Source organism: Trachurus japonicus, chromosome 9 (assembly GCF_045865225.1).
Source record: "Trachurus japonicus isolate A0001 chromosome 9, Traja_1.0".
In the NCBI taxonomy this organism is placed as follows: Eukaryota; Metazoa; Chordata; class Actinopteri; order Carangiformes; family Carangidae; genus Trachurus; species Trachurus japonicus.
Window position 1 is genome coordinate 25,929,155 of NC_140915.1, and position 142,809 is coordinate 26,071,963.

General features: G+C 41.5%; 7 protein-coding genes and 2 long non-coding RNA genes across 20 annotated transcripts; 7 read left to right on the plus strand and 2 right to left on the minus strand.

Annotated features, from left to right (window-relative positions):
• Positions 1 to 1,240: 1,240 nt before the first annotated feature.
• unc45b (unc-45 myosin chaperone B) lies at positions 1,241 to 9,634 on the plus strand. 2 transcript variants are annotated; one of them, XM_085786998.1, is made up of 20 exons: positions 1,241 to 1,364; positions 2,889 to 3,050; positions 3,148 to 3,184; positions 3,276 to 3,451; positions 3,629 to 3,718; positions 3,810 to 3,977; positions 4,113 to 4,278; positions 4,384 to 4,554; positions 4,680 to 4,851; positions 4,990 to 5,290; positions 5,559 to 5,653; positions 5,897 to 6,038; positions 6,417 to 6,557; positions 6,682 to 6,809; positions 7,174 to 7,240; positions 7,364 to 7,477; positions 8,014 to 8,129; positions 8,228 to 8,345; positions 8,433 to 8,588; positions 9,217 to 9,634. In XM_085786998.1, the coding sequence occupies exons 2-20, from the start codon at positions 2,889 to 2,891 to the stop codon at positions 9,487 to 9,489; spliced, it is 2,793 nt and encodes a 930-aa protein (XP_085643124.1). In that variant the 5' UTR covers positions 1,241 to 1,364; the 3' UTR covers positions 9,490 to 9,634. The 2 variants fall into 2 exon arrangements, with proteins under 2 accessions (XP_085643124.1, XP_085643123.1); XM_085786997.1 differs by lacking the exon at positions 1,241 to 1,364 and adding an exon at positions 1,539 to 1,613.
• A 6,527-nt stretch (positions 9,635 to 16,161) lies between these two features.
• LOC146981608 (uncharacterized) lies at positions 16,162 to 17,134 on the plus strand. The gene is made up of 3 exons (XR_015036647.1): positions 16,162 to 16,312; positions 16,935 to 16,964; positions 17,048 to 17,134. It is a non-coding gene; the product is annotated as an uncharacterized LOC146981608 (long non-coding RNA).
• An 8,992-nt stretch (positions 17,135 to 26,126) lies between these two features.
• On the plus strand, positions 26,127 to 27,210 carry LOC146981609 (uncharacterized). The gene is made up of 3 exons (XR_015036648.1): positions 26,127 to 26,485; positions 27,038 to 27,067; positions 27,151 to 27,210. It is a non-coding gene; the product is annotated as an uncharacterized LOC146981609 (long non-coding RNA).
• A 1,828-nt stretch (positions 27,211 to 29,038) lies between these two features.
• Positions 29,039 to 64,118, plus strand: pip5k1bb (phosphatidylinositol-4-phosphate 5-kinase, type I, beta b). Of its 2 annotated transcripts, none has more exons than XM_085787007.1 (15): positions 29,039 to 29,245; positions 40,459 to 40,561; positions 40,689 to 40,757; positions 41,373 to 41,503; positions 44,204 to 44,321; positions 47,050 to 47,202; positions 48,194 to 48,493; positions 54,948 to 55,150; positions 55,575 to 55,658; positions 56,477 to 56,525; positions 56,688 to 56,772; positions 57,762 to 57,920; positions 59,176 to 59,302; positions 61,119 to 61,242; positions 61,337 to 64,118. In XM_085787007.1, the coding sequence occupies exons 3-15, from the start codon at positions 40,689 to 40,691 to the stop codon at positions 61,337 to 61,339; spliced, it is 1,605 nt and encodes a 534-aa protein (XP_085643133.1). In that variant the 5' UTR covers positions 29,039 to 29,245; positions 40,459 to 40,561; the 3' UTR covers positions 61,340 to 64,118. The 2 variants fall into 2 exon arrangements, with proteins under 2 accessions (XP_085643133.1, XP_085643134.1); XM_085787008.1 differs by having other exon boundaries at positions 29,039 to 29,233; positions 61,337 to 62,694.
• On the minus strand, positions 62,777 to 83,226 carry LOC146981611 (ceramide transfer protein-like). Of its 7 annotated transcripts, none has more exons than XM_085787002.1 (18): positions 82,441 to 83,226; positions 82,078 to 82,212; positions 79,452 to 79,568; positions 73,262 to 73,369; positions 72,883 to 73,021; positions 71,866 to 71,952; positions 71,555 to 71,712; positions 69,601 to 69,693; positions 69,343 to 69,429; positions 69,111 to 69,203; positions 68,714 to 68,791; positions 67,857 to 67,952; positions 67,083 to 67,215; positions 66,909 to 66,979; positions 66,687 to 66,815; positions 66,266 to 66,395; positions 64,657 to 64,794; positions 62,777 to 64,484 (listed from the first exon to the last, which is right to left on the minus strand). In XM_085787002.1, the coding sequence occupies exons 1-17, from the start codon at positions 82,528 to 82,530 to the stop codon at positions 64,667 to 64,669; spliced, it is 1,872 nt and encodes a 623-aa protein (XP_085643128.1). In that variant the 5' UTR covers positions 82,531 to 83,226; the 3' UTR covers positions 62,777 to 64,484; positions 64,657 to 64,666. The 7 variants fall into 7 exon arrangements, with proteins under 7 accessions (XP_085643128.1, XP_085643126.1, XP_085643132.1 ...); XM_085787000.1 differs by having other exon boundaries at positions 71,866 to 71,955; positions 82,441 to 83,129; XM_085787001.1 differs by having other exon boundaries at positions 64,124 to 64,474; positions 64,646 to 64,794; positions 82,441 to 83,129.
• Positions 83,227 to 84,163: 937 nt separating this feature from the next.
• Positions 84,164 to 91,021, plus strand: polk (polymerase (DNA directed) kappa). The gene is made up of 14 exons (XM_085787009.1): positions 84,164 to 84,561; positions 84,932 to 85,051; positions 85,161 to 85,313; positions 85,616 to 85,747; positions 85,838 to 85,997; positions 86,134 to 86,346; positions 86,668 to 86,792; positions 87,021 to 87,187; positions 87,272 to 87,304; positions 87,424 to 87,520; positions 88,268 to 88,439; positions 88,592 to 89,605; positions 90,179 to 90,227; positions 90,362 to 91,021. Exons 1-14 carry the CDS (start codon positions 84,433 to 84,435, stop codon positions 90,441 to 90,443), a joined length of 2,646 nt encoding a protein of 881 aa, XP_085643135.1. The 5' UTR covers positions 84,164 to 84,432; the 3' UTR covers positions 90,444 to 91,021.
• A 380-nt stretch (positions 91,022 to 91,401) lies between these two features.
• ankdd1b (ankyrin repeat and death domain containing 1B) lies at positions 91,402 to 96,289 on the plus strand. Its single transcript, XM_085787014.1, has 15 exons — positions 91,402 to 91,839; positions 92,007 to 92,107; positions 92,214 to 92,312; positions 92,422 to 92,520; positions 92,844 to 92,948; positions 93,080 to 93,181; positions 93,350 to 93,448; positions 93,918 to 94,016; positions 94,156 to 94,254; positions 94,454 to 94,552; positions 94,661 to 94,759; positions 94,986 to 95,081; positions 95,465 to 95,666; positions 95,862 to 95,993; positions 96,117 to 96,289. The coding sequence occupies exons 1-15, from the start codon at positions 91,668 to 91,670 to the stop codon at positions 96,170 to 96,172; spliced, it is 1,659 nt and encodes a 552-aa protein (XP_085643140.1). The 5' UTR covers positions 91,402 to 91,667; the 3' UTR covers positions 96,173 to 96,289.
• Positions 96,290 to 96,402: 113 nt separating this feature from the next.
• poc5 (POC5 centriolar protein homolog (Chlamydomonas)) lies at positions 96,403 to 105,305 on the minus strand. Of its 4 annotated transcripts, none has more exons than XM_085787010.1 (13): positions 105,232 to 105,301; positions 103,763 to 103,846; positions 103,102 to 103,255; positions 102,316 to 102,423; positions 101,947 to 102,146; positions 100,378 to 100,554; positions 100,004 to 100,108; positions 99,151 to 99,330; positions 98,474 to 98,657; positions 97,723 to 97,859; positions 97,251 to 97,352; positions 96,934 to 97,104; positions 96,403 to 96,831 (listed from the first exon to the last, which is right to left on the minus strand). In XM_085787010.1, the coding sequence occupies exons 1-13, from the start codon at positions 105,292 to 105,294 to the stop codon at positions 96,697 to 96,699; spliced, it is 1,800 nt and encodes a 599-aa protein (XP_085643136.1). In that variant the 5' UTR covers positions 105,295 to 105,301; the 3' UTR covers positions 96,403 to 96,696. The 4 variants fall into 4 exon arrangements, with proteins under 4 accessions (XP_085643136.1, XP_085643137.1, XP_085643138.1 ...); XM_085787011.1 differs by lacking the exon at positions 105,232 to 105,301 and adding an exon at positions 104,506 to 104,617; XM_085787012.1 differs by lacking the exon at positions 100,004 to 100,108 and having other exon boundaries at positions 105,232 to 105,305.
• A 5,667-nt stretch (positions 105,306 to 110,972) lies between these two features.
• Positions 110,973 to 141,061, plus strand: sv2ca (synaptic vesicle glycoprotein 2Ca). Its single transcript, XM_085787015.1, has 13 exons — positions 110,973 to 111,183; positions 116,587 to 117,382; positions 127,252 to 127,432; positions 128,560 to 128,711; positions 135,473 to 135,606; positions 136,067 to 136,156; positions 136,579 to 136,689; positions 136,779 to 136,867; positions 137,294 to 137,458; positions 137,787 to 137,920; positions 138,030 to 138,236; positions 138,469 to 138,628; positions 138,774 to 141,061. Exons 2-13 carry the CDS (start codon positions 116,785 to 116,787, stop codon positions 138,955 to 138,957), a joined length of 2,205 nt encoding a protein of 734 aa, XP_085643141.1. The 5' UTR covers positions 110,973 to 111,183; positions 116,587 to 116,784; the 3' UTR covers positions 138,958 to 141,061.
• The last annotated feature ends 1,748 nt before the right edge of the window (positions 141,062 to 142,809 follow it).

Here is a 142,809-nt window from a genome sequence, read left to right on the forward strand (position 1 = left end):
ACCTAAATCTCTTCTGTCTCCCACAGGCTTGCATATACATTTCCATGCAGTGTTGTTATGTGACAATACAGTGAACACTAATGCAATGTACCTACTGTGTCAATAACCCTGGGGAAACCCAGGCTTGGATTTAACATGCATCTGATTGGCTGAGTCACATCATTCGAGTTCAACTGTCAGATCTGCAGGCAAAGTGTCCCTTTTGTTTGTTTGCACAAGCCAAAACACGATTAAGAGCTACACACTGTTTAGCTTCAATGTGCCTTCAAATTTAAATGTTCTGCATTATCTAAGGTGACTGAGTGTTCGAGTTGCTGTCGGTTTGTCTCACCTCGGTATCTCCCCAGAGAGGTAAGTTCAGAAACCAAGCCATTTTCTTAGTTTGTTGATAAGTTTACTCTGGATTTTGTGTGTGTGTTATAATTTGCCCCCACCTTGTTTTATTGTATTCAATATTTAGGCCTTTTTGTTTTGACAACTTGTAACTTCTATGCATTGCAAATAAAATCAGTAGCCTATATATTTTGGTGCAGTCCCTAGTTTTTAATTTGTTGTTGGCTTGTGCATTAGGACATAAGAAGGTCACATCTCTATCATTTCTTAAACTGAAGCTTTGATCCTAACCTACCTAAGACAAGCAAAGTTTATTCAGATTAAATGTAATAGTTATATTTGACTAAACTGTATATGGACCTCTTAAAAAACTTACTTGACACGGTGCACACTCCTAGCCCTTCCCCTTACCAACACAACTCAATACCGACACCCAACGCACATGGCTGAAGATCATTCTCTTTCTAGAAGCTACCAGGTTCCTGTGGTTCTACAGCTGTCAGCCACTCACTCCCCACCCCTCCCACTGTCTCCATACACACAACCCTTTAAACCCCCCTCCCGCCACTTTGGTATCAGGCATTTGCTGGTGAGTTCTCAGCTGTCTGTGCCCTAAATAGACCTTATCAGGAGCGGACCATCTTTGAGGGGGGCCAGTCTCACAAACATCTTTGTTCATAAGAAATAACTGTTTCGTATGTAAAACCTTGGATAATTAAAATACATTGGAAAATATCTGTTGCAACAAAAGTAATCATGGTTGATCATAACCTTTTGTACCAAGGTGCTCTTAGGGGCTTTTGCATGTTTGGAATGGACCCCCGTAGTATGATGGATGGTCCACCTCACTCCTGTCCCCCCTCATCCACATCCAGTATAAATATAAATTGTGGTGTTGGCGGGGGACAAGGTTACACAAGACAGAAAGAGTTTGCAACAAGCACTCGGGGTGCAGACTGTCCACACCGGAAAGACAAAACAGAAGAACACAGAGGAGGACTGAGCTACGCACACACAACCAAATCCTAAAGGTATTGTACAGCCACCAGAAAACATTTTTTTCTTTGGGCTCAGAGGGGGGTAGAACTTTTCTATCAGGGGAACAGGAGGAGATGGTGCCTGTCCATTAGGAAAACAGCATTTGTTGCAATACTCCAACTGGGGTACGAGACCATGCCCAAATAAGGTCTGAGGGGAGGCCATTTAATGTTAGAGATAGCATGTGCGTGGCCATTTGCTACAGAGGACCCAGGTCAGAAGGACGATTACTGGCAAGAATGGTGAGAGTAAATGTGTGGCGGCCTGGGAAAACCCGTCGGATGTCGCGGACGTTCGATTGTGGCAAATAGCCAAAATAGGTGGAAAAGTACTATTTCCACGATTTTGATATTTTGTGTGATTCTGGTACTTTGAACTCCCTACTACATCGTGGTGAATAAATATTTTAAGAAAACAAAACGGAAAGTATACTTATTTTTATGTTTTTGTGGCGAGTATAAGGCGTTTCGTTTCCAGCTGAGCCGCAGCACAGCTGAGCCGCAGCAGCAGCGCTAGAGGAGACAGGTCCGTTGTTGTTGTAGATGTAGCATTCAAGGACCCTCGGAAAGCAGAGAATCCCGCGATTCAGATGCTTTTTTACAGCTGATCTTTATCATAAACGGTTGTTGATGTTTTGTAAAACTTGTGCAAGTGCCGATGATGAGTTCGGTTTAGCGCCGATGCTACGTTCTGTTTGGCATTGATGCTACGTTCGGATTAGCATCGATGCTACGCTAGGTTAGCGTCTGTTCCCGTACCACGTGATCACACGCACCCTATACGGTCCCTTCTTGTCACAGAGGCACCATTCAAGGACCCTCGGAAAGCAGAAAATCACACGATTCAGATACAGTTTACAGCTAATCTCTATCATAAACGGTTCAGAAGCTGTTTAATGTTTTGTAAAACACTCGTCTTTAGAGGGTTAAAACAGCAACGTTCTAGTTAAAGCCATTTTTCTCACTTTTCAGTTTTTTGGTCATAATAGATTAAAATGCTCATAACTTTTGATCTGAGAGGGCTATCTCAGTCATTCAAACAGTTATGAATGGCTGAAAACGTCTAGTTTATGGAAATATCAAAAAATGAAAATGTCAAAATCCCACCATGTGAAGGGTTTTCCCAGGCCACCACACAAATGTCTAATGCTAAAGTAGTTTTAAATTACTGTGATTACAGGGTTAATGTGAAATACGTGTCTGTGCTGTCCATCTATTATTGTTTTTAAACTGCCTCTACACTCTTGTCTTAAAATGACAACAAAAAGAATTGCTCAGTAGATAATCTTTAACCTTTAGTGTGTTTGAAAAATTGTTTTCACCTAGAAAACTCTTTATGTGATTAGGATGTGTGACTTTGGTAGTAAGGCCCCAGTGCCTTTGAAACACCTATTGATTGATTGATGACAAAGAAATTCTTTATCTGGGCTTTGTCTTTGTCTTTGTAAAGTGCTTACCAACAGTTTAGAAAACACTTGAATTTTGGAACTGAAGATTTCTATGTAACTATTCCACCAGATGGGAGACCCAGTCCAGTTAAAAGATGAGGGAAACACATTCTTCCAGGCTGGAGATATTGACAAGGCTATTGAGTCTTATACCAAAGCCATCAAGGTGTGCAAGGACAAAAAGATGCTGGCTGTCATTCACAGGAACAGATCTGCATGCTACCTAAAGAAGGTAAGAGTATGATAACTCAGGCCATACATACATCAAATGAAGTATTTGTAATTTCTCTGGTGAGTAGACTTTCATTTGAATGTCTTTTTGTTTTCAGGAAAACTATGCTAATGCAGCATCTGATGCATCTAGAGGTAAAGTAACAAATATAACCAGCACCAGTTACAGTATCACCTGAAAGAATACCAACAGTCCTCACACTCATTATGGTTCTTCTTTTTTTAGCAATAGATGTTGATGCAGCCGATATAAAAGCCTTGTATCGGCGCTGTCAAGCGCTGGAAAAGCTCGGAAAACTAGATATGGCTTTCAAAGATGTGCAGAGATGTGCCACCATCGAACCAAAGAACAAGACCTTCCTGGAGACCCTCCGCAGGCTGGGGGCAGACATCCAGGCTAAGGTCAGTATTACACAGATCCACACATTAACATGGAATCAGAAGTACTGGATTGATAATAATGTTTTGGTTGTAAAACATAATGAAAATATATTTTTTTGAAAACAAAGCCAGCATCACTTGTTCACTGAAGCTTTCCTTCTTCAGGGGATAAACATTTTTTAATTTTTTTCTCCACAGCTCAAGACAACATTCTCCACAGACTCGAGGGTACAGAACATGTTTGACATTCTCCTCGACGAAGAAATGGAAAAGGACAAGAGAGAAAAAGTGTGTACTTTAAAAAAAATGAACAAATGAATGTTTTAAAAGCCATGTGGTGTCACAAAGCACTGTTTTTTTTGTTTGTTTTTTTACTCAGGCTGCCAACAATCTGATCGTGCTGTCGAGGGAAGATGCAGGAGCAGAGAGAATCTTTCAGAACAACGGTGTGCCCCTACTGCTCAACATGATCGAGACAGGCAAACAAGAGATGATCCTGGCTGCTGTCCGCACTTTGTCAGGAATGTGCACGGGGCATAAAGCTCGGGTAAGTAGGTCTTGAGCATAAAAAAAACAATGAAGACATAATCAAATGTCATTCAGTATAATGCTTCTTCCAAGTGCCATCAGCCTGTAAAATAACAGCCGCTCATTGAATGTGTATTTCTTTCCCCCTAAACAGGCAATGGCTATTATTCACATGGTGGGTATTGATAAAATGTGCAGCATCATGGCTGTTGACAACGAGGAGATCGCCTTGGCAACCTGCAACCTCTTCCAGTGCATTAATGACTCCCTCACTGGTGGAGATACAAGGGAATATGGGAAAGAAGAGGCCTTGGTTTTGGGTGAGGGAGAATTTTCATTTGTATCTGTGTGACTTTAGCCATTGCTGCTTTTTATATTTCCTCCTGTACTTCTGACTGAGACATATTTCATCTGTCCCTCTATAGATGCAGCTAAAGACCTGAAAACCATCCTTCTCTCGCTGCTGGAGATGGTTTCTAGTAAGAAAGTGTCTGGCCATGGCAGAGACCAGGCACTGAACCTGCTGACCAAGAATGTACCTCGTAGAGACAAAAAAGAGAAAGACAACACCAGGGCCCTCTTCACTATTGATCACGGTGAGTCTGGCAGCCGCATCATGTCGCTTACTTGGTTTGAGTTACAGTCAATTGCTGCCTCCTAATGGTTGTATTGTGTAGATAAATATGTATATTATGCATATATATAAATATTTGTTCTCCAGGTCTGAAGAAGATCCTCAAGGTGTGCGGTCAGGTTTCTGAACTGCCAGACCAACTGCCCATGACAGAAAACACACAGCTGATTGCAAGCGTGCTCCTCAGCAAGCTCTATGACGACCTCAAATGTGACCCAGAGAGAACCAACTTTAGGGACATTTGTGATGAATATGTCAAGTATGTCAATAAAATGAGCTCCTCAGAATTAGCAATATTGTAGACAAGACTTTTTGCATGAAGACCAAGTGTACTGTACATAACATGTAAATTCTTATGATTGACTTCTTTCTCTTATTCTCCTTTCTTTTCCTACAGATCCAAAATTGACCCCAACAACATGGACAAGACCATTCATGCTATCAACACCATCTCCGGGCTGCTGCAAGGCCCCTTTGATGTTGGTAACGCCCTGGTTGGACATCAAGGTATCATGGAGATGATGGTGGCGCTGTGTGGTTCTGAACGTGAGGTTGACCAGATGGTTGCTGTGGAGGCGCTGATCCATGCCGCCTCAAAGATGAGCCGGGCGTCTTTCATTATCACCAACGGTGTCTCTCTGCTGAAGGATATCTACAAGAAGACCAAGAATGAGAGGATTAAAATACGATCACTGGTGGTGAGTGTGTCTAGGAATGAAGAGAATACAGCAGTACTTTATTATTTTTTACTCAGTCCACCAACACATGATGACAACATTGTAGATACATATATAGTACAAGACAATACATGCGTAGTTGGATGAGTAAGTAAAAAATGAGGAACAGCTGCACAGAGTCCTGATTGTTTTGACTCTCTCTCTCTCTCTCTCTCTCTCTCTCTCTCTCTCTCTCTCTGTGTGTGTGTGTGTGTGTGTGTGTACGTGTACTCTTCTCCACATCATCCAGGGTCTCTGTAAACTGGGTTCAGCTGGCGGTGATGATTACAGTGCAAGGCAGTTTGCTGAGGGCTCCACAGAGAAACTAGCCAAGCAGTGCAGAAAGTGAGTACTGAGGCTAGACGTGAGGCTTTCAATCATAATGATAAAATGGTATGTAGATAATCTGTGAGAAAAATGTTATTGGTATGAGTATTTTTAATTATGTAATTAGTTACTGTCTTATTTTAACACAAATTGTTTTATGGATTTTCACAAAGGAGGCTTTATAGTCTAGAGGGTATTGTAATTATAATATAATTATGCTACATCATTATTATTCCTAAATGTTACCTTTTATTTCTCCAGGTGGCTCTGTAATCCCCAGATTGATACCAAAACACGGAAGTGGGCTATCGAGGGTCTTGCTTATCTGACCAACGACGCTGATGTGAAAGATGACTTTGTTGAGGACGAGCCTGCCTTGAAAGCCATGTTTGAACTGGCTAAGGTATGGATATAACTGTCAAAGAGACACACAATGTCTAATTATATTAGTTAGATAGCTAAAATAGCTCCTGGAGGTACTGAAGTCTAGGCGGAAGCTCAGAGGAGATATAGATTTTTCTGTTGCCAGTCCCAAATTATGGAACGACCTCCATGTCCACATCAGACAAGACCCCTCACTGTCCATTTTTAAAACTCATCTTAAAACCCATTTTATATTCCTTGGCTTTCAACCTAGCATGAGACTCTTCTTTTGTTTCAGTGTTTTATTGTTTTTAATTGTTTTCTGTGTGTTTATACAGCACTTGTTCAGCTGTGGCTCTATAAATAAAGTTGAGTTGAGATGCTAGTAATAACCTCTTTACTTTCTCTGTATTTTCAGTCAAAGGATAAGACAATCTTGTATGCAGTAGCTTGCACCCTGATCAACTGCACCAACTCCTATGATAAGAAGGATATCCTCCCCGAGCTGGTCCAGCTGGCCAAGTTCTCAAAGCAACATGTGCCTGAGCAACACCCGAAGGTATGACAAAGAAAAGGAGGCTGACTCACTCTCATTAGACAGTTAGCATATAGCAGAAGCTGCAACCCACAGAGCGGAAGTGTTTTGCATGTACATACATATATCGTACACTTTCTTCTCTTAGGACAAGAAGGACTTTATTGAAAAGAGAGTGAAAAGGCTGCTGAAGGCCGGTATCATATCAGCTCTTGCTGTAATGGTGAAGGCAGACAACGCCATCCTGACTGACCAGACCAAGGAGATGTTGGCAAGGTGGGGGGAGCATGACAGAGTGATGGCGAGGCATTTTTGTAAACGTTTGAAAACATATGACATAACTGGAATTCCCAAGGGAGAAAAAAACACTCATTACAGTGTGGTGATTCATGAGCAGTGTCAGCAGCTATCTAACCCATGTTTCACTATGACGACATCATGAAGGGTTTAGTCACTTAAAGCATGCTTTTGATTTCACAGGTATTTTCGTGTATTTTATTTTATTTTTTAACAAATGATCCAATACAGAATCAACAGGAATACAAAAACACAAATAAATACATCAACTGCAAGAATGTTTATAAATGTTAATATGAATAATATGATTATCCATTTCTTTTTCTTTCTTTTTTATCTTTAGGGTTTTCTTGGCATTATCACAGGATCCCAAAGATCGTGGTATTATTGTAGCCCAAGGCGGGGGAAAGGTGAGTGACAAATCCATACCTACAGCACTCTGTGAAATCACCATGCAGTGATTGACTCATATTCCTTAACTGAAGAGGGGCTGTGTGCACATACTTGTGGTTTCACTGTTGTTTTTCCCGCAGGCTTTGATACCACTCGCTCTGGAGGGGACAGATCCTGGGAAGGTGAAGGCAAGCCATGCCATTGCTAAGATTGCAGCTATTTCTAACCCAGAAATTGCCTTCCCTGGTGAGAGGGTAAGCTATACAAAAGTAACTGATTGGTTTATTTCTATGCCAGTGCCATTTGAAAAGGTAATGAGTTAAGGCTAATGGAAATTCTGTTGAAACCTCATCTTTCCTGTTTTCCTCCTCTACACTGCACAACTTCCTCTAGATAGATAGATAGATAGATAGATAGATAGATAGATAGATAGATAGATAGATAGATAGATAGATAGATAGATAGATAGATAGATAGATAGATAGATAGATAGATAGATAGATAGTACTTTATTAATCCTTTGGGAGGTTACCCTCAGGGAAATTGAGGTTCCAGCAAGCAGCACAGCACCGATCATACATTAAAAAGGCACAGATAGATATAGAATATAAAAATAAATATAAAAATATAAAATATAAAGTGCAGTCAGGGCTGTTACTGTTGTTATCGATCTTGTGTGTTCTGACCTTAGAGAGATTATTATGCATCTCTGCTGGTCTGGTGTTCATCATATAGCTCAGCAAGGTACTTTTGTGAATCCTCATTGAATCCTCTGTTTCTTGGTTCACAGGTGTATGAGGTAGTGCGACCTTTAGTTAGCCTCCTCAACACAGATAGAGATGGGATGGAGAACTTTGAAGCTCTGAAAGGCCTTACCAACTTGGCCGGTTTCAGTGAAAAACTAAGGTGATGTCTCTAAACTTCCCATGCTGTCACTATCACGGCTCATTTCCTGATTTTCAACTCTTATCTTATTGTGGTTTTATTGTTTGCCTTTTGTCTAGGGTGAAGATTCTGAAGGAGGATGCCCTGCCAGAGATTGAGAACTATATGTTTGAGGAGCATGACCAGATCAGGCAGGCTGCCACTGAATGCATGTGCAACCTTGTGACATGTAAAAAGGTGAGAACAGACAAAACCATCAAATTGCATGTAAACTTTTCTGAACAAGTATGGCTTCATTAAAAATCCCGACTCTGCGCATCTAAGGTCCAAGAACGTTACCTGGAGGATGGCAACGATAAACTGAAGCTGCTGGTGCTGCTATGTGGTGAGGATGACGAGGCCCTTCAGATAGCTGCAGCTGGAGCTGTGGCCATGATCACTGCTGCTCAGAAGAAGCTCTGCAGCAAAATGACCCTGGTGGTACGTATCATTACACTGGTGTCACTACAGTACACTAGTCATCTGAATGACATTGTGGCATCTGTGTCTGTTATGATGATGACCACAAAATGCCTTGAAACCCCTCCTTGAGCTTCCCTGATAACTTACACAACCTGTCCCTGTAGGGCTGTTGTATAGGGGAGAAAGGTGATGATAATTCTAGGGGCCCAGCGCCCAGTAGGGCCCACAAAAAACCCCAGTAGTCTAATCTTTGTATGACTGAATTATTCTGCATAAGACCCTGCTACTCATAGTAATGCTGCATTAACATCAAAACAAAGTAGGCTAAATAAAAAATGATAATACATACGTAGTTTAAGAAAAAAAGTGGAAAAGTCAGGGGCCCACTTTAGTATTCTTCAGGGGCCCCAGAATTCCTAGCAACGGCCCTGGGCAGCCTTCAAAAACAGGCAATCCTGCAACTCTTATAATGCTGATAGGAATAACCTTTAAAATTTTAATTAATTATCAAACCCTAACTTTAAGCCACAGACTCGACTTGACCTGTAAACTGACCAAACCACCAGCATATGACTCATTCACACACCTTACTGTGTTTGTTTGCCACTGAGCAGTAATAGCCTGAGTGACTTTGATCTTCCAACAGACCACTCAGTGGCTTGAGATCCTGCAGAGGTTATGTCTCCACACCAACCCTAAGGTCCAGCACCGTGGCCTTGTGATCGTCTACAACATGCTCGACTCAGATGACAGTGAGCTCGCCAAGAAGCTCATCGAGAGTGAGCTGCTGGAAATCCTCACAATAATTGGCAAGGCAGAGGACAATCCCAAGAGGCAGGATCCCATCGACACAGCACGCACATGCCTGGTCAAAGCCATGGATCTCGGCCTCATCAAACCCTTCAGTACCCCCTCTTAAAATGCTGCCAACAATCCAAACAGTAACAATGGACCCTTTTCTTTATTTCTTCTGTTGAATAGAGACTTTTTTTTCCAAATGTTTTTTCCATATCAAAGATATTAAAGGATTTGTCAACCTGACAGTGGCTCCAAATCTCTGCACAGATTGTATCTCCTGTACAGTTAAATCATCGACACGAGGTGTTCTCCTGGTTACATGTAGTAGGCCTAGGCTATTGCGTTTTCATAGAAAATTAAAAACAAAACACAATGTGAAACATAAATACATTAGGCTACCTCATTGGCCGCATTTACTAAAGGAAGATAAGAGTAAATATAAATCACTTGAGTACGACGCCACTGCGACAGGAGAAGATCAGTTCCTCTATACAGATCTTTTAAACATTCATCAGTGTGTGTGTGCAGGGAAGCGCCGGCCCGTGGCATAAGGAGTAGGCCTATAGGCGAATGCTAAGGGCGCCGTCCATCCAGGGGGCGCCAGCGCCACAAATAAGAAAAAAAAGTGTAACTTTCATAATTTTTATAACTAGTTGGTACTATTATTTCTTAATACAAAAATAATCCCACGTTAATTTAAATGCAAAGCAATACCTATTAAAAAGTAATAATATAATATGTTACAACATTACTTAGGCTACTAAGTCGCCCCCCCCCCCCACATGCCCATTGGTACTGCCCTCCGCTCTCCCCGCAGTCACACACACAGCATAGGCCTACCTGTCTGTGCAACAGGAATGCTTTCAAGCCGTTTTCTTGTTAGAAACGCCACATTTTTAATTAGATGTGTGGATACTTGGTTGCATTAATCCTCAAAGTCGGCGCAAATGCAGGCTCGTTTGCGCGACCGTCTCGATATGTTTTTGTTTATATTTCGGTCATTTTACGCCGCCCTTGACGACCTGTCAATCAAAAGAACAGTTGTGAAGCGCTTCGAACCCGCAGAATCGAGAGAAGCAGTGTGGAGGATGGTACTTCAGAGGCTGAAAGTTTGGACTCATTTGATGAGGAAGATATTGAAAAAAAGAAGAGAGAGTTAAGACTTCAGCAGCCTGCTCAAACACAACACATGGAGGGTACATTATATAGCCTAGGTTAAATATTGTAAATTTTGTGGGTTTTGTCTGTTTAGTTGATATTTTGTTTGGAGAAAAAAGAGCTAATTTCTCATTTAGGGGTACACACATCTCATGAAGTTTGAAATGTAATGTTAAGTCAATATTTAGCTTCTTTTATTTTTACATTTGATTAAAATAGAATGACATAACTTTTATGCTCAAAAAGCAATTTCACAAAATATCATTTTAACTTGTTTTCCACACATATCTATTAGCCTTTATTCATACAGTATATTCCACTGCTTTTGTGAAGCTAAGACTTTCGTAGGCTACCCATTTCAAGCATCACAACAGGTTATTCTCATGACTGTAGAGAGACTGGGGGGGCGCCTGGGAGTAATCTCGCTTAGGGCACCAAAATGGCTAGAGCCGGGCCTGTGTGTGTGTGTGTGTGTGTGTGTGTGTGCGTGTGTCTGTGTCTGTCAACACTGTCAACTTACCGGGTGGAGAGTCCCAGATGAGTCAGTTTTCAGACGGTTTTTTCATGCCCAAACAAGCCTCCTTTTTATGTGTCAGTGTTATAGTAGTAGTATGTAAGTATAGTAGGCTAAGTATAATAGTGTGACAGAATGATTACACAGCCCAGTTTTTGCATTAAAGCAGAAGTAAGCGATCCGGTCGTTTTGGCTAATGCTGCGTTCCAGGCAGGCTTTTGAAACCGTAAATTACAGCTTCAAGTCACAACTTACGATTTTGTAGCGTTCCAGGCAACCCACTCGTGTTTTTCCGACCTGTTTTACCTGTGAAAGTCACTATAACAGCCACTCGTAACTTCCGATCCGTGAACTACCAGATCGAACTGCTACGACTTCACAGGTCGGAAAAACACGAGTTACGGGCTGCCCTGAACGCACCATAACAGTCCTCGTCCCTACGTCACCACATTCAGGCGCATCCCTTGGCGCATCCCCTAAACTCATATCACTAATTAGGCTACTTGTATTTTATTTTGAGCAAAAAGACACTTGAATTTCACTGAAGGGAAGAAAAGTTGGCGATTGCTTCTGAACAGAAGAATCCAGTTTTCACTTTTGCCTTGAATGTGTTTTATTAATTCATTAATTTCTGCTGGTGGTGTCCTCTCTGTTCTCTCAGCGGTCCTGGCATCATGGCTGTGTCTGTGTCATTAAAATCAGCAGGGGGGTTGTTGACATTAAAAAAGAAGTGGGTGGCTGTAGTGTGCACATGAGGTGGTAGCCTACCGAAAAATATGTTAATTTAGTTAGGGAAATATCCGATCACAACTGGCAGCTGAATCGACTCTTTACTACAGGTCAACAGTTGGGTGGCGACAACAAGTCAGAACATGACTGTAATTTGTTAATTTGTTAAATTTGAAATCTTTCAGTGCTGCCCTGTGCCACTATCTTTCAGCCTTCTTTCTGACATCTTCCTTCTCAGCCCACTTGTTTGCAAACGACACACCACTAACACACGCTCATAGACATAGAGAGCAGAGGGAGGACAAGAGCAGGAGGATTAAAATTTAGCCTAATATTATTTTTTTTTAAAGGGGGTACATATCATCTGTGATCTGTAACCTCTTCCCATATGGTTACAGGGTTGTTGTTTTTTTATGGCTTGGACAAGTCTCAGTCTGTCTTTCAGAAAGTGTATTGATGTGTGACACCATTGGGTTTCATTCCGATCCTAAACCATGGTATTGCTGATACCAGTACTGACACACAAGGGGGTAAACAAAACAAACAAACAAACAAAAAATAGACAATTTCAAATTATAGTAAGCCTATGTAATGACACCAAAACATAGACTATCTTTGGTTTAACCTTCCTGTGTTCGGGTCAAATCTGACCGATTTACAACTTAAAACATTCATAAATATTGTGTTTTACATTTGATTGCCTCAAGGCCTTATAATATCCTCCACACTGTGCACTTGAACATATAAACTAATAATCACCACCTTCAGTGAATTTTGAGTGGTTTAGTCAACCTTACACCTGTGGTGTTCCTGGTCAAAAGTGACCGCCATAGGAAATGAATGGGTATCCAGATTATATTCATCCATCAGATGAGAAAACATCCCCATAGACTACACACCACACACATGTCAGACTGAACCACGCTTTTGTACACATGCATGTGTTTGGTACTTGCTGTACATTTCTTACATACAGTCCCTTTAAAAATAAAATTATTGATTATTTATTGAGTCATCAATGGTTGTGGATTTATTACCCATAATGTTTGTGGCTGTGTGTGTGGTGACCCCTCACCACACACACTTGCCTTGGACCTCCAGGGGTCCTAGAAACGCCCCTGGATATTCACGAAAATGTGTTACGTGTAATTTAGCATGGTTTTGAGGACTATATGAATTTTAAGAAGCAGCCTAGTCTGCATTTCTCTGAGGTAGCAGCGAATAAATCACAGATTATCTTTCTTATTCTTTGATTAGAAATACTTTTTTTTTTCAATAATAACATTCAAATTTTAATCATCCTGCTCTTGCCCTCCTGCTCTCTTTCGGTCTATGAGCCTGATATATATCATGCATATATATATATGATCATATAATGCATATGATATGCATATAATATACATATATCATATCATCAATATATATATATTCTTCTTGTTCAAAGAGCCCGACACATTATGTGTCGGGCTCTTTGAACAAGAAGAATCGACAGAACCGAGTCTGCTTTGATGGGCACACCATGTGGCCAATCACATGCGAGGACTAGACAGGCCCACCAAGAAAGGGGCGGACACTCCGAAGACGAGTTTGACTCGCCGACACAGACTTGAACATCAATCCGCCCATAGGCCTTTGACTGTCGGCACATGACATGTGCCCTGGATGTCGTCGGGAACTAAATTCTTTTGAAGGAACAGGTGCGTAGTACGTGCTTTAAAAAAACAAAAAAAACAATAGAGAGAAATGTTTTCACTGCCTCCGATGACTCATTGAGCTATTTTAACAGTTTTAAATGCGTGCAAGAGTTGAAGGGGATGAATGAATGAAATGTCTGACAGTGGTCTTCATGTTTGCAAAATATAGCCTGATTGTAGCCTACCTAAATGACGCCGACCATTAATTTTTGACAGAAAAAAACAACAACAAAAATATTGTTAAAAGAAAACAGTAATAGGTAACCGGATCTGGGTTCTTGTTCTGACTCATTTCATTCTTGTTTGCAACATTTGACTGCTTCATAGGCCCAACTGAGATACGAAAGAAGAATAGGGGAAGAAGAAGAAGAAGAACGATTTTAAAATGATGATGATCAAGGCAATTTTTCTTAAAGTTTCGTTTGATTCATTCCTAACTCGCATTATAGCCACGAGATACTCCGCTTCTGTTTCCCATCGACTTTTATTTCTGATGCACGGGGTTTTCAGAGCTGCATGGTCGCGATCGAGAAAATAGAAAAAGAAGGAAAGAGAAACAAAGGTGTGGGACCATTTCCAATTGCATCCACTGTAAAGCTGTGGGTCAGGTGATGCAGATGCAGCAGTTTAACCGAAAGCACCGTAGGTTAAATTCACGGAGCGGAGACGACACTGAGAGGAAACGTGCAGTAAACGCGCTTATTTATTGGGATCTTCTTACCGAGATGAAACGCTGCTGAGAACGCACGCTGGGCTATTAGTAGGGGAGACCATGATGGTTGTAACATTTTTGACACTTCTGTCTGTATCTTGCAGCTCTTTTAAGCCAGAGCGTTCAAGATGTGATAGGCCTACAAACTAGTTACATGTGACTGCTATTAAATAGCGTAGCTGTTATCTCTGCAACACAAACAGAAAATGCATGGTTTAGTCTCAAACACAACGAGTGAAATATTACAATTCACCCCATATATAGTCTGGGTTAGTATAACACACCCTTGAGTGTAAAACATTGTAAAATAGGCTAGGGTGAGATGTGCTAATCACAAAAATAAATGGGGGGGTACTTTCTTACATTTTTTTTTAAATGCTACTTCTTCATAGGTCTATGGAAGAAGGACTAAACTTAGCATCCTACAGAGTGAATCAGTTGATTCATTATTTGTTCCTGATTGGAGAAATTGTAAAATATTGACCCATGTTACAACCATCCCCGGTGGGCATGGCTGGTTACCATGCCCCTTAACAAAATAAAACGCTGTTGTGTTCATTTATTAATTCACGTTGCGTTAATGTGATTCGTTGTGAGTCGGCATATTCTCACTCCTCCCCAGTGATGGCGTGAAATGGGCTTAGACATAAAAATATTATTTGTGTTTAGTAGCCTAAAATTAGAGATTGGAGTCTAAAATGCACAAATATAGGCCTACATAAGATATTTAGTAGTCATAGCTACATCACGATAACCTTTTCTCATAACAGTAATTATTAAGACAAAATACCTCATTCGATTACTCAATCAATGAAAGACTTGATAGAATAATTGATGACAAAATAATCCATATAAATAATCCAGCTACATCCCTATTTAAATGAATTTACACTTTCTCTCTCCCTCCTACTTAAACACAGAGGGCCTGATATTGCGCAGCAGAAAAGTTATCCATCTTTAGGACCAGCTTGACCTTTGCTGACGGAGGAAACATGGCAGTTCAATTTATTGTTGTGATTATTGCGTGAATCTCTCTTTGTTGTTTCGTCTTCTTGTTTAATGTAGATATGAAATAGCTCGGCTGTGGGACTGTGGTTCGGTCATTGAATCAAGGCGTCTAGCATGATGCGGCCTGCACCTAAAAGCAAATCAGGCATATTCAGGTTCCTGTTCTCATTAACCTCTGCAATGTCATGAGTCAGCTAAACTGTGAGACGCGTTTTGTCGTGGCACTGCAAAAAAAAACAAACTTATTTATAGTCTCTAACTGGCAGTTTTAAAATGACTGTAAAAGAAACCACAGCACCATAACTCTAAAAATTTTATGTAGCCTACTGTATTTTTCGTTATAATACTAAATAAAACACAGTATTATGTGCTGTATTTTTTTTTTAAATAGCCTACTATAAGACTGTAAAAAAAAGTCAAATAAAACACAATACAAAAACATTTAAAATTATTGTGAATCATAAATCACACACAGGCAGCCAAATGGTTATGATAAAATAAAACCTGGTTAAATGTGTGACTGTATTTGTTACAAATAAAAAGAGGAAGTGACTCAGAATGTGTCCAACAGGAAGAACAACATCACTGTCAGTGGCAGAGAAAATCACCGGAACTCTTCCCACACACCTCCCACACGACAACATGTTCAGTAGGTTTCTGTGATAATTCAGCAGTTAAACAGTTTTTAAACACAATCATCAGAGGGTCCTCACTGTAGTTTATGTTTTTGTCTTGGCAGATTCTGGGCTGCATCTACTACTGTTGGTGGCTGTTGGTATGCAGGGGCAAGGTATCCTCTCATGCTAACAACCCACTCATGACAAAAATAAAAAGTGTTTGATATTTGTTGTGATATTTCATAAATACGGTATGTTATGTGTTGCAGGTGGAAATGTACCTGTGTCCTACTACTGCAAGGATCCAGGATGTGCTGCCAATGTGACTGAAGTATTCTGCCACCATGACGTCCCGGTCTTAGATCACGTTCATATTCCAGACTGTGCAGGTCGCCTACCTTCACCCAACTCTGTCTGCCAGCATGCTGGTCGAGCATTCGTCACCACCGATACAGCTGAGCCCTGTGACTTTGAAGGGAAGGAAGGTCATATTGGAGGCGAGGAATGTACAGGTATTTACTTTTATTTACGTTTTCTAAAGTCCCCATAGGCCCTCTGTATGAGCCAGCTTTCTAGCTTCCATTTCATTTGGATAATGCTCATGCACCTGCTCTGATGCAGGTTTTTAATGTGAAAACATCCACATGTTGGCTCCAGAACCTGAGTAAACGGCAGTGCTAATTTGAAAAAACAAAAAACAGAATAGGTGTACTACAACAGAGGAGGAAATATGGTGTCATATCCCTTCTCCATTTTTTGTTCACTGTGTTGTGCTTTATAAGAATTGTGTTTTTCTGCTGCTAGAGTTCATAAGTCTCAGCAGAGGGCGCAGTTTGAAAACCTTTTCCTGGGAACTCCCATCACTGCTAAAGCTCAACAGTCATATTGGCTGTTAAACTCCATAATCTGTCAGAAGCACATTTTAAATCTGTGTAGGATACTCTTCACTAACACCTGGCAGATTAGTTCCTATTCTCTCTGAAGTGTTTCTAATCAAAATGTTCTGTAAACATAGATTATTACACATGGCGGGTCTTCTTGATTAAAACTATAAATAGTCCTGAATATGTTCCCTGAGGTCTGATGTTTCTCTGTCTGACTACACTTTGTGGCTTCTTTTGTTTTCTCAACCAGTCAACAACGTCATCTGTAATATCACCAATGGTAAGCTTTTCCAGCAGATAAACACTTTACATCATCGTCCCTGTTTTGATCACTGATCATTGCCATTTTCCTCTTTCCTCCAGACACCACGAAAGAAGTGGGATCCATCACAGCAGGGGTGGGATCCACTGAAAGGCAAAGAATCGGTGGGTTCTGAACATCAGTAAATCTCATACTTTTGTAAACACCATGTTACTTTTGCCTCTGGATAAGCTATTATATAAGCTATCAACAGCAGCACTTTTCTTTGAACCTCTTTTTAACTTGCATCTTCCAAATAAAAAAAATGCTTATGGCTACTAATCAAACTTGCTTTACTCTGCCTTTCTCTATCTTCTTGCTTATGCTCAGGATTCAAATGCTTATCTTTCAAATGCTGACAATCAGGTGAGATCTACATTTTACTGTGTGTTCTATTTAATTCTATTTATACAGTCATTTTGAATACAGTACAGTGGGTACGGAAAGTTTTCAGACCCCCTTTGATTTTTTAAAACCAGTTTTTATGTTGCAGTTATATGTTAAAATTGAAATTGCAAAAACATTTTTTTTTTTTTTTAAACTGTGTTTTTGCTGTCATGATGGGGTGGTGATTTTACAAAGCTGCAACATAAAAAATGGTGAAAAGTTGAAGGGGGTCTGAATACTTTCTGTACTACCCACTGTACATCTCTTTATTCCACAGGGCTAGTGCTCATTGTCCCAGTTGTCCTAGTTTGCCTGGCTGTGCTTGTGCATCTCCATAAAAGAAGATAAAACAGAGAGCAAAATCAGCAGGATGGCAGGTGATTGAAATAATTATTGCATACAGATACTTAATTCATGTCATGATGTTATGACATCACATTACCAACATGTTTCCATGTCTAATTTGAACTTGTAGAGGCTCTGGTGCAGCTCCACACCTGATGGAGATGCAAAGCCCTGAGAGGTTAGTGGACATTTAATATGCAGCATTGTATTAATGTAAATGAAAATATACTCTCTCTAATGTGACTTTTTATACCCTAGGGATACTCCTGGACTGGATGATGTAGGCTCTCCTACTCAGCATCACAATGGAGTTTGAATGTTGTAATAAAGTATAAAAACAACGAAAAACAGGCAGCTTTTTGTTGTTGTAACTACTTCCTCTGAGGTTCTCAGGCTCTCTAGGCTGTGGGTGACAGGCAGGCTTCAGTTTTCTGTTATCACCACCAACATAGTTGATCAGCTTTATTCTGTTCTTAGCAAGACATATACATCATACATCCATGATTTACATCCAATAAACTGTCACATTCACACCCTGAAGTGGGACCAATTCAACCACCGGCATGTGGGAACCAAAAGTGCTCCACACTAAAGGGATTGTAAATAACCCTGATATCTCTACACATAAATTAATGAAGTGCTGCTATTCAAACCACGTAATATACACAATACAAATGTTTATGGTAGACTAATGTTAAAAAATAATACAAAATAAAGTTGCATTACTGCATAATTATAATGCACTTGATATTAGGTTTGTCAAAACTCTTAAATGAACAAAAATAGAAGTAAAAAAAAAAAGAGAGAGAGAGGATAAGATTCTTTCAGCTGGGGGACAAAACACAGCTTTACTCTCAGACCAGCACTGTGATCTGCAACATGATCAGATGACAGTGAGCTGGCCAAGAAGCTCATTGAGAGTGAGATGCTGCTTTTTTTTTTTAATACAATGATTGTATAGAATAGATTAGAATATACTTTATTAATCCCTTGCGGGAAATTTTTTCGTCACAGAACTCCAGTGTACAAAGGGCAGCGCTCCAGTGTACAAAGGATACACCCTCTTAAAATACTGCCAACAATTCAAACAACAGCAATGGACCTTTTTCTTGATTCCATCTGTTAAATAAAGACTTTAGATGCCTTTTTTGTATCAAAGACAATGGAGGATTCATCAACCTGGTTCCAAATCTCTGATATTGAGATATTGTCAAACAATATACAAAAGAGCCTTATTAACTTTAACCAAATGGCGAACAAAATTAAAGATAATACGTGAAAAGTACAGTGAAACTAACAGGCTATAGTTTAAGAAAATTATGAAAACTTAGGCTACTGGAAATCAGCCGTTGTAGGCCTAGCAGGTGTAAAACCACACTGCACAAAGTCCCCTTGAGTAAGACCCAGGTATTTAACCTCTGTGGGAGTGTTCACCCGAGTACCTGTGGGTGTGTTTACAAAGGTACTGGTTTCACTTGACCATTGTTGGGGTCCCAAGTGACAGTCGTTAGAGTCCTGTGCCACTTGGGGAACGACAGTCAGGAGAAACTCTCCTGTGTTCACTCTATTACAAGAATATGATACATTAAGAGTTTATTATGACTAATTGACTGTGTGGGTGTGCGTGTGTGTCACTTTTAAATCTCGCCTGTTGGCTACTTGGTTAACCACACCACGGCGGCTGTGGCTCAGGAGGTGGCCCCCAGTCCACGTGTTGAAGTGTCCTTGGGCAAGACACTGAACCACACTTGCCCTCCGATGTATCAACGGATATATGAATGTGTGTGAATGATTAGTTTCCAAAGCCTGTGTAACCCATGTAGAACTCTCTCTCTGCCGGTACTCTGCGATGTGTTGTGCGACAATAAACCAGGAAACGGGCTGGTGGGCTCTGACAATTCTTTACTGGGTCTGTCACAAAATAAACATAAACAGAAGAGACTTGAGTGGCGTACATGAGGAGGTTGTCGACACTTCTGCAGACATGTTCCAGTCAGACTCTGACCAGAACGCACAGGCGCAGAACCTCAAAACTCCCCGTCATAGCCCCTCCCCTACGTACACACACAGAGCTCCCCAAAACAGACAGGCAGAGGAGAAAAACCTTAACAGAGTGAAAAATAAAATAATAACTGAATATTTTGGTGAAATTATATTAAAGTAAATATCCAACTGTTACACCTGTCTGCGAACAGTGCTGTATGAATGTGTGTGAAAGGGTGAATGCGACCATAACATTGTAAAGCGCTTTGAGTGGTCCAAGTGACTAGAAAAGCCCTATAAGTGCAAGTCCATTTACCATTTACCATTTGATAGCCTAGAAAAGTGTTTTTCAACCTTGGGGTTGGGATGCTGTTTCGTGTTCTCATGAATGATGCAGGGTTAGTACTCACAATCTGGTTTATTAACCAACACGAGGAATAACTATGAGACAACATACAGGCAGCTGGCATCTGTAATCACCTGGCCCCCACACGGTTAGCTGTATGGCCTACTGATATCTATTCCTCAGTACGGTGTCTGTAGTAGTAGCTCAATAAACATCAACACTAACACAGTGACTGATTTACATGCCCCTTTCTTAGCTCTTGCTCATACCATAATAACAAAACCATGTTGTACATTATCAATACATGCTGAATAGTGAACAAACCTTCAAATAACATAGCCTAAAAAACTGTTCAATAATCAGAGTGAGGATTATCAAATACAAAAAAAAAGATATGAAAATAGGTGTCTTAGAAAAGCATATATTTATACTTTAACACAAAATGAGGTCATTTATATGTAAAGATATCTGAGACAAAACCCAAAGACCTCAATGTCAGCTCTTAGCAAATCAGAGAATTAACTTAAATGACATAACCTTCAAAATCTTGAGCTGACTAAGTGACTCAATCTTTATACTTAGGATTTGGCTTGCTGACATGACCATAGCGTGTCATGTACAGACTTCCAGTTCTGTTAGGTGTTTTCATTATGTGACTGTTCAGTGTCCAGAGTGTTGTGTGACACTTTTGTTGGGATGTGCTGGTTGTTAAGTTCATGTCCACTGCCCTGACATTCACTGTCATCTGGGGTAGTGCTGCGCTGGAGCAGGCTTGACAATCGGCGGAATGTGGCGCCTATTTCTCCTTAAAATTTAGAGGCTTGTAGTAACGCCACCATCAGGACTATTGTTTCCAATTGAGGACATCTGGCATTTTGATGTGTCATCATTATTACCCTTGCTATGGCTTGAACTCTCATCCTCCGACACCAAGAACAAGTTCCTCACTCACTGAGCTAATTGGCCTAATGTGGCCTCTCAAAGGCAGCCAGTTGTCAAGGCAGATTTCGAAAATGGTCAAAATGTCAGAAATTCTGTTATCTAAACAAAAATCTGATAATACATAAATTGCATCTTGACAGCATGGACATTTTTAACGATAAGTGTTTTGCTTCATAAGAGAAAATATGATGTTTAAAATGCCACTCTTAAATTTAGGTAGGCTACTCCAGTTGTTCCCATGAGAGCAGAATTCAAAATGTTCTCAAAAATTCAGTTTTTTAGATAAAATTCTGATATTTGCCAAACTTCATCCACCACAACTCCAAAATATTGTCAATTTTTTCAGGAAGATTGAAAATGTATTTAGCAAGAATTGGATTGTATATGTTTACAGTACTTTTAACAGTCAATTCATACACTGTATAGGCTCAATTTCTTTGATAAACCAAGTTTGGTGTCAATTGAGCAGAAATTGTGTGAGGAGTTTTACAGATTTTGAAAAAACAGGGTAATGAACTTCATAAGTGTTTAAGTGGACGACAGTATTGGGGGCTACATTTTTGTGAAAGTTGCAAAACTGTAGCATGTACCGGTGGTTTTGTAGGAACTTTCAAATTTTTAAAAACTCGTCTTATTCGACGCTGAAGTTAGCCTCCGATTCGCCAGCCTCCGATTCGGCACTTAAGGGGAAAGTTAAGAGGAAATTAACGTAACGTGCAGTGCGACTGTTTGTACAATGATTGTCTGGTTTTTGTGACACTTCTTGATGTAAAACATTTTTAGACATTTTAGGTAAGACATTAACTTTGCCTGACACCCGCTATTGTATTTGTGAAAGGTTTATTTTATTTGTGAAAATGCTAAAGGGGAGATTTCACCGTTTTTGTTTGATACCTGCAGACCTCATTAGACCAGGTCCAGATGAAAAACCACTATGCCTAGACTTCTCAAATCTGACCTAGATTATCCCACAGAGGCTAAACATTCATTATAACACAGTTTCTGATCTGTGAAACCTTTATTCTATTTGTGAAAATGCAATAAAGGCACATTTCACCGTTTTCTCATCATATAAACCACATTAGACCTGGTCCAGGTCAAAAACCACTATACCTAGACTTCTCAAATCTGGCCTAGATTATCCTACAGAGGCTAAACATTCATTATAACACAGTTTCCGTGCGGTGCCACCGCTTGACACTCACCCAGGTCCCGCCCAGTGGCCGAAACACCTGATGAAGCTGGGGCACACAACTGATGATGTGTCAAGCTGGTGGCACCGCACGATCAGTGCCTAAGTCCATTCCACCCAAGAGGACCTCAACTGCTGTGCTGATTAATTTACTTTGGGATCTATAGTCCTATTAAGAAGTCTGGTCCAGGTCAAAAACCACTATGATAGACTTCTCAAATCTGGCCTAGATTATCCTACAGAGGCTAAACATTCATTATAACACAGTTTCTGATCTGTGAAACCTTTATTCTATTTGTGAAAATGCTATAAAGGCACATTTCACAAATAGAATAAAGGTTTCACAGATCATAAACTGTGTTATAATGAATGTTTAGCCTCTGTAGGATAATCTGGGCCAGATTTGAGAAGTCTGGGCATAGTGGGTTTTGATCTGGACCTGGTCTAATGTGGTCTATATGATGAAAAAACGGTGAAATGTGCCTTTATTGCATTTTCACAAATAGAATAAAGGTTTCACAGATCAGAAACTGTGTTATAATGAATGTTTAGCCTCTGTAGGATAATCTAGGCCAGATTTGAGAAGTCTAGGCATAGTGGTTTTTGATCTGGACCAGGTCTAATGTGGTCTATATGATGAGAAAACTGTGAAATGTGCCTTTATAGCATTTTCACAAATAGAATAAAGGTTTCACAGATCAGAAACTGTGTTATAATGAATGTTTAGCCTCTGTAGGATAATCTAGTCCAGATTTGAGAAGTCTAGGCATAGTGGTTTTTGATCTGGACCTGGTCTAATGAGGTCTGCAGTTATCAAACAAAAACGGTGAAATCTCCCCTTTAGCATTTTCACAAATAAAATAAACATGTACACAACAAATACAATAGCGGGTGTCAGGCAAAGTTAATGTCTTACCTAAAATGTTTTTACATCAAGAAGTGTCACAAAAACCAGACAATCATTGTACAAACAGTCGCACTGCACGTTACGTTAATTTCCTCTTAACTTTCCCCTTAAGTGCCGAATCGGAGGCTGGCGAATCAGAGGCTAACTTCAGCGTCCGGGCTGCCATCAAACCTCAACCAGAACCAGGAAATCACTGGTGCATTCGAGTGCACTCGGAAAATCTAGTTTCGTAATGTGAGGCCACGGAATAGCCTAAATTTAAAACAGCAAAGTTGTTCTTTTTTCCTCATGGTCCTGTGGAGGTGTTATCTGTGTCATCACCTGTGGGCTACCACCTGTTGAATAATTATATATTCTCAAAAGAAGATCAATAATTCACTCTGTTCATATTGCTGCTTCAACCAAAGGTGTGGAAGAGCTGCTATTAAATTCCACATTAGCATGTATTTTTAAACATGAAAGCAAATGCGTATGTTCAAATAAACATTTACTATGTTGTATGTAGCCTATATTAAAAAGAACATGACATTTCTACAGTTTTCGTTGTTAAAATGCAGCGAGGTTCTGGAATTCCGATTTTTCGTAAACCTACCACAGGACTTTCTTGATTGCGGCTGTGGCGACCTCCTCTCTCGTGGATAGAGTTAGCGCTGCGTGCACCTTGTCCGAGCCCCTCACCCGAAGTCTGAACCCGGCCAGTGACCACTGCACGGAAGAAGCCCGTCTGGCCGCTTGCATCTGCGATCTCATTCCATTGGACAGACGGGAATTAAAATCTACCGGGGAGCACCTATCCACTTCTTCATCGGTCCCCACCTATTTTATGGTTCCCACTCCCATGACGCTCCCAGAGCCGCTAACTTATGTCGACATGTAAGTTCATACTTTGTGCAGGCTATTTAAAACACTTTCCACATCACGATTTCAATAATATTCGTAACAATAGAACATTTAATTGACCCTTATGTTGGGTGTAGGAAAATTACAGATGTGTTCATTATTGTAGTAAAATGGCAATAAGTTATGCAAATAGACTATTATTCCACTAAAATAGGCTAGTTATCGTGATGTTAGCCTATTTATAAAATATTCCTGTACAGAAATCCTACTGTGTTGAAGAAAGTGTGAAAACAAAGACAACACGAAGTAGGCTACTTTCAATGGTGAAGAGCTACTTGAGTAGGCCTACTGTACTTAAGTAGGCTACAGAGGATTTGTACTTTACTTCCTATTAGATTTCTTTGGTAGCCTACTTATTACTCTTCTTACTTGAATACATTTCCAAGACAAGTATTTGTAGCCTAGGCTACTTTTACTCGAGTTAATTTCTAGGAAGGCTGAAAAGTACTCGTTACTTTTAGGTCTGCTCTTTTTTCTTCTACTATTGGACACAAGCTGTGTTTGTCAAAGAAAGAAACCTATCACATTGCTCTCCACTGGGATCTACGTAAAAGCGGAGATATGTCATCCCTCCCCATCAGGATACCACGCTCGACTGCGTTTGTCAACTCAAAACTATACAGCGACAATGGCTGCATCAGGAGAAGAAAGAAAATAATCCGCGCAGTTTCAGTCTGAATCTGATAATGATCCGGAGGAACTTTCAGAAAATCCATGGCTTTATCTGAGTTAATTCTCAGAAACAAGAAAAGGTCCTTAAATTCATTTAGAAAAAAATATAGTGATTAATTGATGTGAAAAATAAAAAAAATACTCTTACTTTTACTTAAAGTAAATTTAAAAGCATGTACTTTTGGATACTTAAGTACCTTTAAAAGCAAGTACTTTTTTACTCTTACTCGAGTAACATGTCGACTGAGCTACTTTTACGTATAACAGAGTAAATTTTGACCAGTAGTATTTGTACTCTTACTCAAGTTACTGGAGTCGAGTACTCTGTCCATCTCTGGCTACTTTAAAAAAGGACAGGAGAGTAGCGGGCGCGGCTTCATGGAGCATAAGACGCAGTGTGGGACTCTACACAGCAAATATTGGCAGTGGCACTATTGATGCGCGCCCTTCTCTGCAGGTGTGTGGTGGACCTAAGCCCCCATTTGGCTGTTGTCCACCAGGATCAATGGGAAGTTGGGAACGTATGAATTAGCTCAGAGAAGAAGCATGATGAACAGACACTTAACCTTGATGATGACATAGCCTATGCGCCCATCTCTCCAGGAAGTGGGAGGGGAGCAGTGGTCACAGTCTGCTTTTGTATAAAGCAAAGCACAATCTACTTCCAGGATAAATCCAAAAAATGTTTGGGGAAAGAGAGGGAGGGTACAACCTAAGAGGGAGAGGGAAGTTAAAGCAACCTTTTGCTCGTACCACGTTGAAAAGTATAGTGCATATCTGTCTATGGAGTGAAACTTTGGAATAGCTTACCAGAAGATATTAAAGATAGTAAAAATGTTGCCCATTTAAAAACAATGTTAAAAATAATATTCTTGAAAAGTACAAAATTGAAAATGTTGAGAGCAACAAGGTGAAATAATTAACTTAATTTTGCAACAAACATAAAGTTTTCTTGTTTGTTTGTTTCTGACTGTTTTTTAGTGTATGTTTGTAGTTGAGGATTGATATGGGTTGTGTAATGTAACCGAGGAAATTTCGACCTGTTTTGTTTTTGAGTTGTGTAGGTTTGTGGATATAGGATGGTCGGTGGGGGACGTACTGTGTAGGTATGTGTGTATGTGTGTATGCATATGCGCCATTCCGATCAGACTGCTTATGGTTTTTATAATGAAATGAGAAACGAGGGTGTGGCAGCTATAAGCTTTGCTTCAGCCGCAACCCTTTTCGAACCAGCTATATATACTAGCCTACCTTGAATTTGTTTTGTAGAAATTTTGATGCTGTGATCGAAATAAACATTCATTCATTCATTCATTCATTCATTCATTCATGCGAAATCACCTCTAACAACATGATCAGTAAGTTTGATGATTCAAACAGTTTTTAAACACAATCATCAGAGGGTCCTCACTGTAGTTTATGTTTTTGTCTTGGCAGACCGTGGGTTGTATCTGCTGCTGGTGGCTGTTGGTATGCAGTGGTTTCCAGTCTCAGGAGACCAAGGTAACCTCTCAGGCTAACAACCCAATGGTAAAATAAAAACTTTGTGATATTTCATAAATACGGTATGTTATGTGTTACAGGTGGAAATGTACCTGTGTCCTACTACTGCAAGGATCCAGGATGTGCTGCCAGTGTGACTGAAGTATTCTGCCACCATGACGTCCCGGTCTTAGATCACGTTCATATTCCAGACTGTGCAGGTCGCCTACCTTCACCCAACTCTGTCTGCCAGCATGATGGTCGAGCATTCGTCACCACTGATACAGCTGAGCCCTGTGACTTTGAAGGGAAGGAAGGTCATATTGGAGGCGAGGAATGTACAGGTATTTACTTTTATTTACATTTTCTAAAGTCCCCATAGGCCCTCTGTATGAGCCAGCTTTCTAGTAGATTCCTTTTTATTTGGATCATGCACATGCACCTGCTCTGATGCAGGTGTGAAAGCATCCACATGTTGGCTCCAGAACCTGAGTAAACAGCAGTGCTAGTTTGAAAAAACAAAAAACAGAATAGGTGTACTTCAACAGAGGAGGAAATATGGTGTCGTGTATATATCCCTTCTCCAGCTTTTTGTTAACTGTGTGGTGTTACGTAAATAAGAATTGTGTTTTTGTGCTGCTCTTGCAGAGTTCACTCAGCAGAGGGCGCAGTCTGAAAACTTTTTCCTCTGCTTGAAATCCCATCACTATTAAACCCCACATATCAACTGTTAAACTCTTTGTCTGTTGCTTTTTGCAGATTTTCTGTGTAGACCTACTCTTCACTAACACCCGTGCTGTCAATATAGGCCCCAGATTAGTTTCTATTCTCTCTGAAGTATTTCTACTCAAAATGTTCTGATAACACTTTGTGACTTCTTTTGTTTTCTCAACCAGTCAACAACGTCATCTGTAATATCACCAATGGTAAGCTTTTCCAGCAGATAAACACTTTACATCATCGTCCCTGTTTTGATCACTGATCATTGCCATTTTCCTCTTTCCTCCAGACACCACGAAAGAAGTGGGATCCATCACAGCAGAAGTGGGATCCACTGAAAGGCAAAGAATCGGTGGGTTCTGTTCTGAACATCAGTAATTTTGCCTCTGGATAAGCAGCTGTTAAAGGTAGGGTTGGAGAACTATTCTGGAGCTTTTTTTTTTTTTTACAAAATTGTTTGAAATCCTCTTCACACTCCGATTGCAACCAATTAGCCTAATTAAATGCTTTTTCCACAAAAAAGTCAGTCACCTGTGGGATGGGCAATCCTGTAAAAACAACATCCAATCATTGTGAAGGCACCTTTGCGGCTTCACCTTGATGTGAACCCAAAGCTGAACAAGCGTTACGTGTTCCTGCGCTCTGGAGGCGTGGCTTAGGAGAGAAGTCTGAGGAAAGGGGCATTTGACATGTGTATTTTCAAAATGTGGCCTGCTAGAACCGTTTTTCCAGGATCTCCAACCCTACCTTTAACATCAGCATCTTCCTTTTAACTTTTTTTTAACCTGCATCTTTCAATAAAAAAAAAAAATTGCTTATGGCTACTAATCAAACTTGCTTTACTCTGCCTTTCTCTATCTTCTTGCTTACGCCCAGGACTTGCTTATCTTTAAAATGCTGACAATCAGGTGAGATCTACATTTTACTGTGTGTATTTATTTTGTATTTGTACAATCATCTTGAATATAAGATCTCTTTATTCTACTGACCTAGTGCTCATTGCCCCGGCGGTTATCCTTCTTTGCCTGGCTGTGGCTACTTTGGCTTTGCTGGTACATCTCCGTAAAAGAAGACAAAACAGAGAGCAAAATCAGCAGGATGGCAGGTGATTGAAATAATTATTGGATAAAGGTACTTTATTCACGTTATAATGTTAACATTACCAACATGTCCCAATGTCTAATATGAACTTGTACTCTGGTGCAGCTGAAAACATGATGGAGATGCATAGCCCTGAGAGGTTAGTGAACGTTAAATATGCAGCATTGTATGTGCTAATGTAAATGAAATTATACTCTCTCTAATGTGACTTTTTATACCTTAGGGATACTCCTGGACTGGATGACGGAGGCTTTTTCCTAATTTCCTACTCAGTGTCACCATGGAGCCTGAATGTCGTTGTATGTTGTATGGATCTCCAGCCTCTCATCTTCAGTTTTCTTCCAACTGTTTTCGTTTATCACCACCAATCTCTGTCTACCCCTCTCTCTCTCCACTGTGCTATCGAATAAAGGCAAAAATACTTTTTTTTAAAAAGTGTTGATTTGTTATTTGTTTTATAGACACCCTGCACAATATGGCACTGCTATCTTTATTTTGTTGTTTCCAATGCATAGTCTCTTGACACAGTAATTTTAGTAACATAATGAAATAAATATGCAATTACGTGCAACATGTGCCTATAATGTTTTTCACGCTGCTATAATAAGGCAGCCAGCCGTTCCATGTGCTGCATAAAGACCCTCTTATTTTTCACTGAGTACCTGTCCCCCAAAATGTCTGTGCACACCACTGACTTTATGTACATCTTGTATTTTATGTGTGTGGAGTTAATACAAATTTCAAAAAAATCCAAAAGTGTAGGAACTAGTTGAAGCACAAGTTACTAAATGATTATGTTGCACTTGGTGTCAGAGTTATGAAAACACATGATTCGTGCAGCACAGGAACAAAAATTAGTGGAAAAAATATGAAAAAGGATTTCTAAGAGAAAACAGATTCATTGTCAGACTACCCTTCGGGTAATTAAATTAGATCCATCTTTATTGTTGCTCCTGCACAGGTCTGTCTGCAGAGGGCGTGCGCAAGCTGCGCTCCATTTTTCTTCCCATTGGCGCACTGAGTGGCAGTGGCACGGTTGTAGACTATGTAAAGAGGCAGGGCAGCGACACGGAGACACACAGAGCTTCTTGCTGCTCGCAGTAGAGGAGTGACTCTTTAGTTGTCCACAGTCTGCCTGTGGTGGAAGTAAACACTGTGTATTTTATTCCTAATCGGTCGTGGAGGACTACCAGATTGAGGAGAGAAACGCCGCAGCCACTCTGAGGGAAACATAATTTCTACACGGCTACTGAGAGGAAAACGACTGGGTGGTAAATACATCTGTGAGTTTGATGGCATCATGTGAAATACATAGGCTGCTCTTATCGTATGTTACAGCGCTGACACTCAAGATTAACACCTGGCATACTGTGACATTTCGTGCTTCAGAGTGTCACTTCTCAGGTTTGTTGTTGTCGCGACAGGTGAAAAACTGCAGTTGTGCGCTTGAGCCGAAGCCAGTGATCCAGCTGTTCACTGTCCTGCTGAGAAACAAGGGTGTCACTCCCTGAATAAAAACCAAAAAACAACTCACCTGACCTACAGCACAGAGGCTGGAATAATACAATGCAGAATATGTTTTATGTATGATTGGATAAAGGACAGAAGGCCAGATTGTATATATGAGATTTTTTTTAATTTAATTTTTTTTTTTATGGAGCCTGTAAGTGAATTTACATTTGAATGAATTGGATGTGATGGTGGTTGAGGGGTATCTTGAAGTTCACCCTTAAACTCAAATGAAATTCTTGCTGTTGTTATTGTCCAAATGAATTCAAGCCAGACAGGATCAGTTTGTGCCACAGTGTAGCTTTTGGACAGTCACAAGTGTTTGCTGTTTGCTGTGTCAACATTTACATTGTGGCGGCTCTTTTCTAATTAATGGGGAGTTTTTTTTTTGTTTTTTTTTAGAATTTGAGGATGCTACTCTGCCTTGCACATTTAATGTGAAACTAGAAGTCTGTCCAGTTTGATGGGAAATGAGGCAAGCAATGTCGAAGGTTGTGTAACACAGCAAGGGTAAGAGTCATTAAATGGAAATTTGACCTTAAGGTTATGAGTGTAGAACAAAACTGCTTTGAATACCAATTTGTGTCTAGATATTATTGTGATCACTGTGGAGATGGAGAACATGGCTCGGTTTAACCTTGTGTATAGGACTAATAGGAAGTGAGAAATTCATACACTATATCTCCCTAACACACTAATCTTTAGCGGAGGTGACAGATTTTCTGTATATCATGTGGGTACATAATTAGAAGCTGCTCTGCCCGGCCCAACCTTTCATTTACTGGCATCGGTATCTATCACATTAACACTGGTCTTTACAGTGAGCTGCTACATTTTCTCCTGCTGCTACTTGGCATCCAGGCTCTTAATGATTCTCCAACTCTGACCCATCCCACCACCAACAGATTCACTGGGCTGTGACTGTGAAATAGCTTCATCAGTGCATCTGGTTAAGGTTTTGTACTGTCCTGTGAGATTGTGAGCTGACGAGTGAGGAGGGAAGCTGCACACAGAGAGCTCAACAACAGAATGATCTGGACTCACTGGTTATCATTCAGTGGCAGTTCAGCTGCCGAGCCATTGACATAATACAGGATTTTGATAGACAAAATGATGCATGTGTGTCTGAGGGGGGAAGTTTGCTTTGTTACAATGAGGGATGAAAAGTCTTGGCACATTATTCAGTGTTTTCTGATTTGTTTTTCAATTCATTAAGTATTTTTCTCATACAGAACTGTCATATTTTAAAACTTTTTCTTCAGTTCAGTTGAACTGAAAACTGTCTTAGCTCAAAACGTCTGGTCACAGGACGACCTGGTGGTTCAGTCGGCTGAAGTGCGACATGCCACTGGTCCATTCTGGGCCTGATTTTGCCCTGTGATCCTTGTCGTGTTATAGTCTAATAACAGGTGATACATGTCACATGTTAAAATATCTTTAAAAGATTAGAGTCTCACACAGTTGTCACTAGTTTGGATCATAGTGTGTGTGCACCTGTGTTGGGAGAAAATGAATAATCATGCAAATCTGACAGGCTTGGAGTCGGACTTTAGGGAGGGGGGCAAAGGTGTTACACAGGCATATGAGTCTGTGGTTTCCATTATGATCTTGCTCTTTTTTGCTCATTTGACTGGGAGGCAGTGGAATCAGCCTCAGCTTGGGCCACATTGGTCAGTTTTGCCGCAGAGGAAGTTTGACAGGGAAAATGGCTCATGCAAATCCCCCTGCTTTCTCTTTGGGGATAACACCTGAGCTCTTCTGCTGCGCTGCACACTGCCCTTGTACTGATATGTTGCTTGTCTGTGTGAGCAGCATCTGCACATTATGTAATATTTTCCATCTGAGTAGCAGCAGAAGTGCCACAGCACTGCAGAGCCAAAACCTTATCAAGACACGTCAACGTCATATTTAATTTTTTGACCCTTTGCTCTTTTCCCTTCGTGGACTTTTACTGTAGCGGGTCATGTTCTTTCTGAAGTGACTGGAAGTGTAATCAATAACACTGGGTCAAAATAGCTGGGCACATTTTCCTAAAACCAACATTAGTGTATCTTTTGACTTTTCTGACTGTATAAACTTGCTTGGAAGAGGTAGCGCAACGATTAACAACTGTAAGGTTTTTAGTGCTGTCTTGTGATTTTGGGTCAAAGAGCACTCTGTGCACTACTGTACCATGGGATCCGAGCAGTGATAGGACCAAAATAACAGGCATATGAGGCTTATTAAGACAGTTACATAAGTCAGTGCCCTGAACAGTAGTTCTCAGCACTTTCTCGTTCCTGATAATGGTTCATGTCTGACCCATGTGCCTGGTGTCTGCACGCAGGGGTGCGGCCCCTAGTTAGTCCCACTTACATTTAAGATGGTAATCTGATTAAAAAAAGAAGAAGAAAGCTTCTCTGTGTTTTGATAATGGAATCTGGCACCTCATAATGTTTGTGTCTGTTTAGCGTGAACTCTCTTCCTACTACACCCACTCTAATTCTTCTCTCGGAGGATCCTCTCTCACTACTACCGTCTACAGTTTTACTCCAGGCCCAAGTGCTAATGCTTCGTCCCGGCTGCAGTGAACTCCAAGCACGACAAGATTGTTTGTTTTCTTGCCAGAATTCGCCTCCTCGGGTTATTTAGCACCATGTCAACTAAACGTTTTCTTGTTTTCTCATTCAGTTTGGTTGTAAGAAAGGCTAAAAACCACATGTGCCATACATATTTGGATGCAGAAACAGCACGTTTGTGCGTTCTGCTGTTTATTGTCAGGCCTCGGGGGAACTAGCAGTTATTACCTTTTACTTCTATTGGTTAATCTACCACCTTTGTGGTTAATCAGTTTCTAAATGAGTCATTCAAAACAGAAAGTATTCAATTCACACTCATTAAAATGTCAATTTATAGTAGATGTGATCTGATTTGATTTATAGTGGAGGCAGGTTCAGAGTCTAAATTACTGGCCATCTTTTTTAAACATGATCATATGGTATAAACATTTTTGACTGAAGAGCTTGTTCAAGATATTTGAGATTTTATAGCTCTAATGATGACACTATACTAAATGATCACTGTTATATTCTTGGTATTTCTGTATTTTAGTTTCTTGTTACACATACACTGATAATGACAGAGATAAATTATCATCTCAGTGATCTAAAATGATCTATATCTGTGAGGCATTCACTAGCATGATTGGTGTTTTTAGTCATACAATTTTGTTTAACTATATATTGGTTTACTTTTCATGCCTTTATTAGATAGTTCAGTTGAGAGAGACAGAAAACGGGGAGGCAGAGAGAGGGGGAATGAAATGGAGTACAGGGCCACTCGATGCGGTTTCGAACCGGGGCAGCCAATATTCACACAATATTTCAAAGAAAGATTCAGACACACTTCCTCGATGAATCAGAGCACTAATGAATAGGATATTTGCTTCACAGTATACTTCAGACATGTCAGTGGGTAGTTTGACCCACATACACTGCTGACCTGCCTCCACACTTCAGTTCAGACAGCTGAGTTACACCTCGATCTAAGCGGGCTGTTGGCTCTCTCTCTCTCTCTCTCTTTCTATTATCTCTTTCTTTGTGTTCATTCGTCAGCCAGGCTGCCTCATGTCAGCACATACCTCACACAGCACCACTGATAGCCTCCAGGACCTAGTCAGGACTTTATAATTAACTTTTATCATCAGTACTGAGATCAGCGTTGGTTGCACCTTTGTCAATATCCCCCCACATAATTTGCACATCACAGCCTATAAACTGTCAACACATGACAATCATTTCCTTACAGTCACAACCTTTATATAGTGTTTTTGTGATTTGTTTATATGATCCAGAATATAAAGTTATGTCATGTTTATGTAAAAGTACAAGTTTTTCTGCTTTATTGGCAGACACAGTCAACAACCTGTTTTGAAATGGCAGTGATACATCTGTGTTTTCTCATTTGCTCCCACTGAAAGAGAAAAAAAAAAGTCTGATGAATAATGTAAGGGGTGCTCCAACAATGACACATGAATGTCATTCATCTCCTGTAGTCATGGGGAGTTATAACTTAAAAACCCTCCCTTGTATTACATCTTCTATGGCTCATGACCTGTTTCCTGAAGTCTGGAGTAAAACAAAAAAACAAAAAAAGAAACAACCTCAGATTGGAGATGTTTCATTTGTTACAGCCTTGTAACAGTTCATTGACAGGAGAATCAGCTACAGTTTAAAGCTCCTCTCAAAGTATCTTAAAGCAGAAGTAAGTGATATAGGCTATTTGTGTTAATATAAGTCTTAAATAGTTATATCTTCCGACAGCAATCACTTACATAGAGTGTTTGGACCGAAACACGGGTCTGTCAGTCACTCTGCTCTGCTCTGAGCCGAGGAGAAAACATTTATCGTATCCTACAGTTTTTATCCAATGAGGAGAGAGAACGGCATGCAGGGCTGTGTGTGCAGCCAAGGGACGCCGTGAATGTGGCGACGTAGGGACGAGGACTGTTATGGTGCGTTCAAGGAAACTCGTATTTTTCCGACCGTGAAGTCGTACCAGTTCGATCTGGTACGAGTTCTCCGGTCGGAAGTTACGAGTGGCCGTTATAGTGACTTTCACCGGTAAAACAGGTCGGAAAAACATGAGTGGGTTGCCTGGAACGCTACAAAGTCGTAAGTTGTGACTTGAAGCTGTAATTTACGATTTCAAAAGCCTGCCTGGAACGCAGCATTAGCGAAAACGACCGGACCACTTACTTCTGCTTTAACTAAAAACTGATTAGTGGTAAGATTAGTTTTATTCTGTTAGAAATCTGTTTTTCTAACAGTAATGTCCAAAGTCCAAAATCCAGTTAATTCTTATGCTATTTCCCATCTGGTTGCTCACTATAATTATGCTTTGTACAATATGACATAAATGCAAGACAATGATATTGGGATAGGACTGGAGTGTAGCGACCGCTTGACAGGAACTAAAGAGCCAAGATATCAAGACACCTTGACCTGACACACATCCTACAGCTAAAGATGTTTCTCTAGTACACCGTTATCTTGATTTCATGTTTGTACAGAGTTCTTTTAATCGTGAGAAGATTGTCTACTTCTGTCATTGTGGGGGGATGTTTTAAATGCTCCTTGTTTGCTTTGCAGCGTCTGAATCTGGATGTAGACTTTTCCCACTATTATCGCTTTGATCCTAATGACCTCCAATGGGGAGTTCCCGCCTCCTTGGCCCTGTGGCACGTCAGCACCAGCCTTTGAAAAGGCAAAAAAAAAGAGTTCTCTGAGAGGAGTTCTGCAGTGTTGATTGGCTCATAATTGTTCTCTGTGTAATGATTGGTTGGCTGGAGGCTGCTGGCAGAGGGACAGGTTGGCAGCCTCGCAGGAATTCAGATTATTTGGAGGTTGTGATGTTTGTTGTTGTTGCTTGTTGTTGTTTGGGCCTTGCTGAGAGTCCCCTCACCCACCCACACACACCATAACCCCCCCCTCCCACTTTCCTGCCCTGGTAATGATGAAGTTTGCGGAGGCCCGCTCGGGGGCCCCTGTAGGGTGCGAGTAGGAGGGAGAGATGACAAAGTGAAATCATGAAGGAGTGGGTGAAGACAAACAAGTGGGAGAAAAGAGTTAAAGAATTCAGAAAGCTGGCAACATGAAATCCCTTCTCTTTACTTTCAGCAGGCTGTGACCTCATATCAGTACAGGCAGGGCCACGCCACGCCACACACTCCCTCACCCCCGTCGTTGTACATTTCTGAGAGTAATAAATGCAGTCAATTGTATCTGCAGAGATATGCAAAGGTAATAAATCTGCCTGTCACCCCTGTGGCTTAAAGAAGTGTAAGAGGACCTTTGGACTCCTTGCTGAGTAATACTAAACAGGGCTTCGCTGCAACGGACACATCTCTTTCTTTCAGTTTTCTATGACGTACTGTAGCAGATACCAGCGGTGGTTGAATATAATAATCCTGCTGTGTGTGGCGTCCTCTATAGCTGGACTCTCCGTGCACCCCTGCTCTCCCTCTGTCTTGTTTTCTCTCCATATACTCAGCTGTATGTTTCCCCCCACCCACCCATCCACCCCACTCCCTCAGTTGGATCATGTGACTCTCCGGACACAGAGGGCGACCTCCTCCTCGCTGCTTCTCATGCAGGGTGGAACTAGAGTGAGACACTCTCTGAATTACAAACACGCAGGCCCAGTCCTCTTCACTGGGCTTCTTGTATTCATGTCATCTTAGAAAATGAATTTTATTCACTCTCTTTTTGTGTATCAGTGTGGTTGTAAACTCTTTGCTATCCTGGAGGTTTCCTCTCAATAAAGCTGGACATGTGGTATTGTACGGTCTTGCTGCAGAAACCGCAAGGGAAGTTATGTCACATCTGAAAGGTCAAAGCCCCCCTCTTTCATCTCCCACCCATTGTTTTCTCTTTGTTGGTGTCAAATCAGAGCGACACATCTCACAGATACACAGTGGTTGCGTCCACTGAAGTTTTCAGATTCAGTGGGATGTTATGCTTTGTACACACTGTACGTTCTGCACCGTGATGCAGAGAAGCTGTTTTCTCTGTCCTTTCTCCGCTTACGTCATGTTGTTTCAACATGAATCGCTGTATTTTCAAGCTCATTCCTCCATCACTATACATTACATGCATGAATCATCACATTGCATTTTTTTTGCATGCTTGCTATTAGTCTTGTTTAGACATATAGGCTACACACACACACATCTACACATAAACACATGCACTCGCACACTTCTTTACCCTGGCTCTGCAGTGCTGCATAGTGCTTGGTGTGGACAGACGCTGCTCTGAAGCTGCAGTACAGCTTGTCCCTCAGAGTGAGGATGAAAACAAACGCACCTTCAGAGAATACAGTGAAATATGGAACAGCATGCACCGAGAACCAGCCAAAATAACACAATGCTGATGTTTTACAGCTTCACCTGGTGCAGAACGGTGAGGGTGTGTGAATGTCTGAGATGTGGGACTGTTTATGTGTCAGCGCACATGTAGAAACGTGGTGTTTTATGTTCTGTTTGCTCTGTATTTGTGCATTGGTTGAGATTGTTGAATTCAATGTACTTTTGAGTGCTCATTTTATACAAAGACAGTGCTAGTCCCTTCCCTCTCCTTCTGCATCATCTCCTTTATTTGTCTGCCAGCAAAACACATTCTTGAAATATCCACAGGAGCCAGGGGAATAGATCTGAAGGTTTTTTGAGGTAGCGCAGGGCGACATTTCATTGTCATTTATAGGACTGATCATTTCTGCTTTTGCTGCTGGCGGCAAGCCCACACATTAGATGTTTGTTTTCCAGCCGCATTATTCATAACAGAACATTGCACATTTCACCGAAGCAACTATTTTACACGGTTGGGGTAACTAAGCCAATTATGTAATCACACTGACACACCAAACAGTGAACAAGTGTTTACACAAGGCATCAGAAAGATAATGACTACTGCCCCACATACAGTACACACGCACACACTGAAGTTTGTTTTGAATCTGTTAGCACGCACTTTATCTTGCACGTGGCGCGGGAATAAACTATTTTTACACACTGAAAAGATATTTATGCAAAGAAAAACAAGAGTTTGTGTGAGCCGCAGACAAGGATCAGAGCAGTTAAGTTGATGAAGCCGATCCGCCACAGGCCGAGCTAAGCTGACTCCCCCATGCATCTTCTTGATTGTATTTACCCAAATCCAGATATTTGTGCTTATCTAACATCTCACAGTCTGGGATCATGAAGGTCATGGAAGCGCAGCAGTCTGGTCCTCGGTGCTCTGCATTGCTGCTCTGCTATTGATTCTCCATTATGTCTCCAAACTGCTGCAGTAATCCAATAGTATCTTGGGACTGAAGCAGGAGCCTATATGTAGTATCTGTGTTCTGGAGACAGAAACAGCATGGACTGCCTTGACTTGGCAGCACCTCCGATGTCACGGTGAGATGGTTTGAAAATCCTCTTTTGTGAGAATTTCTGTTTTTATTTTGCCACTTAAGGGTGGCAAGAGGACAAGATCATAGTACACAGAGTAAAATGCTTTATAAATTGTGTATGAGATGTGTAGTGTGGCTGGTTGATCTGGTTTATTCCAGCTACGATTATTTCTTGTTCCGCTGCTCTGCTCATTGGAATCAGTGAGGCATGATTACCGCTGCTACTTAGACCTCTTGACGGTTCAGATGTGTTGGATCTGCATTTTTATCATACCAGACGGCCCATGTCTGCTCTCGGCAACATATTCCCTTGCCAGTACTTCTTGGCTACAGAATGGCTATTTGACTTCCACGGGGGCTGGCTGGTACCCTTGGCAATATCTCTGAAAATGTGGGGGAGATATGGTTTGAGAGCCAGTGTTTGATCTGCACTCAAGAGTGTTTGCTTGAAGGGTGGCAGAGTTTCTGACAAGGGCGTGTGGATGAGTTGGAATAGACTTGCTCAAAGAGAAAGGGAAACTATAGGGAGCTAACTAACAGGAGCTAAGGAACCAAGGTTTATTTATCAAGTGCAAGATAAAGTGCATGTGAAATACTTTGCTGACCAAGACTGTTTTTAACCCAGTCGCTGAGGAGAATTTGCTAAGAAACTTTCCAGTTGCAACAGTTTCATCTCCTTGGGCAGCTGGTATGTCTGTGTACAGTGTATTTGTCTCTGCATTAAATTCAACCTTAACATTTTGATTTTTCCTCATTCCATTGAAATTTTCCTCCGATCTGCATCGTGCAGACACGATGTTTCACAGTTTATCATTGATGTATCATATCTTTATGAAACCTTGCTTCACTCTCACAGAAAACAGCTCAGTTCAACCTCCACACAAGCCAGGTCTAAATGTTTTCAATCTGATTTAGACTCAAGTACAGAGTGTCATTTTTATTGATCAGCTGTATCATTTTACTCATTTGGATCTCTCCCAGACCCTAAAACATCCAGCGTGCACCGCAGATATTGATTTACCAACGGTGCACTTTTGTATTTGTAGCACAGGGTGTTGTCTTACATATGTGTGTAACACTGGACAGTATATGTGCATCGTTTTTCGTGTTTTCCTCACGTATGCCAGTGTTTTTTGTAATTGGAGCATCTGACAGTGGTAAGATGTGAATGATTAGGACCATCCATCCATCCATCCATCCATCCATCCATCCATTTTCATCCATGTGTCCATCCATCTGTCTGCCTCTCTTTTGTTGTGAGGTGAACAACAACAGACGTGCTGTTGTTCACCGCAGCTGCGGGCCTCTCATGGACTGTTCTGGAAACAGTCTGTTATCGCACCGGCTGGGTTGTGGGGTCAGGTGAGAGAAGGATGGAGGGAGGGAGGGGGGTTGGAGAGAGAGAGAGAGAGAGAGAGAGAGAGAGAGAGAGAGAGAGAGAGAGAGAGTCAAACAATCCCCCTTAACACTGACACCGAGGGCAGGGCTCAGCCAGACAGGCCTTTCTGAAGGCTTGTTAACATTCCTCAGGTTCAGAGCACACACACATCCAGTTGTACAATACAATGGCTCAGGTGGACCAACACCTCATTACTCAGATTTGCCGCTAATGACACATTATTGACAGTATTGTGTTTTGTGAACAACATTCCAGGTGATCCTCCGCTATGGTTGCACAAAACCGTTGCCAGATGTAATCTTTTCATCCTGAATGAGTTGACAAGTTTGGAGTGACTGCGCGTGAGGGAAACACAAAGACTCAGACTAATACAAACAGATGCCGTTGGGCGATTGAGAGCATGTGTTGGTGTCGTCTTTGTGTTTATAGCAACAGAGGAGCTGGTGCTCAGATAACGACCCAGTCTGAAGATAAGCACTCAGTGTCTGCTACGTTCCTTTAATATCTGAATCAGTGTGTGAAGATGTGCTCTTCTCCTTGTGAAGGCTATTTCTAAACATATCTGCAGCATATTTGGCGAGTAATGCAGCATTGTAACGTAACTTACCAATATAGCTGATGATAAGACTTTCAAAATAAAATATAATAAAATAAGTGTTCCATTGGATAGAGACGAGAGGTCAGCTCCCCAGTGGAGTGGATTCAGGTTTGACTGAGATGTAATTGCTGGTCACGGAACAGGTGACAGGAGGACACGGTGCTGAAAGCGCTGATGAAGCAGAACGACACTGTGTAGCACCGAGGCTCAGAGACCTGCAGGTGCATTTATATGCAGCAGCTACGGTGACTGCAGGCTTGCAGAGCTTATCAGACCAAGTCCCAGTTTTTGCCAGGGTTTTTTGCTAAGCCTTTGCTCCTCACTTCCCCGTCAGTGTCCCTGTTTTTTTCCTGAGGCACAGTTATGTCACACTTTCATTGACTTATGTCATGCTGCCTTACTTGCTCTGAAGAGGGAAGGAGGAAATCGGGCTGGAAAAAAAAACATGAAGGATGGAGAGAGCCTCAATAGGAGTGGTACAGTTAAAATTCATTGGGAACATTGAAAATGAGACAGACTGTTTTTTTGTGGTTCAGTAATGACTTGGTTGTACATAAAACTGGGTAGCGCCCAGTTTTCAGTTTTCACACTCTGTACCTCTGCTCCTTTATGAGAGGTAATTATCCTGCATGCACAGATGGCTTGGAATAAAGGGGAAATATGAAAAAAAGAAAATACATATGTATGTGCATACTACTGCCATTTGTGAAGCATTTAACAGGCAGGATAGTCTTGATTCCTTCCTTGAGTTTAATTTCTATTCTACGTTCATATACACATTTCACGAGTCCTAAGTGACTGTCAAAACAAAGATCCTGTGCTGTAGGTCAGTTCGACTTTGTGAAAGGATAGCCTGGCTCTCCTATCAGGCAGAGATTAACAGAGTGATGCCATTAAGATGAACAACGCACAACTGTATCGCAGCTAGTTAGTGGACATGTTCCCCAGTTTGTCACATCCTAACTCTGCAGCAGCAACGCCTATGCGTGTGTTTATGTCCTGAATTTCTGTTCCTATTGTATAACACTAACTCTTTGTGTGCCTGTTCTCTTGCACAGGGTCCCCTGACAGATCCATACCCCCCTGATGATTGCACAACCTGACGATCAAGAGATGTCGCCCTGATTGCTGTTTGTCAGGCACGGCTTTTAGTCAAGCAAGGCAGGTTTATGGTCCTGACTTCTCAGCATATTTGGTTTTATTGTAGGCTATGAAAGAAGTTACAACAATCTTTAAACGTTCTTACTGTCAGTTTGTTCTTTATGGCTTTACTTTGTGTGTCTTTCAGATGTCAACCACAACAGAAAATGGGATGGGAGGGCTTCGGAACACAAGCAGAGAGAAAACATATAAGAAGGTAAAAAAAAAGACTCATACAAAACTGCTCATACAAGAGCCTCACTGTGTGTGGTTTTATTTTACTTTTATGACGATTGTGAACATGTTTCCATTAACATTTATTTTGGAAAGCCTCTATTTCGAGCCAACAAATCCAAAAGGCCTTCTCTTGTGAGTCACATGAGTCCTTGTAAATGTCCTTCTACAGCACATAATGTCCTGCCCTCTGCAAGGGCCCGCTGCCAGAGATCAGTCAAGTGCTGGTCATACTAGTTTTTTTTTAATACACTTTAGACGTCACTGCACATGGCAGCATTTCTTAACATGGTACCATTACAAGACTCTCCACAGAAGCTACAGGTTGGGACTAAAATTGGACAAAGGTGTTTTTGTGGTGGCAGTGAGAGTATGTTTGTGTCTGAGCTTTTAATAGTTAGGCTATGTGCATTTGGAAATTATACTATAAAATTGTACCGTACAGGAAATGCTTTATTGATTTTGAAGAGATGGAACTTCATGGTAGCCATTCTCAGGACTTTTTACAAGTTAAATACTGAATTAATTAAGGACAGCAAGTGACAGTGCTGCTAGAACAACCAGACTGATGTGATGTTTTTTCTATTTTCCCATCTAGACCACGTCATCGGCCCTGAAGGGGTCCATTCAGCTTGGCATAGGCTACACAGTGGGCAACCTCACCTCCAAGCCTGACAGAGATGTGCTTATGCAAGACTTCTATGTGGTGGAGAGCGTCTTTCTGCCCAGGTCAGTGCTGCAAATAGTCAACAGACACACACTCATACTAACGCAGACAGCTTCCATACACAGTGAGACGGCATCCATGATGTATACGTCTTGGGAAGCACTCATTCAATGTGTTAGTTTGCACATAATAACAGCCAAGACTTTCATATAAACTCAGTGTTAGTGGTCTCCAAGAGCCAGTGAATCACAGAGCTGCTTCATGTGTAGGTGGTGGCGGGCTAACACTTTACTTACAACAATTTCCTGACTCTGCAAAGTCAGTGAATGGAAAGCGGCTTAAGACTTTGCTCGTCTGCCCGTTCAAATATTATATGTCTGGGTCTTGTATTAAAAATGTTAAAATCTATTATTACTCGTGCTGAATGGAAACTGCAGTCCGGGGACATCCAGTCCAAACTAATTATGCCGCTATAACAAACTGCCGCCGTCATCATTTGTCCGTAAAGTGAATTCTGCTTGTCTCAGTCATGATGCAGGGATAAAACTATTCTGGTGGATTATCCAGCCAAGAACTGTGAAATCAGCTTACTGTGTGTCTCTTACTGCCACAGTGCAAAACATACGTCAGTGTGCGGCCCCACCATCATCTCGGGCTGTCTTCGCAATTACATCACCAGCTTAAAGAAACGCTTTATATAATCCAGAGCAAGCCCAGGAATTCTTTGAAAGTGTGACTCATGTGTTCACACATACCTTATAGCACGCAGATGTCACTCAGACACGTCACATACCATACCTATAATAAGCCAATGTATGTAAATGTCACACTGTGTTTCTGGCAAGATAGTGTATTACTGTAGTTTTAAGGACTAGTTCAGTTGGGATTTTCTGTTTTAATAAATTCCTGTTATTCATTGTTTCGTTTTCTGATAAATATTATATTACTGTAACTAGTTGATCCTGCCTGTGGCCAAATACACAGATAAGGCAGAGAACAAATAAGAGATCAGGAAGAGAATTAGAGTTCCTACCAGGAAATGCTTTGTGGTTTACCTTTCAGATGCTGCAGCAGGATATGTAAACTCAGTGTGGTTTATGCAAACCTGGGCTTGGCGCACACATTGACCCTTTACCGTCTTGCTCCTCAGCAACAGCCCAAACATTCAGCTGCTATTATTGTTGGTTTTAGCCCTAGTGACGAGTTAAAAAAAGGAAAACCCTGCTGTACTTTTGCTGAGTCAGTGAGGATTGTTGCATCATCCTCAATATACACAAAATGTCAAACGCTTTTTACATAATGGTGAAATAAAATGAAAGTTATTGTCATCTGTACGGGTGGCTTTTCACTGTGAGAGGCGACTAGCAAAAAAAAAGAAAAGAAAATGCTACAAATTGCACAAGACACAACAAACAAAACATGGAGAGAAAATGGGTGTTTTATGTCTGTGTATCTATCATAAGCATTCCCTTTTTTATTATTTTCTTTCTCCAAGTGTTCTGTTCTGTAACAGCACACAAACACAAGCCACTCTTTTTCTTTTCACTGACAGAGTATCCTTAGAGAGTGGCTGAGTGATGGAGACAGCTCTCAGATGCTCTTATTGCCTCCCTCCATCTCACCACTCTTCCCCCTCTTCTTTCTCTAGATGTTGCTTCTCTCTGGGGGTTTCCCACTGTTGTTTGTCCTGTCAGTCTAGTTTTGGATGGCTGGAGATGTCGCAGATGCCTTCGACTCCCACACAAACACAGTTTCTTAAGGCAGACGCACACACAGGTTCCCTGTTTAGAAACATTTCCAGGTGCTGCAAGTTGTTAATTATCATGTTTCCATGCGAGGCGTAACTTACCTTTACACAACTGTCAGTCACTGATAACAGATAATTGTAATTGTTGTTGCCCTCACAGAGCAGTCAGATTTCATTGTAGAGTAATCACAGGTATAGTGTTACACATCAGCGGCGACTAACTGCCCTGACACAAAACAACAACACGGTAGCCTTGTTACCCAGAAAACCTTCCAAGTTCTCATACTATTAACAGATTTAGAGGTGTCCTGGAAAACAAAAACCTTTATTAACCTACTTCTTGTAGCTTTAGGGTCAGGGGGATTGATTGCATCGAGAGTTTATTTGATGAAAAGATTCGATAGCTGACTCACTCTAACCTCGTCAGGCGTGCTTACTCCAGTGTCATAATGTTTCTGTGGGGCACGTATTAGGCTGGCTGCAGAACAGGGCTGGTCTTTGTTGAAGCCTATTAATGTGTCACAGTTCAGTCAGGACAACAAAAAAATTAGGTTATTTTGTGTTTTCACCTTTTTGCAATGCCCTTTCTCCAGGGCTCATGTGTTGTTTGGTATTGTTTAGCCTCAGTAATCAGAGACATCTACAGTCTCCAGGGGAGGAACTCACTATGCAGGCCAGTGTTTTTGTGACAATGCTGGTGACTCTGAGGCTCCCATTGATGACTTCACTGAGGCAATGGGTGGAGCACATTGTAGGACCTACCGATACTCTAAACAGGACTCAACTGTCAATACAGTAGATACCAAAAAACAAGGATGAGGTGTTAGGGTACACTTTCCCCCTGCTGTTGCCCAGTGGGCACCGATCTGTGTCGATGACAACAACACAGTTATGTTTTACTTATGTAATGTCAAATATAAGGAAGGTTTATCCTTCCTTATATTTGTGTGATTACTTCATCTAATGTACCAATCTATGTTTTTGTTTCCTGGTGGTTATTCATCACACAAACCAGCGAGGGAAGCAACCTGACTCCAGCTCATCACTATCCCGACTTCCGCTTCAAGACCTATGCCCCGCTGGCCTTCCGCTACTTCAGGGATTTGTTTGGCATCAAACCAGATGACTACCTGGTAAGGCCAATTTGTAGATTTTGGGTCTTGACCTTCAAAGAAATATTTGGCATTTTACTTTAATTTTACAGTGACTTCCAGATTTTTTGCGGATGGTTGTCGGCTCAGAAACTCATTGTCCCAGGCCAAAAAACAGGCCGTACATAACCTCCACTCTCACCTCCTTGGACTTTAGAGGTGCTGATAACTTGATTTTGTTGGCATCAGACTGCCCATTCCCACCTGTCCTTTAAGCTAAAAGGCCACTATTTATAGCGTCATGCTGCATTGAGGAAAGGACTCTTTGGCATCAATCTAAATGCAAGAAAGCGAATAAACACATTTTCCAAAATGTGATGCTATTGCTTTAAGCAGTTTTATTCATCGGTGCCACTCAAACAACACATGAAACGTAATTTTAAACGTCTTTGGTGTAAATGTAAATATTGCATGGTGAACCTCACACTACTTCTGCTCAGTATTTGTCATTATGAACACCCAAGCGTTATTTTCCCACTGTCCAGAAATAGAAACATGATCATTGGTGTCATTAAGAGGATGCAGAGGCCTGTGGGTTGTCTTTCTCTTGAATTTCCTCCCATCGACTGAATGCTATAGTTTTCCACCTTAGTAGATACTTAATCAAGACGGGATCTTACGTGTGGTTTTTTTTGAGTAGTGGGCGGGTAATGCCACGCACCATCTGTGCAGCAGAAAGATGGGATGGGAGTGTGAAGCCAAGGCACAACATCGGGGCCGTGGCGATATCGGAAGTAATGACTGAGCTAACGGAGCGTGGCCTCATTACGACGGCTTTAACCAGCTCCCAGTGGTGAAGGAAATCAGCAGTTGATTCTGTGATTTCCCAGAGGAGTCAAAGACGCAAACACTCGCAGTGACAGAGAGAGAAACTCTGAGGCAGCAACATGTTAGAGGAGATTCTAACAGGGCCATTTTAATAACTAATTTATTTTGTTTTTATTTCTGTGAAAATACTCTGACTGCACCCTTGGATGTAATAATACTCACAATGCCTTTTAAAACCCCTTTCAAAAGCCTTTATTTACATGCCACATGCTGTCCTGTTTGCTAATTTGATTTGCCGCTCACCAGAGTATACCATGTTGCCATATTCATCCATGTCCTACACTTATGCTTCTTGCTTGGAACAGAAATTAGATTTTGCGTAATCTTGTTTGGGCTTTATCGTGTTATGACGGCATTTTCCTATTTTCTGTCTGCCTCCAAGCCCTTGAAAAACCCCACCAGCTGCATTCTTGTTCTTGAATGCCGAATTTGTTTTCTGTTTAAGTGAAAGACAAAGGGCTCTGGAGGAGACGGAGACTAAATGTAACTTCAAAGCAAAAAGAGGGAGGATGGCAGAAGGCACAGAAGCTTAGAGTGTGCTCATGATTGATGTCCTTGAGGTGATGATGAATTCATTCAGACAGAGTGCACACAGCAATCTAATTAAAAGGGAGTTAACACACACACACACACACACACACATGCACGTGCACACACACGCGCACAATTTCCCAAATGCAGATGCAAGAAACTGCTGAAAGTATCACTGCTGGTAAGTCGATGCAACTGCAGATGGTCATCAGTGGAAGAGTCTCTGGAGATGAAGAGTGGATGCCTCCAGTGTTCCTCCTCTCCTCTGAACATGTTGCTCTCATAACACTCTGATTAACATCTAACGCTGTAGCCTGCTGCTCTCTCTCTCGCACGTTGATTGCCATGTTGTGATGAAGGCACAAGCTGTAATCGCTCCTATTACCCTTAGCCGCTGTGAAGCAGAACTAGCACTTCTACAATTAATGGACATGTGTTTGTCTAACAATAAACCAGATGCCGACAGAGACCTGCTTTCTTTCACTGACGTGCCAGTGAAACGTGTATGGCAGCATGCGAACAGCCATGTACGTCTTTGCAACTAAAGAAAACCACGGCCTTCCAGTTTTAGGGAAAGCCTTACTCTGTTACAACATCACAAAGCCAGGCCTATAAAGAACTGTTTTTCCCATTTTGTTGTGTTAGAGCTTTACTGGCCTGCACAAAAACCACGGCCTCCCTCCCTCGCCCCAGGATGAATTGGGACACTGAATGTGAGCCAGGTCGTATTGCCAGACATCAGTGTCTGACCTCACTACTCCTGTTCTGGTTGAATGGAGGCAAATCCCTGCAGCCAGGTTACAAGATCTTGAACAAAGTCTTTGCCAGGAACGCATTAACGTATTTGGGTCAGAAACTAGGTGTTGGCGTCCGTCTGACCCCGATGTTTCACTAATTGACTGTGCAAATTAGCAGTGGGTTTGTGGTCCATCGATTGAGCACATTCATTTAAGAATACAGTGTGTTCACCTGTATAGAACTACACACAGCAGATCCCATTGTCTCCCAAAGTGTGGAGGCTATCATAGCAAACAAATGGCTGTAATGTTATGATGTACATATTTTAGCCACATGGTGTATGAAACCCTTAAAACTGAAAACAAGTAGTGGTATCGAAACCTGGTACATCACAGGACTTACTGTAAATAGCAAAAGGCAGTTTTTCTTCTTTCAGCACTAAACAAACAAAACATGTCTCTGGTGGAGCATCTTTGTTTCATCATAGTTTCCATGAAAACGTCAACTGGTCTTTTCTTTTTTTTTCTGTTATGCTGTTTATTTGTTTAGAGCTGTTTTCAATTAGTTTAATGTGAAATGTTAAGCTGGTTTGTTTGTGTTTTTCCTTCCTCAGTACTCCCTTGTAAATGAGCCTTTGATTGAGCTGGCCAACCCGGGGGCCAGCGGCTCTCTCTTCTACCTAACCAGCGATGATGAGTTCATCATTAAAACCGTCCAGCACAAAGAGGCCAAGTTTCTCCAGAGATTGCTACCTGGATACTATATGGTGAGATAACTGAATATGGCTTCATGAGGTCTGAAATCCTTTTAGTGTTATAACTCAACGGATCAACTATCAGATGCTTAAGTGACATTCATGAAGTGCAGTGAACATTTTCATTAGCTTCAGCTGTAAGGCACGATGGCATTGACGTGCCTCAGTCAAGTCAATGCTGCTAACACATTTATCCTCAAAAAGATATTACATTTATCAGGTAATGACTATATAGGGACTTAAGTCCCAATGATATTACGAATAGGTCTCTGAAGAGCGATTTGGGATCTCACTGGGCTACCCCACCACTCACTGCCTGACTTCACTTTACTTCTTGGTAATCCAAAAATAGGCAACGAGATGGGTGGAGCCTAGACTTCAGTGCATTGTATAATAACTGTAGCAAGCATTTGTCCTCATTAGCATAATAAGCACAGCTGGGCATCTGGGCATTATGCTTGAAGGCCAACAAAAGGCGAAAGTTTTCACTGGCTAATTAGCTACTTGAAAAGCTAAGAGAGCAGTCCTGCTATGGTGATTGCAGTAGCTATAGCCTACCATTAACCTGCTAATTAGTGCTAAAATATGAATAAAATCATACTAGATTTTTATTTAGCACAAAAACAGGAGCACAGACGGCACCAACACAACTGGGAGGTCACGTTCAGTAACTCAAATTAACTGAGGTGTCAGACAGCTAGTGGCTACACACTGAGCAGCTAGCCGTGCTGTCAGTTATGAATACCTTCATAACATTTAAATGATGATTCATATTTTAAAAATCTGCATGAAAAGGGGACACATGATGGTCTATGGGGACAGATTCACTTTTCGAGCCAGGCAAGTCATTGCTCCAAGAATTTTTGGCACTTCCATGTCATTTCTAAATTTAGCCATCAACAAATTAGGAGCCAAACATTTTTCTCACATCTTCCTATTTTAAGTATTAAGAAGTGAAACAATTATCCTGCTGTGTGACACTATATTCTCTTTATATTTGCAGAACTTAAACCAGAATCCACGCACGCTGCTTCCTAAGTTTTACGGCTTATACTGCATCCAGTCTGGAGGCATCAACATTCGACTGGTGGTGATGAACAATGTCTTGCCTCGCTCTGTCAAGATGCACTACAAATATGACCTGAAGGGATCCACCTACAAGAGACGGGCATCCAGGAAAGAGAGAGAAAAAAACTGTCCCACCTACAAAGATCTGGACTTTCAGGACATGCACGAGGAAGGGCTTTACTTTGACGCGGAGACGTACAACAACCTAATGAAGACTCTACAGAGGGACTGTCGGGTAGGTGGCCTCGGCTGTGTGTGTGTGTGTGTGTGTGCATGACGGGTGTGGTGATCCTGTGTATGTGTGCTTAGTGTCGTCCCTGTCTGTCATAGAAATTGCAAAGTCATACCAGAGCAGGAAGATCACTATCATTCCTTAAAGACAGGCTGTGAGACAAATGAGGAAGTCTTGGGTCTTTTTTTTTTTCCATCATCAAAATACTTTCCTTAAAAAGGCTATGCATGTTGAATTTGCATGCCTTCATTCCTTTTCTAAAACATTTTGACCTGTGTGCAGCCAAGCCCCTGATGGACAGTAACACAGGCTACGAAAGCAGAGAGCAGATTGTGCTCAACCTGGGAATTGAGCTGCTGACGGGACGTCTTTGACCTCTAATTTTTGTAACCAATTATGGAAGCTTGAACATCAGCTCTACATTGAGTTCTAGTTCAGGACAAAATATTTGAAGGGCACAAATTGTTTTAATCGGATAAAATATTTTGAAAAGACTGTAAAGTTTGAAAAGTGTTTGTGTCTCCACTGTGTCCAGTCGAAGCTCTCAGTTTGCCCCAGGCTCTGTTCTCCCTTCTCGTTGCTGCTATGTCTCACGACATGACAGCTCTCCAAATATGATTAAGACATGATCCTGGTAGTGAGAGACCTTGATCCAAAGATAGTCTTCCAGTTTAAAGGCTTTCATTCTTCTCTATTTTCATACTGAGGCTGAGAGACAGACAACAGTACTCAGTTAGATTAGGGAATAAAGCATTTATTATCCTATTGTCTATCTGCATTGCATTAGTGTTTGAACAAATGTTTTTGAAAACAGCTTGGACATTTAAGGACCATGTGCAAGAAATTTTCATATTATGCCAACATGTTTGCAAACCACAGTTGTAAAGAAGGAACAAGCCTCCTCCAGGCTATAGAAGAAACAGAAGAGCTGAATCGCTGATTTCCTTGTTCTCTGCCTCTAAAAAAAAAAAAAAAATCAGCAGCCCAGATACTGTGTCTAGACTTTCATTATCATGTTTTAGTTCCTGTATCATATAGGCCCATGCTCTCCTTAGATGGTTCACTGTAGAACCATTGATGGATACCAGATTTTAAAAAAAAATGAAAATATTATTCTAGTTTGCAAGAAAAATGTCCTTTTGTTTTAAACATAAAATGATAGTAAATGTTAATATACAATCTTGGAAGGATATGAGAAGACCCATAAGATCCAGTTCTGGCTTACGCATGTCAGCCTACTGTCCTGAAATAGAATAGCCTACCGGTATCTTAAAAGTGTAGCCATGCTGTACTTCACACTTATGATACATACGTCTCTTCATGTAGCCTACTGCTTAGTAACCAAACTATTTTTTATCACGGTGCACATTTGATTTTAGTTAACCTTAACTGATATGTCCAGTTAAGAAACGTTCAAAGCATTGAAATACTGAAGAGAGACAGGTGATTAACTGAATTTTCACAGTGTGCAGTGACCTACCCTGTTCTCTCAAGACAACTTGACTACTGGGCTTTTGGGTGATGACAATACGGCTTTCAGACACTGGTTTGAAGTGTTTTATCCTCACAGTGGCTGACTAATGATGGGAGCTTTAAACCCGGTGTGTTGTAATCCCATTTGTTCTGCTTGACATACAGTAGCTGCGCACACACACATGCAGTACACACACCTACACACAATACCTCCAAGGCGTAGGCTATGCCCTGATATTCAACCTGGAATCAGACCTGGATGTTACTGTAATGTGGATTAGACAATTCCTACCCAGGTTTCTGTCGGGCCGGGCCTGCATGGCCAACCTCCCCGGCCCGGAAAACCTGGCATCATTCAACCAATAATTTAACGACTTCCATTATTACACGAGCTTCATCTTAAGTGTTTCAGTTTTTAGTGTGTGGGAATAGAAAAAGCTTGACCATATGGTGATTGATGGCGTATGGAGCACAGTTAGCGGTAATGAAGAGTGTGATGCTCTGCGTATATTTAGTTCTCTTCTCTTCTCTTCTCTTCTCTTCTCTTCTCTTCTCTTCTCTTCTCTTCTCTTCTCTTCTCTTCTCTTCTCTTCTCTTCTCTTCTCTTCTCTTCTCTTCTCTTCTCTTCTCTCCTCTTCTCTTCTCTTCTCCTGTGCAAACAGGTGTGAACAACTGTTGCTAAGTCAAACAGTATCTTGATACCCAACTCTTGAACAAACATGGGTCTTTGTTAAAAAACAAACATACTTCAAGTGATCCCCTCGGGTTATGTCCCTTCCCATCATCATTAACCAATCTGCTGACATTCCCAGTGTCCTCTGTTTTCTTTTTAATGTTTTCCTAAGAAGATTGCAGCCAGAATGACATCCTCCTGTCTTGCTAAGTCAGTGCTTCCTTAATGTTTAACCTGGCAGGACACACACATATTTACAACCCTACCTTAAACAGAATACACTGACTACATATTATGTGTGCATGTACAGCCCTCTGTGTGTGCTCACTGGATGTATAAAGTATACTGTGGTGTGTATGTACTGTATAGTGTTAAACAGCTAACAGCATCTGTCAGGGACTCTGTGCTGCTGTGTAGTTTGTTATTGTCGTGGCTTCCTGCATTCACCTCCTGAGCGGGAAGCAAAGTGCTCCTCTAAGCAGAATCTCCATCCATTTCCATGAGTAAGCAGCTAACCCCGTCACCCCAGGAGAGGCTGCAGACCAAAACACAGAGGAGGGGTCGGCAGAAGCCAAGCAACAGGGGGTGAGGGATGCAAAGGGAGCAAGGAAGTGGAGGGGAATTGTCCTGTGAAAGTACATGTCCCAAGGCCTCTGAAAAATAAATTTCTGCTATTTTTCCAGAGAACCGTGCAACGTGATTTCCATTTCACAGTAATGCGGGAGGGAGGTCAGGGTTGATTTGAGAGGATGAGGAGTATGTACTGTATGTGAGAGGATCAGATCTTTCCATGTTGGACACTTGTAGAGAAATACAGGGGTGTGGTCTCCATTTTAAGTCTCCTCTCTCCATTACTCTGCAGCTCCACTGATACTCCCCAAATGCCAAAACAACACAAGGCATTAATAATTCATATTGAACTCTACTGAGTGAGACAGAGAGGGTTTATTGTGGACTGAGTGAGTTGCCGGTTTGGTGCTGGCTGTTTGTGATCCGAGCAGCGTCACGGCCATGTTGAATGAGTGTGACAGCAGCCGTCTGTAAGACAAACACAATGAGGATAGTGATGCTGATGATGTCAAGCTGTTGAGGCAGTTTTGTTCACAGCACATGTTTTTTTTTTTTTACTTTTTATTGTGAAATACAAGACAAACAACATGGTGGACATACATCGATGTACATACAAAGTGCGAACAAGGTGTGTATGTATGTGTGTGTTTTATTCAGGTATAATATATAATGTAAATGGTGGTCATAACAGTAGTGATAGCAGTAATAAAGAAAGAAATGAATGAATAATAATAATAAAATTAATTTTAACAGTAGTTACAGCACGTGTTTGGCATGAAGACACTCTCGGAGCGCAGTTAAGGTGGAAATCCTTTCAGATATGGACAAGAGCAGAAATGATAAGACTCTGACAATGCATGCGCACTGCTTGGCAGGAGGACAATAATGTGCTTGCGTAGCAACTAGTGTAGCCAATCATAAACAACCATTTACTGTATAGTTCGCCCTCTTCACCGCCACGTGATCCCGTGATAACAATGGCTTCTCTCACTCTCAGCTTGCAGAAGACCAAGGCTGTGACCTTGTTGAAGTTGAAAGTCAGCAAAGCTTGAACAGTATCCTCAAGCACATTCACACTACACTACACTGTATTTACCGCAAGCCAGTCTTATTTTCTTTAGGATAAATCTACTGATTATTTGATGCACAAAATAGCAGCTTGTACTGAAAAATGTCCATCATAATTTTCCATGGCCCTTGGTGATGTAGTGTCTTGTTCTGTCCCATCAATTGGTAAAAGTCAGAGATATTCAGTTTACTGTCAGAAAAGTGTAACATAAATGTGAATGTGTACATCTTAGATCACAATATGCAAATTAAATGTGTTATCCTTGGGTTTCAATTTTATTAGGCGCCTGTGTACAATCTAATGTAATATAACACAGTACTGCTTTGTGAAGCTTAATGATTATGTTACTGTGTCACGGAGAGAGAAATCAGGAAAGCGGGTTTTGAATTGTTTTTAAATGACATTATTATAGCTATTACAAGACAGGGGTTTTATTTGGAACTGATTTTACCAGGAAAATGGCAAAATCTAGAAATGCAGCGGAACCATTTGTCATCAATCAAAGTCTATTTGCGTTAACAAGTCTGAACAAATGACAAAATTAGAAACCACATGTCTGTAATCTAATTTGTTGTGTCATGGGTAACAGGTTGTACTCGTGAATTATAGAGGCGTACTTTAGAAACATCCCCGTGATGGTGACAGGACTCAGAGTCAGTGGACGAGTATCAAAGCTTCAGCTGCTCCAGAGTTTAAGAGGCTCCATTTGTGTATTTCCAGCGCACAGACTCATACTTAAGAAAGCTTGCAGTGTATTAGTGTCACACCAGCAAGCACTATGGGGAAATCGACAGCCCTGCTGGCACAGAGATAGACAGGAGGAGTGGAGGAGTGTTACAGGGAGGAATATATAAACTAAAAAAACAGGAATCAGAGATTTGTTGAAGATCAGAGGCTGCTGTGACAAAGCTTTCTTCCTACAGGAGTGTTAGGATTAGTCTTTCCCATTCACTGGAAGAAAATGAGCTGTTTTTGAAATGGGAACAGAGGGCAGGTTGCCCACGGGAGAGACCCAAACATTTGGCTGTTACACCTTTAAGGATCAGTTATATTTTTTTCACTGCACTGATATTTTTCTGTACTTGTACTGTACATATAAACAGCATTTTTTTTCAGAATCCAAAGAAAACCTTTAGCACACAAAGAAACAACCATAGCTGTTTTCTTTCTGTTGTGACGGTTTGATTGTTTGCTCGGGGAAAGCCGGGGCCAGGACACACAGTAATGGCCTTCTGTAGGCAGCCTGGTTTGCGTGGCTCTGTTCAAAATGGCTGCTGTTTGAATAGGCTGGGGGAGTTCGAGTGAAGGGATGCAAATCGTTGATATGGAACTGGCAAAGCTCAGACAAAAGCCCCACTGTTTGTTTGAGTCAGTCATTAAGTCTGTTTTGTGTTTGTGTGTTTGCATGCGCACATGTGAATGAACATTTGACTTTATGCATCAGTGGCGTCTCTAACAAGGAGGAATGTCTTTTTGAAAATGCGTTGAAAATGAGTTATGTAAGGGATAATGCCCGACGAGGTGTCCATTATCAGAAATTAATGGACGACGCGGAGGCGTATAACTAGAGATAGATGAGGGAGAGTTTTAGATCATCTTCAAAACACCATTGGTCTCACAGTCTTTAGAGAGACAGGCCGGTTTTCTCTGGATACTGGGTCACGGCTCGCTGTGATTATATCACAGGCTTGTTCCCGGGCAGTCTATGAATGTGTTATTTATGAATTGTAAATTGAAAAATCTTAGACTATGATGAGGATAGATTTTTTTTTTGTCTTTTTCCAGGCTAAGTTATAAGATAAGATAAGCCTGGCTACCTGAGCCTGACCCTGGTCCCGTTCCCGCCTCTCTCTCTCCGCCCTTGTCTCGTCACAACACTGCTCCGCTTGAGGAGACCAGGAGACGTGAAGTCGCAGCGTCTGTGGGAAAGTGGGCGAAAGGCTCCTCAGTCGGGTCAATGTGTAACACTTGGCTCACTGTGGAGAAACACCTTGTTTATTTAGCTCAAACCTGGTTTAAACAGAGATTTCCTTTTGCTTGCTTTCTGGGTTTTGAGTCTCTGAACCGTTCTGGGTCATGAAGGTGTTTTGGGTGGGGGGAAAAAAAACATGTCTTTGAAAACACTTGATAGTGGCATTACGTTAACCATCGGGGAGTTGAAAGTGAAGGATCCACTCCAGGAAATGACCCTCTCCGATGTTCAAACAGCTCACAGAAAATGTGAAATGTCCTGTTTGGGCTCAGTGGAATCACCAAACTTTTCTTGTAAAATCTGCCTTTGAATGAATGAATGAATGTTTATTTTCGAACATGTATAAAAAAAAAGTATGTAATTATTTGTCAAGCCAAGACATAACAAAACACCGCACATTGTTCAAAAAAGGAGTGGGAAGAAGTACAAAACTTTTTTAATTTCCCACCCCTTTTTAACTATTCTTCAGTTTGTAACTACACAGATATCCTTGTAACTACATAATATACCTATATAAATATATACCATATATACACTTCATAAATATCTATATATAAGTACAAAAATAAAAATATACTGCATACATATCCTTATAAATATATATAAAATCTCCATAAATAAATATATACCATATATACCATATACTAAGTTAGTTACAATATAACAATCAACACTATTCTTCCTTTCTTTGGACTTGTAGGTGTTGGAGAGTTTTAAGATCATGGACTACAGTCTTCTGCTGGGGGTGCACGTCCTGGACCAGAGCCAGAGGGAGGGGGGCGAGTCGGGCCAGGCGGGGGGCGACGGCAGGAGGCCGATGGCTCAGAGGGTCCTCTACTCCACGGCCATGGAGTCCATCCAGGGAGACGGCAAGGCAGCTGAAGCCCTCACCACAGACGACACGTGAGTCAGCTCAGCGGGCAGAAAGCACACACACACACACACACACACACACACACACACACACACACACACACACACATTATGTACACGTATTTGGGCAGGCACACTCTGCCTTTGTCCGTCTCTTAATCTCCACCTTTTCTCTCACAGTTACACAACTGTGCTCATACCTCGCACAGGACACTCACACACTGGCTCACACTCACTCAGGCTCTCGTATAACCATAGCTACACAAATACAAACACAGCCACTGTTCTGCATATTTAAGGCGATACGGACAAATGTAAATACTGTAAGTGCCTCTTTTACAAACACTTGTGAAAGTGCAGAGGCATATTGCCTTTATTTGAGCAGCGTTTCAAGCACCGCAGAAGAAAAACAGAACGACTGTGTGACTGCTGCTGTGTTTTATCTCCGCTGTAGGATGGGTGGCATCCCTGCCAAAACACACAAGGAAGAGAAGCTGCTCATCTTCCTGGGCATCATAGATATTCTACAGTCTTACAGGTACTGGTCTTTAGATTATACAAACCTGCTGACAGACCTTCTGCCATCTTATTTCTCATACTGGGATCTTCTTAAAACTTAAAATGACCTGTGTGGACGAAACACATGTCTATCTGTCTGTATGAGATGTAATGTCTCATCAATAATCAGTGAGGATGAGAATGAGGCGGTGAACGTCGTAGTTCCATATGACAGAATAGTACATTTCTCCCTGAGTAACTACCCACACTATGACAAGACCTTTTAATGTTGAATTATCACCCTGCACTGATGGAGAGTGCTACAAGCCTCTTTACCACAGGCCTCAAAGGACTCGAGACGTTTTTTCGCTGTCCAACAGGATTTAAAGGGACACAGCAGTCAGTCTTCTTTATTTATCACATTGATTTTCTTTGTCCTGGCAGCGAGCAGTGAGGCGGGAGGAGGAGGCCTTTTGGCTGAACGGCTTTTCAAACTTGTGGAAATTTAAAAGTGTCACATAAATCTTGACCTGTTTTGTGCCGGGTATCAAATGCACATAGTGTGTGAGGTGGAATCAGGCCAGAGAGGAAGGATGAATGGGCTCAATTTGTCTCCATTGATCTTGCCTTATTTCTCTTAGCTTGCCTCAGTCAGAGGTACAGTAGACCTTAAAGGGTAAAAACGTTACGTAACTTCAAGCTATTTTGTATTTTCTGCTAAAATTCTAGACAGTAACCATAACCTTGCACCAAGAGGGAACGAGGAAGCGTCTCAGGTTTGATCACATATGAAGGGGAAGTTGTTGTGTAAGCGGATATTTGTGTGACAAGGCTTCCTCTTATTTTGTTTCTCCCCAGATTCATTAAAAAGTTGGAACACTCTTGGAAAGCCCTGGTGTACGATGGTGTAAGTTGATAGTTTGCTCAAATCTGACACTGCTACTTTTATGAATGAGCCTCTTGTTCGGACAAACACACACACACACACACACACACACACACACACACACTGTCTCTCTCTTTCTACCGACTAATAAAGGTTTGTTTTTGTTTTTCTGCACGTCTCCAGGACTCTGTCTCGGTGCACCGGCCTGGCTTTTACGCCAGCCGCTTCCTCAAGTTCATGAGCACACGGGTCTTCAGGAAGACTCAGCGTAAGTCTGCAGGTTGATGATGGTCACATGATACAGGTCAATGGGAAGTGGAATGTAGGAAATTCTGACCTGATAGGGAGAGTGAGTTTGTGGGCTGTTTTTAGTGTCTGTTACTGGGCATTTAGTGTCTTGAATAGGTGGCTGTATCAGGCACATGATCCATTGTGTGCACATATCTTAGCTCTGATTCAATTTTAGGTTCAAATATCAGACTTTTAATCCTTTTAAATGAAGGACTTCGTGTTGGTTATGTGTGGACAATAATGTGGTTATGTCATACAAAACAGTCTGTTATGTGGCAATAAAAAAAAGAAACCTCAACAAAGAAAAGCACAAAATGTCCACTTATACACCACTGACCTGCTTAAACAAGTTAAGGTCAATAAACCACTTTAGTCCAATAAAGATATTGATTGATGACATCGATTCCCCATTTTAATGTCTGTGTAAACTGATTTCAGCCATCACAGCCTGATTCATCCTCACAATATCTTTAAACCATTTGTTTCTCTCTGTGGCTGTAGGTAAAGGCAAGAAGCTGTAAGAACTTAGCATGAATGTCAAATATAGTAACAAATGTTATGTAACCACGCAGGAACCCCCCCTCTCTTGTGGAAATTAGGATGGCCGTGGCAATTATTTGTGGATTTAGCCATGCTATTTGCCATCGCCAAGTCCCATCAGAGGAGATGACAGGAAAGGATTTCATTTCATGCCCTGCTTGGGAGGCAGAACAGAGAGGAGGGGAGGTGGGACTTGTGTAGCCGTCATTGTGCATTTTGCACAGTTTAATAACTTTACTGCTAATTTTGGAGGCAAAGCGTCGCAGTTTTATTGTGTGTGAACATCGCTTCAGTTGGGAATCCTCCATCTACTCCAATTATCTCCTCCTCTTACGTATTCTGCTGCCGCTTCCCTGAACCTTGAATCTCTCTCTCTCTCTCTTTCCTTTTCTCTCCCTGACTCATGTCCTCCGTTTGGCTCTGCAGCACTTCGATTCTCCCCTTCAAAGAGGACTCGCACTTCCATCCCAGCTCTGAAGTCGTCCTCTCAGGAGATCCTTTCATCGCAGGCAGATGAGAGGAACGAGGAGGACAGGAGGGACAGGCTGGGAGGAGCCCGCAGCCTCGCCAGTCTGGACGGACAAGGTACATGAAACAACATTTTCTAGGAGGAAAACCTTCCTTGAGAAGCGTTTTAGTTGCACAGTGAACCAATTTTCCCATACTGTTTGTAAGACAAAAGACAACTTTCAAGGTTGTTCACGGAAGCGTTTGAATAATTTATAAGATTGTTTGACACCTAAAACCTAAACGATTTTACTGTAACACCATCTCTAATCGAGCATTCCCCTCCCATTCATCTCATGGTTTTTGCTGCGTTTTAAAGCTTTTCAGAAACACTCGAGGCCCATAAACAGCCACTTGCCTTCGGCCATAAAAATGTTGTCCTCTCAGCACTGCACCAAGGGAAGAAGCTGTCACTGACTGATACAGTGCTCGGCCTTAATGGAAAGAAAACAGAAGCTACCTTGTTATTAGCATCAGTGTGTATCCATGGGGCATATGTAATAACAGAGATGTGGGTTTACGGTGTGCGTTATCCTCACCTCCTCTCTCGCTCTCTCTCGTGATCACAATCTGACTCCGATGCAAGAAGTGTGCCTGAATGTGGAGTTTGTGTCGGCGAGTTCAGCACAGCAGAGTCTGGCCTTTGTGTTTGACATGATGAAGGAGTATGAGAGTATGAGCCAACGCTGCTCCGGAGGAAAGGAGGGTGTGTGCGTGGGTGTGGAGCACAAAGACTGAGTCATGTGTCCACTCTCTCTTTATGACCAGCATCTGTGTTGCTACAGACCAATTAGGATTGTTGCACTTCCTAAATTAGTCTCCGAAAGGTCAGAGGAAATTTGCTTTACTCCAGGGTGTGAAGTGGAAACTGGAAAATGTACTATATATCACTTTTATTTGAGCCTTTTAAAATGAACTCTCATGTTCTGTCCTGTCTCAGCCATGAGGATTTTTTTAAAAACCACAATAGAATATCAACGATGACTTCATCATCATCATTTGATCCAATAATCAATACAGCTAGCCTATATGAAGCCGAAGTGATCACATTGATAGACTAATGGGGCATTTAGGGTCCTCTAAGGAATCATGACTGTGGGTGTTGGTTTACTCGTCGTGGACAGTCAGTACTACTCAGACTGCAGAAAAAGAGTTGGTCTCATCTTTGCTTGGCCTTGGAGACTATGAATTAATAAGAAAGAATAAAATAGAAATAAAAAAAGGGAAAAACTGTGTCACAACCTGGAAGAAATGGATTTTGAAAGATGTTGAAATTCACCAGGCAGATGGAAAGATCATTCACACGTGTCTTGTACATATGTTTTCTCCGCAGCTGTGTTCGGTTCATACCTGCGTCCAGACCTGGTCCCCGCCAACCCGTTGTTCTACGAGGGCTCCTCCATGGGAACCATCTCCACCTCCTCCATCTTTGTCAATGTGGACAACCAAACAGAGGAGAGGTACGGCGTCTTTGCTACTGGTTTCCTCCTGTATCCCGACACTGAGGTTGTTTAGCAGCGTTATGTACACAGTGTGGCCTTGAAGGACGGGAAGGAAGGAAGGCATGCAAATTGGCCACGCCCCGACACATTCACTCACACACACACACCCACGCTGTTGTTTCCCATCTGCTGACGTCACATGGTCTTTTATTGGTGACGTGGGCCGTGGAGCAGGTGACTCAACTCGCTTGACAACATGTCAACAACATCCTCCATGTGTAGTCTACAGTACAGTGACGTGTCGGTGGCTACAGTTTTATCACGGTTATTTATAAAACGCGGAAGAAGGACTGCTGTAGAAGTTACACAAATCTTTCCAGAGTTGATCATCTTTCGCCTGTCCTCCTGTCCGGCAGTGTCAGGTTCTGCTTGCTTTCTTCGGCTCCATTGTGCGACTTGTCCGGTCTTGTCCCCTCACCAGTCACCTGCTGCTGCCCTGACATTGTTCTGTCAACTGCTATCATCAATATTTAAGCAGTGGCTTTGACACGATCTTGTACTCTGTGCCGTTACGCTGTAAAAAGACTGCGAGAGGAGAGGACTAGTGGGGCAGTGGGGACTGTATAACCATCAAGAGTAATTCCTGTCCTGACAGCTGGTCTGTCATTTTCACCAATAACACCTCGTGTTGTGATGTTTGAGGGAAGGATTGCTCTGAAATAAAACAATTCTCCCACCTTCCACCTGTCTTTCACTTGACTTTGAACAGTGAAAGTGCTCAGTCACAAGGGTCAAGGGAGTAAACACACATTCCTGAATTTATCAGGGAGTCACCTGATGTATATATATACACAGACAACAGCTCTCAGCGCCCCCTGGTGGCTCAACCGCAACTGTGAACCAAACAGAGTAGCACCATGTCTTATGTCTACATTTAAAGTCATACATTTACCAGCCATGGCAGCATGTGTGTGTATGGACAGATATTATTACAGTACTGCAATTTCTTACTATCCTTAGTATTGTTTTATTTATTATTATGTTGTCCATGATTAGCTATCTTGTATTTTTTATAACTCTACAGCACTTTGGTCGACTGAGGTTGTTTTTTTAAATGTGCTTTATAAATAAACTGTGACTTGACTTGACAATAAGGACAAAACTGTAAGGTATGCCGGCATGAAACATTACAGGTCTGTTGAGATTAAAGTAAAGGACAATGAGAGGCTTGGTACTAATTATCAGTAACTTAGTAATGACTTCTGAGTGCTCATGTAATAAGGAAGTAATGTAAGTAATGACTGACTACTCGTGCGTCAGGTGACAGTTTCTATTGGCTGCATAGTTGCATGTTGTGTCTTGGTGGGTGATAGCCATTCATCCATTTGATAGTTCAGTTAACCTTTTCTTCGTTTCCCAGAAACAGAACTACGAGCTTGTTAAGCAATTCTTCCCCTGAACCGAAAATGAAATTGTAATATCAGTTTTGTAATTTCCTAAAGTGTGTGAAGCTTTGACTAGATGTTGTGTGATTTTATTTTTCCCCACCAATGGTCTTGTTCTGACTTGGCAAGTCTTGAAGAAGATTCTGTTTGGTGTGGTACTGTGATCAAGAAACTGGCAGGTTTCACATCCTGTTCACAGTCACTTCATCTCTTTAACCTCTTTGATGTCACAGTTTCTATAAAACCCCGATGTTGTGTTTCTGGACAGCATGGGTTTCATCACTTTCTCCAGAAGTGTTTATACAGCTGCGTTACGTTCACCCGGACAGTAAACTCTCTCGCACTGTCTACTGCGCAGCTTCATGTGAAAATATCTCTTTCTGTTCCAGAGATGACGTTGCATCCAGCTCCACGTTTACCCTGGAGGACAGCGCTATATGTCTCACTTCTGAGCAGAGCACCATGGATGTGGACATAGACCGCGATGACGGATCTGTACTTGATGTCTATTTGGTGAGGCTTTGGTTATCTGCGTGTATGCATGTGAAGTTCACTTTAGGATAACCGGCTTGAGCTGAATGAATATTCTTGTCTCTCCTCTCTGCAGTGAAAAGAGCAGCTTTACAACCTTCATTTCCTCCTGCCAATCATAAGACAATCGTCGCACTCCATTGGACAGGCCCCCGTCAGGCCTTTAACTCCACTTTCAGTGCCGCTAGATCCATGTTGCCACTTGTATTGCCAAGACATAAAAAGACTTGAGACTCTCCACTGGTTGAAGGACTAAAAGAAGACACAAACAAAAGTCACAGCGATGGATGGTCATCTGCAAGGAGCCATGTGACATCATGTAATGTGATGAGCATCGGGCTGAACTGACTGTCGCTTTTTTAGAGCATGCGTCCATGCAGTGCCATTAAGTTTTATATATGTATCCTGTTTTCATGACCTACACAAGGATCCAAACATTTACTACAAAAACACACGAGGACAGGCTAGATAAGTCCTACATTTCTTTAAATGTTGTTTTTTTTTCTTCTTCTGAAGACCACAAAGAAATGAAACACACTTTCAAAGCTTGCAACTGCAGTAGTTGCTGATCAGATGAGAAATGTTTACAGTGAAGTAAAGATGGCATCCATGTCCCCGATGAAGGGGGACGGGCCAGTGTCACACAGAGGACACAAGCCAGCTTGTAGCCACAGCCAACACAGACAAGGAAAGACTCACATGAGTTGATACTAAAACTACCAAGGCCAAACACAGACTGCGACATGGTTAATGTGGCCAGCCCCTTTCCTAACACGTTTCCTGACATGGACCTGAAGCCCCGGCCGAGGGCGGCTGGAAGGAGATGAGAGAAAAGACAGTTACTAGCTCTTGGATGAAGCACAGAGTGGAGTGACAGTGCACTCCCTCTTAACGAAAAGGCACTTTTGACATTGGTTATGATAACTGCAAGAAATATTTTTCTCTGAGGACGTCGCTTATGTGGGTGGGCTACCTGACATGAGCACAGATTTGGATGTGTGAATATGCACTTTTATTTTTTCCTCCTCTTTCTACTCTACAAATGCACACCTCTGTAAGTCATTGATACTACATGTACAGAGACATTGAAGGAACTTTGTAGATCATTTTTGATGTGGAGCTACTAGTTTTGTGAGGTTTGCGTCACGACTGAAGATGCTTTTACTCAGGATATCCTTTGATACTGAATAAGTGTGTCCTCTTCAAGAAGTTGAGACACGCATCCTACACTTAGAAGCCGTCTGATACCTCTTCTTCAAGACCATATCCAACTATAAATGTTGAATTCCACGATCACACGTCAGTTGAGACTTAATTTATGTAAATCTCAATATTTTACCATTTGCTGAAAAAAAAACTTTAATCGCTGAATGTAAAGACAATGCATATTTATATATAGAAGAGACTCATATAAATAAACTGCTAAAAACTCAAGTGTCTACCTGTGTTTACCACCCGAAGCTGTATGACATCATTGCTGTGTACCTATGCATCATTAATCACAAAACACACCTGACTGTTGTGTAACAATTTTAATTTACAGAACATTGTCAAATTGCATTACATTTAGTGCAAATAATAACACTTCTGATGTACAACTTAGAAATATACAAAGTGTGTAGATTACTGACAAAATATCAAAATTAAAAACACTAAATGCATTCTTCAGCTGACATTGCTCATAGATCTAGCTCTGTAATCATCAGCAAAAACAATTATCCCGATCCTTCCTGACCTCTGACCTCTTAGACTGAAGGTCTGATGGTTACATTTTTAAGCATGCAGATCCACTGATTGCAAAACTCCCAACTTTTGATGGCATTTAACACAATCTAGAGTAAATATAAATCTTGAGGTAAGATGATGTGAAATGCTGAACCCCCCCTCCCCTCCCCTCTCCCTCCCTCCCTCCCCCAGCTTCATTTCTGTGTTGATAAATGCACATCTGGTGGCTGTACAGTAGAGAAAGCCAGGATGGGTTATTTTTAGGGTTCACCCTGGTGTCTAAGGCATTCTGGGGGTAGTTGATCAGTCAAAGGGCGGGAGGCCACTGCACTGTAGTGTGGCGTGTTGAAATGTAATGTTACGAGGATGACTGAGAATGTAGGGAGTGAATGACGTCCAGCTCAGCATTTGACAACTTTATCTTATCCTGCTGAGTGGCAGCAGAACTTATTTACAATTCAATCTCGTGGCTGGACAGATGTTCTTCTCATCAGGGACTGAAAATAGTGAGGGAAACGAGAGGGTGTGCGAAATGTATCCATCTCTCAGCGAGAGAAAGGATCGATTATCAGTCACTACAGCTGGTCATTAGGAAAGATGTCACTAACTGTGCATGACGTGAAGATTCAAGACGGACACGCACTGACATTAGACATTAGACCATACAGACCACAGTCAACTGCATCCCTAATCCAATTATTATCAGTTTGACTATGAGAAAAATATTGTTGAACATGAGTTAATTCGACTCTTCATCTCCCACTTTGGGTTTCCTTGGCCCATTACAGTCATCAAATTCAAGCGTTTTAACAGTCAATTCACATTTCTCACATTGGTAAACTAACTGAAAACTTAGTCTGTTTTCTCTGTACAATACATTGTGTCCATGGTGCTCTCCAAAAGCTACTTTATAACAATCTAGAAATATAAAGATTTCAAAGCTTTAGGCTCTGACCCTCCATCAAACTGCAGAGAAGTCATCACTAGAGGGACAGGAGAAGGCAAGAAAGAGGAGACACTGTACCACACCTCATCAATGCTTTTCCTGTCAATTATCTACTGTCCTCACTCATGGTAGTTACTTTAGCAGCAGCGAAACAAGTAGCTGTAATACTAGTGATTAAAGCAAACCCCCCAAAAAAGTCAAGAAGTATGTAATCATAAGAAATGTACAAAACAATTTACAAAAAAAGCAAATAATCGTTAACAACAATTCAAAAACCACTTAGGAAACTCTTGAATTTACATACAAATGTACCCATGACCAACAGATGGTGTTAAGCCATTATAATGTGGCTGGGATGAGAACTACTGATGGATTAAAGCTGTAAAACCCGTCTCCTCTACAAGCAGGTGCACTGTGGATGATATGGTCTCCTGCCTGTTGTAGTCTCAAAACACCTTCGAATTGTCAAGTGAATGGGTCGTGTAGTCATCGACAGCCTGTTCAACAATGAACTACGTAGTCTCTCCAGTGGGCGACTAGGCCCTACGCACACCTGAAACAACAAAGTCACAAGATTTAAAGTCAATGCATCAGAGATGAACATAACAGCTATCACTCCAGGCTCAGAGTGACAGATCAGCAGCAGCTTAGCGATATCTCCATCCACAGTGTAAGCAGCAGCGCTCAAACCCAGCGCTTCGGTTGCTTTCACACTTCCTGCTTACCTCTTTGTGTTCAGAAGAGGATGGGCTTCCCAGCAGTTTTCTCCTGGACGTAGGAGGTGAAGCGTTTGAGGAACTTGGGATATTCTCTCTTGGCCACGGCTCTGAGGACTGAGGCTGGAGCCCAACCTCCTGGGTTTACTGCAGCCACACAGAGGAAACATTATCAGCAGACTGTACGTTGTGTGTTAACTCATGATAAAACTATTAAGTCATAGCCCCAGATTCAGTGCACAGACTGTGGCCTAGGGGGCCCTCTAGTGGGAAAAAGAGGGGTAAACTTCTCTAACAATAGACCGGTTTGGGATTCCTCCTGCAATGCAAAGTCACAATCTCCTTAAAGGCACAAGCACACACACACTGACTGCATCCGCTGTCTGCTAGCAGCTGTACAGAACAATTAGCAGAACCACTGGCTGATGAAAGGATGTTATGAATTAACAAGGGAAATCTGTAACATCCAAGTTGTTCGTGTTTAGGTGGATGTGACAGTTGAACTGCTTTATTTGGCTAAAATGAACAAAATATATACGTATATTCTCTTTAATAGCTTGCCAGTGCATTAACTAACCCTAACCCTAACCCTAACCCTAACCCTGAATCCAATAGTTTCAAATTATATAATCAATGATTTCATTCATTTCTCCTCAGTAATCTTTCAGTGTTTTTTTATACCGGTATTCATATGGACTGTCTATAGCAGGGGTGGGGAACGTCTGGCCCATTTCAACTGGCCCGCAATGCAATACTTATATATATATATATTATATCTTCATACATGCATATATGAATAAATAAAAAAATCAGGAAAAAATATATCGCCAGCCATTAGTTTTCTGAGAGAAACAGACGGATATGTCCTATGTCCGAGTCAAGGTCAGGGTCAGTGAATACAGCATGTGATGTACGTGTCATTGGATTGGGCCGGAGTGATTGACACATGACAAGTGATGCATCATGGCGACTGTCAAGAAAAGGAAGGTGGACCAGAGCCAGTCTGGGTGGACGCAGAATGCCGCGTATTCCAGGAAAAATGGACAAATGACTTTTTCTTTGTTGAAGTGAAAGGCAAGCCAGTGTGCCTAGTTTGTGGCGAGGCGCTGGCGGTGATGAAAAAGGCAAATGTCGAGCGCCATTACAGCTCGAAACATGCTGAACTCGACGAGTTGAGAGGACAAATGTGTTTGGATAAAATGAACGCTCTTCGTCGGAGTTTGGGTGCTCAACAAGCAGCTTTCACATGACCACAGACTGACAGAGAGAATATTACGCGTGCAAGTTTTGTGGTGAGTGAATTAATAGCCACGAAGCTGAAACCTCATGCTGAAGGAGAGTTCGTGAAGGAGTGCCTTGTAGCCGCTGCAGAGCTGCTCGCGCCCGACAAAGTGAAATTATTTCAAAGCGACAGCAGTTATAGACTTTTTTTCCATCCCTAGTTATGTGTTCATAATAGGACTTTATAAAAATTGAAATGGCCCTTGATATGAACCCCTGGTCTAATGACTACAATCCCTATGGCACTTTTAGGTAGATTACAGTTAGATTGATGATGATAGGATTACTATGTTTTGCTGGCTCCCACCCTCGCCTGGGGTATTAAACACTGACTTACCATTGGCAACGTAGGTTATCTTACAAAGGATGTTGTCTCTGCTGATCTCTTTGTCACCCTCTGGCGGGCTGACCAGCGTTTGGCAGATCATGGCAACATTGATTTTGGCACGAACACACCGGTTTGTGGGCTGAAAGTAAAACAAAAACATAAAATATAAATAATCCCCAAGCTGCCACAAATCTCCCTGTAGCAGATTTGACAGGGGCAAACTATCCTTTCATCCTTTTACCCTCAGAATGGGAGCTATACACAAAGTGTTGTTTGACTGAAGGGTATGTGTAGCAACATGGTGTAATGAATCCTAATCTAATCACAGTGTGTAAATAAAGGACCGAGCAGGACGTTCACTGACAAGTTTTTGATCCACAGGATGTTTAGGCGATATTGCATAAGACCAAGTGTAATGTTGTCATCTTACAAGGGCATTGTTGTGGTCTACAGAAAAGTTGCAGACCAGCCACGTGTCAGGATCATTTTCATTTGTTGCCATGATCTTCCTGATGGCCGACAAATAGAGGACATCTCTCTGAGAGGCGGGCCACACTCTCTGAAACACAACCAGAGGCATTCGTCAAACTGGCAGGTCAACCTACTGGTCAAATGTGAAAAGATGTTTAAAACCAGCATGAGGTCAATTTACCTTGTGTGTCTGGTAAACAATGACGGCGTTATCAGAGAGCTTTTCCACCACGTTGAAATTTTCAATGGTGGCTGAGGGAGGACGAGTTCAGTCAGTTCATGACAGTAACAACAGAGACAATTAAACAGCACTGGTTTGACATTGCCTTCAGAACTTCAGAAATAGTGGACTCACTCTCCCAGTCCATTCGGACGTCTGTGTCCCAGAAGTAGTGGCAGACCTCGTGTCCTGTCACCCCCTTCACAGAATGTGTAGCTTTGAGAGGATCCAGGACGATACCGTTCTCCTCCACCTCCCTCCTGTACACCTGTTCCACACAGTGCAGACAGTGAGAAACACAGGTACTTAAAATACCCCAAGCATCAAACATCACCGCTCTCTTTTCATCCGCTCAAAACAGCCCTACTCAGAACGGCTGGTTTCAGAGACTGTCCCTTTAAATGCAAATGAACCGCTGCTTGCCCCACCCCACCCACTCTACTGGCGCCAGGTAGGAGTGGGGTTATGCAAATTCGAAAGCTAGTTCACTGGAAGACATCTGAGGGAACAGCTCATAAATCCACATGGATTTTAACCTAGGGAGCCTGCACATTACAGATTTTTTTGTCAATTCTCGCAGTTTGGGGGCCGAAAGGCAAGACAAACACCCAAACATATGTTAAAGAGCCTTCAAAAAGTGATATTTCCATAATATGTCCCCTTTAATGCTACCAATGACTGACAGCTATTCAAACAGTAAACAGAGGCTTGATGGTTTATTCAAGTACTGATAACTCATTTTTTAGATAATTTTTTCATTGTCACATGATTACTTTAAGCTAATACATTTTCCCTTTCTTTGTTTTTAAAAAAAGCAACTGTGTATTGATACATCAAAGAGTATTTAAATATTCACAGCTTTCAAACAGGGAAAATGATTCATAAGCAGCCGCTCTCCTCTAGACTCACCTTCATCTCTCCTTCTTCTATTACCAGCTGCCAGTTGGCATCTCCACCCACATCCTGAAGAGAGTAGGTCATATGATTCTGCACCATCTCCTCCACCTGAGAGAAAGACAGACATTGATTAAATTCATGTTTGTCAGTGTCTTTCTGTTATTTACCTAAGTCAAGGAGTCTCTCATGCTTTGGAACTGGATGAAACTGGATGCAGCTCAGGGAGAAGTGGACCACATCGCATCCGGCGTGATCCGCTCAAGTTTAATGATTTACAGTCTAGAGAAGTCTGCACATCTGTGTACCTGCAGATATTTCATTACAGAGGTTTGATACCATCATCCGAGGCAAACAAAGAAAAAAATATTTCTCTTTCAGAATCTTAGGAATTCCTTAAGCAAATTTATTAGCCACTGAGCAGCAAGTAAGTAAATATTTAACACATGATCCTGCTTGCAGGTGTTATTCAACATCCCAATAATGCCTAAAGAAAACAGTGTGTAGACGGTCTTGATTCATGCCTGTGCATGCTGTGGAGGACTGTGTGAAGTGAGGACTAGATTGTAACCATGCAGCATAGGACTTTTAAGTGGAAAAAGGGCAGCTGTTGTGCGATGAAGACAAACTGTTGGTCACTCCAGGAATCTCAATTTGTCTTGTTGAATTTCTTTGTCCTAGTGCATCATGTAATATTATAATAACAATGAGTTTGATGTAGAAATATATTCAAACACATGGAAAATGTATGTGAAATCCTAAAGACAGTGGTTAGTAGACATTCTCCATCTATCTGCTCATAGTGTCTGACTGTGGTGAAAAGCAGTAGGCGTTTGCAGATAAAGTTGCTCTCTGTCAACCTCATACAGTACCTGAGCGCTGAATCTGTGCACATCATCCAAAGCACTGAGGAGCTCAGTGGAAGACAGGGAAGAAGAATGGCTACGGAGCTGTACCGCAGACAGAGCGTTAAGAAAAGAGACAGAGGTAAGGAACAAAACTGAAAAAGGTGCCACCCAAGCAGACCAAAGCACACAATCAACCTGCCCAAGTAGCATTTCATGTCAGGATATTATGTAAGCTCTGGAAATATGGCAAGAAGCACAAAATGATTTGCTGAAAGTTTTCAGAAAAAAACCCCATAAAGCTTTACAGATAGGTCACACAGGTTGTAAGAAAGAGTTTCAGAAAAGAGGAGCAACTTGCACTCTTAAATTAAGTAAGATAGAAACACAGTTGTACAAGAAAGGGATTATGGGGAATGAGCACCTTGTTGGCCAATCTGTGTGTACCGATGGTGGAGTAGGCGTCTCCAGATGTGACTGAGGAAGACTGAGATATCCTAACCTTCTCTGACTGGCACTGAGGGACACAGAGAAGAAGACAGTAGATGGTAGAGAACAAAAAGGCAGTGAGGAATAAGAAACTTTCAATATTCCTACAACATTAAATGTGTGGTTGAACTGTGCAGGACAGTTTTATTGTGCAGTTTTCATCCCACCTGCTCTTCTATCTTGTCTTGTCTGTCCAGTGCTGCCTCCACAGCATCAAAGAACTCATCCTCATTGATCAGACTGTTTGGCCCCTCCTGTTGAGATGAAACAACGCATAACAACACTGCAAGAATTATGACAATACTGAGGGAACAGCCCGAATGATTAAACTGATTAAAATGCACATGTAAGGAGTGAGAGAAAATATTCTCCTGTGGTTTATCAAGCAGGTTCTGCTCCATTAGGGTTTGTCTAGTTCATCTTGCCTCATAGTCTGGGCCTCCGTAGTGTGACTTTTTCTTCAGTTCATGCATCGCAGATTTGTAGGCATCTTCTACCCTCCTCCTCTTCTCCAACTCCTACACACAAACAGAAAAGTGTAGTACAGTTATGATAAGAGTTTACAAAAAAAGTAAAAAATAAAATGAAATAAAGGAGAGAAGAGAGGTCTGCATGTCACAAACAGTTTGGCAAACCCACTACATCAACACTGTGTACGCACTCAAACAGGTTTTACCTAATGCCTCATTCCCTGCCAGAGGCAAAACAACACACCTCCCACAAATGAACCACAAGTACAATAGAGAACTTCAGTTCAGTTCAAGACCTACTGTATTCATTATCTGTGACTGAAAAGCAAAGGAAACCCAACAAACCAGCCTGAGCATTTTGTCTCTTCGTGTGAGCAAATGAATTAAGAAAAATTTGCAGAGAAGACTTCACTTTGGTCACATTTCAGATGGAGTTTATCCACACTGGTGTAAGAGAAAGCAAGTGAACTTAAGTAAATATGAGTAAAAGTATACAGTAATACAAATCAATTGTGCTTTCCATAGAACACTGAAAGGAAAGAGGTGTAGACATACAATACTTCCCAGATTAAATAAATAGGAAGTGATCTTGCCGTCAGCTGTGTGTAACAGACAGTGACCTACTGTAAAGAAGCGGCTGCCCGTCTGTAATGGTATCCACTTCTGTGTCTGGCATGTGAGCAGCTCCGTCCTCCTTTGTAGCGAGGGTTTCCATAAATTTCGCCATGAAGTCCGAGTAGTCATTTTCTAATTAACTTTCTGTCCAGGTCCGGTTGTGTCTCGGTCCTTTTAAGTGTGTGCTCTGAAACTATCTCTATTCCCCTATACCACATTGGCAACTTAACTTAACACACATAACCACACACAGATAAGAGTGAGGTAGTTTCACTTCAAGCTGACTGAGAGAGCTAGCCGGCTTTTGTAAGTTTTAGGGTTGGGCAGCCCGCCTTTGCACACAAAGAAAAAAATGGTAAGAAACTGGTTTGACAACATCAGCTGACCAGGGTGCATGTGCAACTCTACAGAGCTGAGATCTACAGAGTGCTCTCTAGATACAATAAAAAGCTATGGATGGTAAAAAAGGTGTTGTGGGAATTCCAATAACTCAAAGTGGTTGAAGCCCATTATTTACCAACAGGTGCATTTATGCCTCTGGCAGGAAAGTCTGCCAGCTGGTTCTATACCGGTTAATATGAGATTCAATGAAGCTGTTTTATATGATCACCTCTGAAACAGCTGAACCCAGTAATAAACTTGTTTTCAGTCATCTGAAAAAATGCGGACTGAACACTGATTTTTGACCAGCTTTTGAGTTGAACAAGGAACTACTGTGAAATACCTTGCTACAGAAACATTTCATGAAGTCTAGTTAACATTTCCCACAAAAAATATACAGAGACTACAACAACAACAAATCTGCTACTGTTGAGTTACCAAATAAATATGCCCATATAAATGTGGAATAAATAAAGACATGAGCACATGCAACTGTTACGTGTTCCACAACCTAACCTGAGAGTTTAAGAATAGGGACTAGAAGCAGATTTAAATACATCCTAAGGAATGCCTAATCTTGTCATTAATAGAGATGTATATTTTGTAAAGCATAAACAGTATATTCCCCATCAACATGACTGTTCTCGTAGACTACAAAGATGACTTGACGACGTGGCTAGCAGAATATTGCACCACATGCTTGTCACCTGAGGGATAGAGGCCAAAACATCAACTCTTGGTCACAAGGACAAACTCCTCAAAACAACGCAGGGTGACAATTAGTTTCTTAGCCTGCGTCGCTTAACATGCAGCTAGCACGCCCACTCAGGAAGACGACTATTATTCACATGACACTTCACGCTCTGAGGGCGCTATTTATTTTGTTCACTGTGTGCAGAGTGCAGGAGCAGACCTTGTCCAGTCTTTTCTGCCAGCTGTCCTCACGTTTGACCATCAGCTCGATGCAGTGGGACAAGGTAGAGAGGATCCCTGCTGTCGTGGCCTTGAAGGTGATGGCCTCCCCCTTGAAGTCGATCCCGTTGATCCCTTTGGGGCTGGCAGGGGGAAACACTGGCGCAGGCACAAACATGAAAAGACTGTTCAGAGCTGCCTCGTGACTTTCTTCTAACTTTTCACATTGTAAATGAATCAGTAATTTTGTGTTTTTTCACACATATCTGCAAATGAAGTGAAAAATGTGACAGTATCGCCAAAAAAACTCACATTTCTCTTTGCTGCCATTGTTGTTGTGATTATATTCACCGGCGTCAGGTCTTGTAGTGGTAGGAAAGTCATCTTCGTCCTCCTCGACTTCTGGTAAGAAAACAGCAGAAGCTTTAGATCTGTCTACTATCCTATAACCACAATACAAAATGGCATTAATTAAACCTGTACATACAGCTAAGACTATAACATTTAACATTTCAAAACATACATACTGTACATTTTAGATTTAGAATGGACCATATCATTTATTTACTCATCAATTGAGTCATATCCTCCCTTAGTGCTGTGGTAAGATTTATGCAATTTAAGGCCACAATTTTGCAATTCACTTTCTAGATCCTGGAACCCGAAGAAGTGTATTACTCACTGCAGACTAGGATCTTAAATTGTCAGTGAAACAGGCTGAAAAAATTCTGGCGGCAGAAATGTTCTCTGTCTGCCAAACAATTCCTGAGAAATGCTGATTTTTAATGTGAAACTGTCGGAATTTTTACTGGATTTAATCACAGGGTCTGTTGGTTTTGGAGAGGAGGATACCTCTGCAGATAATTTGGCTCCCAGTAAAAAGCTCCTGATCAACACAGAGGAAATCCTAACTGCAGTGATGGTGAAGAAAATGACACATGACACATGTCAGACTATTTTTGACGTGGTGACTTTTGTGATTATTTTAACTGAGAGACCCCTTGCAGCATAAAATTATATTGTGTGCTTAGATCAAAGCTACTGCCTCAAGACTAAACAACTCACAGAGTGCCTTGATTCTCAAAGTGTATTTCTAACCACTCGCCATCAATTCTCATACGACATGAACCAAGTGAAAAAAACATTCCCATCTCTTTCCATAGCCAGTAAATATCAAGACTAATTTATCCTCACCATGTCAACACTACTCTATATATCAGATTTGTTTGCATCAAGCAGGGCCCATTTAAAACAAATCTAGATCCATTTAAACTAAATATTTGACAATGATATGAGAAGCATTAAAAGTGTATTTATACTACATGTTACCTCGGTCTCTCTGAAATTCATCTTTGGAGACAACATCAGCACAGGAGTCAAAGTATTTCTGCAGGGTGTCTACTTGTCTGCACAGAATGTCTCGAAAGGTTTCCATTTCTGCAAGCTTCTCACGCAACCTGTGCCCCTTCTGTGCAGAGAGGAAGAGAAGTGCAGAGATGCAAACAGCAGGAAAAGAAAATTGGTCAATTGGTCTCTTGTCAGAGAAAAGAGTAATTTCTGTTTTGTTATTTCAACCATAAGCAAAGGTGATTATATATTATATATAAAAACAACAACACCAACACAACACAGATACTATATAGCCGGCATGATTTATAATATCATCTTTCAACTCAATCAATAAACTGTGACCATGCTTTGTGTTTACCTTGAAGGAGGACGTGGACGTGGCAGACAAGGCACTGGCTGCGGAGGTGAGGGACAACATGGAACCATGACGCCTCAGGCTGGTTTCTGAACCATAACCAGACTCGGCCTGTAATCCAGACAAGAGACAAAGGGACAGAATGGAGGAATGAGTGGGTATGATGAAGATGGGAAGAGACAGAGGAAAACAGAGTGTGTGTGGAGGAAGAACAGTGGAGCAGAGTTCTGTGAGTGCATAAAAGAAACATTAAACAACCACCATTAAAAAATGTCTGTTGCTCATCAAACTAGACAATGAGACGGAGAAAAGTGGGGATCGATTCTAGCAGTCAGCTGCACTGAGTAACGCTGAGCTGCACCAGAGCAAGGGCCTACACCTACACAAACAGTCTGTCGACACACTTTCAATTCAACAGACCTGATACTAGGTGGTTGAGGAACAGTGGAAATAAATTACACTGTATCCCAGAGTGAACCAGTCTGAGCTGGACTGAGACTTTCTGGGGTTACACAGCCATAAAATGTCCTGTCTCACACATATAACGTAGATAAATGAATGGGCATTGAGGAGTAGCAGTGTGGCAGCATTTGCCAACTTATATTAAGTCGGACCTCCCGCCGCCCAAAAATAAAATTTTGTCCCACATGCAGCTGTTACATGTTATCATCTACGTTAAAGGGAGAGCGCCAGTCCCACTCATAATTCTGGTGTTATGTTTTATGAGTCTGGATTTATTTGCCTGGGTGTCATGTGTAATTTTCCTGCTGATTATTTAATTGCCTCTCATCTGTTGTTACTCATGACTCAGACGGTTTGCTAATCTTGTTAGTTTGCAATGCAGAAGTACGGTGAGCAAACGGAAGAGGGAGGTGATCAGTGGGAGCGAGCACGGTGCATACTGTTTAAGGGAGGTCATCTTAAAGACGACTCCATGTTTCCTCTTCCAGAATATGTTTACATTCATACAAAACTGTGATATTAAGATTTAAAGAACACATTTAAGCATTAACATAGATTAAAAAAACACTGCCAATCACACAGTACTTCAGTGGGTTTAGTTGAAAATCTGAAATAAAGGCAATCTGTGAAATAAATGCAATCAGTAGAGATTCAGTTCCAAAACCAAAGTCAAGTCATATTTCACTATAATCAGCTACTATCCTTATCAGATGAAAGATAGGAAGTGGAAGTGAATGGCAATGAATACCCCATACAAGAGATTTAAATTCAACAATACGACAACTCCAGCCTCAAAATGGACCCAACTCATTCTAAACAATAATTAAACATTTACAATATTAACAAAGTTAGAATCACAGGCATCACTAAAGGGACACTACAGCTAATAGTCTGTTGCGTTTTCTCATACAAAGATTGATTATTGAAGTAGATATTTGCCACTGGAAGCCAAAAGTCAAGTCAGTTGAAAAACAAGGTACTAGTTTTTATCCGGCTGGGCTGTAACTGGCCCGTCACAATCCTGCAAAAAGGAAAGCAAGTGGCAGAGCTGAGTGCCAAGAGTGTTCATTTAAAATATTGGAAGTCAGTGACATTTGACACTATGACTTGTGGTCGGGAAAATACTTAGCTCAACAAATATTGTTTTGATTACCCACGCTGCCACAGGAATTTATTTCTTAACTGCTTATTTGTTTTTTGGCTTGTATTTGTACAACACTCAGGTTTCAACTAAATTGGTGTGACACAGACATGTGTCCCTATAATAAGACATTTAACAAACATCGACTTGTTGACCTTTTGCCACGATTAACAATTCAGAGACATGACAATGACAGCTGTGTAGTTACAGTAAATAAAAAATGTTGGCCCAAAAGTGGTGTTGCTGACTATCTTGCAACTCCGTCAGGATTGGATTGGCTTTAGTTTATTTCATGTAATATTGTGCAGGCTGCTGAAAACAGAATGACTGTATTGATAGTTTAGATAGACCAAGAGGCAAAGCAAAGCAGCGCAAAGAATCGATGAAGCTCAATCTGAGAGAGTCGTCTATATGCACCTGGTCAGCTGCATGATACAACCATGCAAACTGAACAACACCCACTCATACAAAACATGTGAAATGGCATCTTGTGCCCACAGCTTTGTGATGAGTGTAGAATAACTGACCATAGCAACCACCACTGAGTAGCTCTACACATCCAAACACACTGCTGTTTAGGGAATTACTTCTCATTAAAAATGCTGCTAGTCCAGCACACACCCATGCAGCCTAAGCTAAGCTTCATTTATAAAACATAGTGGCATGCAGTAGAATACAATGCTAAAGATAGCCTACCGGCAATATTAATGTGGAAAAACTGCATGCACGTGCACAGAGAATAAGTATTTTATTCACTGTAAGGAATAATTATTCATGTCACTACACTGGCATACTGATGACTGATGAAGTACTTCAGTGTGAGTGACAGTGAGAAAGCAGCATGCCAACATGCTATAAGCCCACCATTTGGCCATTCCGGCAGCCAAAGCAGAGCAGGACGCTGCTGCAGTCCCGGCAGCTCGCTGCCCCCAACATGGCCCAGACGCTCCCCCAACACTCCCAATGTTTAAGGCTTAAATCCAGTGTCCCAGTTCCCCTGGACACACCTCACTAACAAACAAAAGGGAAGAGGAGGTGGTGGAGAGGAGAAGAGACGCTACACTGGCCCAGCTTAGCTAATCACTTATAGAAAGAAGTGATGAGAGAAAGAAGGAAAGAAGGAAGGAAGAGAAAAAGTAGTTAATGGCTCCGTAGAGGACAGAGGAGAGGCAGATGCTAGACGCTCCATGATGAAGAAGAAGAAGAGATGGACTGAGCCAAGAGGACGGGTCTTGTAATTCCTCGGGCAGATCGAAGTGGGTCTGCTCTCAGTCGTTTCCTCTGCAGACACACATGTGCGCTCAGAGACACTCATCTACATGCACTCCTGCTGTTCTGCAATATATGTCAACAGACCACACACCCTGATATGTGAAACCTTTTCATCTTGTTGTTCCCTTTGTCCGGAACCCATTACTGAGCAAGCAACCGCGCCTGAGCGTGTCTGCATGGAGGAAAGAGACCGAGAGACGGGTAAAAATGAAGGATGCATGTCTGTATGCATTAGAGAGAGAGAGAGAAAGAAAGAGACTATGGCTGTCTGGAGCTGTTTGTGTGATAAACCACTGAAGTACAAAAGGGTGGGCGAGTGAAGCAGCCTACTGTATATTATGACAGAGAAAAGGAACAGAGAGATAGAGAGAGAGAGAGAGAGAGTGGGAGGAAGGGAACAACATTTGTCTGGGGCTTTTGCTTGACTTCCATCTACCTCACTGTCCCTTCTCCTTTCATTCCTTCTTATTGCAATATGCTGACATGCCCTTGTGAAATCTGATCTGGTCCAGCAGGGTTCAGGCTGCAGCAACATCCAGCCTGACCAAGCGGTGTCAAAACTACAGATAGGTGCAGGGGGTTTTCCCCACTCCCCTCTGATATCACCCCCTCTGAATCTGACTGAATGGAACAGTCCTCTCTGTTGTGAGCAATGAGTACCTCTTGATTTTTTGTTGCTGTGAGAACAAGCGATTAAAAAAAAAAAAATCATTATTCATCAGGAGCTGCACTTAATGTCCCAGAATTTAGCACGATGTCCCTCCACCAACACAAACACACCAACGCGTTATAAACACAATGGGCTTGCACAACAACTGCTTACCTTTCCTCAACAATAACTGCCTAGTTTTGTAAAATGGGCAAATGACGGTGGTTTGTATTTACAAAGTGTAACATAAGAAACACTTAAATGCTGCAATGGTGACTTGTTTAACCCACGTTTAACCACATTTTTATCGTTTTGAAACCAAGACAAACCCTCAAATAGTTTCTTGCAACATTTCAAAAAATGTTTAGTTGGTTCATTCTAAAAGGTTATTCGTTGTCCCAGTTTCTACTTGAGTCAACTGTCCAGGGCTTTAAAAGAGACAGAAAGTTAAACTATAAGCGTCACTTAATGCTTTAGGGAGAAAGCTTAAGATTTAATTACTTGTAACAATTCCAAATATATTATTTTTCATGACAGTAATGTTGGAAAGCTGCTGTATGTATCAGGGCTCCAGACTCACAGTGACCCCTGACTTAAAATTTTAGGAGTGTAAGCAAAAAATTTAGGGGCGCACATTGTAAATCGATTTGCAAAGCCAATATTCACATTTCCTTTTCATTCATGATCCTCACACACATTGGCCTGACAACTGTTAATAGATAGATAGATATACTTTATTGATCCCAAGCTGGAAAATGACAGATTTCAGATACTTTGAGTCGCCACTTCCACATTTCACCAGTGATAAAATAAATAAATAAAAATACTGGTTGCACATGTGCAAGTAGATGAAAAATGTACTTGCACTATCTCAATTTTAATTTTAAAATGCCCCCATTTAGCGGCAGTCTGGAGCCCTGTGTATGAATGTGTATTACACCTATTCTTTTGTAATCAGATTTCCAGCACTGGAAATGGACGCGAAACCTATATTGTACATCTTATTTATCAATATCTGTAGAATAACTAAAAATAGACACAGTCCTGAGGTGGGCTACACTGGTTCATTCATTTTGGAGCGTCCAACCTCTGATGCAACGTCTACTATCTGCATACAAGTAGTGAACACTGGATGGTGCAAGTCCCTGTGTGTCCAGCTGGGAGCAGTGCTGACACACTCACCTACAGCAATGCTGCAGGTGGTGCAGCAATTTAGTCCAGTGAGGTTACTGAAGGCCACAGTCCAGACATAACCCTGAAATACTCTCACACTGTTGTTAATGGGCGAGAGACCTGCAGTCACTCACACACAGTCGACATGCCAACATCCAGTGGCTCTGCGGAAACCATCCATGGCACCGTTTTTGCAGAGAAGTGGGGCTAATGAGAGTTCACAGGACAGTGATTATTTTCTCAAGCATGGTGTGTTTTCTGTGGTCTCCCACCTACAATTTTAATGTGGCTAACAAATGAGAAGACAAATTATTAATTTACATAACTAAAATCACTTGTGCAGCGACAACACAGACCTCTTGTCACATTTCATACAACACTACAATGATTGGTATTACTCAGGTTTATTGCCTGTACTGTAGAAATACATTTGTAACACTGTGTAAGCAAGTCAATAAAAACTAAGAAAGAAAGATAAGAAAAGAGAGAAAAATAAGACTGAACTGATCGTTAACTATCTATAGACAGAATTATCGTATGACAGAACACAGTTTTTCTTTGAAAGAATTAACTACAGTAAAACAGATTGTTCTGTTTTATATGCACATTGTGGTGTTGTGGAAAAACACCACAACTTTGTTTGTTATAAAGTTACAAAACCCATCTGGCCTGCCTTATCTCAACATGTTTAAGACATGTGATTTTTGTGTAATAATGTTTGCAGCAACCAAAGAGCATTACAGACCTCAGCCTAATGAACTCCTGACTGAATAGCTCGCTTAAGCAGTGACTAATAGTCACCAACACACTGCACACATAAACCACCTAAATACAACCTTTCACACACTAACAATATGAACCACAACCATGACAACATACTCAGTCTACTTCACAACTCTTAAATTAACTAGATGTCCTGGCAGAATGAGCAGCTGCCTGGTATCTGATGACAGGGGATACCCCCACCTCAACACCTCACTCCTCAGATTCCTCACATTCCCAGGGTAAATGGCCCTGTGTGCGTTCGTGAATGTGTGTCCGAATCTCTGTCCAGCCACACCCAGCTCACCGAACAAAACAGATAACACCCTGTCTGTTCCATAAATCGTGCCGACCCAAAACTGAACCCAAATACCTGAAATAGGTGAATAATGCAGCAAAACAAAACTTTCAGCAGGCGATTAGCCAAGCAAGCCAAAAAAGGAATAAAATATTTATCACAGCCCATGGGACTGACACCATATGACAAAGGAAGATGTTTTTAAATTCTTGACAAACACCAAGCAAATAATACAAATTAAAAAAACAAAACAATGGAAACTACAGGGACTGGTTTCAAGCATCCAGGCTGTAATGCAGCTGACTTTCTTGCAGTTTGGGCAAAATTCCTCTGAATCACAACAAAGTCTGTCTGAGAAGCAAGCCAACATGTTAAAAGGAGCCAGGAGGATCCACAAAATCTCTGTTGAAGAAAAAGAGAAAGATGTGCTACTCACCTTGTGCAGCTCTATCGACTCAATCCACTGGAGTCTGTGCTCAGGATCTTCAGCCCTGAGGTACCAAACACTGTCATTCACGCTGATGTCAAAACGACACTCGTCAAACTCATGAGGCTGCACAGAAAGAAGAGAGGGCTCATGAATAATCATCAGGCAGAGAGTGCATGAGTCATGTCAGGAAATACCATCACCAAATCCAAATGTCTTTATTTGAATAGCAAAATGCAAACATTCTCTGAAACAATTTTCCCTTGATCAATAAATATCACTCAGGAAAAGGGGAGAAAAATTCTATTATGACACTTCTACAAGTCATCTGTCTGTTTCTGACACTGGCTGACTATTCGTGTGACACATTCTGGACACACATGGATTAAATCAGTCACAGAACGCCTCAGCCACACACAATAAACAGGAATTTTAATTAGAAACTGATGCATTTTGTCTCGAGCCACAACCCTACACAGCCGCAACAGAGCTGTGCAAAAACACAGATATTCTTCCAGCATGCCTCTGTCTGATCCTGGGTCACCGTGACCTTTCCTTCCACTATTGGGCCAAATCTTTCAGCTATTTCACTCCCCCGTTCTACAGTGCACCCCACCCAGCTCCACCTACTGACCTGCACCCAAAACACGTGCACCCAAGAATTTCACCCAAGAGTTTCCTCCGTGACTGGAATTTAAACCCCTGCACTCAGCTGTGGCGAGATCTGCTTTGCAAAGGTTTCTATTGAGAAATAAGACACAGGTGACTTGAATATCCCCCGAGTCTTTCTCCTCGGTAGCGACGAGACTACAGCTGCTCTGTCAGCTGACATAACCTCATGTTGCCTAAGTTCAATTAGATTTGCAGAATGACACTCATGTGCTGCCACTGACAACTCCAGCTCTGAAAACAAACTGTCAGCCTGAATAACTTTATGCAACATTGTCTCAACAGTTTAACACTGGTATCAAATTTTACAAGTTGTTTATCTGGAATGCTGAAAGGGGTGAGTGCTTTTCTCTTGTCCTGACTTTTCCGTTGCAGTCAGATAACCTTACTGCAGTCTCCTCCCTCCCTCCCATACAGGTGTAACATCAAAAATGCCCAACAGTTTCAAAATTTCACTATAAGGAAGGTATGCAGTGGTAACCTCAAGTGTACCCAGCCATGATGCCATTACTGGTTAGAGGAAACCAGTCTATCTTACTGTGCTGTATCAGACACGGCCCATAAACCTCCGCTTTACAATCCAATTTATACCTCCTTCATTCTGCCTGGAACATTTTCTTTCCCCTTGCGTAAGCACTACTGTCCATGCTGTCCTGGCTCTTTCCCTTGTATAGAACTGTGGCATTTTCAGTATAAGGATGAGGGCTAATCAGTAAAACACTGACAGTCCGAGTTTATAAAAAGAGACATTTAACACTTAGTTTTTTTCTTCTGTGAGCAGTCTTTACAGTGGTAGGTCTGCTTACCGATTTGCATTTGAAAGAAAATACTACCTCACAGAATAAATAGAAATACCTACTATTATTATTCACTCAAGGGTGCTCTGTATAAAGTAACAGGAAACACTAGTGCTGAGATGCAATAAGAGTCTGAGATAGTGGATCTTCGGAACGATAGGAATTACAACAGGAATTTTCAGACAGTAACATTTCCTGCAGATTTTGCCTCTGTGCGAGGAGGACAGTCTGGTGTCTGCAACTCCACAATATGCAACAGACTGATGTTAGGCAAGAAGAGAAGCAGAGGCATGTTTCTGCATTCCTGACTCCCCAGACCAGGCTCCTTAGACAGCACTGGCTTTTGATTTTTAGAAAGAAGACAGAGGCAGTAACAAGTGGCTGTGTGGGTCATATTAGTCTAATCATGAGTGAGCTTGGGTAATTAAACTGTGTACACTCCAAGTTAGGCACCTATAACAAAATTACACAACACTATGAATGGCGTGTGGAGTCCCATTCAGATTTGCACAGTAATGCTTGCTCAAATGACTACTTTGACTAAGTTTTCCTGTTACTGTTTTTTAATCCAGGGTTAAGTCATATAATCCCTATTGCACAAATCACAGTGAGACCATTTGTTTGGCCTCTGTACTTGGTGGCGGTATGCTCAGAGAGACCAGTGAATATTTAACCAGGGTGTGGGATTTCAGCTTATCTCACCAACAAAACGGGAGGCCTGCATAGGGAGGAACAGGCCCAATCTCTACAGTATATGGTTATTAGCTTACATTTTAACTGTAGGAATGCCTAAATTCAGGTAGTCTGTGCAGTAGGTGCCACGGAGCAGGAGGAGCCATGATGGGAGTGTGCTCCAATGACTGCTGGGAGCCTTTGTCTGCTAAAATACAAGTCTGAATCTGAACCTGCTATCTTAGTAATGGCCTCATTACTTGTTAAACTTTACTGTTTTATCTATGAACAACACGGATTGAAGGAATACAAGTCCAAGTCGATGCTGGTTACATGAAGACAAAATCAAAACATCGCCACTTCCTCAACAGTTAGTTTCACTCAGAGATCCTCATTCAGTAAAAATGTGACCAGGTCCTGCGCTCACGGTGCCATCTACCTGTGCATTAGACCGCAGGGGAGAAATGTCCCTTCCTGCTGTCAGAGTAAATACGTACCGTGATGACAGCCTTGCTGAGGCACAGAGACCCCCTGCAGCCGTACTCCCGTTCATCCTGGGACTTGTAGTAGCTCAGAGTGTTGTTTTTCAACACGACCCATCGGTCCTGCCATCCGTGTATGTAATTTGTCCACTGTTAACACACACACACAAGAGACACAAGACAGGTTAGTTGCACTCTGCAGTAAACAGATCCCGAGGCAAAGTAAGTGATGATGTACCTGCAGGAATGAACCCAGCTGTCCTAACACATTATAAATGTCCGCCTGGGTTTCAGACTAATGCTATGTTACTAAAACACCGGAGCTAGAAGTTGTTTCTGCATCATAAACCACTGTGACATTCACGGTAATTCACTTACTTTGCTCAAAACGCCTCCGTGCTCCACCAGCTGCCCAGATTCCGGGTCCACATCCTCATCCGAGCCGGACGATGAACTTTTCTCGGACATTTAAATCCAAGGTTGGGAGAAAGATAAACTTGACTCTGATTTTTATGGACAGAGCCACGTAGTTATCAGTTCAAAACGCGTCGCTGTCCAACCTGCTGACAGCTTCTTCAACTTAGCCTAACCCCCCACCCCCCACCCCCCAACGAAATAACGTTAATTGGGCATTAACTGAGCAAGCAAAAAACATCGGCTGGATAGCGTTAACGTAATTTATCTAAAGTCGTTTCCCGAGATAGCTTGTTTTTTTCTAGAGCTAGTTTAGAGGTGACAGCTGAGTCTGAACTTCTCGGGTTTTTGCGGGCTTTGTTTTGAAACTGACGTCGAATACCAATGAGACTAAGCTAGTTAGCGTTAGCTGTCAAACGACGCAACCAGCTAGCGTTAACTTAACCAGCAAACTTGTGACCGCTCTCGTTGTAGCTCTCGTAGCCTCGGTCGGTGAGAGTGAGCGACAAAAGGAGGCCTTAATGTTAACGCTGTGCCTGAACTCCAGTCTGCAAAACGACGAGAGACGAGCTGCACCGCTGCTGCTGCTGCTGCTGCTGCTGCTGTTGTAGTTCCGCAGTTAAGTTAGCCCGTAGCTGAGGACTGACTAGCTTGTCTTCATTCAGGTCCGGTGGGCTTGGAGCGGGGAGGAGGGGAGGGGAGGGGAGGGGAGGGGAGGGGGGAGCTGTGGCCACGCTTTACTGTGTACGTACAGAGACTGACGTCAAGCTGCACACAGGTACGACCAAACCGGAAGTTCAATACATGTACCTTCAAATTAAAAGCTTCACTTTGTCAAGTCGGTCAACCATAAACCGTGACAAAAATGTAATTATATAGATGAGCAATATGGTTTCTTACTGCGGAGATATGAATATGCATGTTATAGTCATTTTTCTATGTAATATATGCCACGTAACATTTACTTTGAAAGAACACATGCCGGAACATCACATTTCAGTTTTGGTAACTTAACTTTTCAAAGCGGATGAAATACTATGAATGTTTTGCTGCAGAAACAACATTTTATTAAATATATCTATGAGTGAAGTGATCAGTTGGCCAGGTTTTACTCCGTAGACAAGCTGGCTGTGTGGCTGCTATAGAGTCCAAGCTCGACGTTTCAGACTGTGCCACAGTAATTTGTGCTTGGTTATCTTTCAGAAGATCTCTTTGAGTGTCCTGTGTACTTTGGACATAATGAAATGATGACGCCTCAGTCCTGAGTTCACTGAGATAAGTTATGCTTCATATCAAAAGGAAACCTTGTAAGGGTCACGAGGGTACAATTACATAATATAGGTGATTTTTTTTGTAACATTTATTTTTCTGAACTGATGATGATGAAGAACTGCAAAAATATTTTAATAATTTTTGTTTTACATTGTTTTCTGGAACTACACAACTGTGATGCCCCTCCACTATGATCTGGAGACATTTTATGTTAATAATTGGTTTATATTTGTTTGAAAGGGATTTTTTTTTAAGTGATCTAGTAAAAGTTTCCATTAATGGTGCTTTGTGCCAATTCAGTCGCACAAAACGTCCTTTAATGTCATATTAAAAAGTGTAGCCTATTTGAGGAGGTAAACAAACAATGGTAAATCAAAAGACCCCGCCTCTTCCGGTGATGACGAGGGTACGCGGAAGTGCCGCTAAAGTCGTCACCGGTTTCAAAATATGTAGGGGCATGATCATATATCTATGAACATGATCGTTAGAGAGATCCAATGTGGTCGTTCTCGCTTTAATGTCTACATCAGTGTTGTTTTTCTCGATTTTGCTCGAAGAGGCGCACATATGATGGGAAACGAATCTGTGATATCTTACAGCTTCATCAGATAACTTTGGAAAGCTGAGGTCGTTGGATATCACTGCCATAAAACGACTGTTCTCTCATCATCAAGGGTCTTCAGGATGGAGGATGGGGTTGCGGACAGGAAAGGAGAGGGCTTCCTCTCCAGAATGGCTCTCAATGACAACAAAGCCGGCATGGAGGGTCTTGACAGGGACAAGATTAACAAGATCATCATGGAGTCATCCAAGGTGCACTCAAACTACTCACTGGCACTTTAGCCTACTTATATTATAGCCTACTAGTTCCTACAAGGAATTCATAATTTACATAATCCTAGTCATACAAACAAGTGGTCTCTTCTGTGTCCGGATGATGTGGATGGGTCACCTTTGTAACCAGAAAGACTCTTATCAAAGAGATGTGTAGAAAAGTGCAAATTTGGCTTCAGAGTGCTGTGGACAGTATGAAATGTGAGGTCCATTTCAACAGACTGTGTCCAGCCTTGTGTGAAAGACCCATGTCCCCGGTGTAATAACAAAAATCGTGCTATTGTAGCTTTTCATTATATCTGTGCTACAGAATCTGTAACTCTCAGTTGTCCTTGTCTTCGCCCTGCAGGGATCAAGGTTTTATGAGAATGAGCTGAAGAGAGAGCAGCAGGTGAACCAGCGCATTGAGAAAATGATGCTACAAAAGGCTCAGATCACAGAGCAGCAGTTGAAAAAAGCACAAGCTCAGGTAATAGAGATTATGGGCTTTGCTGGGTAAAGTTGGTGTCACATATGCTGTGCTGTCTAATGAAAAGCTGGATTTCAGCCTATTATGCTGATCAAATCTCTCTGTTTAGGTGGAGAAGATGGCCTCAGCACTGGAGGGTAGTCGCAATCTAAACCGTGTGATTGTGCATGTGGACATGGACGCTTTCTACGCTGCTGTGGAGATGAGAGACTGTCCTGAGCTGACGGACAAACCCATGGCTGTAGGATCTATGAGCATGTTGGTGAGTTATAGAATATAGGAAAAAAATATGTACATAACAAGTACTAATAATTGTAATAGGAAACGATTTGATACAAAGTACAACAGTGTGTTTTCAGCAATACCACATTTTATCATGTAATAAGTACAATTCAGTCATATTTTAAGTAATATTTGCTTTTAATATTTACTTTTTACTTTTAAATTGGAGATTATGGATATTTAAACCAGTGACAACATTATATTGATGTCAAATGTGCATTTTCTATGTGATATTCAGATTGCCTGATTTATGTACAAGTGTTCTCACTCTTACTTTTTCAGTCAACTTCTAACTACCATGCCAGGAAGTACGGGGTTCGAGCCGCCATGCCTGGCTTCATTGCAAAGAAACTCTGCCCCAACTTAGTCATTGTTCCAACTAACTTTGACAAATACAGAGCTGTGAGCGAAGAGGTAATAGCAATGCCAAAACACAAAAGACATGCCGCTTTGAAGCGGCTTCTCACTTCAACTGGTGGTCATCAATTTGTATCTCTTCATTAGATCCGGGAAATCTTTGCAGACTATGACCCTCATTTCCAGCCAATGAGCCTAGATGAAGCATTTCTGGATTTTACAGACCACCTGGTTCACAGGCAGAGTTGGCCGGAGTCTGCTCGTACACATCACTTTCGCGCCAGCAGCAGCAGCAGCACTGCTACAGGCAGGACTTAATCATACAGGAATATAGAATACGTTTATGGTGGATTCTGTGTGGTTTTTATAACTTTGACAACATACCATAAAATACACCAGTAATTCGTCTGATTATTGTGTGAAATCTTTTCTTTTCTGTAAAGGTGAAGAGCAGACTGAGCTCTCCCAAGAGGCGCTGCCAGAGGTGAAAGACCTCTCTCCTGTCCTGTTTGAGGACAGCCCGAGCTCCTCACCCTGCCTGTCGGGCTCTGGCGGTGGCGGTGGCGCTTTTGAGGCGTTTGGGACGACGGTTGAGGAGGCTGTGAGAGAGATGCGCTTCCGCATTGAGCAGAAGACCATGCTGACTGCCAGTGCAGGTGAGGGGAAAACTACTGTGAATAATGATGTAATAATGATATTGTTTGTTGTTTTGCTTTTTCATTTGTTCCACATGGGATTATAACATCTACTCAAATTAGGGTTTCTTTGCCCTCCCTCACAATGTCTGTACTGTACTGAATAAAAGGTACATTTAGGCAACTCTACTTTACTCACTGTCATTTACAATTTACAATGCAGTAACATGAAATCTCTGCAATACCATATCTAGTTGTTAAACATTATGCATTTGTGTATTTACCAGCTGTTTATTAACATACATAATTTTCATTCATTTCAATTATTACTCACACTTCTAGGAATTGCCCCGAACATGATGCTTGCCAAGGTGTGCAGTGACAAGAACAAGCCCAACGGCCAGTACAGACTCCCTTCCACCAGAGAGGCAGTCATGGACTTCGTCCAGAATCTTCCAGTTCGCAAAGTAGAGTACACATTGCTCAGACTAAAACATAAACAAAGCCTTTTGCCATTGCTGTTGAATAATTACGGAAAGCTGTTAAGAGTGTAATCATGAGTTGTTGTTTTATTAAAGGCTGGTAGGTGTGGTGTGAAGTGACAAATGATGTGCTGCAGACTGGGAGAGGATGGTTGAAGGAAAATCTATCCAAATATTTAAGACCAGTGAAAAGGTTTTTGTGTATCCCTCCAGGTTTCTGGCATAGGGAAGGTGAGTGAGAAGATGCTAAACGCCCTGGGCATCAGCAGCTGTTCTCATCTTGGTCAGAAGATGGCACTGCTGGCATTGTTGTTCTCCGAGGCATCCTGGCATCATTTCATGCAGGTCTCCCTGGGTCTGGGCGCCACACATATACCAAGGTGAAGTCTGCTTAGTAAAACTCAGCACAAACTCAGTTGATTGAAAAAGAAGAGACACCACTCACAGGCTTTGCTTTCATACAGGCATGAAGACCGAAAAAGCATGAGCACAGAAAGGTTGGTTTTCATGGGGCATAAATAGACATTGACATTGATTTTTCACTTCTGACTGAATTGATTCTTTTTGGGTCCCTCCTCTTCACTCTAACTCATTTTGTGCCATTTTATATCTATAGGACATTTAAAGAACTGAGTAAAGCTGAGGAACAGTTTTCCTTATGCAGGGAGCTGTGTGAAGACTTAGCAGAGGACATGAAGAAAGAAGATCTGAAGGTACTTGTGTGTCAGAGTTGGTTTATTTTATGCATGAAATGCATATTTTCTGCACAAGTGGGTTAGAATGAGACAATTTTTTGGCCCAAAAAATACGACAATTCGATGCGAGACAGTCATGGTTACATCAGCCATGCATGTGGTTTTATTCTGTTGCTGCAGCAGACTGTGCTCAGCTGGATCTTGCCTTAGAGGTCTAAAAGACTGTTGCAGAGAAATAACAAAAGCAAACAAGCCCAGGGAACCTTTGAAAAGAAATGGACACAAAATGGGCTTGGAGTCCTCGGTAAGAAAAAGAAAAAAGGAATGCCATCTTATTCTAGTCCACCCTAGAATCACAATGACTCCAAACCAAATCTTGTACAATTACCTCAACCTGTTCATTCCTTTTCCAATCGATAGCGAAAGCACGACCATCACCCCCCTGCTTGGGTCCCGATGTGGCCTTGATAGCAGGAGGAAATGGAAGGCCATTAAGGAGACAGCAGGGGCTACTATCAGCCTTGGAAATGTCTCCCTGGGAGATGATCACATTACTGTGAAGGCGCTTTGTGGCATGTTACAAAATGCATTCTGACAAATCAATCAGTGATATGACAGATTATAGAGGTTTACACTGCTTCTATTTATGTCTCTTCCATACAAACTATCAATTATGTGAGTAATTAAGAGGTTGTTGTGGGGGAAAAAAACAGCAGAAATGATCTTAACTGTTTTTCCAAATGTATTTTCTTCCTTTTCATGAAGGGTAAAACGGTAACACTGAAGCTTAAGAACGTGAACTTTGAGGTGAAAACCAGGGCACTGACGCTGCCGTGTGCTGTTGCTACAGTGGATGAGATCTTTGCTGTTGCTAAGGACCTGCTGAAAACGGAAATAGAAAATGAAAGCCCCCAGCCACTCAGACTGAGGCTCATGGGTAATTAGATTGAGCAATGTAACTGACATATCAATTAATATAACTAGCTTGAAATAAATCTAAATGATCTGTGTCACACTGCATGTGGATAATAACACAGTTGGCATTCATTTTTGCAGTTTTCTCCGGATAATTTGTTTTTGTGCTCGTAGGTGTTCGAATTTCTGCTTTTGTCAGCTCGGATGATAAAAAGCCCCTGCAGAGGAGCATCGTTGGCTTTCTTCAGCCAGGCAAGACAGATTCCAGTGCCTCTGTCCAAGGAATGCATCAAAAACCTGCAAAAGAGCATCTGTCCAACCACTCTGTCCAGAGTCTTCCCCCAGTGCAGAAGTGCCAGAAACAGGTGGAATTTCCCTGGCGGAGCAAGCAGAGGGGGTTAGAGGGAGGACAGATGGGTGAGGGACCCCAACAGTCTTTCTTCCAAAGGGCCCATGCTAAAAGATTGCAACTCCAGGCAGCAAGTTCAAGCGCACAAGAGGAAGGACAAATTGAGACTGTTTTTGAGATTACTTCGACAGATTCTGATACTGAAAAAGGAGTGGAGTCCCCAACAAAAGTGCCTCAAACAGCCTCAGACTGGGCAGAAAACGACTTTGTTGAGGCCCATGCATCCACATCAGGCTGTGATGGCGCGGTGTCAGAGAGCCTCACCTGTCCCGTGTGTTTCAGGCGGGTGGAGACGGCCGATCTGAACGTCTTCAACAGACATATAGACCAGTGTCTTAGTGAGTGTCCAACAAAGCCAAATCAAAGCACAGATTCTGAGTCCGAGTCAGATTTAGATTCAGAGAATGATCATAAAGATCGTAAAGTGCTGGAAAAATGGAGAGAGGAGTGTGAGGCTGAGGAGGAGGAGGAGGCAAAGAACAGTGAAGAGCTGGAGCCGAACAGAGTCGATCCTCAATGCGTGAAAAACGACTCTGCTCACATGGTCTTGTTGATCAGTAGCGACAACGAAACCGTGACCTCTCAACAGCCCCAGCCCTGTGATGATAAAGGCCCTGTCCTCATCTGCCCGGTGTGTCAGCTGACCCAGGACACCGATGACCTCACTATCTTTAACCACCACGTCGACCTCTGCCTGAACCAGGAGGTCCTGCATGAGCTGGGGGGACAGACATCATCTCACATAAATCCACCTCCAGTTACTAATAGCAAGGCCACAGGTGAGAGTGTGGATCAACTGAGACTTCCTCACCCAACACATTCTGTGCTCTTTTCTTTTTTTCTTTATACTACATCATCAATTCAGCATTTAGTTTAGCTGTATATCAGTGTTTTCAGCATGAGTCTTAAGTCTCTCAATGTACAGTACTGTATATGTTTCTGCTGGCCACAGATGCAGTCTTTGTTCAAACGTCTATGAGATGTGAGCTAACAGGAGGAATGTCTGATTGGGAGACATGCGTCTGTGACCTATGACCTTGTTATTTACTGACAGTGACATTGTGTGAGAAGTCTGTATCAATTCCTACAGAGAAAAGAGATCTCATTTCACCCCATGGGGCTCTCTTTGCCCTGGTCTTGGAAATGGCTAAATCACTTTCTCACCTATTCATTTCCTACAATGAACTGCACCCTGGTTTCCTCTTAAACAATCCTGCCACAGAAATTGCACTCTTTATATCCCAGGAGAGGTGCCGCAATTGCGTACCTCCACAGTAGATGCCTTTTTTTTTTGTCGGAGAAGAGATAAAAATTGAGTTGTTTTTTTCCCGTCCATTTGTCCCTGTTCACAGATAGAGACCATCTCCTGCCAAGGCAAACAAGCAAAGGCAAAAGCAAAAGGTGAGGATGCTCTAACACATATTGTTCCAGTACAAAACAGTGACTTGGTCTCTATATATACCGTGTGTTGTAGGTTAAGTGGAATGACAAAACTGTTTGTTTTTGTTTTTTTGTGTTGATTTCACAAATTTTAGAAAGGACTCGCCTTCCTCTCCTCCTCCGAAGAGAGCTAAAGGCTTGGGCCCTCGCAACACCATCGACAGGTTCTTCAGGTGACAGTCATGCACACGTCCTTGTCTGGAGGACCTAGGACCGTTCTCGACAGGAAATTAACCACAGATAACTTGAGTATCTTGGTTTTTCTGAGCAGGGTTTGGTCAAGCTGTAGATTCTACATACGTTCAGTGTCTTCACAATCATTGCATATCAAAGCCATATTTAGTATTCTTAAAAAAGCTGTAATTATTAAAAAAAAAGATTGCTGATATTAGGTAAGCAATAAGCACTATAAGCAGTTGCACTGTTATGCCTTTATATATACGTTTTTTTTTATTTGTCACATGCACAAGGAAAGATGATGAATACCAATTCAGATTAAAAATGGCCTTTTGTTTCAGGCAGTTTTCTTATTTTTGTTGAAGATAAGCCTCTGCTTTCTGTTATAATGTATGATAAACTGAACATTAGAATATTTATTAAAATCTGCCTTCTAGTGTGATTTCTAATTTATCTTCACAATATTCAATTCAGATATTTAATTTCCAGGTCTATTTATTTAATCTCTCTGTGATAATTACAGATGTTGAATAATAAAGATAAGAGAATCCTTCTATCAATAAATCAAAGTTGCAATAAATTACAATTTTACTGTTGTATTATTTTGCATTCATAGAGATACCGTCTGTTTTCGATTAACCTGATTTATCTTAACCAAAACTTTACTTCAGAAGCAGCCGAGCACAGTGGTGCATCAGGTTTTGTGAACTGGTGAAAAGAAGAGTGTAACAAGTCAGACCTCCCTGAACAAACAAGTTAAACTACTGTTAGAGTCTTATGTTAATCTTTTGTAAATATTCCACTGTGTTCATAGAAAATACAGTAAAAAAAACACTTGGTGTAACATCTTCATGTCACTGTGAAGTGAATAGAAATGAAGCTGCACTGTTGCCACCTGCCACTCACGTAACACAGGTTGCAGTGTGGCATGTTGAGTGTTCTCTGGTAGGTTATCAGCAGTCTCTCAAGGGTGTGAGCAAGTAAAGCAAACATGGGTCGGCCCTCCAGCAATTAGGAAACCAGTAGGAGTGTGTCTCCATTTCAAGTTTTGCTGTTGGCTGTGTGAAGAAGGGAACTCTAGGTGAAACAGCCTTTTCAGCTTTTGTGCGATCTGTTTATTTTCAGTTGTACAGGCATTTTGTTTGGTTTGTGTTCTGTGTGTACACTCTCTACTGCTTGTTACATGTTAACCGAGCCCACCTCAGTTCCACTAAGAGCTTCACGATGGCGAGAAGAGCTTTGGCTTTGAGAGAGATGATCAAGAAGCATCGTCCGAAGAAGGAGAATCTGGACCCTCGAAAGTGGCTGACGGAGGAGACCGCGAGGGGCTTTGCTGACTTCATAACCAACAAGCACTCGGAAGACACGGACAACAGCTTTGACAACAAAGAGATGTGTGAGTACACAAGGAAAAGAAAATGAGAAAGCCTGAAAAATAAAACGACTGTGGCCGCAAGACAAAATGTTCTGCTATTATTAAACTTGGTCCATGCTATTATGTATAGTATAGTAATATATATTGATAGTGACATGTAAAAGTTTCCTGCCTGTTGTGTTATGTAGTGCTTGATGCAGAGAAGCAGTTTATAGAGGCAGCTAAGAGGAATGACGTGGAAACCATGAAGACACTTGGAAAAGGGCTGAATGCCAATGCAAAGAATGTGGTGGGTCTAAAAACACAAGCTCTCACATTACACAGCATTGTACTGAATAAAGTCACACAGACTCATCTCTAAGATTCCAGAGAAACCTACTGATTGTTTGTTTTAGCATAACAGGACTGCCCTCCACTATGCAGTTGCTGGCAAAAACCAAGAGGCCGTCCAGCTTCTTCTACAGCGCAGGGTCAAAGTGGATCAGAGAGACAACGTGAGAGTGTTTGATACAGCTACATCTGAAGACTTGAGCCCCAGACAATAGCTTACACAACAGTTTTCAAGTAATCACAACTTTCCATTTTGTGTTCTGTGGCTGACAGTATGGTGTGACACCCATTCATTTGGCTGCCTGGTTTGGCAGTTTGGAGATCCTGAAATTATTAGTGCAGGCCGGGGCTGAACACAAGGTTGAGAACGAGGTAAAGACGCAAAGAGCATTGTTCTGCTGTTTCTCTTTTACTGACAGAGAGAAACACATAGACATTAGTGTCATTTTGTCTTCATCAAACACAAAAAATTCTCCTCCTCAGGCACTTGTTGATTCATTTTCATTATCCTGGATTATCCTGGGTTTTAAATCTACCATTGCATGCTCATCCTGTTAGAAACCTCTGGGCAGACTCACTTGTTTTTCTTGTTACATAATACTTTTAATTTGTCCAGTGCAAACCAAGTTAAACTCATAGTGCTTGATTCAACAGAAAATGTTTTCTGAATTATAACTTGTTTTTCTCTTCAACAGGAAGGACTGAACATTATGCACTGTGCTGCTATCAACAACCACACTGAAATAATTGAGTATATTATTAATGACCTACAGATGAAAGAACTAGACAAAGATGACCAGGTATAAACTCAACTGGAGTTTTTTTTTTTTTTTTTTTTAGAAAGTTAATGTATTATTCTCTTATTTAGAAAAGCTCAAGTGAATATAGTTAATGTGCTAGTTCCAAATAAGTGGTTGTTATTATTTTTCAGTCAGGGCACCGTGCTTTTGCATTGGCGGCCAAGCATGGGTGTGTGGAAATGTTAGAGATGCTGATGGAGCCGTACAAAATGGCAACTATGAAACCCAACCAGGTGTGTAATATGGACTTATTTGTGTGTTTCTGGTGCACCTTTTTTTGCAATATATGGCTGATTATGCTCACATGCGCCTGAGTGTGTCGTCTCTGTGTCACACCTGCAAGCGAGCTCAAAGTCAAACACTCTTTGATGCCAGTTGTTTCCCTCCCTCCCTTCTGTCAGAGAGGAGACACGCCCCTGCACTTAGCTGCCAGGAACGGCCACTTGGATGCCGTCCAACTGCTGCTGCAGAGCTTTGATACTCGGGATGAAGTCAATATGGTAGACAATCAGTGGAAACATCCTCTCTATATCACGCTTTGCTTTGTAACTGTGTGTGCTCAGTGGCTAATCCACTGCTGGACGGTGGCTCCATTTGGGATTAATTAAGACGTATCAAACATGTACTGGTTACAAAGGTAAACAATGTTCTGGCTTGAACTGATACTTCCGGCCACAGATTGTGCTGACTAGGACAGGTGATTCATGACATGATGAATGTAATCTATGTTAAGATGGCAATCGTTACCTGTTTTTAAATAATAATAATAAAAAAGTAACTTTTTAGAGAGTTGGTATAAAATCATATAGTTTATCCAGATTTCTTGAGTAAAAATGGTTCCTTGATTTATGAATTCTTGTTAATTTTGTGAGCATCATAAACCTTTTATATGTCTGTGAAGAATATTCTTCTTGTTGTGGTTATCCAGCACCACTACTATATTTTACTGAGAGGTGCTCTGGGTTGCAGGATGGTGAGACGGCGGTGTACCAGGCTGCAGACAACGGACAGGAAGAATGTGTTCTGGCCCTGCTGGAGGCTGGCTGTGACCCCAACATCCTCACAGTGGTACAATAACAATACAACACTAGGCTGACTTACAAATGAATCTCTGGTAGTGTCATGCTGTTAATGATACTACTGTATAGGATAAAATGTATTAGGGCTGTTAATCTTAGCTTATAATGCTGAACTCCCTCTCTTGTAGGCCAAATGCAGCGCTCTCCATCCAGTTTCAGAAAGAGGAGACACATTTCTTGTCCAGATCCTTTTAGAGTTCAAAGCCTGCCCTGACTTTCAGAATCAGGTAAGCACACAAGCTAGGTGGCAGTAGCACACTCTGTCAGTAAAGTTTTCTTGCAACACAGCTCACAGACACTGTGCTGTGCTGCTGATGTGCTATCTAGACACAAATCATTATAATTTTACATAGTTTCTAAATTATGACTTCACTTTTTGGAGCTCATGTTTTTTTTTCTGTCATTTGTGTCATTTTTTCCATGCAGCACCTAGAGGCTCCTCTCCATCTGGCAGTGAAGAACAGTCACATCCCTGTCATCCATTCTCTACTGGACGCTGGCTGCAACATTAATGTCACTGATAAGGTATAACCTCCCTACAAACACAGTAAAACGAGGTGTCTGCCCATATGCATAAACATTAAAGTAGTGAGTGTAAGCTTTACTGAGCTGTCCTGTGCTATGAACTGTCAGAGATCCCAGACTGCTATGCATCTTGCTGCAGAGCTGGCCAGGATAGAAGTTGTGGAGATGCTTCTTAAAGCTGGGCTGGATCTGACACTCCGGGACAGGGTAAGAATTCGAAAAACCCAAATTTCTGGAGTAAAGTAGAAGTGCAAGGTAAAATTTTGCTCTTGTATGTGTACACTGGCTATCTCATAGTCACTTTGCATGATGAATCCACGACATAACAGCAGCATGGTACACTGAATCTGTATGAGGAAAATAAAAAAAAATATCTGATACCTTAGATTTCTAATTATAGTGGATTTTGTTGTACATGTTAAATTTGGAGTAGCAGGGGAAGACAGCTCTTGGTACGGCTGCCAGAGCGGACGAGGTGATTATTGTGGACATGATCATCAAAGCAGAGAGATACTACGCCTGGAGGAGGGTGAGAAATTGTGAAATAATACTTGTAACTTTTAGCCTTTTCATGTGTGGCATAATCCATTCTTGAAGCCTTGAAATCAAAAGCATTCATCACAGACCACTAATTTCCTAACATCACATTCTAGATGAGCCGAGCCACCTCTAATAGCATTGAGGCATCCATGCTAAAAAAAAAACCTCACAACTAGGAATATTTGACAGCCAATTTACCACCAATTTAATTAAGGATACATCAGATTCCCTTCTTGATTTTCAAAACGTTTAAATGTGGCATTCATATTGCTAATCATGTATGCGAGTGTCTTTCCAATAATCCCTTCCCCTGTGCTCTCCGAGGCTAGTGGCCTTTATCAATCTGCTAACATGATTTAATTGCCCTTTCAGGCCAACCCTGAGTGTAATGAGAGTGTCCACAGCGAATTTCCGCTCACGTTTAAACTCGACCACCGCTTTGAGACCAGGCAGCTCCGCTCCATGGCCTGGCACCTGGCGTACAAGCTCCTGAAACCAGGAGACTGGAAGAGACTGGCAGAACACTGGAACTTCGCTAAGGACCAGATGTCGGCCATCGAGGAGCAGTGGACAGGTGCAACACCTCACAGTGACCACACAGGCATTTGACTGCAACTCTTGGAAATAGTATAGCATAAGCCTCTTGGAGCCAAAATGTTAGAGATTAAAATCCTTGATTTTTTTTATCTTCCTGTGCACAGGCGCACTTTAAGTTATTTATACTAGGGGAAATGTTTTCCCTGCTCTACAGTGCTGTGTTTGTCCACAGGTCAGCACAGCTACCAAGAGCATGGGAACAGGATGCTGCTGATCTGGCTCCATGGGGAGGAGTTGGCTCAGAGGAGCCCTGCAAAAGAAATCTACCAGGGCCTAATCGTCACAGGGAACAGGAAAGCTGCAGGTACTGTACACTCAGCAAAACTTTTTTCTACTGCAAAATAAACACAATGAGGGATCTTGGAACATTTAGCTGTGGGATGTTTGCCAAAGTTTTATTAGAAAAAATTCTTCATTTGTCTTACAGATAAGATTCGGATGGAGGCGGAGAGTGCCAGCAGCAAGAGCTGCAGCATTTCATGAAGATAAACACTGCAACACATGGACTGACACGGTTAACTCCATGTTTACATTATTAACTACTGATATGTACAGAAAGTTAGCAGTAAAACAATTCATTTTTGAAAACAAATTTGTGCATCAAATCATTAACATATGGCTTTGGTTCACTAAAGTAAACAACTTGGTGCTGTTGGATGGTTGGTCTCAATATAAATCATCAGGAGCACAAATTATTTAAAATATGTGGTTTTACACATTCACAGATTTTTTTCGTAGAAATAAATATCCATTTCATTCTTAACTGTCCGACTGATATTTAAATAATAAATAAAAGCATTTACATGTGCAGGTCTAAACACCTGTGTCTACTTTCCTGAGAGAGAAATCTTATTGCTCAGGAGACTGTGCATTCCACATTCATGACAGGAAGCTGAAGATGGCGATAAAATGAAACTAAGACCAGGGTAATTACTCATAGGATTGTTGCATAGGCTTTGTTGAATCTAGACTACGTGAGCAAGATTTTCTGAAAGGTGTGTGTGTGGTCAGTCAACTACTTTAATGGAGTGTACGTGGCACGTGCTGGTGTGTGTTTTGGAAGAGCCTCTGCCCCCGGTGGAGCTCTGTGCTTGTTGGGAGGAACGAGGATATTTAGCAGCCGTGGCCTGACCGATGGTGAGCTGAAAGAATGAGAGAGAAACAAAGGGAAATGTTTATGTTCTTTGTCAGCCTCACAGGACTTAGGGCGTACACATAATAAAACATAGACAGCAGTTCCATACCTGTGTAACAGGATGATGGCGCTCAACTATCACAGAGCTCATGGGAGGAGCCACACCCAACACCTGGAGGTTGCCGCGGGTAGCCTTCCCCACGTCAGAGCGAGCTGTGACACGAGCCGTTACAGTCTTTGAGGGTTTTTGTTGACTGGCTGTGACGGCGCGACCACCGACCTGAAACAATTAGCACTCATGTATAATTGTGATGTAGCAGAGACTTTCTTCTCTGATGATATAACAGCTCTCATAGTTACACATAGCTGTTCTGGAGGTGGACAGAGGCCCTTGAACCAAAGCATATCTACATGTGTTATGCTAACCTGTTTGTTGGAACTCGCAATGCCTCCAAGTGGGAGTGAGCTGTGCACCACTGTAGTGGGAGGAAGTACTTCTGCCCTAGACATGGAGGCACCAGAGCCCACCTGAGGAAAAAGGAGTCAGTGCAAACAGGAACAGGAGTGGATTTAGAGGAAGTGAGAGCAGAGTTCACAGTGCAGCAAATACAAACAGATTTACTCAAGGAAAAAAAAAACCTACTACTATTACTACTACTACTACTACACACTTATCTTCAGTTGCATGAATTTAAAGATACATGTTAAGCTCATAGAAGGAAACATCATGGATAAAATGCCAGCACATTCTACATTTAAATTCAGGGACTTTTTGTATGACAAAATAGATCATGATTAGATATTTGACAAGCAACCGAACTATGGCATGGGAGAACTCCAACTCAACTCTTGAAATGCATGTGTTGCCTGTTTCCATTAAACATTGTGAGGGTCTCACCACATCCTCTGCTTCACTGTGGGAGGGAGGGTCTTGGTGGTCAAAGGGGAGTGGGCTGAACCGTGAGGAGGAGATGGGATATGGTTGAAGTTGACCCATTGTAGCAGAGCCAGACTCCTCCTGGGGAGCCAGGGGATCTATCGGGGAAAAAAAGGAAAAAGAAGAGTCATACTCTTGCACAATTCTTTCTTGATACATAATATTAATAGTATTTTTTTAATGAATGTATAACAGAAACAAGCCACTCTGCTTTGGTAAATTAAAAAAGGTTTCTAATCATTAATAATTCTTAACTATAAAAATAGGCTAGATATCACCTGATATCAATCTATTTTTAAAGCAATCCAGTAAATCCTTTGACGCCACTTCAAGGTTACAACCTGTGAGAGGTGCCCCTTGCCAGCTCATCCTCTGACTCACCACTCCATTAGATGAGTCAGTGAATGACTTCAAGAAAAGAACACAGACCCACATCCACTCCACTCATTCATAAATCTACACACCTGTCAATAGCACAAGGCTGCACTCTATTGGAGAAATGGTGTGACTGTGCTTTTTTTTGTCTGTTAGCTTCTGTTTTGATAGCTGCGTTGAATCAATACGGCACAGTGACAAGGCTGACAATACCTTTATCATGGTTTGCTGTACAAAGTCTTTTCGTGTAGTGATGGGGCTTGGGATGTCGAGCTCTTGTGTTCAAAAAGATGGATATTCTCTAACAATAGATTTGTGTAGTCTTTGTGTTACTGACCGAGCTGTTCATGAACCGGAGCTTCCTCTGGCCGTCCCTCCGTAGTGTTAAACATGCTGAGAGCCTCCATGTTGAGAGCACATACACCCCTCATGAAGGCTTTCTTCATAGATTCCTCATAGCGTTCCCGCTCCAGTCGTAGTCTCTGAATCTCTGCCTGAGCCTTCTCTATAGCCTCGCAGTGCTGTGGAGACAGAAAGAAAGCATCAGTCATTTATCAGTTTATATAATACTGACAACACCTCCTGGTGGAGCTTAGTTTCTGGCTTTGAATCTTCAGCCTTTGTGTTGCATCCTTGATATACACAGATAACACCACAAGTAACACCCTTATCCATAATTAAACTTTTTTTTCTATATTTTTCAATAGATTTTACAGTATATAAACTATTAATGTGGCAGTTCAAATTGCATGTATTCATTACAAGGCATTGAGTAAACCTACAAACAAATACATGTAGCTATATAAGAAACTAATATTATCATTGTGACTAGTCGTGCTTTTCACTGGTTCTGACTCAGCTCTGCTGTAAATGTACAACAGAGTGCTTTGATACCTGTGGTAAAACACATTGACTGAAGCAGTTTTAAAGAGGTATCTCCTGCAGTTAATGCGCTGACTTCAGTATAAATTAAGCAATGCAGCATCAACATACACACACTATGCATTTATTTACCTCTGCCAGCTTGGCCTCATACTCCGTAGACAGGTTTGCACAGACTTCTTCAGCCCTTGCACGGCAAGCCCGCTCCACCTTGATCTTCCAGTGTTTCTGGACCAGAGAGTGCCAGCCTAACCACACCTTCTTCTTCAGCGTCAGATTGTAGTGTTGCCGCGCTAACTGAGCAGAATGAGCCTGGCAGGGAACCACAAGAGAATGAAAATAATCACCAGGAAATAATTACACCCATGATTAATTCTTGTGCAGATGTGGAACATTTCCTCAACTTGTACTTCCTGTGTCATGGTTTAGACAAAAAAAAAAAAAGTTATTCACTTGAAAGAAATGGCATTTAAAGCTATGTTTAAAATATGTGTATGTATATGTACGTATATATAAAAAAAACCTCTTAATGCCATTTCTGTTCTTTTTGGTTTGATATGCAGTTAGGTGTGAAATGGAACACATCATCAGGCCAGATGTGTGACGTTTTTGTCCAATAAGCATGTTGTCTGTACAAAAAAAGGAAAAAGATTGTCATCTTTCTATAACCATATACAGTACCTGCTTTTTTGACACCTCCCAAAAATGGAGTTGATAAAGAAATATATATTTTTCAATTTCATGTTGCATGACAGTTGTTTTTCCTTCTGAGTCAGATGACTAAACTAGGAAGCACCTGTACATGTTCTTGGTGTAGGAGGAGAAAAAACAGATAAGTTTGGGTTATGCAAGATGTGAGCGTTCAAAGCTTTAAACCATATCGAAGACAAACAATAAACACCCATGAAGACGCTCGCCCCCACTGTAAATACCACCACAAATACTTCTAAGACCTGTGGGAGACACCACAACATCATCAGTGTACCTCTTCTTTGGCCTCAGTATGTTGGAGTCTCCAGTGGGTGAAGGCCTTCATCTTTTCAAGCTTTTCTTTTTGTCTATCCAACACCTGGCTCAGGTTCACTATCACCTGAGGGAGGACACCGCACACAACAAGCTTGAGAGTCCAACAGCAGACATGGTGTCCCGCATCTTTTTCTTTCAAATGCTAAATGTGCATAAGCAAGTGAGCGAAAGATGAAAGGTATTTGTCTAACACACAGATCGAGCCCAACCGGTCCTGCATTAAAACTTCACAACAATGGAAATGACTGGAAATAAAGCACAAGTATATGTGAATTAATCAACCCTCCCACATTATGTACTGCAAAAAAAAGCAAAGAAATATTATGTAGTTACCTCATCTTTTCTGTGGTTGGACGTCTCGTAGGTGTGTAGGAGCCCCTTTAGGCCGTCTAGCTCTGACTTCAGGCCAGCTGTCTGGGCGTCATACCTCTCTTTCTCTTTCTTCATCTCCAGCTTGTGCTGCTCCACAAAGGCCACTTTCCACTTCCGCAGCTCCACCAGCACATTGGACTAATTAGGGAATAGAAGATGGGACTTATGTTGTGGGTTTTTTTGCCGCAGTTTGGTAAACATGGACAAATGTACACACGCCGGAAGCTGCTGTTAAATTGGATAAACAGATGTGCCAGAGCGTTTGTCACTGACAGCAGGAGCAAACTCTGACCCTGGCAGATTGAATCTCTTATTTTACTGGAATTATTTTTTGCACATTATCTAACAATGGCTTTGCTTGGGTTTTATTTACAGGTCTGATGTGCATTTATATTTTTTTAGGAAGCAAACCTCTGGTAGATTCAGTGGTCTAAGACAATCTTCCACACGTGGGCACCGCAAGAACCGCAAAATCTCTACGGGTTAAAAATAACCATCATCGACGAATGTAAACATGTTTGTCTTGTACAGAAGATAAAACACCAAATTATCTTCCTGCAACCAGTTTGCAGGAAGATCGACATACTCGACTACTCAATGGTCTTCTCTACTGCCTTTACCAGGTCAAAACTCCACTCTTTTATCTGCACTGCTTAGCAGGTGATTGGCTGTCATCTGCCCTCCATGAATGAGCTGTACAACATCAGGAGAAAAGGGCAGGAAGAACAAACCCATGAAGCCACTCACCTCCTCCAAAATCACTCCTCTGGGAGACACAATTAAAAGGTCACTAGTTTCACGAAGAGTAGAGCTGTCATCCAATTCAGAGAGACTCAAATAGTTTTCATTCCCTTTAAAAGTTTTGATCCCTTTTCTCACCACCGTCCACCTATGTGCTATTGAATCCATCTCAATCTAACTTTCTAATTAAATGAATTTGGAAAGTGTCAATATAAACCCAATATGCTGATTTAATTGGCTCATACATTTACCCATTTCTATAATTACAAATAATCTGAGATATGGACTGTTAGTTAGAAAAACATTGAGTGAACCTTTTACACACGTTTCTTCTTTCCATCATGCCCATTTTAGGTTTCTATAAATGAAACTCTATAAGAGTAAATTATATATGCCAGAAAAAGCAGAATTTAATATTTTGCTTTCTAGACTGCTCTACAAAATGTCATTAATGCTCTGTTGACATTATAAAGATTTAAAAACTTGTGAAAAACTCTGAATAAGATCACAATAAATATTTTCACAGTAAATGAGCATCATTGAAATTTAACAATAACAAACCTGCCAGTTCTGCCTTCTTTCACTGTGAACTCATCAAACTCAAACCACATCACTACTGTTATGCACTTCATGTACAGCATGTTATAGAAGTAACTATCCAGCTATGACCCTTATATATAGCCACACACACACAAACAAACAATTATTTATGATCAGCTCTCAAGCAGAGAGCAAATAAGAGCCAATCACACTGATCAATTAACATACAGACTAAGGAACCAGGCCAACCTTTAGATTGTTGCTCCATGTGTCCAGGATATTCTCCATCTTGCTTATCTTCCTCTCTGAAATAAACATTTCTGTCACAGCAGACTCGAGGGGGTCTGGACTGTTTGGCCTGGACCTTGCAAACGCTGTCTGCAACCTGTCTGAGGGAGCGTCTGAGAGCGCTGACATCCTGCCAGATGACCGACCTGCCACCTCTTCAGCTGGTAGGCAAAAGAGAAAAAACAAGACAGAATGTCACTTGAAAATGAAGCAGCACTGCAACTTGGTTGTCTTGCAATTTCTAAGCTTGCTTGAAATCAAAAGAAATTAATATATAATTAGATATTACTCATAACCATTTTGTTTCTTTCTCATTTTAACTAATTTTACCATGAGAGGGTCTTAGGTGTATGCTGGGCTCAACAATCAAGGGGGAAGGCTGTGGTGATCTTGCAGTCCTGCTAGAATGTCTCCCATCTTTAGTTTCAGTGGCTGTATCTGACAGAAGACAGGAGGAATGAAGGAGGGAAGTCAGCAAGAGAGCACAGTGTTAAATACTGAAGATAAAAAGACATGGAATTTGTAAATAAGTAAACTTAAAAGTGTTTTGGGAAACAAAGGACACAAGAACAGAAAAGGTGAGGGTGAGAATGCTGAATAAGCCAACCATGGTCCTCATCCAGGAATGCATTTATGTCAATATCTTAATTAAATACTGCAGGGGGAAGAGAAGGAGAAGAGCCTGCACTCTAAAGAGCAGTACGGGCAGAGTGCCAGGAGATCATTACCAATCAGCCCGTCTGCTTTCTACATCCCTGTGCACTACTCCATGACAGTTAAACCTCCGATGAGAGCTGCAGCTGGAGCTAGACCTAGGGGGGGAAACTGATAGACTGCTTAAGATGTGGGCATCGTAGGGAAAATAGATAGGGGCTACAATCTGACAGACTGATATCATATGCATCTTGACTAGGCTGGTTTACAAGCAGAAAATTTGAGGCTGATAAACAGACACTGCGGTGTTTTTTTCATGTTGTGATGCCAAATCCTTTTTGACAGCTGATCATTTGATGGGGGCAGTGTCTGGAAGGGCTCAAGTTGTGTTTCTGTCAGAAAGGCTTAGTGAAATGTGTGGGTATGAATGTTGCCTGCATATGAGAGAGGAACCCCTGATACCTGCTGGGCGCTGTGATTTTGTGTCATCTTTTCCCTGGGAACGCCGACCCTCTGCACACAGATGTGAGGTGCTCAGCCGATGCAAGTAAGCACTGGTGAGCGTGTCGAGCTTAGGAGTGACCACAGCATAGCGGAGAAGCTCCTCATACTCATCCTGTTGATCCACAGACAGTAGAAAAATACAGATATCTACAATATATATGTTTGTTTTACATTTTCACTGTTTATTGTTGTAGCCGTCGTTCCTAATTGGTTACAATACCCATCATCACCATCTTTAATTCTGACAAGCAAAGATGTTAAATACATCTTTACAGTGGGATCTATCAGAGTGAGCCACACATGCAACTCAACAGGGATTTTAACAAGGTCCAAGTGTAAACATTATCCACCTATTATGAAGTGAAAACTATAGTGAATGTTAAAATTATTATCCAAACCACCTGATGAAAGCATTAACTTGTCAAACCATCATCTGCCCTAAACTTCAATTCATTTGTCATATGTGAAATAATAAGGCATTTAGTTTACCTTGTTCGTCATCCAGATGAGAACAGATATGTATGTTTGTTTGCATGTGTTACTCACCCTGAATGGCCGTGTTCCCATACATGAGAGATGGAAAATTGAACATATGGCCGGTGAGTTTCTTTTTAATTACCTGAAGGTCAGAGGACACAGAGCTGCCTTGATCTGAGTCCTTCGGCAGAACAGGGCTGGTTGGCTCTTCTTCTTCTGAGGACATCTAGGTGGATGGAAAGGTGATAGTTTAAAGGATAACTACGTTATCAACAGCATGAGCTAAACATGTCAGGTCACAGATAGTGACACATATGACACGTGCTGTCCAGTGTTGTATCTATTGTATGCTTTTTATATTAACACTGAATATTTGTGTCTTCTTTGGATGATTAACACATAGTAACTTTCATCAAGAGCATACAATACAACAGATAGAATATTTTGGACAAGGTAAGTTAGTTTAGAAGCATTTTTTAGGTAATGAGTAGAATATAAAAGAGAGACCAAACTACAAACTACTAACGTTACGGGATAAAATGAAGGTTATAAATCAAGAGGTAAGTTAACTCCCAAGTGTTCATTTTATAATATAACGTTACAGTTTATGTCTCTTATATCTTCAGAATGACACATCACACAGCAGAAAGACCATCCAGTAGTAACTTGTTAACGACTGTCATTTCTCCTTTAACGTTAGTTCATTGTGGCGACAAGGGATAACTGTTTTACAGCTAACACCAAATCTCTGCGGAAAAATAAAAGGCAAAACACAAGTTTCCTTCGTGGACGCCGGTCCGGACACCGGAAAAACTGGTGCGAATATTTAGCGCAGTTTCGCAGCATCTGCTAAGATACAACGACGCTGCATTCAGTGGTTTTTACCTGTTCTGTATATAAATCTGTAAACACAGGCTGCCACACTTCTCCGTTTCACCAAGTACTCGTCAGTTGGAAAACGCTTGCCTTGCCGTTTCAAACCAGTCGACCTGCCTACAAGAAGCTCTCTGGTTGGCTGCCTTTTCTAATCTTGTCTGCTATGTCGTCTCTGATTGGGTGGAATGTTTCCATGAGAACGGTAAGCGGAACCACTCTAAAGATCACCAGATGCTCCCACACTACAGTCGGAGGGGGAAAAAACAAAACAAAAACACTGGTCTGCACAATTACTTTCTTGTGATTTCGACAAATCGACTCGTTTGCTTCACACTTTGTTTTAACAGCTTGTAGCAGCACAGCTTAGTAGCTAAGTATCATAATCATCTTCAGCTGAGAGAGTCACATGGGAATGACTAATGGTGGCCTGAGTGTGTGGCCTGACAGCACAGGATAAGCTAACTGCTATCCTGAGACATTACCATAACTTCTACATATTAGGCTCCTTAAGCCTGAGAATTATCATTTAAATTATTCCAGCTTTACATATTTACATATCACTCTACCAAAGGGAACAATGTCAGTTTATAATTTGTTAATCTCTTTGAAATAACAACAAAGGACACTGTCGGCTTCTGTGACTGTCAAATCACAGCCTAGTGCCCCTTTAAAGGGTGCTATGGTTATGGCATAGGGATTAGCTGATTGAGTAAATAATCAAGTAAGGGAACTTACCCGTGAGAGGAAAGTGTAAGTCCTTGGTGAATACCACCACCCTGTGAACTTTCCTGTGGCCATTTCTCTGTTGCTCACTAGGGCAACTACAGAGCACAGTGGTTCACAATAAATTACAGCATTGCCCTAACCCCCTGCGGACCTAGTGCTTAACAGTATTAAGACACATATGTGGGTTAGGCCTACCGGCTTGGCAGTCCCAGGCATGGACAGATTCCAAAGGGAAGAGACATATGGTCTCCCTCAGCCATGCAGAGCTGCAAGGAGTACTGCGGCCTCCTCGCCACCTGGCTGTGTGTGCTGTGAATACTTTGCTGCCCGAAGGTGTCCTGTCAGCTCAGGCTGACTCTGAAAAGAGAGAATGTACGATTGTGACATTTGTGACAAACTCCAAAAACAGATGATCACAAAGCGTTGAGGTCCGTCTGTGGAATCAAGGATTAAATCTGATACATCTCATGTTCAGTATTTTGTATTTTAGAAATAAACTGAACGATTGCAAAGCAAAGCCTGGCACAGACAACCCTCAACACACACACACACACACATTTTTATGATAACATGTCTTGACAGTTGACGCGGGCTATGATTTTGAACCAGAATTGTGAGGCACAGAGGATAATCCTTGCTGCTCTGTGGGGAGTGGAGGTTTCCTGTTGAATGACAGGAGGCTGTAGCTCACATAGATTACTTATTTCCATTTCAGAGCAGACGATTCACATGTTTTGAAAGGTTTTTGGTGATGTGTTCATCACAATTTCTCTTTCAGGGTGATTTTTTGTCATTCCAACTGGGCTTGCTTGGTACACTTCTATTTCATGATGCCATATTGATGTTGAACTGCAAATTTCATTTGCCTGTCTGCCTTTGTAAACTGTTATAACAAGAACATGTTAGGAAAAGGCAACTGTAGCATTGTGGTGGGGGTGTATTTGTCTTACTGGCAACAATTTAATAGCATAATGCACAACAGCAACAACAACTGTTAATCTGGTGTAGTGCCCAGTGTGCCCCTGTGGGGTACGTGTGTGTTCTTTTTGTCTTTATGACTGTACTATTAATTGTATCCTACAGTGGCACTGAGAGCTATACTGTGAATTTGCCTATTTGTACGTATTTTCTTAAGGACCACTGTGGGGACCTCTTAATTGCCCCGTGTGGTATTAAATTGAGTTGCATTATAATCTCTCAGTCAGAATAAACCTAATCCATGTGATCTTAATTAACACAAACCAGTTATTGGCATTGGTTAGGTCTGTATTTTTACTGACCTGAGAACAATTATGAATGAAACAATAAACAGTAACTTGAGTTTAAGATACAGACAGGATTCCATTCTGTACCAACACTGTATAATGTTTTCTCTTTGTTGCAGACAAAGTATGCTACTGTTGATAGTGGTTAGATTAGTGCCTCAAACCTTTCTTTAGATCCCTTTTGTAAATTTCACCTTCCTCTCAGCAAAAGAAATGCACCTGGGCTTGTGGGCTGAAATGGGATTCAGCTCACATTCTTCTCTCATAGCCTGTTCAATCTGTTCCAGCACAATAATCAGAATCCATTTGACTTTCTTCCCCCTGGTATTTTAGCTCAGCGACGTTAGACTATTCAGAACCTTGCAATGATAGACAGAGCAGAAATTAAGAAATAATGTTCTGTGCTTATACAGGTTGACTTTTCCTCACAGTGCCCTTACATTTTGACACTGCGTGTTGCTTTTGGCAGATTCTTTTTTTTACAAAGGGATAATCTCCTAATCTCTCATTTATATAATTTGCATTCTTACTGTAAACCTGCAGATTATAAACTCGGTGTAAAATTGTTTCTGCCATTGATCGATTTTCAGTCAGACGTACTTACAGACAGCCATAACTCCTGAAGACAACAACTAATGTGCTATCATCAATCGTAATGTTATCAACCCATTTTTCTCACATACGAGACAATGATGACCTCTCACCGAACACAATGTTGCCAGAACTCATCTTGGAGTCTTTCATAGCGGCCTGCTGTTTTCAAATTAGTTTTCATTACATTTTGATGGACCAGGACGTCCCCCTTGGGCCTCTCTAATCCATCACATCTCTCTATCAGTGACACCAGTGTCTTTTTGTTTTTCTTTCAGAGGACTTGGGTACAGAATTCAACCGTGTGCTTATCAACACATGGCTTCACTGATCAGCCTCAGATAACATAGCACTAACAAGCAGGTGAGACAAGACAAACCAGCACAATTTCAAGCATTATTATGTAACATATCCATGCTCTATGGCTCTTGCTGAGTCCAGCTCAAAGTGGCCAGCCACATGATTGCAGAAGAGCAGTGGAGGCTGAGAGCAAAGACAGAGACTAAATCAGTTAGCCCAAGCCTCTATCTCCAAAAGGCACCAACAATTACCATCAGTGTCCACATCTGTTTGTTATAATCTGGATGAAGATAAGAAGCAGACAGTTCTTCCGGTCTACCTCCACCTCTATATAGCCTACATTTCTTCAGGAAAGCTGGCACTGCAGGCATTACACCCATTTTAGATGTCAGGGGAGTATGATACATATGAAAACAGGAATTTAATACATGTGTGGGAACATGCAGTGTTTGTTTATTCACACACTGCATAATGTCCACGCGACACAATTCCAGTGATTTCATATTTGGTAGATTAGTACCATAAATTTACATACATTATGTCTTGCATATTAAGTGCATGTATATGTGCATATATCAGTGTAACATGTTAGTATTTAAGTTTTACATATCACAATACATAATTCATATGGATGAAGATGAGAGGGTTACTTACACTGAATGGTCTGAATTGCCAGGCCAGCAGGATTATATGGGACTCTAACACTGTCACTTTCTTACTACCGTACCTACGTATAACTATAACCAATATTATCTTTACTACATGTGGCAAGGGAATTTATTACTTTGACAGCCATTCTGTGTACATGTCAGAATCCAATCAGCAAGCTCTGGATAATATGGAAATTCCTTGTATTTCCCCTGTAATAAAAATACACTGAGATGCTGAGCATTTTTCTTGCTTGTGTGCATGCTGATGGGCCAAAGAGAAGAGAATACACCTTACAAAAGAAGAGGGGGAGAACGCGCCAGCATGTGTGTGTGTGTGTGTGTGTGTGTGTGTGTGTGTTTGGGTCATTCTACTGTCCTGTACATTAAGCTAAGTGCTCCTCAGCTCTCCAGCAGTAGTAAATGGAGTCTTATGGCTTGAGGGGGGGTTTGTCTTCCAACTCTGAATCAAAGCCAGAGTGTGTCCCAAGCCTCAGGTCACTGCTTCTATGAATCATCAAATTCAGAGAAAAAAGATAGATGCCGTTTTTTGTTTGTTTGTGAGTTTATGGGTGCCCTTGCACGGTTTTTGTGTGGTGTGTGTTTTTGTGCGCACTGTATGCATCATTTACAATCCTGTTCAGTATCCTTTGTGAGGAATATGATGCACAAGCGTCAGAGCCATGAGTTGGTGGTTAAACCCAGTGAGCAAATGCACAACCAGGCTTCACTATGTACTGTATTTCCTACTTTAACATGTTTTAACCAGGAACAATTGAGACATAGTTTCTGTAAAAGTGAGAATAAGGAATCGGATGGACGGGCTGTATTACATCAAAGAGCTTGCTCATACTCATTTCTGCTGTGGACTGGGTCTCATTGGTAGTTGCTGGTATAGTTTGCAGGATTTAACGATGTGAATACTGAAAGGCTTGAATGTCCCTGTGCTTGCATCAGTCTGTCATCTCCCGTTTCCCCCCACCCTCCCATTCTCCAGGAACCACTCGCGGGTTTTCAGAGGCGTTAGGATCTGACATAGCATGCATACAGGCAGTCACTGTCTCACACTTCATCTAAAGAGCCTACTTATCTCAAAGAGCCTGCGTTAGGTTATGCAATTATTGTAACAGGATTGTATAATCTTTGTGTGGTGTTCGTTATTACTCCCCCTGTGATCATCATTGGCAGGCATAAGAGGAATCAACGTGTGCTATTGTGTTTAAATTGCATCTGAGCATCAAGGTTTACTTACTACACAGGCTTGTCAAATGAAGCTGAGTGGAGTGTTAATGAGGGTAAAACATGCTGTAAACGAGAGACAAATTATTTCTTTAACATAGTATCTGAACCATAAATGTGAAGCCTAAGCTCTGCCACGACAAATATAATACTATAAATAAAAACACAGTACGTAACCAGTATAGCCATTGAAGCACTTCTCTCTGCTTGTTTAAAATAAGCAGGAACAGCACTTTAAATGTAGTTTCATCAGATGTGTTGTTAGGCTATTGTACATGCACAGGCTGAGTTTTGATACCAAAAGATTACCTATGATGTGGGACAATGCATGGTGTACGGTCAAGTCTAAAATCCTACTTTTGTCATTTGTCTTTTCATCAAATGCTGGGACAGAGTGAGACCATATAAGTTCCATTACCAAGTGTCTCCTGTGATCAGGTCCATGAAGCACTGGGGACCCTCGCTCTGGGTGTCAGAAGAGAGACTGTCTCTTCTCCACAGACTTTTAAATTTTGTATTATTTATGCTATAATTTGCCTGTCTATTGGGGTTCAAGGGTACTGTACTGTAGATCCTGCTCTCATTTACGGTCCATTATCTTAATTTGATGCCTCTGTCATACTGATCTATAAGTGGACCTATAACAGGAAGTCAAATGGAGGCAGTTAATGCAGACCAGTGGAGGGATGCTTAAAGTCAGTACAAGAACAAGATTGTGATTTTTGTTCTAGTGATATGAAACACTGGATTATGTTGTATTCGTGCCAAATGTGTATTGACTCTGGCAGTGTGTCAAGTTTTAAGTCCTTGGAAGAACTTGACTCCTAAAGCATCACGATTGAATTCAAGGCTTGTGATTTATTATGTTATTTCTAATGGCCTTGTTATGTTGTGCTGTATATTGCACGTTTTTCTCCTTCTCGTTCAAAGTCCCAAACACCGTTTACTTCATCATTTATTATTCATGAGCGATCCAACTTGTTGACGGAGTCGGAATTCTGTACAGAAAACATGTAAATGTGCGTCTGGGAAGTGACGAGGGCGCACGACGCAAAGTGCGATCATCTGTGCAGCTTTCACCGAGACGCGCAGGTGTGGGTCAGCACCACGGACAGAGACGAGTCGTTGAGATGCGCTGTGCGGCTCCACAGTGGACTCTCTGCATAAACAAGGTGAGCTCACAGACAGTTTGTGAAGGTGGTGGAAAACTGATGAGTGAATCGCAACAAAAGAGAAGAATTCAAATGTAAAAACCAACCCTCCAAGTGACCTGCAAAAAAGTCCCAAACGTTCACAAACATAATTTTCTTTTCTTTTTAGGAATGCCCAAACGTTAAAGTTTTGCTCTCTTGCATAGGCTGATCAGAAAGCCCATTTATTATTATGGTTGTGGTTATTTATCATGGTTGAACTACTCTCCAGCTCTGATACAATAGTCATTGTTCACGTTGCCCAACAGTGGTAGTGGTCTGCGGTACAAGTGAACGGAGACTCACCGACTCCTCTTGTCTGTTTTGCATTCATGCGTTGCAGTGTTGCGCGTCATTCAGTCACCTAACTAGATTGTTCCATCAGACGGAATTACCCGCATCACTCGGTGAAATACAATTATTGATTACCCCCCCCCAACCACCACCACCACACACACCACTCCCCCCTCGTGTCCCCCCACCCCCTCCCTCCTACCACCATCACTCTCTTTCCCTCTCTCCTTTCCTGAAGTGCTGCAGCGAGAGGACCGCATCGGGGGAGAGGAGGAAAAAAAAAAAGCTTTGTCGTGCGCTGGCAAATTACCTCTGATCCTTTTCTACAACAACAAAGCCAACAAGATCTTGTGTTTTTTCTCTCTTTTATCTGTTTTCCAGTCTGGTGCAATGGGTAACCATCAGCTCAGTTCACTCTTGTCGCCATAAATGACGGTAAGTGATGACTTTTGTTTTTTGTATTTTCTTGAAAACATGCTGACTGAGTTACAAAAAAACAGTGTATTCTGTTTCACTCTATAATCATCTGTGCCGGGGTTTACAAGTGATGTGGCTGAAGTTTCTCGCATCTTTTCGCTGATGCCTCATTATTTATTCATAAGTTTGTACATCATTTGTTAAAAGTTTAGATTGATTCTTGCTATGCAGTGTTTTTCTCTGAGCAAAGAGAAATTATGACAATAACCTGAAAGAAGGATTCAAAAATAAGAAACCATATAATGTAGTAAGTTTAATATATTTTTCTCTGTGGGATTCATTCATTCATTCATAACACAATTACATGATGGTATGTGCAGCTTGGGGTAAAATGTCTAGGCTACTTCAAGCCACATGAATGAGGTCTGTTTGTGAATTTGCTTATCTGAAATGTGGCTGGTAAGCTATAGATGGGTTGTATGGGTTTTGGTCAGCAGCATGTGTTTTTTTTAGTGGAATACTTGTCCTTGGCATGAGTAGAGTTTTGGATTGTTGGCTGCGGACTGTGCATGCTGTAGTAGTGCAATCCAGCCACCTGCCCTGGGGCACTTAAAGCACTCTGCACTGCCGCCAAAAAGAGGAGAGGATGCAGGAGCAGGCAACTGACTCAACCGTGAACTGCACCTCAAGAGGCAGTGAGCGATTGACAGGCACACAGCCGGTGAACTGGAAATCTGTGGCAAAGTGCTTTGTTTGCAATGTGAAGGCTGCTGTAGTAGTCCTGCTGCGTGAGCGCTGAGGGCCTCCATCAGAGAATAAGTGTGAGATGAGGTGAAGTGATCGCAGGTTGCACAATTCATTCCTTTGGCCCCACTTATCATTGATTTCAAGTTGATGTAGATTTTTTTTCCTGCCATGGTAAACAAGAATCTCATTGTGATTCAGAACACCCCTCCTCTGCATTCAATAACAGCTCCTTCAAGCAGCCACACTGACCTGTAATTTTGTTAGTTAAAGTGATGCAGCATCACACAAGCTATTTTAAGTGGTTAACCTTTTTCTATGCCAGTGTTTCATATAGGTGAATGGAAGGAAGGACTCTGTAAGTGGAGAAAGGCTTACAAAAAATTGTGTCTCACATCATTTTAGGGGTAAGTCAAAATCAGTGGTTTGTATCGGCTTTAATATTACCCTTGACATTTGTGTGTCTGCCAGAGTGACAGAAAATTATAAACCTTGTGAAAGGAACTGACCTGTCAATTTGACTAACTTTGTTAATTTTAAGCATAAACAACCAGAATGAGCAATTAATTGTTAGAAAAAAACACACCCAACAACAACAACACCATCATCCCTTGCCAAATCAGTGCTATTATGTAACCGCAACACAAAAATTGTGTTTTGACAGGTGTATATATAGGCCTACTGTGTATTTATATATACCTGTCATCATCACAGCCTGCTGCATATCTTTTGTGTTTTAAACATATCTTATAGAAACACTGAATTGTGACAGCAGTGAGGTCTGGCAGGGCAGAAAGACAAGGCTGTAATGTTTACCAAGAAGATCAAACAGACATCAGCCTGATGCAAAGAGAAAAATGGAGCAACTCCTCTTCAGTGTGGGATGGGAATTTTTTAATTTTTTTTATTTTATCGATAACTCCAAAAACTTGTTTTCTTAGTTTCTGTGCAAATTTATGAGCAATTTATGAATGAAATGGAGCCATATTCTGTGCACACACATGGTCTTATCCTTTATTAGTTTCAGTTCCCACAGCTAAACATTGCACAGAGTAAATTAAGTCAGATATTAACAGTGCTACAGCTCCAATATCAACCTGCTCCAGTTTTATTATGTATGGACAGGTGTATTATGTGTGTATCTGCATAATGTAACATTACGTTGTGATTATATCACCTGTGGTGGAGCTTAGATTGTCGAGCAGAGATGATGTGAGGTTTAAGTTTCTGTGAGGTGACATGATTCCCCTTATTTATACATTGTTAAAACTATTGGTTTACTTCCTTTAAGTTCTATCATCCAGCCACCACTTCTTCTGTTATTAATAATACTTCTACCGTAAGCCCCCCCCCCCTCCCTCCCCACTCAGACAGTAATGGCATCAGTGTTTGATGAAATCTCCTAACGGAAGACGTCCTGGGCGGGTTGGGCCTCTGCCTTCCAGATGAGGTCATGGGCTCTCCGTATTGATGGGATTACATGCGGCTCTGCCCACTTAGAGATTGGACCTGCTCTTTCTGATGCTAATAGAACAAACCAGCCGCCGAGCCACTGTGCTTGTCTGTGCATGTCTTTGAAAGGGCAGGACGGTGACACGTCAAACCAAACCGAGACGGACAGCATTTGTGATTTTGTGATCCAGAGGACATAAACTCTCTCAATGCTGTGCATGGTATTTAAAAATAAGCACAGAAGGTAGGAAACTACCGCAAAGGTGCATTTATTGTAAGATTTAATAACAATTTGAGAGTCTTTAAAAAAAGAGTGGGTCACCTTAATTGTTTTGCATGATTAATTTTTTTTTTGGACAGTGTAAGAGCCAATGTCTGGACTACCGGACTGCACTTTGCCAAAAGTAATAAAAGGCACTATTGATTTTCCTTCAAATTCCCATGAAAAACATTAAGTATTTGTCTCCTCCAGCGGTTAAGCAGCCAGAAATTCTAGGAGCAGGATTGATTTTTTCTTGCCTATTCTAACAACCTGCGTGCCCGTACACCACCAGTCTATTTGGTGACTGCTGGACAACAGCAGTGCTGACATCAATCCTTTTGATGACTTTTGCTGCTTGCAGGAAACCCTTACTGCATCATTGTAGTTCTTTGGACTAATACTGTATATTAGGCCACTATTATCACCATTCACATACATGTGATATTGCATTTTTTTCTTTTTTTCTTTTTTCTGTCAAAATGCTGATTAGCCTACTTTAATGATCCATGATAAGCAATGAAAGAGTGTGAAAATGGACAGAGCTACTAATTCACACACTCCAGATATTTGCTTTAATTTTTTTTTTTACTTTTCCCTATTGCTTGCCCTGAGTTGGATATGTGGCTAAAACTCTTGTAACTCTAATGCCTTCATCTGTCTTCATGTTCATGCAAGAGGAGATTTGGGGCCAAGTGATAGCCGACCCAGTGTTTTTTCAGTATTTAAAAGAGGTTGAAGGAAAGCAGGGCCATTATCCATCATGGAGACAGAGGGTATTTGCCAGAGCAAGGCCTATTTTCAGCCGTCCTCACATGGTTCACAGCAACAGTACACACACTATGAACTCTGTTTATAACCAATTATAGAGTACAGCTATACTATGGGTTCAGTGTGGATGAAGCTTCTTCATATTCCAATGCTTTCCCTCATCACTATGTTGGTTTATTATCAAAAATTGGTCACTTGTACACAGGTGCAATAGAAAACAATCTATCAGTATGAATATTTACAACAAGGGATGTGCTGACTGACATTGAGGCCTTGGAGACCACGATAGGTTGGAAAAGGGACTACTGACGTGGTCTGTAAATGCAGGTTATTATTATTAATTTTTTTTTTAATCTTTTTTTGACAACTAGGCATTAGTGGAAGCAATAAATACTGAAATGGGAACTTGAAAATGAATAAAGAAATAGGGAAGATACAAAAAGAAAGTCTTGGTGGTTCGAATATGATTGCTCTTATTGCTTGGGTTGTCTGTGCTGTCGGGGTCTCGTCAGCTGTGGTCAGGTGGGGTCGTCGTCTGTGTGCTTGGGTGTCGTCTGAGCCTCATCACCACTGACAGCGAGCCTCAACACACACTCCATTTATTTTCTGACAGGCAGGCTCCACGAGGATGCTTCTCCTTTTTGCGGGTGTGTGTGCGAGTATGTGCATGCTTGTTGAAAGTTTAAAAAAAAAGAAGAAAAAAGACACACGATCCCAAAACAATACATGGCATCAGTTCAGTGACACCCCTCGAACTCTGATATGCCGCTGGCAGTTCGCTTGTCTACTGAGGAATTCAGAATATAAAAACATCTTGAATGTTTACTGTGTACCCCGACAGTGATTCAGGCGACAGTTGCTTTGAGACAAAAGAAACAAACAGATTGCTGAATAGCTGCTGTAGCTATGAATCACCCCTGAGAACATCTGAGGCGCCACCCGTGTCAGTGTAGGTATTACAACATTATCGGCCCATGTGTAAAGGAGCGTGCTCATAACCACAGAAGTCATCCAATGAGCCAAAGGGGATTAGTGGAGTCACCTTGAATCAGCAGTGTCATTTTACCCAGTAAAATGGCATTATGGGAGCTGGAGCTGGCCCTGTGATTTGTGTCCTCCTGACAAGGCTTCAGTGTTCATTAGCGGATGTGGCGAGCAGCTCCTAGACACATGGGAAGCACACACACTTGACAGCTATGACTGACCACACACATACACACACACCGAGACAGTGGGCAGCTCTGACCATCCTAGTGTAAATCCCATTTTATCTAGAAATGTTTCATAATTATCATTATTTTGTATTAATTTGATAATAGTTGTGAGTCTGTGCTAAGACACATTATGAAATAAAGAGGCTGGAGGGGAGGCAGTGTGATGATGAACTGTGGATCACAGTTTGAACACTTGCATGAAATCATGTTGCATCATTCAGTGTTGGGCTCGGGGATGAGGGGGGGGGGTCTCCCTCCCGTCAGCGTCGGTCTGCCAAGATGGGAAAGGGTTTCCCCATCCATGCTGCCATGTGCACACTCACGCACTGCATGTTTGAGTGTGTGTCCCTGTATTGTAGTGTGTCTGAGTTTGCGTTTGTCTGTGTGTCCACACGTGACCATTTCTTCTTTCCTCCTCTCTTTGCACGGATTAAATATGACAGTGCCGTTCTGGTTGGATCGTCACTCCCATTATAATAAACCAGCTCTTTATTGGGGGCAAATTGATTTCGAGCAGAGCCTTGTTTATTACCTTCTGTTCCTCAGAGCTGATCATGAGTCAGCAGATTCAGCATCTCCGTTTAAAATGCTCATCTCTTCAAAACTATGGCCGAGTCATGAAATATAAAACAAGGAGAGCGCCCCTAGAAATTGAATGTTCATTTTGAATAAAAACTGAAAGCTATACTGCCAAAGCCCTTTTCTTCACATCACTCCGGATGATTAAAAGGCCTGGGAGAATGGCAAGTGAATGATTAAAGAGGGTATGTGCTGTCGGTGTGATGTCACCTGTTAGTCTGGGATAGTTACGAATGTAGCAGGGGAGACATGAGTTACAGGCACTATCTGATGATCATCTCTCTCTCTCTCTTACTTTCTTTCTCTTTTTTCTCTAATCTCTCCCCTGTCCTTCCTCTTCCTCTTTCTCCCTCTTTTTTTTATCTGTCTGTCTGTCTCTTACCCTTCCCCAATCTCTTTCAGCCCGGCCGATGATTGCCACAGCCATTGTGGGTTATCTCCTGTGGTGACTTCAGACTCAAGTTTCCTTCCCTGCTGCATCTTGAGACCCACTGATCTCACCATTCGTTCCATCCTCCCATCACCTCGCCCCTCTTCCCTCTTCTCTGCTACTTCAAAGTATCCTTTCAAACCCCCTGAAGACCAACCAGTGGAGCCAGAATGGAGGACACTTACAATAACAGGACTTCTTTGGTTAAGGGGGCCAAGGACATGGTCAAGGAGGCCAAGCGGCATGCAACAAAGAAAGTCAACAAGGCGGTGGACCGTGCTACGGATGAGTACTCGTCCCAACGCAACTACAGCCGATTCCAGGATGAGGAGGATGGAGATGAGGATTTCTACCGGAACCCTCCGAGGCAGGATGGAGAGGGCTACCGTGACAACGAGGATTGCTCCAGCGATGCCACAGAGGGCCACGACGACGAGGACGAGATCTACGAGGGCGAGTACCAGGGGATCCCCTCGGCGGGAGATAGCAAGCATAAGGAGGGCCAGGTGGCGCTGGGGCAGCCGATGTCAGACGCCACAAGGGACCGAAAGGAGCTGGAGCAGGAGAGACAGGCCGACGAGGAGGAGCTGGCCCAGCAGTACGAGCTGATCATCCAGGAGTGTGGCCACGGGAGGTTCCAGTGGCAGCTGTTCCTGGTACTCGGGCTGGCGCTCATGTCAGATGGGGTGGAGGTGTTCGTGGTGGGCTTTGTGCTGCCCAGCGCAGAGACAGACATGTGCGTGCCCAACTCCAGCTCGGGATGGCTAGGTAAGAGACCCCTTGTGTGTGTTCAAGTGTGTGTGAGTGACGTTTCTACAATACCATGCAAGAACTTTTAATACTTCAGTTCATGTTTACCAGGAAGGTAATGCAGAAATGTAGCTTTGCCTGTGTTTGGTGCTGCTTCCATTCTAGCTCCACATGATCTGATCACATTATTTAATCAGTGGGATGGATAACTAAACAGGATGAGCTGGCAAACATCAGTATATGATTTTTAACAGTCGTATTAATGCACGTTTTTGGCTCAGCAGGGGAGTAACCTAATAAAATAACTTTATTTCTCTGGTGGTCTGGCCACCCTTTAATGTAGAGGTGTAATTGTCATGCATCATACTGTACATACTGACTATTACCTAGGAGACACACATATAGGTTATTATATCCTTAAGGAGGTAATTTTAGTGTACATATACTAATTTTGTCACTTTCCTAGAGTAAAAGGCCACACTACCTCCTGTGGGGTATTGCTTGACAGAAAAGACAAAAGAATAGTTCTGTGTCTTTGCGTTGTACGTGTCACTTTATCCTATAGTTGTGTTTCACATGGATGAGGGGTTTCGGTCCACTGGTCTCCGAATCAGGATTAAGAGTGTAGCTAGTATTCCCTGTGTGCTCTGCGTGTTGAGCAGGAGTCCCAGCAGGGCCCGTGGCTGCAGGTGTATAATCCATCACCACAGAGCTGTGTACAGGGGGCTGACTCACTGTGTCTGTGCCAGAGTGGCGAGGACATTAAATCAGGCACAGAGCCCGTAGATACTAACTGCCACAGAGAGACATGACAATACATCAACTGTACTGCATCATCTGATGCAAAATGGATACGGCAAGGCCTCTTTGAGCCTGAAAGTTTTGACAAAGTTTAAAGAATTTGGATTAGAGTTGGTGAACGTGTGAAATAATAAACACAACACAACCTGCCAGATGTAAAATCTCTCTACACCATAATTTTAATTCGAGTTACAATACAGTATGTAGTATACGTACGATTGTCTATTTAACTATGTTACATTTGAAAGAAATTCAAAAATCATTGCTTTATTGCATCTACAGTATGTGATACTAAATTCATCGGATGCTGAGATTGGAAGCGTAAATATCATTTGGACACGATGAAACAGTTAATAGTTGTGGGCAGTCACTATTGAATCCCCACAAGATGTTGTCTACCAAGCAACTTCGTTTTTCTGTCTACTTCCAAGTATCCATGTAAACCCGTCTCCTCTCTAACCAAGCAAAGTCCCGCAGGCATTCATGCGCTACGCTCTGCTTCTCCTTGTTCGTGACTCCCTCACCCAGCATCCCTCCCTCTCACCCTCCATTCTATGTGCCGCTCTTTTCTTCTCCCATCCTCCCCCATTCTCCTTTCCTTTCCTACTGATTGCCCCAAGGCTCCTCCCTGTTGAGGTGAACTTGATTGGTGTTTTTGTGTGTGCGTGTGTGTGTGTGTGTGTGTGTGTGTGTGTGTGTGCATGTCTGAGCATAGCCTACATGATTACTATGACCTTGCTGCTATCCATTCGGAGTTTTCTAGAGTAATTACACTTAACTACAGCCAACGAAATGAGGTGAGTGGATGTTTTACAGGTGCCATGGTAATATTTTACTGCCTTGAAGTGCAGAAATAAAACCACAGCCAGTTAAACCTGTGAATACCTTTGATTAGGGTGGTCTCGATTTTCACGTGATTTTCACGTTTTTATATAACCTTTATTTAACCGTGCAGGTTCACATTTTGCGATGACAGCCTTACAATAAGATGTCCTCTTCATAGTGGTCTGGTGGTGGCGATAAAGAATAGCCTTCAGGAGTCACAGACCACAGACCACCCACCTTGAGATGCAGAAACAGTTTGAGCAGCGTTACCTGCAGCTTGGTTTTATGTTCAATTTACTGCACTTGGCAGAATCCGTACGTGGAAAGTCGGTGAGAGGTCACGTCCATGTCACTGCAGCGCCCATGGCTCCCACTGGTTGGTTGTTGCCACAGGTTACAGTCAACTTTCTGCTGCAACCTGGCTATTTCTGAAAAATCATCTACTGCATCGATCGATCTTCCTTGTAGTTATTCCACAGATGTACTACTTAATACTCAGGCCAATATCTCCTAATGCACTGATGCTTTAGTGAGTGATTAAATCTAAATGTAAATAGAGTTGGGGGTTGGGGTTACAAGAAATACGTAGGCTTTTTATAAGGGATCCATGAGCAGATAAACTTAATTTCCTCAGATAAGAAAAGGGTTATTTCTTGGCCAATGTATAGGCTACATGTTTCCATTTGTCCATTTGTATGAGCAGGTGCATAACAAAGACTTGGACCTCGGAGACATCATCAAGTATTAAAGCAGATAACAGCGGCACGGCCGTTTCGGCTAATGCTGTGTTCAAGGCAGGCTTTTGAAACCGTAAGTTACAGCTTCAAGTCACAACTACGACTTGGTAGCGTTCCAGGTAACCCGTAGCTCGTGTTTTTACCGTCCTGTTGTCTGTGAAAGTTCCCTATAACGGCCACTCGTAACTTCCGACCCGTGAACTCGTACCAGATCGAACTGGTATGACTTAACAGGAAGGAAAAACACAAAGTACGAGTTTCCTTGAACGCACCATGAGTTAGCAGCCCCCGCCCTTGTCAGGCATCAATTGGTCCTCGTGCTACGTCACCACATTCACGCGCATCCCTTGGCTGCACACACAGCCCTTCATGCCGTTCTCTCCCCTCATTGGATAACACTTGTATCCCACAAGGAAAATTTTCTCCTCGGGTTACAGCAGAGCAGAGTGACGGAGAGACTCGTGTTTAGGCTGAAATACTTCATGTAAGTGATTGCTGACGGAAAATAGGACTATTTAGGACTTATATTAACAAAAACATTCCACTGATATCTGCTTTCAAAGTCCAATTTAAGCTGAAACAATATAGTTTCATAGTTTCCACAGATGGTATTTTGATTATTTGTAATAGTCAGACTCATTTTTTGTGAGAAAAAGGTGTGGGCTCTCACTAAAAAGTTGGTGGTCTTACTGCATATCACTGTTTAATGGGAAGCTCAGTAACACTTCCAAAATAAGGCACTTGGATTTACAGTATTGATTAGGTTACTATATTGCACTACGAATTCTTGCCAGACCAGTTTTCTGTGAGTGACCAGATGTTTAAGAGGAGGCATGTGTCTGCTGATACAGCCACTGTGGAACAGGATATTCTTGAGGTGAATATCCTGAAACCCCCTACAAAACAAATAGTTTCGAAACAAATATTTTTTCCCCCAGAAAAAGTACTCAAGAAATAATTCCTTACTTTCTTAAAGATATTTTCCTAACCCTTTAGAGTCTGAAAACATTTTAATTACGGTGTCTAACAATGAGCTTTGGATATTTGGTTAGTTTTACCTAAGCTGGACTCCCAGTTGCATTGTGCAGCTCCATTAACCATATTACAGGCAGAGACAGACACAAGCTGCATGGACTGAGTGGAATGGGATGGGATGGGATGGGTGACTAAAATGCTGATTAGATTACTGAATTCAATTTGGTCCCACAAGTATCTAGATCTTGCAGGAATCCTTAACGCTACATGAGAATGACGGACGGAGAGCTGGGGGTAGGTGTAGGAGGCGGTGGCTTGCTGTAAACACTTTACAAAAGAGTAGAAGAAGTGGGAAGGAAAGAAGCAGGAGGGAAGATGAATGCTGTGCAAACGCAATACGTGTGATGAACAGGGGAAAAAAAGAGGAGGAGGACCAACTTTGAAGCAGAAAGATTGCCAAGTTAGAGAGGAGTAATGGGGAGAGAGGTGTGGGTGGATGGGATCAGAGAGGTGGAAGATTGGTGGTATTCAGCACACCAACAATGTGAGGGAGAGGCTTAGCTATCATCTCAGACAATGGGAACACATCACCCTATCATTACTTATTTGTTCTCTTAGGCTGTCTTTTCCCTGCTGAAACTCCCCTCATTTCTCCCTCTGACTCTCTCAACTTGTCTCTCCTCGTTTTCATTTACAGCCACCTCTCCTTCCCCACCATCAATACGTCCCCTTCCCTTCTCGCTTCCGCTCTACTTTCTCCATCTTCCTCTTCTTTTTTCCATCCTCACTTCCCTGTCTTCTGATTGCTCGTACCTCTTTTCTTTCTTTGGTTTTGCTTTCTTTGTGTCCCAGCTTCACCCGCCGTCTCCTGTCAAAGCTCCATCTCCACGTTACTTCTCTCTTTTGTCTATTTTTTTGTTTCCTATCGTTCTTCCTTCTTTCTTTCTTTCTCCCTGTCTGTATGAGCCAGCTGGCAGGCTATGGTGATGTGGAGCTGCGTGGTCCAGGGGCAGTTGAGCGTGGCTAAACTGCAGTAAGATCGCAGCGTCACTGCAGAGATTACACTACTTGAGTAGTGCAGCTCCACATTGTGTGGGAAGAGGAAGATGGGGGAGTGTGTGACGGGGCTGAGTGTGTGTGTGTGTGTGCATTTGAGCACGCATATGGACCAAACCTGCTGCCACCAGCAATATCAGCCACAAGTAAACCATGTCTAACAGCTCACACTTATCAGAGCTTCATGGCATGGCTGTATTTCATGCGATTTATCCACACTCTTTAATGTAATGAAGGTTGGATCATTACTGGTGCTGAGTGAGTCATTTTAAACCCTGCACTCTCAGCCCTACAATAGGTTACTTTCATATAGATTTCATTGAAATCCTGCCCCCACTGAAATGACTTAAATATGACAAAAAGCTTCCATCTCTTTTTCTGTGGAGGTGGCAGAGGACGGAGGCATGAATCCGATCAAACTGACACGATGTAGTACAAATGTGATTACACGCTGCTCAGTGTAAAAGGAGCTGATGACAGTGGAGCAAAGAAGACTAAGGCAAATAAATGAGAGGGGAAAGCAGGGAGGACGAGGTGTGAAGAGGGGAGAAAGGGAAAATGAGAAGTGAGCCAAGAAATTGGAAAGCAATAGGAGAGGATGCAAGCTGAGAGACGGAGAGATGGAGTAAAGAAAGGGGCGAGGAGAGGTGAGGGAAAAAAGGAGAGAGGGGACGAGATAAGTTGCAATGAGACGAACGAGAAGATTTTTCAAACACAGACAGGTAGCACGGTATAGACGTAGAGTGCACCAGACATGTTCTTGTATGATAGTATCAATGAATAAAACACGAACCGTTTTTCTTTTTTCTTTGTGCGCGACGCTCAAACAGTTTGCACCGCTAAGAGCGAAGAGCATCAAAGCATGAAATCAGAGAAGAGGTCGTGATGCAGCTCAGCGCTCCCACGGCTCTCAGGGGGCTCCTCAGGATGTGACAGGACAGAAAACACTGCACCCGGGCCTTCCCTTTCCTCCCCTCTTCACTCTCTTTCTCTCACCCCATCCAGCAATTAACCCAACTCTCTTCCCTCATTACCTTTCTCTGTCTGTTGTCAACCCGAAACCCCCCCCTCATTGCCTTTGCTCTTTCTTCTGCTGCTCACATATTTCATCTGCTTGCATTTGTGCTTTCTCCTGCATAAATTTTCATTTTTTATCTTCCCCCCCTTCATCCTCAGTTCCTCAGTGGCCAGTTCAGCCTCACCAGAAAAGATTAAATGTATTTGAAATATTTCAATCTATGAATTTGATTTACTCTTGTGTGTGTGTACTGTATGTGTGTGTGTTATGTTACTCTCAATATCTTTGCCTAAAAGATCAACTCCTTGAAATTCTTCTTGTCTTTAGAGTAGTGCCTGTGATTTTGCTGAATATTTACCATTCCTGGAGATGTGTTTTGACATCTCAACAGTGTCATGGGGCAAAACCTTTTGCTTCTGCCTGAGAGGTCTCCTGACACACTGTCATTTTCTGATGGTGCTCAGAGTCTATATGGGTCATCAAGTCTAAGAGTTCACACTCTTACGGTGAGACACGTGCGTGCATCAGCCAGCATCTGCTACGTCACTCCTCTGAATGAAACCAAGCCTTTTACATTTTACTCTTCCTGAAGGTTGAGTTGCAAATTCCAGTCTTGAAATAAGTGTGAAGTGTATTGATTGCACCCCTCCTCTTAGTTTGCAGGCCTGAGAAAGGATAGCTCGACTGAATCAATGACAGGGCAGTAGTGGGTGAAAGAAAAGGGTTTCATTAATTAAAATACTCTCGCTGAGGCTCTTGCTGTCCAGCCTGGTCATTTCCAATGTGTTCAGAATTGACAGATTGACTGAAGCCACAGCATCAGTTTAATGAAATGTTGCAAAATTTCATGAGTGATATGTGTTTTACTGGTATGGTGAAGTGAACTGCAAAACAGAACCAGCTTTAGGGGATCATGCTAATTCCCATTATTTATATAATTGATCTATATTGCATTTTGAGAAGAATAAAAACATGATTACATAACCCCAACCCCAGTAAAAAATTTGAGGATTATATACAGTATCAACCTTTAAAACACTGCATAGTGTGAGCAGGATCCATGGGAAGACCTTTCAATTCAGTGATGAAAATCTAACATTGAAGACGAGAGCAGTTTTAGTCAAAACCATGGGATGTTATATTCCATCACCAGTGGATGTGGATGGTCTGTTACCTTTAAAAAGACAGAAAATCCTATTTTAAAAACGTTTAACTGAGACACCCCACCCACCCACATGTTACTGTCACTGTAGTTCTACCTACATGTGAGTAAGCTCTTTCATTTGAAAATACTCATCATTGGTTTTTAAAGAGCTTTGTATCTTGAGAAAAACATGTCAGTAATCTAACGAGCAGATGCATGTGAGGAGCCATTTGTTGCTTCGGAGTAAATTATTATGGTAAGTGCTTGGTTGGAGTCCAAATGCCATATAATATGCAACTGTTTCACACTGATGCTGCACTGAATGTGGAGCGTGACTCATAAACAAATTAGAAATGAGGCAAAGAAGACAAGGTGATGTTGGAATATGTGCAGTAATTCTCTAACATGACAGGTTAATGCTACGCAAACCACTCTTTGGTCTTCTGGTGGTGAGACAGACCTCATAATGTTAAGGGATGTCTGTGCTATTTTCGGATGCACACTACTTTCCTGTTTCCTGGTGCAGGCACTGCTGACATCATGCTCTCCGAGATGCCGTGCAGCAAGTTGGACAGAGCATCAATAAATTCATTACGTAATTGACTGTCCTGTGAGGGATGTTCTCATTAGTCAAAGTTTTATTGCTTTTTTTTTTTAAAGGGGATGAATATAGGAAGAATTGCAGGCTCTGTTTTTGCCAGTGTTTCTAAAAACCTAAAACCAAAATAGAAAAAAACGACAAGGAAAGAAAAGAAAAGAGAAAAAAAAGAAAAAACTGTTTAGTGTTTGTATGAAAAGTTGAGTGCAGAAACAAAACGAAAGGGCCTCTGGATGTTTGGATGAATGACATTAAAATGCGAGGCCAGTGGGGGTTTGCCCGTGCACCATGTTTCTAGCCTCTCCTTAATGAAGCAAATGTGAACTGTGCGTATATAGACTGAAGACTTCCTTTAATTTAGAATTGAATTTATGGTTCCTTCGGGCGAGTATCTAGATGGCTGCCAAATGTGACAGATAGCTTGGTTCTAACCTCTGAAGCGAGAGAGTCAAACAGATAACTGCTCACAGCAGAGGGGAAGAGACCTGACTGCAGACATTACAGGAAGGAAACGCATCTTGCTATTAAGATTATTGTAATGGGATGATCAGAGTGTCCCCACTGCTTAGTCACATCAGCCTAAAGCCTACATGACTGCCACGTTCACATCCACTTCTTTTTGTGTGGACTGCAAATATCCTCTCAGGTTCACGTGCATATATCTGGATACAGACAAAGACAAAACATCATTGTAATATCAGTAAGTAAACTATTCAGTATTTTAGCTTGGAGCAGAAATCTCAAAGAAGATTCAAAATATTGAGTTGCCAGTTGTACCACAGCAGGTTGTCTGTACATGCAGGCTGCTAACCACACAAAGCCAGATGTGGACCAAAGCAGTGACAATAGGCTCCTTCTCCTGAGCAGATTCATGATGATCAGAGGGAGAAATCAATGCTGTTTTGTTGGTGCATTGATTTCATTTGTGATGAGAGAGATCTGAGCAGCGCAGAGGGCCCTTTGGTGAAGTCGCCCTGTATAACTGTTCACATTTGTCTCCTCATTGATCAGGACCTGTTTTCAGTCAGTGTATTCAGTCAGTGTCAATGATGGAGTGAGTGTATCACTGGGCTTGAGGATTTTCTAGGTCTCATGGTTCATTTTTATCAGTCAATTTTTGGGATCCAGTCAGATTAGTAGGAATAATGTGGCTTTAGTTTAGAGAGATTAACTCCAATATATAACTTTGGGTATATAAGTGTGTGTGTGTCTGTGTAACTATAAAATATTTTCAGTGATAACAGCATTTGCATCTACTAGCAATTTAATCTATTTTTACTTTTTAGAACAGCACAAGCATCTATAAATGTAGCACATCCATATCGTAGCTTCCAATTCACTGATGAACGTTCAGCAATAATAGAGGCACAAGCTTGATGGCTCCATATTTTTAATTTGACACTTGGCCATTTTTCAGCAGAGGCACATTTGGAGGACACCATTTCTAAAAAAGCTTCTTGGCTGAGAGTGTGTTGGATGACTTTGACTACTTGGACTCAGACATTCACTTAAGCAAGTTATATTCTATAGTAAATGCTGATATAAGAGAAAAAAAAAAGCAACCCTTTGAAGATCAAGTGTCATATTTGGGTTAGCGTTAGGGATGTACAGTATATTCATCATATTTGCTTTTGAACAAAGCATAATTATTCTTTGGCTGAGATACATTGTTTGAGTGGTTGGCAGCAGGTAACTTTCACTCATTACATTAACATCCTAAAGCAGATCTAATCAATATTCTTACATTAACCCCGGACCATGCTGTATGTCTTGTTATCACATTGAATTTTGGCCAGACTTCACAGCTTCCCACATCTCATTGGAATCATGGTTAGCAAATAGCTGTCAAACACAACGGAGCTAACAGGCCATGCAGGTATTTCATTCAGAGGTTGGTGGAGACCAAAAGCAGAGATACAAGTTTGCCTTATCAACTATTTCAAGCACCTGGGGCGGTGCGTGGCGCAGTGGTTAAAGCGGCCGCCCCATGTAGAGGCTATAGTCCTCAACGCAGGCATCCCCGGTTCGAATCCCGTGTCGGGCAGACATTTCCTGCATGTCATTCCCCCTCCTGTCTATCTCACACTATCTCATGTGCTATCCAATAAAGGCAAAAAGACCAAAAAATATACTTTAAAAAAAGCACCTATAGTGACTCAGAAATACTATTGCAGGTTTAAAACACTAACAATCGATAAAGTCTATCCATCTGCTGGTTATGTCACATATCTGAGGCTACACCCTGGAACAGGCTGCCTAGTCTGTCACAGGATCGATGTATAGAGACAAACAAGCTCACACATTCACTTTTACATCTACATACAGTCAACAATCAACCTAATGTTGTGACTTTGGAGGACTGTGGGAGGAAGCAAGAGGACCCAGAGAAAACCCACACAGGCACAGGGAGAATGAGCAAACTCCACTTAGAGAGGGTCCAGTCCAAATCTAAAGCAAATCTAACCCAAAACCTTCTTGCTGAGACAATGCTAACCACTGCAATATTGTGCTGCCTGAATGATAGTAATAATGACAATGATGATGTTAATGGTAATGCTGTTCCTAAAGTTGATGTGTGTGTGGGGGTGTGATAAGTATTACAAATAACATTACATATAAGTACTAAGTAATAAATGCAGGAATGTAGAGATAGGATGTGATGCACTTTATATTAAGGCAAAAAAAAGAAAGAAAGAAAATAAAATCAGGCCCCTCTGTCTCTTTTCCTTCCAGGCAGTGTTGTTTACTTGGGGATGATGGTGGGGGCACTCTTCTGGGGAGGGATGTCTGACAAAGTGGGCCGCAGACAGTGCCTCCTCATTTGCATGTCCACGAATGGCTTCTTCGCCTTCCTGTCATCTTTTGTCCAGGGATACGGCTTATTCCTCCTTTGCCGTCTCGTCGCAGGCTTCGGGTGAGTCTGATACAGTGGGGGTCAGTCTGGGGCCACTGAGGACGGGGAGCTGTCGGTATAAATGATCTGTGAAAGCCCAATCAAATGGTCTACCTCAAAATCAAAAAGTCAAAAAGGATGGCAACTATATCTGAATGTTTATGTTCAAAATCTAAGTGTACACCACCAGGCCTATATCAGTGACGGTAAAGAATTCATCTCTATGGGGCAAAATCTATTTGAGGGGTGTTTTTCTGTAGGCATGTCTTTATCCCTCCTAATTAATACTCCCTTCTTTGGCTTCCACTAAATAATTGTCAGAGTAGATAAAAAAGAAGCTGAAAGCAATTTCCTTTAATGATAACTTGAAGCTTGTTTTTCTCTCTCACTGCTCCTCAAAAAGTTTCTAGATTCTGGCTTTTTCATCATAGAAGATTTACTACATCCATCTGTCAAGTTTCCTTTCCAGCTAAATGAATGTAATTGTCCCCTGCTTTTAGATTAGAGAGCAGTAAGAGCTATCCACATACGGTGTCATAGCCAGTGATATCTTCACTGCATAAGGGAAACATCTTGAAATCTTAAAGTCTCTTAAAAATAACTGGAGTGTGTGAAAACGAACAACTCTACCAGATGGTGTGTCATCCTCTTGTGACAAAGGAACATGGTGTACACTGTGATTTATTGTGTCCTCTTCTTTGGCAGTGTAACTGTTTCTTTAAGAGCTAATTTAGTAATTGCGGCTCCATCATTCTCCCCAGAGACCTTCAGAGTAATTGAAAAAGCTTTCCAAACTGCTAGTGCGACCTGTGCCACTGAAACACGAGGAACTGGCACTAAAATGTTTGTTTTTTGTAACGCATTTCCGAAAAAACTGCTTATCTGTGCTTTTTTTTTTTTTACTCACTTTGTCTCCTTTGTAGTCTCTGTAATGACCTTAGAATCATTCACATTTTTTAAAATGGAAAACAGTCCAAAAAACACATTGTAAAACAAAACAAAGGACAAAGCACAGTAAAAGTCAAATCATAAATGCAGCTGCTGTATGTGAGAATGTAAACCATAAAGATTAAGCAGGTTCAGTTTCTGCCCTGCTTTCGTCTCTCCATAACTCCCACTCACTTTCCCATTCTCTGTGGTTCTTGCAGGATAGGAGGTGCCGTGCCCATCGTTTTCTCCTTCTTTGCAGAGGTGCTGTCCAGGGAGAAGAGAGGAGAGCACCTCAGCTGGCTGTGTATGTTCTGGATGATTGGAGAAATCTATGCATCGGCTATGGCCTGGGCCATTATACCACACTATGGTAAGTTTGCCGGTTAGAAAATGATGTGACATACTGTACACCACCTGGAAATGGCACTAAGTTTGAGATGTGCATTTTAGTAAAATAACTAATCCAAAAAAAAGTTATGTCTCATGAAAGCTCAGGTCAGGAGTGGTGGATGTAACAATGTGAGATGTTTGCCAATGTGACTTCGTCCTAAGCTCCTGACTGCAGGCTACGAAAGTATAAGGTTTCCCCAATGGCTGTAGGTTTAAGTGCCAGTTTTCCCTGCCACAAGAATCAATCACTTAATAGCTCTGAGTGGCTGTGGGCTGGAAGAGGCAGAGGTTAAGAGATTAACGTATGCATGGATCTCACGGTGCAGACACATGCTGAGAGGGTTAGGGTGATTTATGACAACACTACATTAGAGATCAGCTGGACTCATCAAGAAAGGAAACAAAAAATAGGGAATGAGATGAGATTCTTCCTCTCCTTTTTTCCTACTCCCTCTTTTTTCCCCAACCTGCTTTCCTCTTCTTTTACAGCCTCCTCTCTCCTCCTGTTTTGTACTCTCCCCATCTCTCTTCCTAACTCTGTCCTTCCTTTTATTACCTCTCCTCTCTCTCCATTCTCTGTCTCTGCAGAGTGTTCTTGATCAAGCATAATTAGGTTTTTCTCCTTGCTCTAATGGGACAAAGCTACAGCTAGAGGTGATTTATGGCCAGACCATGCTTTAGCCAACCTGTGACGTCATTGAGAAAGTGACAGTGTGTGTGTGTGTGTGTGTGTGTGTGTGTGTGTGTGTGTGTGTGTGTGTGTGTGTGTGTGTGTGTGTGTGTGTGTGTGTGTGTTTCTTGCTGTAAGTGCCATGGATGATGTTTTACTAGGCTGCAGCCACATACAGGTCTTCTTCAAGGGAAATTGAAGGCAATAACATCTGACACTGTAAGAGGTCATTCAAGTTAACACACACACACACACACACACACACACAGAAAATCAAGGAGTTTACGATAAATGGCTTACACGTGACTCAAGGAGATGCATTCACACATGCGCAAATGCACACAGTTCTTACGATCTGCTCACATGGATGTGTGAAAGCACAGAGGGGAAGGACTCGCAAAACCGTCTGAAACCAGAATGAGTCTTCATGAAGAAACGCTGCTGTCAGATCTGCTGATATCGTACTGAAGGGACGGTAGTGGCCTCACTTTGCTCTTATTCTCTCAGACACTCACTACCACTCTGCCTCTCTTTCCCTGAAAGGGAACTACGTGTCTTGCATATATACTCCAACCCTCACCTCTGGTTTTTATGTTTTCCCCTAAAGTGCGGCAGTGGATTAAACCAACGGCACTACGATGAATATGCCCCCTGCACAGATACCTTTGTCTTTGAACGAAAACATCAGTGACAGGTTATGACACAAGCCTTGGTTTGTGTATTTGATACACTATCATGCATCCTATTTATCTTCTCTACTTACTGACTTCTAATGTCTTCCCAAAGCTCCCCTGCCAGACTCACAGCTGGAGGTCTTCCTGGCACAGATCCTGATGGGAGAGTTTAAGGGGTTTACTTTACTGCTAAGCAAAGCCCACTGGTAGAGCAACATCATTAGATGTTTTAAAGTTTAACCCCCCCACCCACACACCACCAACCATCTATCTATCTATCTATCTATCTATCTATCTATCTATCTATCTATCTATCTATCTATCTATCTATCTATCTATCTATCTATCTATCTATCTATCTATCTATCTATCTATCTATCTATCTATCTATCTAGTATCAAGGCCTGGGAGTACTGTATTACTGCTGACTCAGTCATCCATAGACTTAGTCAATTATGTACATAATCCTTGTAATGAGATTTCCTGTGACATGGGCGAAACACTAACCCTGTGGGGCAGGAAGCCACGCTACATATCTGAAGAAAAGGCAATCACTACTGAACAACTCCTTCCCTTTCTCCCTCTCTCTGTTACTCTGTCTCTTTCTGTCTTGTTCGCTCTTCATTTCTCTCCCTCACTCTGAGTCACTCCAGACGCACACACACACACGCACGCACGCACACACATACAAGCAGAAAGAGAGAGAGAATGACAGGGAGATAAATAAAGGGACTCAGAGAAAGCAGGAATACACATAGGCGGGACGTCGTCTGCGAAAAGTCATTACTCCTGCTGCCTAACAAAGGACACTATGAGAATGAAACTTCTTCTTCTTCTAATGTATATTGTCTATGTTGTTACTTAGCACAAAAGCAGAACTTTAAAGTGGCCAATGAAAACATTACTGTAAATGTGGTCTATTTATCTTGCACATTGTAATATATTCTGTACATCAAACAATGTGCTTGTTTAGAGATAAAGTACAGATTTTTTGGTCTTTTAGATTATTTGATTTTGTATTTCATTTATCTCTTTTATTTCTTTTCTGCTCTCTACCGACACATTCTCATCTCCCTGGTCTCTATTGGGGTGCATGTATTATATCACTTCTGACAGACGCCCACCCTCCTTTGAAAATAGTTGTTTTTAGCTCTTGATATGCATTGCTATCAAAGCTGGATTTTAATATGCTGTGAGATTAATACCAAGCAGCGTTTATCTGGCATAACCATTAGTGTTAACCCCCTCCCTCCCCACTCTCTGACTCCTCTCCTACGCCTGTTGATGAATAATGGTGCTATTCCCTTTGGAGCAGCATCTCCATGAGGCACGATCTGTCGAGAGACGTGGGAGGTCACGACTGACACGGCAAACCCCTCTCTGTGCTTCCTCCCAAAATTTCTAAAAAAATCAGTCAGTGAGAGTACAAATGCAGAGCTGCATGTAGAGCACCTTGTATATTTGTAATTTCATCCGGGCCGGTCCTCGCATTACTGTATTTGTATAGTGCCACTTAAAATACATCACAAACATGCCTCTCTGTGACTTTTGCACACTGCAGAACAATCAGCTATTGTACATAAAAATATAGCATCAAAAAGTCCCATATTTGGGAGAGCAGCATTACTTTAACAATAATTTAATCACCTTTTAAGATTTGCTGCTGAACATACCAGTATCCAGTCTACTTGTGCTGTGTAGTGACACATTTTTGTTACAGAGAATGAAATAACCACAAATTATTATGTAATTGTGTGTTTGTACAAGTTGTCACCAGTTTGAAACCTTTTATTGTAGGATGTCAACTTCCAAAAGATATCTCAAGGAAATTTTAAATTGAATGCAACTGGACTTGGTTACAAATAACCAAGTCTAGTTGCATTCAATTTAAAATTTCCTTGAGATAACTATGACCTGGACAAATGAGAATATTCACAGGCTTATATCTGTTCTCATTTCTCCACTCAAATAGTTTAGAAAGTGCTTAAAAAAAACATGCCATTTTTCAAAGGGAAAAGGCAAATATATAATGTATAGCTTCCACTCTATGTTTGTGTATTTTCTTGTGTGCTTGTGTGGGTGGTAATATGGCATTATGGCATTATGGCATTATGCTAGTAATGTCAGTGTTATCTGCATGTGGTTTACCGTTATTAATTTCCTTGCTTTTTTCCCCCCTTGTTTTTGATGTGTGAATGTGTGGGCATGTGTGTACGTTCCCCTTTTGAATGAGTCTACATCTCTGTGTGTGTGTGTGTGTGTGTGTGTGTGTGTGTGTGTGTGTGTGTGTGTGTGTGTGTTTGTGTGTGTGTGTGCATGTTACAATGATTAATGAGTCTGGGTGAGTGCCTGTGGGCTGAGATCAGGTGCAACAAGATTTAACTTAGCAGAAAACACTCAATTCATTCCCTACACATTCAATTAACCCGTCCCTGTGCACTTCTCTCCGCTTCCCCTGCAGAGCCATTCATCTCGTAGCTCACACTTCACTCTGCTCGGGCCGTGGAGCACTTGTTTTTAAATGCCATCTTTTATTTGCAGCCGCTTTGTACTCGCAGTATAATATTCACGCATAACATTTAGAATCAGTCTCTGAGATCAAATGGCACAGTCCCTCCTCTGATAAGGACGTGCAACACCACATTCTACACTAGTCTATTATTATTTAAGCTCTGCTTCTTCAAAGTGTTGCTTCAAGACTTATTAAGTAATCATATTTACTTTTATCACTCCCCTGTGAGTTGAAGATTGGCTAAACAGCCACTTGCTGAGTGCATAATTCATCAGTGAATTATACGGGCTCTTGGAGGTAAAAAAGGAAGTGCCATCATATGTTAAATGTCAATTAGCAGCATTTGTGCATGTAAAAAATCATACCACTTTGATTTTCGAGCTTTTATACTAACATGAGACATTTACTAGAGTCTCTGAAGACACCAAAGCATCTTTTCTCATCTCTAACTCCAACTCCAACTCATGGCAATGTGCTGAACTCAGATAAGCTACAAAAAAGAAAAACAAGAAGAAACCACTATAAATTAAATTAACATGGCTGACATTTATACTATGATGTCTATAATGTCCACAGTTGCTGTGCATGTTCGCACTGGTTATCTTTTGTGTGTTTGCTTTGACATAATCAAATGATGTCATTTGATGTAAAGTGAAACATCTTGTTTGACATGGAAATACCCACAGAATATATGACAGCTGCTGTAGTGATTGTACTGGTTTACAGTTTTTCTCAGTCGCTTTGGTGCTATTCTCAGATCAGAATGAAAGTTCTCATAACTATTAGTTCAACCTCCACAACATGTAGTCATTTGTCCACATCATAGTAGCAGTTTCTCCTTCCTCTGAACAAATTGCAAATGCTTTTGGACATGTATCAGTTGCTCTCATACAATTCTCTGCTGTTTTACAACATTATCATTTGTTTATGTCATGTCAGTCAAAATGAACTATACTTTTGAACGCTGAATAGTCTTTCCCTATAAAACTAATAGTCCTCATTTCATTGCTTGAGTCATTACATACAAAATTGTTGAACTAGTTTTCATAATCTGTCAAACTAATTTTAAATGTTGGGAGAAGCACTGTGAATTCAATTATTCAAACATTTACAGTAAGGAACAGCAGGTATGTATTCAGCACTAAACAATCTGCACTGCTGTCATTGTGTCAGGCATTACTGTAAGATACAGTGGGACAAGAACTTTTTTACATTTACATTTAGACTTACACGGTACTGCACTACAGCATTTTATAAGTAGGAAGCACTTTGACAGTATTGTACACTACAGTAATAATGGTTGATGCAGTAGGCATGTACTATACATTACTGTAATTTTACTCTGCATCACATAGGATTACAAGACAACCTCACAGAGGTGGAAGAGACTGAGCCCATTGCAAACAATGGCATAAGGTTGAAAGAGATACAATGTAAGGATGACATTACTGTATCTTTGGGAATATTGAATCTGTTTCAATCGCTACAATTGACAGAGTGATGTAGATGAAAATGTGACTGGAACGTCTGGATGTGCAGGAATGATTCACAGTACTCTGTAGGTTCAGTTACTAGACTATATGTACGCCAACATAGTTTACGTAAAGTTGTACCCAAAGAGTATGTTTCTTATGTTTGTTGTAGATGACTGTAGTGTATTTTTCCTTTGCACAATGCTGTGAACAAATCAGAATTGCAAAGAGCATATGCAGTAGAAATGTGAAACGTACATATTCAGTATCTCCACTAAATACAGTAATGTGTAACTTTACTGTAGTTTTCACATGGCTGTACCAGTAGTGCATAGTGCTGTCTTGAGCATTTTCAGGTAGTATCATCACTTTTTGCATTGGAAAACACTTAGAGAATAAAGTGTCCTAATGAAAACATGACAAAGCCATTTGACTATCTTGTTCATAAACGATGGTGTCAGGACTTCTCACTTTGACGACACTGACAGTTTCATTGACATGAGTACTTGCTTTTGAGGGATGGACAATCCATTTTGAGCAAGTGACGCGCTTTTGCAGGTCATCCACTAGGTTTTGCAGTTTGCAATAATTGTTCTGAGAAATGCACTAATTGTTGTGCAAATGTTAAGAGTGATGTGAGAAAAGCACCAAAGCGACTGAGAAAAACTGTAATTCAAATAGTGGCTACCATCAGAGAACTTTATGGGAGTCTCTCTGGTGTAGCAGCTATAAAAAATAACAATGGACCACATAACCACTTGTATGTGAGATGAGTCACTTGTAGTGACAAACCCACAGAGAATTATTATTATTATTACCACCAGACTCTGCAGCTCCTACTCAGCTTTATAGCATGTTACATCTTATCGTTTTGGTTTTATGGCTGGAAGCTTCACTGTTTTGGTTCACTCCCACTCCTCGGCAGCATTGTGTTACCTTTGTGGGAACATTTACCAGGTTAAGATGCAGGGACCACCCTCAGCAGCTGGTGGAGACAAAAATGACTCTAAAAGGATTCTTCACTGGACTCAAAGGTCACCAGGTGACCGGAAATATGATTGTGAAATGAAAGCAGTTTTTTTAATATCTGCTGGTTGTGTAAATTCTCAACTGTTGTGTCCACCATAGTCACACTATCCAGTGATAGTTGTATCTATTTCTTGTTCCACTCCCCCCCATGTGAACAAAAAAAAAGGAAAAAGAAGAAGACCATAATTCTGATTCAAGTCTTCAAGTTTTGTCTACTCTCTAGGTTGATATAGTGATCACCTTAATTTTGTTTCTGGATTCTTTTAATCTCATGTGAACAATTTTAACCTCAGTGTACATTTAAAAGCCTTCATTTCTTGTTCTGTCTATCATCCATCTTCATCTGATGTGATTGTCTCTGCTGTCGTGCACCATTGTTTACAGGTTGGAGCTTCAGTATGGGCTCGGCGTACCAGTTTCACAGTTGGCGGGTGTTTGTGGTCGTCTGTGCCCTGCCCTGTGTGTGTGCTGTGGTGGCTCTTACCTTCATGCCTGAAAGCCCCAGATTCTACCTTGAGGTAAACAGTTTTGAAGATACAGTTGTGTCTTTGGGAAATGCTGCGTCATGGTGCTGTGTCATTGCCACGGACTGTCCGTGATTATTAATTTTGCACTGAGCATCCCCAGACAGAAACACAAGGCAAATTGAGAGCATTTGGTTATTTTATAACCACGCCTGACCAACATTATGGGATTCATCCCAGAACAGGCCTCTCTATATGTAACTGTGAAATGGAGGCTTAGAGATCTGTGACAGTAGGGTTTTCTGCTGTAGGATAATTACCCTTTGAAGTAAAGTGACTCACTGTTGTCGTGACTCTCATCATTTTTGGTCCATCGTGGAGAAATCAAAGGCACATATTCATGTGCAGAATACACAAGCGTGGCTGTGAGACTTTTAATGTCTCTGAGTAAGTGAGGCCGGTGCTGATTCCATGAATTTATCCCTCTCTCTCACCTCACTTTTACTCCTGTCAGGTGGGAAAGCATGATGAAGGCTGGATGATCCTCAAACAGATACACGACACCAACATGAGAGCGCGTGGGCAACCGGAGAAAGTCTTCACTGTGAGTGTTTGTTTCTGTCTTTGGCTGGGTTTCCTGACGCTTTAAGGAAGCAAAGAGGCTTATTTCCTGCCACCGCTGGGACAGGTTTTAATGCTTTCACTGTGCAGGATCACATCTGAATTATGAAGGTTCTGAAAGCTGTTTTGTGTCATTCAGGCTTATGTGCTGCATGAGCTGCACTTTGGGAAAGCCTCTTAGTCAACACATGTTTCTTGAATTGATCATGTACTGTAGCACACACTGTTTATATTCATTCTTTCATAAGTTATCACTTCTGGTTGTGCTTTCACTGAAAATAATCACACGCAAATTAGTGAAAAATCATGATGCTGCATAATCACAGTTGTGTCAGGAAATCACACTGATTGTGCTATACTGTAAATATTAAAATTTCCCATATTTTCCCACTAATTATTTTGCAGGTAAACAGGATCAGGATCCCTAAACAGCTGGATGAACTGGTTGAGATGGAATCAGAATCTGGCAACCCAGTTTCCAAGGTTTTCTTTAGGATAAAGGCTGAAACACATGGGGTAACTATTTGTCAGCCATTTGTTGTCCAGAGCCTCAACTGCAACTTTGTGAATGCATGAAGTGTAATAAGTTTCTTGTCTCTACTTAGATCTATATGAATCTTATGAAGTGCTTCAACTACCCGATGAGAGAAAACATGATACGCCTGGCCATCGTGTGGTTCACGCTCTCATTCGGGTGAGTTTCTCTTTGATGTCACCTGTGTCACAGAAAAATCAAACAGCTTTAATTTCTTTGGTCAGAAAATAGCAATAGGCAGCTGGGTTTGCGGCCACATTGCATTTCTGTCATCTCGATCTCTCTGCTGTGCAGAAGTTGCATGGTCTCAAAATCAATCACAGTCTGTGGATCAATACTGTTCCATTGGTGTCTTGGTAGGAGCAGAGACAGGGGGGAAAGCAGTCAGAGAGAGAGGGGGGGGGGGCAGGCTGAAAACACTTGAGAATCCAACAACAACCACATGCTGTCTGTCTGACTCTCCACATGTGACTTACGACACATTAAAGAGTGTATCTGGGAATATTCTTTTTGTCAGATTACTAAAATAAGGATTAATTTGGTTGGTCGTGACACCCTGTTATCCCTGTATCATTCTGGTTGCAGGTATTACGGCCTGTCCGTCTGGTTTCCTGATGTCATCAAACACCTTCAGGCTGACGAGTATGCCTCCAAAGTGATGATACACAGCAATGAACGCATCGAAGACTTCACCTTCAACTTCACCCTGGAGAACCAGATACACAAAAATGGTCTCTTCATTAATGACCGGTACGTCAGTTTATTAGCAGGATTAATGAAAGTGAAATCATTTGGATTGTTGTTTAGTACTTACAATTAATGAACATAGCTTTTCAATACAAAAGGAGATCTGGGGTATGAGATGGCTGAGCTACAGCCAGGTTTATATGACTCTGTTGCAACTGCACTGTGAGGGAATATTATTTTCTTTTTCTTTTTCTATGTTATATGTTTACATGTGTGTTGAAAGATTATCTGCTAAATGTAATACGGACTGTGAAAACAAATTTCCCCTTGGGGACAATAAAGAATGAATCCAAATCTGAATAATAAAAGTTAAATGTAACTGTTTCCTCAGATTCATCAATATGAAGCTGAGGTCTGTCACCTTCATTGACTCCACTTTTCGTAACTGCTACTTTGATGATGTGACGTCGGTGGGCTCATCCTTCCGTAACTGTACTTTCATTGATGCATTCTTCCACAACACAGGTGAGACCAGGCTTAAAGATGAACATTAGTCTGCTCAAACTCACAGACAACATGTGACAGCTGATCACCTATGTGATATTTTTTGTTTTTCTTGATTTTTTTTGGGCAGATATCGATGATTCCAAGTTGATAGCTGGCACAGAGGTGGTCAACAGCACATTCACCCAAAACAAGACAGGGTGCCAGATGACATTCGACGATGACTACAGTGCCTACTGGGTCTACTTCATTAACTTCCTTGGGACCCTGGCTGTTCTGCCCGGCAACATTGTGTCCGCCCTGCTCATGGACAAAATTGGGCGTCTGTCCATGTTAAGTAAGAAAAGGGCACAGGGGTGGGGGTTCATACTGTATTTGCGTGTGCACTTGAGTAATTGGTTTTCACACTGACACCGTTGGATGCTGAAATGATTCATGCTCTGGATGTGGCATTGACTGTGAAAGGCAATTTATATAAGCCCTTATAAATTACTTGAACATTAGCCAAATGAATGTCACCCGCAATAACGCTTGTTCCTTCACTCTCTTCATATTTGTATGTGAATCAGGTGGCTCCATGGTGCTTTCAGGCATCAGCTGTTTCTTCCTGTGGTTTGGCACCACTGAGTCCATGATGATTTTCATGTTGTGCCTTTACAACGGCCTGAGCATCTCTGCCTGGAACTCCCTGGATGTGGTCACTACTGAGTCATTCCCTACTGTCAGGAGGTGAGCAATGATACCAATGGGTTTTTATTTGTTTGCATCATTGTTTAGACCTGTCCTTTTCATGTCTGCATGGACTTTTTAATTTATATATATATATAAAAACATGCCGGTAAATAAACATTTCATTCTCTCTCTCTCTCCACAGAGGAACTGGCTTTGGGTTCTGCAACGCTCTGTGTAAGCTGGCTGCAGTCCTGGGAAACCTGATTTTTGGTTCTCTTGTCAGCATCACCAAGGCCATCCCCATACTGATGGCCTCGTCTGTGCTTGTTGGTGGAGGATTGGTTGTACTGCGGTTGCCTGACACCAAATCCAATGTCCTCATGTAACATGAGTGTGGCATTCATCGGCTGGGATAAAACCTGGATAAAAACTGGGTGATTCTGAGAGGATGCCCAGGGATTGTTGGGTAAGCAATGCAAATTGCTTGGTTCGTTCTTACTTTAACACTTGTTATCCCATTTCACAAATGTACCTTACAGTAAGTAAGTCCAGATAGCAACCCTTCTTTTTATTATGTGTTTGACTTTTATCATACAAGTCAAGCTCTTTAGTTTCCATGTAAGTCAATAATTAGCTTAGTGATTTTGTGAATGTGCCGTCTGGAGATTTCACATGGCTGGGCTGGCAGTTTGCGCGGGTTTTGGCACTGAGACTTTGGTGGAGTTTTGTTTAGTGACTGGTTGCACCTTCCAGCTGGCGCCCTAACCTTTGCAGTGTCACTGCATGGTTAAAGCTCGAGGCTTTTGATATTGATACTGTCTTATTAAGACAAGCCAGATGGAGGGAAAAGTGAAAAACAAGCTGTAATGAGCACAGTCTACCTGCTGTTTGACAACGTAGGGAATAGATGATCAGACAGAGCGGACACACGACACAGCTGTATGACAGCTGGCTTGCCCACAGGACCCACATACACTGGGCATGTTGTCGTGTTGGAGTGTGCAGAAAGTCAATATAGATACTTCATGTGCAAATACAGACTGACACTCACTCACATATACCTACATGTTACATCATTATGTACACACTATACTGTATTTTGCTCAACATGACATTTGCTCAGACATGTGCAACCTTTTCAAAGTTGATCCTCGTACGACACCAAGCCCTTTGCATTACCTACCCAGCTAAGAATCAAAAAGGCCATAATGGAAAACTGTATTTTCCTGTACCAACAATTGTATCCTTGTATGCTGAATCCGAGGATGTTCATTTTATTTTCTGCTGTGTTATTGTGGAAGTTGAAATGCTGAAATATTCATTTTATCCAAATGTTGTTTGTTCGGTTCCCCTTCCACGTGTGTATTATTGTACAAAGGCTTTCTGATGAGCCGTCCTTCTGATACTCATTAGCTTTGTGTTGGATCTTGCTTGTGGCATTGACATTGATAATAAGATGTCGTGCTGCTTCCTTTTAAATATACTGAATGGCCTTTTTTAAATGTGCCTCTCCTTAACTGGAGCAGTCTGCCCATAGTTATATAGTGTCCCAAGGTTATAAGGAACAGACAGAAAGTGAATAGGAAGTGCATAGATAAAATAATCATGGTGTTTTTGTGAATATATGTGAAATATGTGGCCAAACCATATTTTATTAAGGTGTGGATTTATTTTTGGTATAAACCTCATCTCTTTTGTTAGACATGCCTATTCTAATGAAACTTATTTCTGTGGGATAAGCCTGCCTTGAAAAAAAAACTTAAATTGCTGAAAAGGCAACAATAAGTCATAACATGAATGTCATGTATGACTACAAAGCAACGTGAGTAAATGAATCAGGGCAATCAGGGCAAATAGTGTCATCCATAATTTAAAAAAATAAGGTCCCTAAGGAAACTTTTTGACTTATCTTATTTTCAGTCATCTTGGAGAAAAAATGTCTGAAATTATGCTTGTGAAACAAGAGTTGTGAAGCAAATTTAAGCTCTGTCATTTGTAGTCATAGATCTTCAATTTATCATCTACTACATCTGCTTTTGCCATAATCTCAAACTTGAAAACATAGCTACCTTGTATCCTATATCCTGTCTTTCAACATGGAAACCTCAATGCATACTGTAATTGCTGAAGATAATGATATTAAAACTAAAAGATAAAAATTATGGTATATAAAATCATATTGCTCTAAACTCTAAAAATTCACAACTTCATTGACAATTTTCATATATGACATTTGTCACTTTTCATATTTATGTGTATTATTTATGAAAAATGACAATATATTTATATATGACAAGACAACAAATCAGTTGCTTACAGTCTTGTTTAATTTGTGTTTGTGGATTGTGTTTTCTGTGGCTAACTGCTTGTGTTCCCCCGCTTTTCTCTGCATTTGTGGTATCTGTGATTGCAGCATAGAGGTAGTTTGCCCTTGCACTGCAGTTGGCTTTTTCAAGGCTACTCAAAAAAACAAGAAGGGAAAAAAACGAAGAAGAGGCTTCCAAAGTGGTACTCTATATGTGCATCCATTTCCATAAACCAACATTTTTCTCATATTTTGACCAATCAGTTTGAAATACATAACAAAGTGTGCTGCTATTGTGCAACAGATAATTTTGACAACGTGAGTTAAATATTTTTGAAACAAAAGTATGACGTACAGATTCTAAATGCACTGATATCAAAAGCAATGACTTTTGCCCAGTGCCACTGACTGCTGTCAGTAGCAACAATAAGAGATTCTGGTTCTGGTTCTGGTTCAAACTGTGATCAGAGGCAGATCCACCTGTTGTGTTATACTGGGCAGAAATTAGGCCTATATTACTGTACATGTTTGAGGTATTTGGGTCATTGGTTATATGTACTATATTTATGTGTGTCTGTGTGTGTGTGCATGTATGTGTAGAAGAGAGAGAAGCTGTGTGTGTGGGCCTGTGTATGGGTGCATGAGTGTAAATATTATGTACATATCAAAGCTGATATTGATGGAGTTCTGGGTTAAATGTGTATAAACTCCCTGATCGACTCACATGTCTCCTGCTCTGTCTAAGCGATAGGTCCATCTACTGTATCTCTGTTGTACATCTCTGTGTCCTTGGCTCTAAGTCTTTATTCACCTGCTACTCTGTGTGTGTGTGTGTGTGTGTGTGTGTGTGTGTGTGTGTGTGTGTGTGTGTGTGTGCGCGTGCGTGCGTGCGTGTGTGTGTTCACCAACTTGCATGTATGTAAGAAAACTTCTGTTATTTTGTGGTGAATTTTATGTTATTACTGTAAACCCCTCTGGCAGAAAACGATGGCAATATTAAGATTTTTGTTGGGGAAAAATGTGAATGTATCACTCTTGTAAGTTCTGTTCATCCATTTTATGGAGGTAAACAAATGTATGTGGAGAATAAAGTTATGTATATTATTGTAAAGGGCCTGCCAGCCATAGGATGATTGGGCTGTATGTTCAGAGGTCCCTAAGTGTGAAAATATGTGAAGAAATATTTGCCAAATGATGCTCTATCAATAATGTTTAAAACTGCAAAGACGGGGAGTGCAGACTGTGCTGCTTTTGAACATATATTCAATAAAGGTTATGTTCTCTAGCAAATGTATTTGTGCTTTTTCCCGACAATATTTATGCCAAACCCTGAATAAAATGTACATCCTTTACATTACTACTCTTACCTATATAAATTCATGTTAAAAAAAAAAGAAAAGAAAAAAGAAAGGCTTTACACACTCCTAGGGAGAAATTACTCACAGACTGCATGCCTTTCCTCTGACTCCTTTATAATAACAGCCCCAGAGTAATACTGCCACCTAGTGGCCGAATTTAACCATTGACAAAATACATGTTGAAATTTTATTTAAAGTTTACATTCATGTTAACATGATTTATAACTTGAACTCCATAGAATATATGTAAATGAAATGTATCTACATACAACATAATAGGCTACTTGGGATGGACATTTAGGCCTATCATAAGAAGATATTATAATTATTGTGAAGATGTGAATAAACTGAATTAAATGTAGCCTACACAAATACGATTTTAAAAGCCTACAATGAACATAATGACAGCGCAGCTACAGTGTGATATAGTACCCTACTGTAGTGGGGTGATGGCATTTAACCTTTTTTCCCAGCTGGCAGTGAATGCAGCGGTGGTGGGGGGTGTGGAGGGTGTGGGGGGTGGGGGTCACCTTTTTGACCAGCAGGTGGTGCAAGGTGCTCAAATCTCCATCTCC

Coding starts and splice junctions, on each gene's coding strand:
- pip5k1bb (XM_085787007.1), top strand. CDS start 40,689: ATGTCAACCACAACAGAAAATGGGATGGGAGGGCTTCGGAACACAAGC. Junction 48,494..54,947: donor CTCTACAGAGGGACTGTCGG/GTAGGTGGCCTC, acceptor TTGGACTTGTAG/GTGTTGGAGAGTTTTAAGAT. Junction 56,773..57,761: donor GGTCTTCAGGAAGACTCAGC/GTAAGTCTGCAG, acceptor TTGGCTCTGCAG/CACTTCGATTCTCCCCTTCA.
- unc45b (XM_085786997.1), top strand. CDS start 1,554: ATGTGCGTGGCCATTTGCTACAGAGGACCCAGGTCAGAAGGACGATTA. Junction 3,051..3,147: donor CTGCATGCTACCTAAAGAAG/GTAAGAGTATGA, acceptor TTTTGTTTTCAG/GAAAACTATGCTAATGCAGC. Junction 8,346..8,432: donor ACCTTGTGACATGTAAAAAG/GTGAGAACAGAC, acceptor TGCGCATCTAAG/GTCCAAGAACGTTACCTGGA.
- sv2ca (XM_085787015.1), top strand. CDS start 116,785: ATGGAGGACACTTACAATAACAGGACTTCTTTGGTTAAGGGGGCCAAG. Junction 127,433..128,559: donor CGTCTCGTCGCAGGCTTCGG/GTGAGTCTGATA, acceptor TGGTTCTTGCAG/GATAGGAGGTGCCGTGCCCA. Junction 135,607..136,066: donor GCCCCAGATTCTACCTTGAG/GTAAACAGTTTT, acceptor TACTCCTGTCAG/GTGGGAAAGCATGATGAAGG.
- ankdd1b (XM_085787014.1), top strand. CDS start 91,668: ATGGCGAGAAGAGCTTTGGCTTTGAGAGAGATGATCAAGAAGCATCGT. Junction 93,449..93,917: donor CTCGGGATGAAGTCAATATG/GTAGACAATCAG, acceptor TCTGGGTTGCAG/GATGGTGAGACGGCGGTGTA. Junction 95,082..95,464: donor GATACTACGCCTGGAGGAGG/GTGAGAAATTGT, acceptor TTGCCCTTTCAG/GCCAACCCTGAGTGTAATGA.
- polk (XM_085787009.1), top strand. CDS start 84,433: ATGGAGGATGGGGTTGCGGACAGGAAAGGAGAGGGCTTCCTCTCCAGA. Junction 84,562..84,931: donor TCATCATGGAGTCATCCAAG/GTGCACTCAAAC, acceptor TTCGCCCTGCAG/GGATCAAGGTTTTATGAGAA. Junction 87,305..87,423: donor AAAAGCATGAGCACAGAAAG/GTTGGTTTTCAT, acceptor TTATATCTATAG/GACATTTAAAGAACTGAGTA.
- poc5 (XM_085787010.1), bottom strand. CDS start 105,294: ATGGCCACAGGAAAGTTCACAGGGTGGTGGTATTCACCAAGGACTTAC. Junction 103,256..103,762: donor CTGTGTCCTCTGACCTTCAG/GTAATTAAAAAG, acceptor GTGGATCAACAG/GATGAGTATGAGGAGCTTCT. Junction 102,147..102,315: donor ACACCTAAGACCCTCTCATG/GTAAAATTAGTT, acceptor TTTGCCTACCAG/CTGAAGAGGTGGCAGGTCGG.
- LOC146981611 (XM_085787000.1), bottom strand. CDS start 82,530: ATGTCCGAGAAAAGTTCATCGTCCGGCTCGGATGAGGATGTGGACCCG. Junction 79,569..82,077: donor TCAGCAAGGCTGTCATCACG/GTACGTATTTAC, acceptor CTTTCTGTGCAG/CCTCATGAGTTTGACGAGTG. Junction 69,694..71,554: donor GGCAGAAAAGACTGGACAAG/GTCTGCTCCTGC, acceptor GTTTGTGTGTAG/GAGTTGGAGAAGAGGAGGAG.